This window comes from Nothoprocta perdicaria, unplaced genomic scaffold, assembly GCF_003342845.1.
Source record: "Nothoprocta perdicaria isolate Ctin4 unplaced genomic scaffold, notPer1 scaffold_67, whole genome shotgun sequence".
In the NCBI taxonomy this organism is placed as follows: Eukaryota; Metazoa; Chordata; class Aves; order Tinamiformes; family Tinamidae; genus Nothoprocta; species Nothoprocta perdicaria.
In genome coordinates, this window is record NW_020455943.1 from 1,638,480 (window position 1) to 1,782,658 (window position 144,179).

Sequence of the window (144,179 nt, forward strand, 5' to 3'; positions counted from 1 at the left end):
AAGAACATTAAAAAAGACTTGACCTCACGTGTCATATAATGATTGAGTGATTCCACTTGAGTATTATGGAATTTAGTTCTAGAATCAGTGCAGGAATTAAATAAATGAGAGTATGTCAAATGTCAGGATCCACCTCCTAAAAGTGTGGATTTTTTTTTCTCTTGGGAATAGAGTAGAACAGTGACATGAGGGAGAACAGAAAAGAAGAAAGACACTAGGCACATTTTCACCTGCGTGTCTCATTTAAAGCTTTAATATGTTTTAATTAAGCAGGAGATCTAAAATCAATATAACAAGATAGTATGTAATAAAGCATTATTTATATACCTCACAGGAGTAGTGATGAAACCATTAGCCTGGTCTTTTAAAGAAAAAGGCTTATGAAGGCATGCTGTTCATCCATCCCCTAAAAGTGCATCTAGCCAGTTTCAACCATGTACAAGTAGAGAGGTCTCTCAGGTTCTAATCTTCCCTAGGTTTTGTGAGAGACGATGACGAGGTAGGTTTGTGCTGGAGGCTGTTTTGTCTGGTACCACATAGTTAGCTGTAACATCAGAGCCTATTCCTGAATCAGCAGTTAAATCCATACCAACTGCGCTTGATTCAGCTGTTGTCTCCTCCTGCTTCTTCTTAGTTCCTCTCCTCCAGTTCTCATCCAGAGACATCTCCTGCTCTTGTTTGTATGAGTTTGGAAATATAGTCAGATAAACCCACTGAGGGAAAGACTCATGTGGGTTTATCTCTAACAGGACCTCAGAAAATCCATGTAAATACTATAACTACAGAAGATGAATCAGAGTTTGTGCCTACTTGGACATAAAGTGAATCAGTCTTAAGACACCAGTCCAAAAGAAAACAAGTTTTGTGAGATTTATATTCACTCAACTGCGTATTAATTAATCTTACTCTTAACTTTGGTTGTCAGGAGGACAATTACTGTGCTCCAGAATGATAGCTGTGGTATCCTCCTGTGAGATGCTCAGCTTCACAGTGATTTAGATAATCAGATGAAATGTGGAACTAGTAAATTTTAATTTTATACTGAATTAGAATACCCTGTCCACCTTTAGATGCCACACTTTAAGAAAGCAGTGAGTCAGATGGAGACAGGCCAGAGGAGAGTGACAACAAAGATCTGAAGTATGGAAATTACAACCTACAAAAAAAAAAAAAAAAAGAGCATATTATGATGGTTTAGTCAGGCAAAGGAAAGATAAAGAGAAGACATTATAACAGAAGAGGTTGCTCCAAGGAGGAAGTGAATAATCTATTTTTCTTTCCTGTGTTTGATAGGACAAGGAATAATAGGTTTAAATTACAACAATGAAGATTTATTTTAGAAATTACAGAAAACTTTAATGGTAAGGATAGGGAACAGATTTCCTGGCGAGCTTTTGGAGTTTCCATCTCCATTGGAGACCTATAAGAAAAGAGTGCTTGAAAAACTGCTTCCAGCAGGCAGGAGGATGGATTTGGTGTTTTGTAGAGGTCCCTTCTACCTCTACTCTATATGTTATTCTACTATTAAGCTATTGTTTAAAAGTTAGGCTTTGTATATTCCTCTTACGCTCTCTCATTCTTGTCTTTAAGCAGTGAGAAAATCCTTCTGTAAAAAAAAAGAGAGCACACAATGCTATTACTCCTGTGATCTTCTTGTAATGAAAAATGGAAATATGTCTTGGAATAAAGTACTTTTTGATACACCTTCATTTAGATAATTGTACTGAAGTACTTGCAAAGTTGGCAATAATATGGAAAAAAACATATAATGTGATAAAATTCATTTGTTTAAAATCAGTTCTTCAGCACCTGTTATTGTTGTAATGAATGGTATCAGTGTAGATCACTCATATGGGAACTTGAGCAATCAATTGAATAAAATTGCCCTAATTGCTTTCAGAATACTAAATATAGTTTTCGATTTTTATATTATCATTCCTTCTGTTTTAAAGTTTTCATTTAACTGGAAATATTAGAAGTGGCACTTTAGTTTTCCAAAATTATATGTCTCATGGGAAATCCATTAAAAAAGAAAAGATGAAATGGAGAGGTTTTGGAGAGAACTTTTTAAATTCTCTCTACTTTCTTCATGACTGAGTCAACCAAAATCAAGTGGTTGGGTCTAGATTTATGAATCACAATTCTTAGACACAATTCTCAGTCCCAATAGAGTTTTAAATCTAATTATTTGTTTAATTCTAGATATTCTCTATTCTTCACAATTTACATTGTAATGCATTTTGTTTATATTTCTTGGTATATGACTAGGACATGTCACTTCTACTGTAGCATGTCACAGAACTTTTGTTTGACTACTCTATTTCTTGAATATTAGTTTCTAACTACTTTGGCCTGTTCAACTGCAGAAAGTCTTCTGTGGGGAAAAACGTAAGCAAAGAATTTTGGTTAAATTCAATATAGCAATGCCCAACTGAAGCACCTTGCCAATTATGTGGGTCCTCTTTACCATGCAGCTTCCAGCTCAGGAGAGCTTGGTCCCGAAGAAAAGCATTCTCAGCAGTCAGAAGTGCCCCCGTTAGGCCTTAAGGGATGGATTCATGGGGAAACCTTGAGTTTCTCGGGGGCAGACCCTGGGGGACCACCTTTCCAGTGATGTAGCATGGTTATATGTATATGATGTGTACTGCCTGTAGGCTGTTAAAATAGCTATTTTAATGTGGGGCCTAATTCAGTGGGTAAGGCTTAGCAACGTTGCTTAAAGGGTAGGTAAGGTTAGTACCTTTGGTACTAACTCTGCTCCAAATCAGGAAAAGATGCCATTAGAAAACAGGTATCTTAATCTAAATGTCTGATCTGCTGGGCAAGATGGATCATCTGGGACTGAAGGCAAAGGAAATGGGGAACACACTGTTTAGGAATACCAGTGAGATTTATCGTGAGTTTGTGTTCAGTGACATTAGAATTTAGGTGAGTTTCCAAGGCTGTAGCAGTAGAAATTTATGCACTGAAGAGATGTAGCCACTTATTTAATGAGGTGGAAACTGGGCAGAGATTTTGGAGACTTCACTAGTTTGTAAATGTTGGGCTGGGATACCTAAGCTCCTGCAGACAGGAGCTTGTCCTGCAGATTTCACCGCAGTATTGAGTTATCTAAAGTTAATTTTAAATAAGATTGATCAGGTGCTGGAAGCAATCTGGCCTCAGTAGTAGGGATCTCTGCCCATTAAATTATCAGCAAAAAGTTGTAACTTCTCCAGACTGCATAACTTCTGTTGTCTGAAGTCCAGTGCTTGAAGCTAGCCTAGTAGGACCTTAGGCTGGGAGTTTTCTGACTGTGACCCACAGCAAATTCCCTGAAATACACTAAAACACAGAGTGTTTAGCAAGACAAAGGTTCATGGTAATGCGTAGGAAAGGATCAACAGTGGCTCTCTGTACAACAACTGGTTGATGAACTTTAATCCTTATGGATCTAACTTTTAAGAACATTTGTTCATATAAAAAACACATGAAAAAGAAAAGAAAGAAAGTTAAATAAGCATTGAATTTCTATTTGAGAAGTTCAAAAGGAAATAGATAGTTGTAGGAAGCAAGAATGCTGTCAGATTTTTATCAGGTTTTTAAAACCAGCATCACTCTACTGGGCATTCGTGTTCTCTAATGGAGATCAGCTACATATTCAATGTGGTTTTACAGGTACATTTCCCTACATTCAATAGACACAATGGATTTTAAACAGTTTCATAGCAACAGATGGTTCATGATGGTCATTAGCCTAGATAAGTGAGTACCAGCTTGGTGCATCCATAGCAGGGTGTGGGTAAAAAATTGTTTCACTTTATTTATATCTATATATGTTTGTAATCTTTTTTCTAGGTTTTGTTTTACAAAGCAGTTTCATGTGAATTTTTGCATTTAGAGAAAAAACAAAGCAAGACAAAACAAACAACTTACAGTAAGATCATTTGCCACAAAGCATTTATGTTTCTCTGGAATTTAGCCACATCCTGGTGAATCCTAGCTGCCAATCAAAATTTTTTAAACTTGGCTACATATCTTGATGTCAGCTAAGCAAATATTCCTGTAGAGTAACACCTTTTAAATGGTTGTGCTCACCTTGTTGAAAATGAATCATTTGGGATTGCAAGAGGGAGTTTAATACTTTCTTTTTAACATGCATTTCTTTTACGCTCCTGGGAGAGATCAGATAACTTCTGGGTAAGATGCAAGAAAAGTGAAGTTTCCTGCACTTGAATATTGATAGTGCAGAAATGGCAAGGATGGAGATACCTGAATGATGGTCGCAGTTCCAAATCCCGGGAAGGGTAGAACCCCAGGAAACGCAGAGCGGAGCTTTGGGGGTGAGGGTTGGGATGCTCAGCGCGGCGCCCGAATCACTGTGTCGGCAGAGACTCCTAGCGGATACGCCGGGCTTGCCACGAGAAGAAGAGCGATAAATCGGGGAGGCAGTTCCACCACCTCACACCATGGCATGCCTTGGCAAAGGTGCCTCACCCGGCCTGCTCAGCCGAGCAGCTCCCGGCAGAGCCGCCGTGTCGGCACGGCGCGTACGGCAGGGCTGGCCCTCTCCCCGCCGCCCACACGTGCCTCGGGTGACACAGGTACGGAAAGGCCTTTGCAATGTGAGCCTTGGCTTAGTTTTGCCCCTTGGGATCGCCTTGGATTTACTGGTTAATAACGTAAAACTGTATCCTAAAAATACATCTTCAGCATGCTGCGGTGTGCTGCGTGATACCCTGGTCTGACTATATGTGACGCATATTTGCATGGACCTTAATGAGACTTGCAAAAGTAACAGGTAAATTTTGAAAAAAATTGGGTTAAATGGCTTAATTCTTCACAGTTAAAGCCTTCAAATTTTAATCAAGTCTTGAGTTTCAGAATAACAATTTTTAGCCTGGATGTTTAAAAAGACTAAAACGAAGTTCTAAGTTGTATGTCTGTAATGTATGTTATCACTTTTTGTAGAAGTAATTCCATCTTTTTTTATAGAAGTAACTCCTGGAAGTATATGCATGATATGACATTTCAAAAGTTAGTATAGATCTTTTCCAGCACCTCAGGGTTTTGTAATGTGTTATCGTCTGGCTGTACCCAGGCTGATGTCCTGCACTGGTGCAAACCCAAATGCAGGTGTGGAAACTTGTGCAAAACACAGTGAATGAACCATATTGGTGTGGTTCTTTCTCACAGGCATGGGGGGATGTAATTTTAGCCTAGTTTAATGTGTAGTACAGGCAAAAGATTTTGTTTTGTTTTGTTTTTTCCTTGATTTTCTAACTCATAGAGGTAACTCGTAATCCAGCCTGTTATTCCTCTTGACTGTTATTACAAAGCCTTCTAACCTCAGCGGTTCTGGACTTTCTAAATATTCCCAAGTTGGTGAATTTCAAAGTTTACTTTGATTTGAGTTTTCCCCCCATGCCTCCTGAAGTTCTGAAGAACTTTACATTAAACTTTCATTTATGAGCAGTGGAACTGAGGAAGCCCAGATCCCACGGATAATTCCCACAGTAGTTTTAAGCTCCCTCTCACATCAGGTCCTTCCCACAAGTAGGGTCATTTGCCTTCTTGGAAAAGAGGTTGTTTTAGACCTGAATGTACATTGTTTGGCAAAGTGAGTTTGGGTGGTAGGGATTCATTTTCTCATTTCCTTACTGGCCACAGTTCCTACCTTTGTACAACACAAAAGGTTTTGATAGTGTCTTATCTTATACTTAATATACTTACTTGTACTTAATATACTTACTTTATCTTAATCTATACTTTATCTTTTATTTAAAAAGAGAGTTAACCTACCTGTAGTAGAAAATTTGTTAGTTGTCATGATGTAGTAAGAATTTCTCTGGCCCTTTCTCTTGTCCTAGAGAAAGGTATTTCTTAATGGGAGAAATGGCAGTAAAACCTTGCGATGAGTTACTCTTTTGGATTTATCTATGTGTTTAGAGGATCACAAAAATGTTTTGAAGGTAGCAAAATAAACTCCTAATAAGACAATTATGAGTTTATTCAGTTTTGACTACACCAGTTGTGTTAAGTCATTATAATTCTAAGGGGATTTATTAACATATTTGCAATTTTTTGTGACCTTTATATCATAACTAATACAGTGTTATGTAAAAATGAATGACTTTATGCTTAACTAATGGAATACTGTGTTCTTGAAGTGCTATGAAATACACAATATAAGCTAAGGAGTTTGAGTTTTCGTATGTTTAAGAAGTAATTGTTCAGACCTTTCCCCAAGATGTTACCTTGCCTTTTTGTTGGTCACTTTGTCCTGTTAGGGCAAAGATACTGTCTATACAAAATTTCTGCAAACACCTTTCACTCTGCTTTCAGTGTTTTTTTTTTTTAGTATGACTAGTCAAACTGGAGAGTGGTGAAAGTAGCAATTGTCCATTGAACTTTATCTATCAGTTTCAAGCCAAATCTGGTGCAAAAAGTTTTACCACCTCTGAGGTGCTGAGGAAAAGGGTGTGGGAAGAGAGACCGTTGAGTGAGTAGTAGATGAGAGTAGATGCGAGTGTGTAAACCTCATTTCCTCTGGACATTTTGCAACAACATTGGCAGTCTGCTGCATGTGGGCATCTTCAGTGCTCAGCAGTGCAGAGGTTTTGTTTCAGTTGTTAATTTTACAGCCAGTTTGTGGGGAAAATTTTCCATTTGCATAACAGAAAAAATACTAATCAGCCTTCACCGAGCTTCGCATTTTGTTTAGAAAACATGTCCAAGGTAAGCAAAATGTATTCCGCACTCCTCAAGTTAGGGGTAGTTAGCATTTCTAATCAGAACCTCCAGAGCTTTCTTCTCTCTCTCCTTTTAAAATTATGTTTTTATTTCAATAGTACTTTCTACCAGCAGGCAAAGGTGCTGCTGCACTCTCCCCAGCTGTGAAATCAATGCGATTTTCATTACAAAGATAACAGAAACTCTCTTAGAAAGACTGTGAATTGCCAAAGGTCAAATAACAGTCACTGGCAGAGCTTAGAATTTAGATGTCCTAATTAAAAAAATATTGTAGCATAAATATATTAATGAAATGCACCCTGAAATAGGTCTGCATATAAGATGGCTCTAGTTTTAAACTATTAGATTGTTTCTTTAATTACTCTAGTTCATGTAAGTCATGTCCAAATGTGAAGAACTTTTTCTCAGTTATATGACCGTTTTTTATAGGTATTTAGTTCTGGTTTCCTTTTTTAATTCACAATTATTTGAGCGTGATCAGATTAGAAAGTGTAACGGCCATGGAACAGAGACCATGCCTACTAATATTTCTGTCATTTTGGACTCTAAAAGTTACACATAAACCGAATGAATGAGTACATCAGTTATTTCGGTGATATATGACTTCATTAAAAACAAGAGGAAGCGCACAGTCAAACTGAAAGCAGTACTTGAATCTTTTAACCAGAGGAGCTGGTTCTATTTAAATTAAAATCACCATTTTAAAATATTATTACTCTTCCTAAGATTTTATCCTTGATCTTTTCTTATTAAACTTTATTTTTTTTCCAGCAGTGAATTACATTTACCATATCATCAATGACAGTAACAGGAGATCAATCATTTTGTAGCTTTCATTTCTTTGATACCTTTCTCTACTCTCTCTCTGTTTTTATTTAAATTGCTTCTCTTCTATTCCATATGATAAAACTGTAAAATCAGATTGCCAAACATTGTGGATTTTGATAGTAAAAGTCCCTTAACTTATAGCTAAAGGGATTTTTCGTTATTGTGCTCCCTCTGCTGGATAGTATCTATTAATTTTTTATTCTCTGAGTTGTACTAGTATCAATGTTCTCTGTAAACTAGGCAATCACGCTGTCTTAATGAAAGAGGTCAAAAGTGGGAATGCCTCCTTTGGGTCTCAGATGACACGGAAGTTGTAGGCTAGGAAAATTTCTGTTACCAGCCAGATAAGTGCAATTGAAATCCCATCAGGATAGTTGAAGAACAGGTATTTGCTGTCTGCTGAACAAAAGACAGATGGATGTGAAATAACCTTCTTTGTGCATGTTAGACAGGATGGTGTTAACTCTTATACTCTGGAAAGTATCCTCAGATGCCCTCTAGTAGCATCATGTTACTGGAGTCTCTATCTTGGTTGAGTGGTTCTTGTAGGGTGGTTTCCTTCTAGAGGTGATTTTGTTCTATCACTTTGTGTCCTTCCATTTAACGTGGTGCTCTGGGTTTGCTCTCCTGCTTGCCTTTCTCCCCCTGCTTTCACACAGTGAACGTGGCTCCCTTTTGCTTTCTTTCGTTCCCGTCCCATGCGGATGCGGTGGCTGTGGGTACTCAACAGCTCTCTCCAGGCAGCATCGCTGGCTGTGGGGCCACCCAGCAATTTGTTGGGCCCTGGGTCCAGCAGCATCCTGGCCCTTTCCTCTGAGGTGGCTGACCTGATGGATCATGAGAAAGGGGGGATGGAAACTAAACATCCCCTTCAGTTGCTTTGCAGGTTGTGCACCCATCCGAACTGCTGCTTCCCTGGTTGTCTGCCATGGCTTTGTGAGGAATGCTAGACACTGTGCTGCCTTAACTTCCTATTTTCCTGAAATTAAATACGGTAATATGTTTCACTGAGTATCAGTGAAATGGAGCTGGATTTTATTCTCAACTTCAGTTTGCTTGCACTGAGAAATTAACATTCTCGTATTATTAACATTCAACATAGATCACACTGCAGCATATTACTGAAAAGAAAATTCCAACTTACTTATAAAAACGGCAACCATTTGATTGCTGCTTTAACTATGAGGCTCATTTTTGGAAGACTTATTTTATTTATTACAGATAAATTCTAGTTAAGAAAGTTTTCCTATATTTGGTTTTAAATTTCAGTTTCTAGATACATATAATAATATCCAAAGTCTTTAGTTCTCCCAGTCATAGAGTAATCTGCATGATTATCTTTTCTAAGAACAGTTCTAATAGATAAAAGCTACTTCCATGCACCTGTGCATCTTGTTTCCAAAGGAGCTGCTTTTTAAAATCCTTTCTAAAACAGCAAAATCACTAAAAGAATACACATCCCATTCCTAAAGCATTTTTTTCCTGCTCAGAAGGAAAGATAGATGTTCAATACATTTGTCTTTTGTTAAAATAATAACTACCATTGCAGAAATATTTGATCTACATTTATGTGAGCCCAAGCAAAACCAGTGCATTTCACTACAATTTTTCTATTTTTTTTTTCCTGAAGAACCACTGAAATTACTTTACGCCAACATTGCCATATAATACTACTTCAATTGCAAATGTATATCTTGATCAAGTTTTTCCACCAAATATGCAATCAGTTCACGGAAAAAAATCTGGAATTTTTAAAGGTGGTATGAATAAAGGAAACTGTTGTAGCTCAAAGTGACTTCCAGACATTCTTTATTGCTTCCAGGTCGTACAATAGATTTAATAGAAAAAAAAATCACCATTTGTAAAATAACTTTATATTTAAGAGAGAAAGAATTGGACGTTGCCAACATAACACAAACAACAAAAAAATCCCACTTCGGATCCCAGTATTCTTTTTTCTGGAGAGTATTTTTTTACATGATGGCATTTTTCTTTTTTTTTTTTTTTCACTTCTATTCATTTTAACATCAATCTTTTTCTATCAAAAAAATGTAGTACAGGGTGTGTTGGGAATAAGAAAGAATAAATGTGCAAACTAAACAAACAAAAAGATACTATTTCAAATGGATATATTTCTGGTAGTGGGAGGGAAACAGACCATAAAAAAAAAAAAGACAAGAAAAGAAAAGATCTACTTTGGATTACACTGATGTGATAACAGCTATTATTATGGTATAAAGCTTTTTGAATTAAGTGTTGATAGAAATAAATGAATAAATGACTGAGTAAACTGAACTGTATGTTTTGCCTTCCTAAGGCTTTTTTTTCAGCATCTTGAGTACCAGAATCAACACCCTTTTACACAATTAATAGTATTAAATAACTGCATCTCCTGACAGGGAATAAGAAAGTTCCTATGGCAACTAAAAATAAGCCTGGGAGGAAAAATGCATCAAATGATACACCGACAACATAAAAGGTGAATGCATGTAGATAATAGAACTGAAGAAATACACAGAAATCTTACCTGTAAACACATGCATTTCAATAGCTTTCACTATTAATTTTGTTCTTTTTTTTTTCACTCCCAAATAAGAATTTAATAAGTTGGTTACAGTTTCCGCTTGCCAATATCACAGACTACTTTGCTGAGACTGACAGGTTTATCTCCTGTGAAGCTGAAACCCCCAGCTTTGGGCATGCATCCATATCCTCCCCACTCCATTTCTTACACCATTTAGAAAAAAACCCAGCTTTGAGCACTTCAGACCTTGTGAACATCTGCCACATTCTCTCGAGGTTGTGCTTTGGTACCTGCATGGACACTTTTTATAGGAGCAGAAGTGCAGACTCTCTGGAAGAAATGTAACTTCTGGTAGAAATAAAACTTTAAATCATGTCAATACTACGTAAGCATGAAGCTGCATTTATCTAAAGTATACTGAGTTTGAGAAGATGTAGATAAGAAAATCCCTGGTGGAGGGGAAACTTGACCCTACAGCTGCCCTGGTGAAGCCACAGCTGGGCCATGTGTGAACTTTCCTTTCATCTCAGTAGGAGAACTAGTTTTGAAGGCAATTTAATTGTTGAAATTCCTGGATTATCTGCTTTTCCTTTCTATCTGATCTTCCCATCTTCATCTCCCTCATAAAAAGCAAAATTCCAAATCCCCAGGCCTCTGCAGGGCAGAGAAAGCTGAACTGTTTTCCCTTTGCTTTCTGGCCTCAAAAGTGTCAATTGCCTCTGAAGACACTACCAGCCCCCCTGCCCCAATTCATCTACAGTCATAAGATGCCTCCATGGACACAGAATAATTTGTCTGGAAGGACAAATATTGCCATTTTCATAGAAAAACCTCTTCTGATGGCCAGAGGGTCATGCCCACGAAGGGACCTTGTTCTCAGGGCTCTGTTGATCAGGTACCAGGCCCTCCTGCCAGGGGCCTGGCCTTCTCAGGCAATCTGCTTTCCGAGCAGGAAAACAGTCATCAATGTGGATACCAATTATATTGATTTTCTGTCCTGTTAAGTGATAAAAATGATCTTGTTGATGTAGAACTATGAGTACACTGACATGTGCACCTTCATGCAACTACTGGAAAGGTAGCATGGAAGCAAACTAAAGCAGAACCAAATCCAGGCTTGGAAGCAATGTGATTAGGCTGTTGTGATGCCAGCAGAGAGTTTTAGCTTTACTCAGGACATTTATCATTTTTAGTTTTTATGTGTTTGTGCTCATTGTTGATCCAAATTTTGAATTCTCTACTCCATCCGTAAAAGACATCCAACCTGTTCCTTCTGTCGCTGAAACTCTGTCCCTCTGAAACTCATTTTATTTCCTGTTTCCTGTAATGAGCCTCGTGTAGTCACTAACCCAACTGCACTGTTCCAAAGCAAACTGCATTTTCAGGCTTAAGACTCTATGACTGAAAGGACTTTTGGGGATAAGAAGCTTCCTCCTCATTTATGGTGGGCAGCTATAACACTGCTTCCATAAAAATCCCTTTAAAGTATATGTGCATTTTTACCCTTTCCACTGTGGTGCCATACTTATATGTCAGCGTATCATAGATGTAACCCATCATTATGTGATTCATGCTGCAAGTCAATGCATGTAATCACAGGCATGTGGAATAATGAATAGATATCAAGCACTGATACTCTTAGAGCTTACGCAGCATTTTGGTTATATATACGCTGTAATAAACAATATCCTGCCTCTCTGTGGCATGTAAGTGCACTATCTACAAGTAACCACATGCACAACTCTACAGAAATTTGGGAACTGATCATTAGGTAGTCCACAGCAAAACATCAGCAGCTCAGTGTTACAGTCAGTCGAAGGGAACTACTTTCTTAAACTGGCTAACAAGAACAAGCACAAACATGCTGTGTTTTGTGCTGACATAATTGGCACAGCTAAGAAATTAGCTGTCTTCTGATTGAGTAAAGGTGTCTACAACACGTATGCACTCCAGCAGACAAAATTATTCTGAAATGATTGAAACCAGGATGCCACTGCAAAGAGAAATTGCACATTATATTTTGCAGAAATGCAGGGATTGGCAGTTGAGTGTTGGCAATTACCTCTCAATTCATAACAAACTCATCCCTAATCTTGTCTTTGCTAACAAAGCACTGGAAGCCTGGAAAGCAGCTTATGCTCATAATGACTTCAGATCTTGCATTAGGGAGCATTTCCTTTCCGTGCCTCAAGTTGCTCGTAGCAGTGTCACGCAGGTACAGCCAGAAGCGTGAAACAAAATGCATGGCACAACTAGTGCCATCCTTTCTTCATGTCAACGACTCTACTGTGCTTTTTAAAAGGTAAAGGAACTTATTGACCACTTCCCCAGTGCTGTTATGGAACTAGATAATTACAGTGATTACAATAATTAGATTGCAATGTAATTCTTCTTGTTCTGCCTGTGCAGCAATGTGGCTCATCCCACCTTTTAGTCATGGTGAATGGCAGATTTGCAGACTATGTGAATGAGCGTGGCTGGAGTGATCCAATTTTCTTCAACAATTAGAATATATTGTTCGCCTTGTGGGAACTAATGGGACAGTAAGATAGACAGCACATTTGATATGATCAACTAACTTGTCTCTCTTAACAGATTTTATTTACTGTCCCATATTGAATAACTTTCTCTGCTGCGTTGAAAAAAGACGATGAGCAATAATAAGCAAACACACCACCAGTGACCTAGGAGTTCTTGTTCCTGTGTTAATAGATATTCTTGCTTTAATGAAGAATGTTAAGCCAAAGATTATAAAAGAAACAAAAGAAACAAGCCATTATGTACATGGTCTGAATGTTTGTGGTAAAATCTTGAAAAAGATTTGGAGATTAAAAAAATTAAGAAAAACATAAAAAAAAAAAAAAGAAAATATTTTGGAGAAAAACATTTGTCAGTGTTTGACGTCTCTTAAAAGAAAGAGTTTAGTTATAATGCAGAATGATTGTAGAATTGTATGCAGCACAGGGAGGCCTGTGCTTCATACCAATGCCTGATTTAAAAAGCTCTGAGCATGACTGCTGAAACATTGACTATTCCAGATGCCAAACTCCAGAGGGATTTTGATTTTAAAATATATGTAGAGCACACACAAAAAAAAAGTTTCATATGAAAATGCTTTGAACAATGCAAATTATCAAAGAATTGCAGAAGTCCTGTTTGCAGAAGAGATAAGTAAAAGGTCATTCTTCTCTTCTATGACATTTATAACTTTTTGCTCTAATCAAACCCAGTCTCACAAAATGCTGACTTTTGACAAAATACCTTCTTGACCCACTCTAATGCAGAGGTTCACTCTCTAGCAATAGCGGCAGCTCTGCACCCTCTTCCCTACACTGTTTCAGCAAGTGCAACTCAACTATGGGGTTGACGGACCCAACACTTGCCACTCATTTGGCCCAGAAGCTGCCAAGGACAAAGTGTTGTTTATCATGATTTCAGAAATTCAGTTCTTGAAACTGTTTCTTATAGAATTGAGGAGACAGTGGCACTCACAACAGGGGAGAAGTGTACAGATGTGAAGCTCAGGCCGCCCCTGCTGATCAAGTACGCAGACAACCTACAGAAGAAAAACACTTTTCAGATGGAGTGAGAAAGCAGAAGAGAAAACAAATATCTTTGCTTTATTACTATGTAATATTATTTTTTTTCCTTTATGGAGTGATTAGAATTCTACAAAGAGCTCATGTATAACAGATCTTTTTCTAACATATCACTTCAGGATTATAGTTAACATTCTCTTTGGTTCACTGATAAATATGTCAATGAATGCATATAGAATAGAACTACATTAGTTCTGTGCCTGTGGGCATTATCCCTGCAATAAAATACTTTATAGTGTTGTTGCAAGTGCTCAGAACACTTCTAAGAATACTTAAGAAACAAAAGAAAATTGGACAGTATACAAGTGAGTCTATCTCTGTATGAAAGATTTCTCTAAAACTGGAAGAAGATCTAGGATCAGAGGGCTAAATGTTTTCTTGGCTTTGCTACTTTATTTCTGTTGGAAATAACTTTTCACAGTAAAAACAAATGCAAAAGTTGACGTGTAGCTGTTTCTCAGCTAACTGAGAGTTTGCTCTTTCACGTGCTTGTTCTTAAAGAGATGTGAACATTCTTGTCTTTCACTGAAATGAAAATGAGCTTGTTTAGTACCTTGTAGGACTGGGACTTCAGGAATCAAGGCTGACTGCGCATTCCTGGGACATCAAGACATTGCAGTAGGGCAGTCTACTCAATAACTTGTTCTTCTTAATGAGTATAGTAATCTCATGGAAAACTCATTGCATTTGGCTGACCTGAAAATAATTAATTCATTAATAGCAATATTAAATTATTTTTTGCATTTGCATTTAATATTGCATTAGCTGCAATATTAAATTATTGCATTGTTTGCAATATTAATTGCAAATTTAAAATGTTAATTCATTACCACTTGAAATTTTAGAGTGCATTTCTCCTCACCTCTCACCTGTACATATTTTTTGGTTCTTTTTCAGCATGTTTTTGTTCTTTTAGTAAATATTATCTGCAAGAGGAGAAGACTGATGCTATTGCTGTATTAAAATCAAACATGGTGGTAAATTTAATATCACACAAATTTCCTTGGAGATCTTGGGAAAAAAACAAACAAACAAGCAAAAACTAAGCCATGTAAGACCTACGCCATGTAGGAATTTAGCATGATGATTAATAATCATTTACTCTTTTAAAGTCAGAGATATATGACAGCCTAATTTGCTTCATGATTGCCAGTGTTAGTTGACCTTACTGACAAGGCCAAAAACTATACTACAATTTTTTGAGATAACCAAGTTATCTTGCACGTGCAGCCTAAAATCCATAAAGCACTGTTTAGAGCCCAACATACGACATGAATAGCATCCAGATAGTACAGAACTTAAATAGAAACTTACAGTAATGGATAGTAAGGAAAACTTTCAAAAAAGTCTAGTAGAAGTGTGAAATCTTCTTATTGCAATTTGCAGGATTAATTCTTAAGCGTGAGTTCCAGATCCCTGTTCCAAGAACAGGCTCTTCAAGGACAGATAGTGTCCTGGGAATTGTCCGATGCCAAGGAACTCAATACAGGAAAAGAAACCAGAGAACTCCTTGTTGAAAGTTGTGGTGGCAAGAAGGATGGAATCCTTCAAGATTGGGTCCAGGTTCAATTATGGACAACCTGAGCTGAGGAGAAGGCAGGAGCAGAGCCTCCAAGGGTGCTGGCTTGCATTTTTTGGAAGAGAGCTCACTGGCACGGCCAAAACAACTCTGGGATACCCTGGAGCAATTAGTGTGGATTGTCTCAGGCTCTCTTACTTACCAAGGGGGACAACCCAAAGTGGCTGCCTGGAGAGAGGCTCTGCCTGAGCTGCATTCATGAAGCAGGCGCTGCAGGAAGGGACTGGGCTATGAAGTTGCATCCAAGAGGGATTTTCATTGTTTGGATTTTTTTCTGCGCTGGAGCATATTGGCAACAGAAAGTTGCCAGGAAAAAAAAAGAAAAATGAGCTACTGCTGTCATCCGCCAAGTTTTGTTTATGTTTCTTTACATTAAAGCTCTGATTTCAGTAAGGTTGATCTTGTTCTTGTCTTTTCTAGATTTCAAGAGTAAATGTGTTACGTTTACTTACTGCAAAATCGTATGGTCTAAATGATGGTCTTTAACCAGAAAAATATATCAGCATTTAAAGATGTAAATTTATAATTTTCAGTGCATTCATCCTGCATTTTGCTATTATTTGCAGATATTCATATTATGTACTAAAATAAATGATAAGAGGACATGAGGCTTTGAAATTCAAGCAGTTAATCTTAATTCTGGTATTTCTAGATTTGAATATGTGCCATTTTATCTTGCTTCCTTCGGGGTTGTTCTTTGTGATCAGTCTTTATGAGAACACATCCAGTTTTCTCTCCTTGCTGATGGACTTTCTTGGCTGACACTCTTAAAAATCAGACACCTGGCATAGAAACGTTTCATATAGATAGCTATTAATTAATTCAATATTTGGTTTTAAACTTGTATTCAGCAAGTGTCCAATGCCTTATCTATTTCATATTGTACAAGTCTACTCTAGCACAGTTATTTCCTTCCTTACGATCATTCCTTCCGTCATGGTAGTATGTGAATGCTTCACCAACAGTATCAAGCTTGCTGTCATATTGCTTTGATGCAAAGAAGAATATTATTAGCCCAATTTCTCGGATGTTACACTGAAGCAGAGAGATATAAATAATGAATATAGTCATAAATTTTGGACACTAAGAGAAAAATAGTTAACTGCAGCTCAGGCTCGTTAGCATTATGGAGCGTGCTTTTCATGGTACACTCTCACTGATGTGGCTGTGAGCGCTCAGCACTTCTGCAGGATGAATGTGGGAGCTTGAGCTGAGAACCTGGAAAAGGAAGAAAGCTGCAAATCTGAGAGGTTTTGTGAAGTGAGCTGCCCAGCCTAACACCACAGGTCTGTCAGGTGGGGGCAGAATTTGTTCCTCTACGGCAACATTTGACTGCTTTAACTGTGAAATCCATCTCTATTTCCCCACCGTTATTTTCTCGACTATTATGTGCATTCCACCTGAAAAGAGGTAGGATTTTTTCCTTGATTGCTTTTGAGGTTTTTGATGGCCTCACACCAGGCCACTTGCTGAAAACCTTCAAGAATTTCTGTGGAAAAAGCAGAGAAGCTCAGCTCAGCCTTGGGCACGGGGCAGTCTGCCTACTGAAGCTCCATGGCTCCATGTCTCAGTTAGTAAAAGAGTAAAGGTAGTTTTGGTGGGGAGGATGCTGTTGTAAGGTTAACTAGTTAAATTGGCTTGAAAGGAGGCTGATTCCTCTTAACTTCATTTTGTGCCATAAGATAGGCATGCTTAGATATGCTCAACCATCTTCTGCAACCTCAACCTGGCCTTGGTCTGGAATTCCCGTGCCAGCAGCTCTGGGAACAGCGATTGCAGGGAAAGACTTGCTTTAGCCTCCTTTTTTCCTGGGGTCAGGAAGAAAAAAAGGCTTAGCATGGACAGAATCCTTGGAAATGCTATTTATCAATCCCTACTAAGCATTTGCAATCAGATCTTTTCTCAATTATTTATAACTTGGCTTCATTTGAGCATTATACCCCTCCACACAACCACAGATGCACAGCAAAATGCATATCCATCCATATCCATCACCCAAGGACTCTACAGTGCTGGAGTTCACTCCCCTGCCTTGAGTCATCCTCTTACCAGAGATTATTGACAAAACTGTTGCAATAATCACTGCTAAATAGTATGATTGGCAAATAATGTATTTTCTGCTGACATTATTATTGGAAACAACTGGACAATTTATGCTGACATTCTTTTGGAAATGAGGCATGGAACATTTCGTCCCCAACAGTTACATTTTGGAAGAGTTATGAACAACTGAAATGAAGGGTTTTTAATGGAAAGTGTTTGGCAGCGTTGACTTCATAAAGCCTTAACTATTTAGTCTGTAATTGCTTTCCTCAATTTGGGAGTTGCAAATCACCTCCACCTCTAATTCTCCCAAGAGTCCCAGTTCCTGGTGTGACCCAGGAATTTTTATCTTTTGAAATGATAAAAGTTAAAAAGAGTGGGCAGCTTTAGTCTATATTACAAAGATCACACAACTGAAACATATATACAAACATGAAATTAAAAGAAATACAAGTGCACTTTATAAACATGTACATAGTCATGACTGTTCTGAAATCTGATTTATGTTATATTATGAAAGCTTATTTATATGGAAGCTTATTTATATATCTTGAATGAATAGGAAAAGCAAATAAAGTTCTTTTTTTACTTTTCCATCATATATAATTGGGATAGTTGATAGGTATAGAATCAGTGTAAGGTTTTTACAGTGATACACTTAAAAAAAATACCTATGTGGGTCTGATGATACAATAATATTGTATTAACATCAGTCCTATTCACAAAAATATGCTAGGGCAAATAATTTACAGAGATAGCGTATGTGAAGTATAAGACATTTATGGCACAAATGCCATAATATCTTTGGCTTTCTTCAAAGAAATCTCAAATATCACAACTTATTTTATAAAATTCTAATTCTGATTGAACATGCTAAAAATCCCGAAGGGTCCAGTCTTTTGAAGTTTCTTTAGCTTCAGGTAAAGGCAATACTTTGTAGAATGGATCCAGAAAATCTTTTAACAGCGTGAGGTTAAAAAAATGTACGTATTTTTACATCTTTGGGAATTGTCAGTCATTAGGTACCTGTTTATTTCACAGTCAGATTCCAATTACAACCTGCTGTTAGGAAACCTGGCAATAGAAGATGGAAAATACAGCATGGAAGACGTTATTACATACAGAGATATTATCCGAGTAGTTGGTGTTTGTCTGGGGGGAGAGGGGGAGAGAAAGTGTCGAAATAGATCTTTTCCTTTGCACTTTGCAAGGATGACCCAGTGCACTCCTGTGACTGAGAAGATTACTCCAGTGTGCTGCGGAAAATAGATTTACACTCTGAGCACATTCATTCTTTGACTGTATGTGTCATGGTAAAATAAAAACGTCAGTCTGCTGTGATAGCACAGAATTGCTTGGACATGACACAACTGAGGGATGTTTCACCAACAGGCCGTTCAAAAGCAGGTGATAACAATGTCCTATGACAGGATGCAAAAAAGCTTGCATGTTAAAACAAAATCTTTTTTCCCCTCTCTTTTTCTCTCTGCTTTTTATTTTTAAGCCTTTTAGAAAATTTTCTCCTGTTTCAGTAAATTTCAGTAACTTTAAGAATTCAAACAACATTTTTAGCCCAAATGAGCAACTTTTAAGATAACTATTCTTTGTAGCAAGACCACATCCACTGTAAATAGAACATAATGCAATATTGTTCCTCTGAGTCATGATAATGTATCCACAGTAGGTTATTATCACTTCCCTTCGGCCCCAACACATCACCTAAATGTTGTTTGGTAGTTAATGTATCCAGATGTTAAAGTCTTAAAGATGCTATGGTCTTAAATAAATTCCTCTGATGTAGAACTTGAGTGGACAAAATGGTCTTAAAACATGAGTATTTGTTTATGAAGAGATTGATAAAATCTTAGGGAAGGCATTAAAACAAGTTTAGGATCATAGAGGCACACTAAAAATTTGTAAAGACAAAATGTATCTCAAGCTATCTCGGAGCACATCAGGCTGCACTCTTATTTAACACCATGTCTTCTCCTGCAGGAGAAAGAGAAATGGGCTGAGGGTCTAACTGAGCATTTTTCTTCTTTCCATAGTAGTCTGAGCTTTCTGTAGTTATATCTTTTATTTTCTAAGAAAATAAGAATTGCTGTTGAAGGATTTTTGCTGCTGTGACAACCCATGTATCTATAACAACATAATTTGGGTCAGGTGCATAATATCATATACTCAGGGTAGTGTATCCTTGGATATATTACGGATTTGTGGATATTAGCACATAACACTATTTTTTTCCAAGATTTTTTTTTCAATATAAAACAAATAAACTTCAGGTATTTTATTGATGTTTACCAACATTTACTAATTTTAAATATCTTTTTTTCTCTTAAGGTTGGAATTTTGGGTTAAAATTAATAGATTTTTCTAATAAAACATAATTTAAATTTGAAAGAATAGCAATCTGCTATAAGGCCCATATTTACTATAGTTATTTAAACAAAAAGCATCCTTGTTCATATGTTTATGAATTGAAAAATGATTTTTTAAATGGGAAAAACATCTTCTGTATCACTATGATAACTCTGATCACAATCATTTTATTTTAATACCCTATATTACCCTGTTTAAGTCTACAATGGAACAAGAGCTTTTTCCTTGTTTAACTTAGGAGAATTTTCAGTTTCTGACGTACAAAAGATGTTTTCTTGAATTGCTGTTGGTAGAAGTACTAGCTGTAAGACGCAAATTGTGTATTTTCCTCTCTTGGCTTACTTCATTGAGCTGAGGAACTAAGAAGCTGAGTTAGAATATCAGAAAAAAAATCTTTATCTTCCAATCTAAAAGGAAAGGAAAGAAGGGAAAGAAGAGGAGAGGAGAAGCTGAGTATTAGGCCAATTTTCACTTTTTAGCTTCAAGATGGACTTTATTTTAGGCAAGCACATATAGGATTGTGGGATTTTGTTAGAAATTTAAACTTAGTAGTATCTCTTTTTAGGACAGAGAAAAGAAAAACTGTTAAGTGAAAATAAATAGACATTTAGCTATTTGTAAAATTGTTCTCTACTTGTTTCTCCTTCTTGTTCACAAAGAACAATTTTAAGTGACAAATCACTATTCTCCAAGTCATTGCAGACAGACAACTTCCTGGACTACGTCCAAGAAACACCAAGACAGGCACCAAAATATCAGAGTGTAATTACTTTCCTTATGTATTCCAATTAATCTGAAAACAACTGAGATGGTAAAGATCTCATTCTGCTAATTTTTACTGACATAAAACTCAATATTATTCCTTGAACTGCTTGTTTACCTGATTAAACTATTGACTAATCAGGCATTGCTATTCTAGAAATAGTTTTGACTAGGGTAATTTGCCATCTCTTGATGTTTTCTTTGTCAAAGCACAAGTATAAAAAGCAAATATTTTGATTCATGTCAATATTTTAATCTTATGTTTGTTTTAGAATGAATGACTTAGCTAAAAAAAAATCCTATAATAATTTTTTGAATTAATGTTGTATCAAAAATATACAATCCTATGTTTGAGCCCAAGTTCCACTTCTGATATTCCCAAAGTGTCTTGTTTGACTATAGACCTTTCCCAATAAGCAATACCTTTAAGGATAAAAGGATTTTGAAAATAAACCTGTCTTCACCTTTGACATTGCCTCGAGGAGGAAAGAATGCACTGTAGTAGCACATAGACGATCACTGAAGACAGTGAGGTTTTGCTGTTGTGGGCCTGCTTGCAGGAGCAACCCCAAGACTGCTTCTGCAGAGAGGAGAAGAATAGAGCTCTCCTTTGAATCTCACAGTTTCCCAAACACTAAATTAATTATGCTTCTAATCATCTCTTTCTCCAACAGGTTGTGCTTTCTCTTCTCCTGATCTCTTTCTTCACTCATGGCCCCTTCTTGGCCCCTTGTGGCACTACGTTCTTCGTTCAGTGCTTAATTACTCCACTTTGTGCTCCTGTTTGATGGCATTTTTTCTTGTTTTGTCATTTTCTGGTAATGCAAATAATCCTCTTCCTTTGAAAGTATTTATATCCTCTGATCTTGTCTCCCCTGAGCCTTCTCTTTGATAGACTGCTGAAACTGAGTTTGTCCCTTCTGCTCTAATTCACTGAGGACCTCTTATTTATTTATTTTTCTCTGCATGCATTTTTTGGTAGTTTCACTGCACTTTCAAAATGTGGGAAGTAGAGAAGATTCAAACTGAAGTCACTGTGCATTTACCCATCCAAAGCACTCTGATTATGTGTTTTAAACAGAGCCGTATGGGCTAAAGGCTCCACTCACCTGGTACTCATGTAGGACTAGAATCACAGACTGTAAGAGCAGTGCCTGCCTTGTGCACCACTGGACACATTATCCAGTTTTATTAGATGTTATAGATAGCAGATATCTTGAATCATCCAACATTTAACATTTCTCTAGTCCACCATATCTCCTATTGCTAGTCATGCCACCAAAAGAAAGAAGCTGTGTAGAAAAATAACCTCACATTATTTAGTAGAAAAAAATATTAAAGCAATTATTCCTCTGGAATCTTTGTTGATCTCAAGATACTTATGCTACAACACCTTCTCTTTTTGTTTTAATATAGTAAGTGATAATTGCACCCCTTGGGTACTTCTTGGCTGATGCCTACAGCACTTCTAAAGTTGTTTTCATAGTGCTGTGAAAACCTGAAATGAGAGGCTGCAAGCACTTTAATATCATCAGCACAAAAGGATACATAAACAAACTGCTATCTTTAAAAAAACTAAGTGGTGCTGAGTTTATTCAATAGTAAAGATCATTGATGTCCAAAATATCATAGCTCCATTTTATTATGTTAAGAATAATTTTGAATGTGGCATTCAAAGCCTATCCTGAGCCTATCCTGAGCTGCAGCAAAGGAAACCTTACAGAATTTACCCTAGAATCACCAGTAACATAATGCTAAATGACTACAGTTGGACTAGAATTTCTCCCTAAAAAGATTAGTTTTTCCTGCGGTTACCATAAAGGAAGTCCAAACCAAGAAACATAATTAAAATTACTTTGTGTGTTCTAGATTTTTGTGCTTTTCTAGCACAAAGTTATTGTATTTGGGCATTTGTAGACTCCTTGTAAGAGGCCAGCAGTGTGGATCCTGCTTAATACTTGGATGACAGACCACTTACAAATCCTGCAAACTGTAGGTATATTGTCAGAAGTCACAGCCAGCCATTTGACACTGAAAAAATAAAGTGATAAATAAATAAATAAATAAATAAACTGAAAAGCACCATTTAGTCCCAGCAATAGAGCTGAGGGAAAAGGTGAAGGGAACACAGTGGGTAAGTTCGTGTCTGTAACACAATCCTCTTGCAAGTCTGGATCTCGTTTTGGAAACTTGCAGCACAGTCCAGGCTGTCCATGAGTGTCCCGCAGGCTTCGTGCAATGTGCCGGGTGGGAATGAACCACATCCAGTGTGAAGCAGGTACTGTAAATCATTGGTAACAATGAGCATCTTAAGTCTCTCTTCTGAAATGAAAGATGTTTATAACTGAGCAGGCCTGGATTTAACTTTGTGCTCTAGTCTAAGTAAGTTCAGATTTTCTATGGAAAAATGTACAGTAGCTTTTCCCTATGTATGAGACCCCCTGGATACCAAGACAATGGGATCAAATTCCGCAGCAGCAATCTATTAATTTCAAGACAATTTATTAAAACATTTTGCAATGATCTTCCTTCCCATACTCCCCAGGCCTAAGGAGAGTCACATCCAAGCAAAGTTCATGGCTAAATTTATTTGCTGGCATGACATTTGTTACTAATTTTCCACCATGCTTACTTTGAAGATAGTTTTTTTGTTAATAGTTCTCTAAAGCCTGGCTGTGCTTAATAAGTCTCATCTTTCTGGCAATCAGGAAACTACTTTAATGTCACTAAACTGGGCAGCTCTGTCAAACCAGAGCTGGCACTGTGTAAAAATGCTGAACTGCAGGGCTGCAACGGAGAGGGTTGCAACTCTGCACAACACTGCTCCAGGTTATCTGGGGACAAAATGCTTTTTCCTATTGCACATGGAAGAGTGGAGCATGGACAGAAGAAAAGCAATGATACCTGAGGGAAGGTGGTAGTGTCACTAATACTGGTGACTCAGAGTTTCACAGAATCCTAGGATAGCTCAGAATGGATCCCAGGAGGTCTGTGGTGCAACCTCCTTCTCAAAGCACCTCTGAGGTCGGACCACCTTGCTTAGGAATTCTCTCAGGTCTTGGAAACAGGCAAAGATGGAGACTGTACAGCCTCTCTGGGCAACCTGCTCCGCTGCTTATCTGTTCTCATGCGAAAAAAAAAGTATTTCTTTATACTTATCCATCTTGGTGACCATTTGCTGAACTTCCTCCAGCTTATCCATGTCTTTCTTGTACTGAGGGGCCCGAAGGGAGACATAATAGCTAGATGTGGTCCAAAAAGTGCTCAGAAGTGGGGAATAATCACATCCCATGGTCTCCTAGCTATGGCTCTGCTAGTGCAGCCCAGGGTCCTGTGGTCATTCACGGCCAGAGCAGGCTGCTGGTCTGTGCTCAGCTTGCTGCTCTCAGGACCCCCAGGGCCTTCTGCACAGGGCTACTCCCCAGCTCTCTGTCTCCAGAACAAGGGGCTCTTCTTTCCCTGGTCCTTTTCTCCTTAGGTTTCATAGTGATTCTCTTGGCCCATTCCTCCTGTCTGGATGACCACCTTTGTCATTCCATTTATCAATCCCTTCAGTTTGGTCTCATCAGAAACTTGATGAGAATGCCTTCCGTCACCTCCTCCAGGTCATTGATAAAGATGTTAAACAGGACACTTGTTACCAGGTGGAACCCACTGATCCCTATTCTCCAAGCTCAACTGTACAATCATTTTTTTTTCTCGTCTGGTTGTACATCCATCCAGAACGTAATGTCCTAATTTGAAAGTCAAGGTAAATGGCACTCACCGCTCTCTCCTCACTCACTAATAAAAGGCATGGTCAGGTATGATCTACCCTTTGTTAAATCTCTGTTGACTGTTCCCAATCATCTTTTTTGTTCCTTAATGTTCCCAGAAATGTGACTCAGGAGGATTTCCTCCATCATTTCCTCAGGGACAAACTGACAAGCCTGGAATTCCCTGGTTTGACCTTTTTTACTTTTTTGTTGGCTGCAGCTTTTGACTTTCCCCAACTCCTGGGGACCCCCAGAGATCTCCATGACCTTCCGAAGAGTGTTCTTGCAAGGACATCATCCAGTTCTCTCAGGATGCTTGGATGCGGCCAATCTGCTCCCCCAGACATTACAGGCCAAGCTCTTGCAAGTTACCCCTGATTTGATACTCACTGCCTGGCTGGCTGTTCTCCTTCTTGAACCCTGGGAGACCTTGTCTTTGAAAACTGGGGCAAAGAAAGCACTGAGTACATCACTATTATCTGTTTCCACTGTCACAACTGACCTATCCCTCAGACCCTCATTTTCCTTGTTTAGCCTTCTATTATTGACATAGTGCCTGAAGCTCTTCCTGTTGTCCTTGACATCTCTCGCAAGTCTCGATTCCAGCTGAGCTTTGGCTTTCCTGATATCGTCTGGGCAATGTTTCTAAGCTCCAGCTTTGTAGCCTGTTCCTGCTTTCCCCTCCTATGTGCTCGATTTTTGCACTGGAGCTGTGCCATGGGTTTCCTGCTTAGGCAAGCTGGTTTCCTCATACATCTGCCTGTCTTGCTGGGTATTAAGATGGACCACGCTTGTGCTTGGAGGGCACTGTCCTTCAAGGTGTGCCAGGTTCCCGGAGCTCCTTTGCCCTGTCAGAGCTGTCCCAGAGGATCCCATCTCCCATTAAACCCTGAATGAGCCTCAGTCTGCTCACCTGGAGCCAGCGTCTCTGCTTTGCTGCTCTTCTTCCTCGCTCTGTTCCACATCTTGAATGATCACTAGATCATTCCAGATCTATTACATGATCACTAAGGCCAAGGCTGCCTTTGACATCCCCAGCAGGTTCCTCCTCCAGCAGATCCTGGAAAACACCACTGTGACTGGCCCATCCAGTGCCTGGTTAAAGAAGTTGAATCTCTTACTGCACAACGAAACATTACAAATAGAGATTGAAGTGATAGAATATGAATTGAGGATGGTTTATGAGTTAAACTTCAATAAACCATTTTGTATTTCAAGCCATCTCTGAATTTGACCACAAGCCTATTCTACATATATATAGGAAAAAGGAAAAAAAGAAGCCTTTTAGTTTCTTCAAAAGGAACAGTGGAAGGAATGGAATAATAGAACAGACCACTTTAAATCCCAGCATTTTGCTTGAGACTTACAGCTATGGAAAGGTCAGAAATAACACATTAAGTTCTGTTTGTTGTATTCTAGATTGTAAGAACAAATAAATTTGATCCAACTAAGGCTCTGTCACATAATGCCAGATTTTACAGTGACGAACACAGGATGCTGAGGATTCAAGCATTAAAAAGAAGACAGGTTAAGGATGTTCTTTCTGGGACACCATCTGATATCCCCAGCACCATCTCACCTTCCAGCAGTTAGTGGTTTTGGACTGATGGCTTCAGCTTGTGCCTCGACCATTGTGCTAAATAGTCCTGATGATCCTTTACAAATTCGTCTAAATTCTTTTGGAGTTAATTTATAACATTGACATCCTCTAACAATAAATTATACAGTCAAAATACATGCTGTGTGGGTAACACACATCTATAGGATTGTTTTAAACGTACAGTCTGCTAAGATCATTGGTGGACCAGTACCTGTGTAATGAGAAACAATAAATAATAATTCCCTAGCTGTCTTCTTTCCACCTTGCATGATCCTCATAATCCTCCCTCAAAGTAGCTCTCAGGCTTTTTCTTTCCTCTGAAGTTTCCTCAGGATGTATTTCATATGTCCATCTGTCTCTTATCCCTTTTCCATGTGTCTCCCCCACAAATGAGGGTTTGAAAACTGTTTACAAGATAGTCCACAAATTTGGCAGACTCCTGAGCAAAACAGAGTCTCCCGCCAAAGACTGTGTTTTGGAAAATAGGCTTCTTTAGTAAGTATCATTTAATTTTTATGTTATTATCTCCATTTGCTAAATGTGGTTAGCTAGCCTTTTGCAACAGCTACATTTCATCATCTGGAAAAAAAAAAAAAAGAAGGGACCCTGATATTGCATTTGGAATGGGACTGGGGGAAGTGTCGGGACTGGCCTTCACTAAGATCAGCATCAGGCTTTAAGCATCCAGAGGACTCTCTGTCCGGCAAGTCAAGGCAAATGTCCTGTGGAGACCATCCCTGTAACTCAGGAATTTCCTCCTCTGGAGGAGAAAAAGGAGGTCTGGGGGAGGGAGGCAGCGCAGGGCTGCTGCGAGGGAAGCTGCCTCTGCCGGTGTATCCCACAGGCTAGGGAAGTGGGACCATGGGTGTTTACAGCTTGCTCAGGAGTAGCTCTGATCTTGCGGGTCACATACACACAGAATGAGCTGCTTCCCCTGCCCCGCTCCCACAAACACAAAGTCGCAGATCCAGCAAGGATCTGTGGCATTTTTTCAGTACAAGTTGGACAGCCAAGTCCTTTCATTTCCTTGTGGTGGTCAGTATTTCCCGTGAATATTAAAACAGAAAGGCTAAACAGAAAAACAAACAAACAAAGCACTATTGCTTCTTCTCTTAATGAAGTATGGCTTTAATCTAAGTTTTGGAGGATGTAAAGAAGTTTCCTCACATCCATCATATTTTATATCTAATGAACTTCTTCTTTAGCCGTGAATTTGGACAGAAGCCTTGGATGCTGAATCAGCATCTGCAGCTTGTGAAGTCAAGTACTGATGGGGAACTTGACCAGATGCAGCCCAAATTTTCATTTTAAATAAATCACACATTAAAGTTTAAACTTTTTTCAAAGTAACTTAGTAAATCCATCTTTTCTCTGCTGTGAGTAAAGCCTTCTGCCTTCTAGCAGCTCAGTTGCTATAATACCATGTATATGCATAGCTTTCCTTTCTAATTGTTTTCAGACCATGGTAAAAGGAACAGCCTGAAGGTACTTTTCAAAGCTGATGAGTATTTCCTCTGGCAGTAGTGTCAATATTTTGGAGACTTTTCACTTTCCTTTGCTTTAACTGTTTAGCACATTTGTTTCAGTTTTATTTATTGTGGTGCACAAAGTGCTAGATTTTCTTCTCTTATCTCTCCAGATTTCTCTGATATTACCTGCAGACTTTGGTATGTGCAAAGTTAAAAGGAGAAGGACATGAAGGATTAGTTTTGCCAATGCATGCAGACAACATAAAGGAGATAGTAGTGCCATTTACCTATGACTTTCCTTGGTATAATCTCTTGCAGAGCTACTGAAAATACTCAGGCAGGCAATCTGTGTAAGGTTTGTGTAAGGAAAACTTTGGAAAATATTTCTGACTTGCTCCTCGTCTCGTTTGCACTGGCATTTGCACTTTAAAATGATTAAAATGTCCGCCAAACTCTTCAGTGTATCTCAACTTTAAACCAAGTTTAAAGGTGAGTGGAGATCATAAGTTCTTCCAGGCAAGCATCCATTTATTTTTGCTCAAGTGATAGAAGTGTCAAAATTCATTAAAGTATGACACAGCCATACGCTTTTCAGTGAGCAAGCTGAAGATACTGCTTCAGCATATCATCAGTAGTGTGGTCTGTTTGACACTTTGCCTGGAGATAATAGAGAAAAAAGTCAAGAACTTTTCAGGAAAAAAATAATTCCACCATTTTTTTCCAGGGGATAAAAATAATTCCACCACCTTTTTTTCCTAGGGGATTCATGTGGAAAAGATTAGATATTCTGGGGATAAAGATTTCAAAATTTTTTTTATGTGGAACATTAAATTACAAATTTATCAGTGAGTGAGTTTTTAGAAGCACATTTTAAATGCACTTTGCATAGCCAGTATTTCAGATGCCAGTAGTTCAATATTTTATTTCAGAACTAATTGGTCTGTAGGTACAATTCCAGTGGATCATGAACACATTTTGTTCTTAGTTCTTAGCATGATTCTATTTTATCTACACTATGATGAATGCTAATAGGAATACTATGTATATTTTGAAACTTTTTCTCTATAAATATATGTTTCTTCTATATTTATATTATAACTAAAGATCTTTATATTCTATTTCTAAGTCCCACAGATTATCTTTTTTTTTTTTATGTTTCAAAAATATCAATGGTTTCTGTTTTCAAAATGTTCATTTTAGAGGTAAATCAATCACATTTATGTAAGTGATATACCTTAGCTTGTACATCTTCCTTCCTAGTATTCAAAACTCCAGCAGAAGAAAGCAATATATAAAATGTGGAAGAAAGGACAGACCCCTTGGGATAAATACAGGAACGTTGTCAGGGAATGCAGGGATGCAACAAGGAAAGCTAAGGCACAATTGGAATTAAATCTGGCATGGGAGGTTGAGAGTAACAAGAAAAACTTCTTCAAATATATCAACAACAAAAGGAAGGTCAGGGAGAACGTGGGTCCACTAGTGAATGGGGTGGGTACCCTGGTCACGAAAAACACGGACAAAGCAGAGCTGCTGAATGCTGCCTTTGCTTCTGTGTTTGTCAGGGGCAGCCCTCTGGAATCCCAGGCCCTAGGGACACACGAAGAGAGCCAGAGAGAGGAAGGCTTGCCCTGGGTAGAGGAAGAGTGGGTCAGGGAGCATCTAGGGAGCCTCGACACCCACAAATCCATGGGCCCTGATGGGATGCACCCCAGAGTGTTGCGGGAACTGGCAGATGTCCTAGCCGAGCCGCTCGCCATCATCTTTGGAAGGTCCTGGAGAACGGGGGAGGTGCCGGAGGACTGGAAGAAAGCCAACATCACTCCGGTCTTCAAAAAAGGCAAGAAGGAGGACCCGAGTAACTACAGGCTGGTGAGCCTCACCTCCATCCCCGGGAAAGTGATGGAGCAGCTCATCCTGGCTGCTCTCTCCAGACACATGGAGGAGAAGAAGGTGCTCAGGAGTAGCCAGCATGGATTCACCAAGGGGAAATCCTGCTTGACTAACCTGATCACCTTCTACGAAGGAATATCTAGCTGGATAGATGAGGGCAGAGCGGTGGATGTCATCTATCTGGATTTGAGCAAGGCTTTTGACACTGTCCCTCACAGCATCCTCCTGGGCAAGCTCCAAAGGTGTGGGATAGATCAGTGGACAGGGAGGTGGATTAGGAATTGGCTCGATGGCAGGGTGCAGAGAGTGGTTGTCAATGGTGCGGAGTCCAGCTGGAGGCCTGTACTTAGTGGTGTCCCCCAGGGGTCAGTTCTCGGTCCGGTCCTGTTCAACTTATTCATTAACGACCTGGATGAAGGGCTGGAGTGCTCCCTCAGCAAGTTTGCCGACGATACCAAACTGGGTGGAGTAGCTGATAGCCCTGAGGGCTGTGCTGCCATCCAGAGGGACCTGGACAGACTGGAGGACTGGGCGGTGAGAAACCTCATGAGGTTCAACAGGGGCAAGTGCAGGGTCCTGCACTTGGGGAGGAATAACCCTGGACACCAGTACAGATTAGGGGTGGACCTACTGGAGAGCAGTCCCGCAGAGAGGGACCTGGGTGTCATGGTGGATGACAAGTTGACCGTGAGGCAGCAGTGTGCCCTGGTGGCCAAGAAGGCCAACGGGATCCTGGGGTGCATTAAGAAAAGCGTCTCCAGCAGGTCAAGGGAAGTGATCATCCCCCTCTACTCAGCCCTGGTGAGGCCACATCTGGAATACTGCGTCCAGTTCTGGGCTCCCCAGGACAAGAGGGATGTGGAGCTGCTGGAGAGAGTCCAGCGCAGGGCGACCAGGATGATCAGAGGCCTGGAACATCTGCCCTATGAGCAAAGGCTGAGAGAGCTGGGCCTGTTCAGCCTGGAGAAGAGGAGGCTGAGGGGGGACCTGCTCAGTGCCTATAAATACCTCAAGGGAGGGAGGGAGGAGGAGGGGGGCGGCCTCTTTTCAGTGGTGGCCAGCGACAGGACTGGAGGAAATGGCTTCAAACTGAAGCATCGGAAGTTCCACAGGAACTTAAGGAAGCATTTCTTCACTGTGAGGGTGACAGAGCCCTGGAACAGGCTGCCCAGAGAGGTTGTGGAGTCTCCTTCTTTGGAGATCTTTAAAATCCGCTTGGATGCAGCCCTGTGCCACGTGCTCTAGGTGACCCTGCGTGAGCAGGGGGGTTGGTCTCAATGACCTCTGAGGTCCCTTCCAACCTTCGGCATTCTATGATTCTATGATGGTTTATAAATCATCAGCCAGATGTAAGTCACAGAATCACAGAATCACAGAATGTTCAATGTTGGAAGGGACCTCTAGAGATCATCTAGTCCAACCTTCCTGCTCAAGCAGGCACACCTAGAGCATGTGGCACAGGGTGGCATCCAGGCGGGTTTTGAAGACCTCCAGAGAAGGGGACTGCACAACCTCCCTGGGCAGCCTGTGCCAGGGCTCTGTCACCCTCACAGTAAAGTAATGTACACATTCCTTTCATAAACTATCTAATTATACTTACTTTGTATTTTCCTAATTGCATGTGTTACATTTTTTTTGTTCTTCAAGACATACATAGCATTAAATTCCATTTGTATTTAATTTTAGCTGGCAAGCAACTATTAGCAATTTTATTTCTTCACTCTCTTTCTCATGTATGTATGTGTGTATATGAAGGTCCCCTCAAATATCACCCGGCCATTTTTCCATATGTAATTCTAAGTGGACCTCTGCCTCTGGAGAAACAGGAGAAGCTGTGGTGTTCTACTTCATTGGCCATGCTGGTGGACATACTTTATTTTTATAGGACTTGTAGGAAATGTGGATTTAATTTAATAGGAAACATTCCATTTAGGATTTAGAATTTCAGTTAGACCTTGAAAAGAGTTTGCAAAAGCGACAGTACTTCATCAAAGGGCTTGAAGAGCTTGTTTCCTAAAGCATGAGGAAAAAAATCAATATTTTATTAAAAAAGCTGTTAAACAAAATGGCTTAGATTATCCCGTGTGTGTTTAGAGTAAGGTAGAGACTGAAAAGCAGATTCTGAGACATCTCTCTTGATGAGAGGTGTGAATTCCCACCAGGTGAATTCTCGTCCCCACCAGATTTCTGTTCCAGCCACGATGGCTCTGGGACCTGGGGGCGATGCTGCCCCCACACCCGCTGTGTCCCCAGGAAGGCCCACGTGTGCACGGGGCTCCATGAGGAACACGGAGCGCGCGCATCATCCCAGCAAAACGGATGGCGGCCTCCTCGTTTCTCTAGACTCTGTTGAGCTGTGGTTGAAACACACTATTTTACCCCAAATTAGGGCCGACGTGTTGATTACAGACTCAGTTCATTTATTTATTTTTTCAAGCAACACGTAATACAGTTTTTGACTTTTCTAAACAGTGAATAATGTTGCAATACCAGGATTTTTTTTTTTTTTTTCCCCCAACACTGAGCTCTTATATATCCATTGTGAAGGACATAGAGGAAGATCTCTATTTTTTTCATTTTTCTTCTGCCGTTTCTCATAGTCTTATCCCTGCATTTGTAAATTCTCCAAGAGAGAACTGCAAATTCAACTGCAATATTCTGTTGCATATTGTTGGATTTGTTGTTTGACAGCTCTTAAGAATTGCTCTTTGATCAGCAAGCTAGACATTTTCCTGAATGTCTGCATTTGGACAATTTAAAAATATTATATATTGCATATTATATACCAAGTATAAACATACATAACTCAGTCTTGAATGTTCTTTTTCTGAGGTCACTTGCTTTGAAAAATCATTGTTCTGATAAATCTCTTAGCTCTTTTGCTTTACATGGCAGAGTTTCAGTGCTCCGTCACAGTTTTCCCTCTCATCAGATATTAATAGGAGACCTGTAAATGCTGTCAGTTTAGTGAAGCCTTGGGAGATCCCTCACTGGCTTTGCACTAGCAGCAACTCTAGCTGATATGACAGACCCCTCTTTTCCACATCAGTGTGTCCAGTCAATTTGATCTTTCCTCTTGCAGAAGGCTTTTGGACCATCTCCCTTGTCCTTCTCCTCTACCTTTATATTTTCTCTCATGTTTTTTGAAATGATGAGACAAAATAGTCCTCTGTAGGACAGATTCAGCACCATCTGTACAATGGCATAATTTAATTTGTGTTTGTTTATTTTTAGTCTCTTTACTAGTAATTTGACCAAACCATGAGTCTTTCTAACTAATGTTGAACAGTGAATGGAGGTTTTCACAGACCTATCAGCAGAGATTCTTAGTTCTCTTTTCTGAATGGCAACAGCCAATTTAAAATCCATTAAAATATATATGGATAGTTAAGGTTGTTTCCCTCCATATTCATTACTTTACATTTATTGACACTGAATTTCATTTTTTATTTTACTGCCTATATACTCAGTGCAGGTTCATCAGCCTAAATGTGGATAAATGGTATCTGAGCTAGTCACTATGTGCTCCCTTTATAGTCAGTGGGAAGAAAGCAGCATTTCTAGGGCTGTGATTCATCAGGTTCTAATGTAGACTATTTGAAACAGATCAGAGCCTTAAAAATGCCTGTTTCTTTCCACTGAGTTTGGAAGGATCCTCCGGTGGCTCTCGGTTTCTCTAGCAGCTGGGCTGTAGGTATCCGCAGTTAGGTAAGACAAGTCCCACGAGCTGCACTGGGATATGTTTTGGTGACTCTTTGCAGTCATCCTCTGCTTAAGTTGCCCTAAACTATTTTGTATCACCAATGAACTCTGCCTCCCTGCTCCTCACTCTTCTCCAAGTGATTTATGGGGAGATGAAGCATGTGGCCCCATGCAGCTGCTGGTGGGACCCCATTGGAAATCACCCTTTAGTGTGAAAAATGATTTTTTGTTTCTGCCCTTTCTTTTTGACAGCCTGTGAGAGCTGTATTTATTTAACAGCCATTAGGGAGAGACCTTGTCAAAACCCACAAGTGTGCAGTAGCAACAGAATCGCTGCTATCTATATACTCACTGACTCCTTCAAAGCCTTTTAATGGATTTATGAGGCAAGATTTTCTCCCTACAGAAGTCATAGTAATGTTTTCCCATTCTATCATACTTATCTATACGTCTCTTAGTTCTATGATTTATTGCAAATTTCCCAATTTACCTGGAATAAAGTCAGAACTGCTTGTCGGTGGGTGTCTGCACCCTCTCTTATTTTCTTCTCCAAAACTGGGCTTACCTTTGCCTCTTCTTTCCCTTAGCACCGCTTTCAGTGGGGAGTAGTCCACTACAGGCAGAAGCTCTTTGACAACCCTGGGAAAATATTATATGGTCCTGCCAATTCATTACTGCCTCTTTTATCGATCAGTCCTAAATCTGCTACTAAATTTGAGACATCTCAGCAGGAAAGCCCATGAAATGGGAATCCCCCTGACATCCTCCTTAATGAATCCTAAATCTCTTTAGCTCTTTCTCTTTCCGACAACCCTGTAGGTTGCCAATAACCTGGCAAGCATCTTGCTGCAGGTGAGCTGCAAGTTTTGAGCTGCAAGGGGGAAGTTTTGGGTGCCCTTTGCCAGTTCTCCTGCCTTTAGCCAGTAGCCTCTCAAAAAGCTTTTCCTTTTAACTTACCACAATTTATTCTTTACCAGCAGTTCGTCCTGTCTGTTGTTTATATTGAGCAAATTGCTTTCCTTCTTTTTCTACGTGTGTGTGTAATAAAAGAAAGGCAATATTCTGCTTGCAACAGATTAGATTAAGTGAACCAATGACCCATGTTAGACAAAAATTCGTCCCTGATTATTATGGGGAAGGGAGAGTTCACCCATTCCTGCTCACATATCTGTACTTTCAGTAACGAGAACAATTTCCATTAGACAGAAAGGACTGAATATATGCAGCACGTATATTTATACTGACAGTACTCCTTTCTATGCCATTTTTAGAATGTTCTCTCTTTCATGAATATAAAAAAAAGCACCTTCCATTTTTAAATTAATTGAGTTAATACTGTTCTCACAAGAGAGGAACTTCCTCAGAGGAAGGTCAATAGCATAATTAGCAAAACATAATTAAGAAAGTGGTGCTGAAGAAACCTGTTGTGGGCCAAAAGCATCCCTTGGTAGCACTGGTGGAACCGGGGGGCTGCAGATGATGTGTGTGTGAATCCCTGATGCTACAGAGCAGAGTCCACCCTTGGAGGGCAAGGCCTTGGGGCAGTGTGAGGCAGGGTCTGTGCATTGACTTTGCTTGCAAAAAATCAAAATTAGAACAGAATTTGGACAAGAAGTCTTTCGGGGCTGAATATAAAGCATTTGCAATTGAACACTTGCTATGATTTCATGTTATAAGCATTTGATTTTTAACCATTTTATTTATCACAGGTATGCACTAAAGGCATGATTTATGTTCCACTTTTCAATTTGTTCAATTTTCAATTTGTACTTTGATATTTATTTGCAGATATGAAACTGTCTGGAGCCTGAAGCAACATACAGCCTACTAATACAGTGTTCATTCTTAAATTCTTGATCTTAATGGACAGTCTAACCTTTGTGGAGGAAATCACAAACAATTTGGAAGAGTAGCCATATTTGAAAGTTTCAACTTTAGCCTGTGGTAGATCATAAAGGGAAAAAAATCACCAGTTATTTAATAAGTTATTGATGATGAATTACCCTACCTGTATTAAATATTACAGCAACAGAAGAATTGCCATATTTTAACAGACTGCTGGTCTGACGAGTTCATTAACACTTCTTGCACAGTGGCCAGTACCATGTTTCAAAGAAAAACAAAACAAATCCTATGAAAAATATTATGTAGCAACTCACCCCCAGCAGTCATCTTTCTTAGCTTCTGGCAGTTAATACCTGATTTATGCCCCCAAGCATGGCAAAAAAAAAATCCCCAGGGGTCTCACATGTCTTCTCCTACAATGACCCCATTGAGTAATGACAAGACTATAGACCAACATCTGGGTCCCACCTGCACACCCTGGTTTTGTTTTATTTGGTTTTTTTTAAAGAAGAGTTAATGACAGTCTGGGTATTTACTTGGTAGCTTCAGAAAACAAAAGCCTCTGTTTGTTTCTCTTAGAACAGATAGGAGAAAGGCAGTGGAAAGGGAACTAAATTCTCTGTGCTGTTCCATGAAGACAATTTAACTACAGCTTTAATAGAGATAATGTAGTCTGTCCCACCTCCTCACTTTGTCTTCTCAAACTCCAGCCCCTCTCCCCTCAGCCCAGAGCACAGCAGGTTTTAATAATACAGCCACATTCTCATTGCTGACTGGATTAAGACCAACAATTTTACATGCAAGAATGTTATTTGACAATTGCTAAGCACTATTATCTTTCAGACACTACTATGCTGGATCGTTTCCATTAACCAGGCAAAATCTTAGGGGATTTTCTATTGCTCATGTCCTTTTTTCCTGATGTGATTCAATTTTCACTTTGGTATTTAATGCTAGTAATAATGTGAACTCCAACAATTTGGTCATGCAAGGCGCGTCTTTAGGTGTCTGAATGCTCTAAGCATGACTTTCCTGATAATCACTGACTAGCAGGTGATTCCGGATTTTATTTAGTGTCCTATGATTGTTTCTATAAATATGGGTTTGGGCATGGATTGAATTCATTTGGCAACACTACCTAGGCATGGACAACTGATGGACCATTACAAGTCACAGACTATAGAGGAGGTTGATTAGACAAATGTTCTCGTTAATCTGAACCTGATTCTCCTCTTTATTATTGAAAGCCACATCATTTTCATTTCCACTCTGAAGTTAAGGAAAGAGTTATTTTAATATAAAACATACTTATAAGAGTGTGTGTGTGTGTGTGTGTAGTTTCCATGAGAGCTTTACAAGCTGAGGTTTATATTCTGTGAAAGCTTTTTGTAGTGCTCTGCGATTAGGAAAATAGCTCTACATGTAAATGAAGAGAATACTGCTCATTTCTATTGTGCAAAAGGATGATCATGCATTTCAGTAACTACTTTTTTTCAGTTGACCTTGATGACACTTCTTCATTTTTATAATTTTTATTTGTTTCCTGTATTCTTGATTTTTTTATTCTGCTCATTTTTTTCTTCATTGTGTTCTGTTGATGTTTTATTATTTAAGGTTGTCTCCCAGCTTAAAATACACAATTTCCCATTCCCTTCAGTAGTGGTCCTTATATTATTTTGTCTAGCCTCTTTTCAGGTGTCACACATAACGTTAATTAATAACCTCACAGATGGCACGCTCTTGTCTCCTAGTAGTATATTTATATTTTTTAAATGGGTCTGTTCATTATTTCTCAGGACATCAGGCAAAGGCATTTTTATTTATTTTACTTGGCAAACTTGCTACGACAGTACTTGGTGATGAGTAGTGTGTAGATACTAAGCCAAGTCATGTCTATAGTCAATCAAAAATGACATAGGTATTTTTATAATTCAGAATTACTAAAGGCAATGGTCTACACATATGCCTCCATTTCAATGTGTGAGAAGGAACAAGACTAAATGAGTCTTTGCAGCCTTAGAAGTCCCCCATAAGATTCATATTGTAGGGAGAGATGGAAGCAGCAGTCTCTCTTCCCTATCCTATATGCATATGGGCATCTTAGACCATTATGTCAATACTTAAAATCTTGTCTCTGCTGCTATTTGTCCCTGGCAAGATGTTAAGTGTCTAGTTATCCATGCTTCTACCAGGAAGTCTTTAATTTCTTCAGCAATAGGGTGTGAACATGACAAAGAACAAACCATTGCTGTGAGTAACCAGGCGTTCTCAGATCTACTGTAAACAAGACTGTTTTGTCAATTAAATGAAAGTTCCAAGTTCATATCTGATTAATGTTTCATATCAACTACCTACATGGTCATGGGAGCAGAAAGTGGCATGCAGTCATCCAACACTCCTAGTCCAAGGGAATAATTAAAGAGTAATCTTCTGGCTCGGTAGCCCAAAAACTACTAATATATTTCATAAAATCTGGAACAAATTAATCAGGAGAACCTGAAAGAGCTCCACAAAGTTATATTCTGGTGACCTCATCAAGAAAAAGGCTAAAATTGCCCTGGGCAGAGGAGAGAGTGGAGTCAAGGGCTCACAGATCTGGATGGGCATCCCTGTTGCTACTAGTCAGCAAGGAAAGTAAAAAGACAGCATTGTTGGGTCTCAGGAAAAAGAGGCTTTCATGCCCAGCCTCTGAGCACTGGCTACCAGCGAGGTTCCCCATTCCTTCTGGTGACATTTCTGGCCCCATTCAAAGGCACATAGGTGTCTCCATGTATTCATTCCTAAGTGCATAACTCAGGACAGTGCTTTTCATCAGGTGCCAAGGTCTTGGACTCATCCCCTATAGCAGTCAACCTAAATTATTCTCTAGCACTTTCCTTTGGTTTTCGAGGAGATGAGCAACATTATGTTCCCAGCAAAGGTTCCTAAAGTTACTGGGGTGAAGCTGGACAGAAGTGCCAGGTGTTCAGAACTGCCGTGCTCACTATTATGACACCTAAAGCTTTCTGTGTGCTTATCTTCCAATGGGAAAATCCAGGTTAGTTAAATGCAGTGGAGTTTTACAACCGACGCTAATGGCCTTAGAATTCATCTGAAGAATTCCATACAAAAGCTAATGCTGCTGCTCTAGAAGCAGGTATTAACTGCCTTTGCTCTGATAATATTGAGGGATCAAAGCCGTTCCTTCTACGTCTTGCTGTAATAAAAGAAGAGTTTTAACCATTCTCTAAAAGCAGTGAATCTTTTCAATTCTTTTTCTCCTAAAAGCTCTATCAAATGTATTTTGACGGAGTTAAAATCATGTCTCCTGTTTTCTCACCAAATGCTCCTATTTATACGATTAAAAAAAAAAAAAAAACACACACTTGGCAGGTTTGCAATACTGAAAAAAAATTCAAGGGGACAGATTTTTTTTTTTTTTTTTGTGGAATAGGATTTAAAGTGAGGATTCATGAATGTCCCTTTCTTCCAGTGCGGCTGCAGATCTTGCAGATATTCATGGCACGCTCTTATTCAGCCTTGTCCAGCTGGCACCCAGTGGGTCGTTTCTGAGCAGCCCTTGCTTGCTGCCCTGGCAGGGAAGGAGCACGGCCCTCTGAGCAGCAAGTGAGTCCAGCCCATTCCAGCCCCATGGGAAGGGAGATAGTGTCCCGGCTGGGGGTGATGGGGGTGGGAGAAGGAGCTTGTGCTTGCTGGATAGAGCTGATGCTGTACTTAGGAAGCTGGGCAGTCTGCAGAAGGGAGGAAAACCCACGAAACTAATTTTCTCTCAACTTTTTCTGTGGTTCTTAATGGAGAAACTCAAGATTGTGGAACCCTCTTCGAGCTCATCAAAAACACATACTGCTAGCAAGCTATTTTGCCTTTTGATAGGTATTCATCTATTAATATTGACTCCATAGATGTCTTCAGAATGCGTATTGCCATATTGTATGATACATCCCAATGATAACCAGCATGAAACAGAAATACCTGCCTGAGGGCAGCTCTTGCAGGCCTTAGTCCTGAAGTACTTGAGTCAGACTGGTGAAGAGCTCTTCCACCACTGTCCTGCTGGGCAGCTCTGCTCAGCTCACCTCACCTGACTCTCCTCACTTGTTTTTACAGTGTTCCTAAGCAGGTGGATGAAAAGCATCCCAGCATCCGAGCACATCTACAGTAGTCACTGTCAGCTTTCACAGGATTAATTCAAGCTTTGCAAGAGCTACAAGGTGGTGGATAGGGTGGACTGTTCAAGATACTGGTTCAAATTGATATGCCTGATTGAAAGTCAATAAAGCCGAGGAATTTACATGCAGGTAAGTCATTGTTATATTTAAATGGAGGTTGGTTGAACTGCATCAGGTTTCCTTTATGTTACAGAGTAGCTGGACAAAGGGAAATCTTGCCACACCAACAGACATCATCTAAAAGCCTGGAAATGCTTCTGTATAAAGAGAGATGGAGGGACCACAGCTGCTTGATTCAGAAAGCTGATAAAAAAAAGTAAGTATATGAATAGAGTGGATATGGAGTGGCAGAGGCACAAAATAATACAAGTTACAGAAAATCAATGTCTCATTTATTCTCGTGTATAATGGGAAAATAAGAGAATATTAAAAAAAAAAGTGAAAAGCAGCATATCCTGAGTGGTGTACTATTAATTTAGAGTGTTGAGTGATGCAGCAAAATGAAGGATTTAGTGAAATAAAAGTTCTTTATGTAGACAGAACAAAAAGATCCAAAACTCGTTTGACAGTAACCTATGACACAAGCTGTGAGGACAAAATACAAGGCCCCAGTTATTTGCTAGTAGGTTTCTTGTAACTTCATTTGGGAGTGATCAAAACAGGAGACTGAGACGGCCAGACCATTTCTCTGATCAGGTGTTGCAAACATGCACAGATGAGTTTAGTCATGATTTTGCTAAATTGTCCAACACAGCTTCTACAGAAGCATACTTCCAACTGAAATATATTTGGTATTATTACAGTTTCACCCACTATGGCGGACTCAATTTCACCAGCAGTTATTCTTCACAGTCAAAGCAATCCAAAAGAAGTTGAGTTTGTCTGGAAAGTTAATGAAAGGGGAGCACATTCATTCTTGAGGTAGCTCCACTGACGTTACGAGAGTTGCTTCAGAGTTCAGCTCAGCCTTGGCCTGTGTTTCTGTAGCTTGCAAGTTGTGCTGCTGGAGAACTGCTTCTGCTGTTCCATCTGTCTTTGTTCAAAGGGATAACAGGAGAATTAAAAAGGGTTCAGTAAAAGGTGACAAACATGTCTGGAGCAGCACAAAATTCTCCCATCAAGAGAGGTTGATAAGGTTGGAGTTGTTTCCCTTAGAAATTAGACAAATAAAAGGAGACATAAAAAGGATACAAAGCAATAAGTAGAATAGGAGGACTCATCCATGCATCCCTTGTGATTCTCTAAAGGACTTTTGGAAGTCATTGATCAGGTATAGTTAAGCTATATAACTATAACTATGTATCTATATGACTATATTAACTTATAGTTAATATAAGTTAACCTTATGATACCTGCCTCTCTCTCTCCTCTCTTGCTGATTGCACAGTCTTGTTTTCTCCCTTGTGCCTCCTTTACATTTTGACGTAAAAAAAGGCTGAAAAACATTAATATACAGAAGGCAGTGCAGGAGCAACAGTTGTCCTACCCACGAGTACAGGGATAGTTAAAGAAAGGGGAAGGACACAAATTCCAAGCCAGTGGAAAAAGAGACACGTTTCTACATCATAAACAAACATCCAGTGGAACTCAGCACCTCCGAGCCAGGAATTGAACAGTGTTCAAAGAGGCTGTGCTTTGTAGCCAGGCTCCGGTGTTGCAGGATTTGCCAGCAGCAGTTCCGGGTAGAGAGGACAGGGGAGGAGGCTGCCCAGCTGTTTCTACACGGAGCGAGCCAGGCTGGGGGGGTTGGATCGGGGGCTACTGCTCTCCCAGCCTGTACCAGTAAACCTGTTATTGCTAGCGGAGATGTCGTCATGTTTCCAAGGGCCTGCAGCAGTTGGGGCTGAGGAGGAATCCTAATGCAGCTCAGCACATCCCCCCTGCCTCGTGCAAGGCATCCGAAACAGCCAGCGTTGACCGGCTCTGCGCTCTTGGGGTGCGATGGGTGAGGTGGGATGTGGATGTGTCAGGACCCGACCCGGCAGCTTCTCTGCTCTGTGGCCACGTTTGGCCACTTGGGCTTGTTCATTGATTCCTTCTCTCCTGGTAGGGAAATAGCAGCTAATCTGAATAAAAACAAACAAGCAAACAACAAAAAAGCAAAAAAAAAAAGCAATTCACTGTCAGGAAGAGAATCTTTTGCAAAGCATTTTATTTTACATTCATTTTAATTATTTTTTTATTATTTTTTATTATTTTAATTATGCTCTTTGTTTTTAGATGAGGCCCTCCCATGCTCTTCGGAACTCCATCTTTTCTTCATTGCATCCCTGGCCATCCATCCTCACAGCAGAGAGGACCATCAGGTACCCTCTCCAGTCAAGTAGGGACTGCAGCCACACAGAGCTCATCAAGGCTGGAAAAGCATAGAAAGAAAGAAGAATAACAAGGAAATAGGCTAAAGTTACATGATGTGTCTTGAACTAATCTAGCAGCTTGCTGCTTTCACAAAATGAACCAGAGCAAGCACGTTTTATCACAGACAAGCAGCAGGTTGGCGACACACACCTACCATGGCTCAGTTGGTATTTGGTAGCCTTGTGGGCAATGGTAAAATACACCTAGCCAGGGTCCTAAGAAACCTGCCACCTTGTGCCACCTTCTCCACTTCATACGGTGGCACCTTCAATTTAAGATGGGAGGCTTCAATTCTGCAGAGATTTTCTCTTTTAACTTCTTCTTTTTTCTGTTTTTTTTTTTTCCTTTAGAGTGTCCTAAAATATTGTAAGTTTATTCTTGTCTTAGTACAAAGGGGCTTACATAGATAATTCCTGTTAACAGCTGCCAAAGGGAATCTTCTTAAATCTCCTATGTTTTGAAGTGCCATTTAGTTTTCCAAAGCAAACTCAAATTCATAAGTATTTGCGGGAAGGATAAGCACAAAGCTAGACCTTGCACTGCTTAGCTGCAATTATTCACTTAAAAAAAACCAGTTTTTGCTCCAATATGCAATAGAGAATCCTGGACGTACAGCTTTACCATGCTTATCACTTCCAACAGATATCAGCAACTTCTCCCAACAAGAATATATGTAAGGGACTCCTCGTTTTCCTCCTGCAAAGAGTCTTAATTTCTAATATCAAAAGGCTCCGCTCCAAAGTCTCCCCAGCTGTTTGAGCCTGACTCTAATGCTCTCTCAGCTTGCAGGTGAGCTCCTTGCACAGACTTAGACACTTCCTGAAGTTCCAAGAGAAACAGCTGGAAAGGGATGTGATCTCCTTCGTATTTTCTTTTCATTCCTTTTACTATGTGTATTTTGGTATTTATTCTGTTTTTTCTCCATTTTTTGATCCAATTAATGTAATTTTACTGGAAGTGGTTTGTGCAGTCACTCAGTGGGATCTGGGGAAAGACACTGCTTGTAAAGTAGTAGTCAGGGTGGTTTATATCTGCTGTCCCTCTGTGAACACTGCCCTTGGTGTTCTCCGAGGCCTTCGAGCATCCTGCCTTCATTTAGGTGACTTAATCTTAGGAATTTGGGCAGTCATACATATCCCCAATTATGTGGGATATTTTGGAGGGGGTAAACTTTCAAAATTTAGCCCTATCTGTACATACGTATATTTTAAAATCTGTAATTAAGAATATTCCATCCTAAGGTTTGTCTCTTGTCTATTAAGCTGATGTATTCCATGATTGTTCTAGTCCAATATAAAATAACTTGCTTTTAGAGAGAGCAAAATTATTTCAAGTGATCTGGAGCAGGAAAGTGATAGAAAACATATCATAATCCTCTTCATTGTAGGATTTTTCCTAACTTGAAAGACTCTTAAGCCCCCTTTCAGAATATGGATGAAAAGGTTAATGTATAGAGATATCTGGCAAATTATTTTTATAATAGCATTAGAAAGCTGTCCTGCCTTGCTGGAGCTGAGGAGCAAGAGCTATTTAACACTCCTGTGAAACCGGCCAATCTCTAAAAATGTGTCTAGCCGAAACAAAAGAATGAAGACAAGGGTAACAGTGTGTATTTGTAATTTTTTAGCATTCAAAGTGGTTTGCCTTTTCATGTTAATGGGCTTTTAATGATTTTGCATGGATGAAAATTCTGTTTAAGGAAAAAAAGGTGCAACTGATAGGTTAAATATAGACAAAATAGTTTAATGCAACTCATACAGCATGGCAGCATATTGCAATTTATAACAAATTTTGTGCTGCCCTGGTTGGGGAAGTCTCTTGTCTATAAAACTAATCCATAGGGGGTTGTACTCGGCAGAAAGAATGCTACTAATAACAGTTTACCTTTAATAGGCCACTAACAGCATTATTTTGCAACCCGTTTCAGGACATGCTGCATTTTACAGCTAGAGCCTGTTATTAGACGACATCCTAGCTACATATATCCAAGGAGGCAGAATTAAACCTGCTTAAATAACTTCAGCATCGCCTCTGTGCAAATTTAGGTCTATTTGCTCATGCCTTTTTTGACCATGAGGCTGCAATTGCTGAAGTGTGGGTAGATTATTGTACCTCTCGTTGCTACTAGCTGCATGGAGGCCCTTGGTGTGGAGTGTTTTCCTTGCTTGCTCCATGCACCCAGGGCAGAACTGGGGTTGCTGCCATTAACCATGGGTTGTTTTGGAAGGCGCAGCGTTTGCCTCTGACATATGGGCAATTTTGAACTTCATTAAAGCTGATTTCACCTGAGCTAAAGGGAAGGAGAAAAAGAGAGATGCTTGGGGGCTAAATCCATGAGGACACATAAGCAAAAACGGAGCGCCCGAGATCGGAAGCGCGATAGATAAATAGAAGAACACAGAACAAACCGGCCAAGATGCATCCCGCTCCTGCCCATGCCGGGAGTGAATCTCCATCCTGTGAACAGCCAAATGGTGTGTGACGTGGGGGCTCTGAGCTGCACACAGAGCATTGCTCTCCTCATCTGTCAGACAGGTAAACCCTATCGCATTTAGCCAGCGGAAGGTGGAGATTAAATTACAGTTTGCTAGTCCTGGGGAGATGCTTCAGAACAAACAGTTTGCAAAAGTGGGAGAGAAAAAGCAAGTCTCTTCTCACTCCTGGTTTTTGGCTGGAAAAGCCAAATGGTGGCCCTGGCTGATGGAGCAGATGCAAAAATTAGAGTGGATCCCGGTAAAATCTCCTCGTTTGTTGCTGCCCAGGCTGCCCAGGGCCCGGCCGTGGCCGTGGCGTGAGGAGCAGCCGGGCGGGCGGCCGGAGCTGCCGGCGTCCCCGGGGCTGGTGCTCCCGTCCACATGTCCACGTGTCCCTGTGTCCTCATGTCCGTGTGTCTGCACGTTTGTGTGTCCCTGTGTCCGTGTGTCCTCCTCCTGGATCCTTCCCCCATGATCCGGGTTTCCGGTGTGTTTCTATGGGAGAGATTCGGAGCAAGGGGAGCGCTGCAGCTTGGCAATGGGTCTGCAAGGGCGAGCGGCCGGGGGGCACCGGGGTTGAGTGTGGGACCCCCTGTGCTGGCCCAGCTGGTCTTCTGGCCATAGGAAATTAAGGCCTGATTTGGATTTTGTCCAGCTGGGAAGGCTCGGGCTCGGGCCAGGTCTTGCAGATGAGTTTCCCAGCTGTGGAGCTCATGGTTACTGCCCATGAGAGGCTTTGGTGTGTGTGGGGGGGAGTCCAGGTCTCCCCGGACATCACCAGGAATTGCGTTTTTTTTTTCCCAGGGGAAAAAAAAAAGAGTGTTTTCTTTGCACCATTTCTTCCTCTTTCGTTCTGCTGTTATAGGCAGACTCCTGCTAAAGAGTTCCTCTTTGGTGAATTGGTAATTCTGTTTGTTTGGAAGAAAAAATAGGGAAAATTGTGGGAAAATTCCCAGTCAACTGTGTCCAGGAGGGTTTAAAAACTTCCCAGAGAGCAAGTCCCACACAGCAGGAGTGCAGGTCCCAGTTTATTCACAATGTAAATACTGCGTAAGTGTGTAAATGTACTGAGCACTCAGGTTTTCAGAAAAATGGCAAGATTATTTTTCTAGTATGTTTTTTTTTCCCTTTTTTTCCTGGTTGATAATTCTGGAAATGTGTTCAGTCGCATCTGGTGCAAAGGGAGGATATAGACCTAAAAGCACTTAGTTGTCTTAAGTAAAAGTATGTTGGAGCAGTGATGTTTGCAGATGTGAATCTCAAAGCAGCTTTCATACTGATTGCTACAAAGCTGATGGTGCTTTTTCCGCCCACATTTACATATGTGTGTGTATATATATGAGTTTTTTTTTCTCTCTCTCTTTTTATATATATTTCTAAAAAATAAACTACTTATCAGGTTTTCCTCAAACCTCACAGCAAGAATAAAGTTCTAAAAGACAGACACAAAGTCCAGAAATCAGAGTCTCTTTGACATTTGTAACTCTCAGTTCCAAATCCTAATCTCAAATCATATGTTAACATCATTAATGGAAAAGAGTCACAGAAAATGCTTTTTTACCTTATGTTTCAGTTGCATTATACAATACAGCAATGTAAAGCTACACTTGAGGCATTGTCTGCTGTATCCTATAGATTTATATACATTTTAGCAGCAATATTTTAGTTTTAGATCTTTTGAGAATTATATCATTATCTATTCCTCACTTAAAGATCTATAAATCAATATAAGCAGATATTTTTTCATTCACACATTTCTAAAGGAATAAATGTTCTTCCTGGTGACATTTTTTGTCAATTGGTGACATTATTTTCATCAATTAGCTAATTCAACTAATCAAAATTTGCCCATGCAAAGTACTACTAAGTCACTATTAAAATTCACAAATCGCTGCAAAAAAAGGTTCATAGCTGAAGGAGGGAGTTTCTGGTCCAGGCTGCGAGGAGCAGGAGGAGGAGAAGGAGGAGGAGGAGAGGGAGGCAGAGGAGGAAGGCAGCAAGGGTCCAGGGAGGACCTTCTCTCACTCCCACCCCTGTGGCCAGACCCATCGTGGGGTCCCCAACTCCTTGATCCAAGCCGGTGCCCAACCAGGCTTGGCAGGAATAAACCCCAAAGCGGTGCAGGGGCTATTTGAGAAGGGAGGGAGCCGGGAAGGCATCTCTGCATGTCTTCTGAGGAAATCATTTTATGGTGGTATTCTAGCCCATTACTTGTTGGTGTGGGGACCTCCATCTGCTTGCCCCTCATCCGAGCAAAGATCTTTGACTCCAGCCTATTTTCAGACTTTTAAATCTGTTTGTGGAAAACTTTTGAAGATCTTAGATTTGTCTAGTTACGGAATATAAGAAACTGTGAAATCATAATAATTTTCTGGGGAAGAAAAAAGTTCCCTATTCAGCTCTATTTAAAAAAAAATCTTTTTTTTTAAGTTATTAGTTTAAAAATAGCTACAAGATTGATAACTCATTCCTGAAAGTTGCCTTTTTGCAGAGTAATTGATGTACAACTGGTAGCAGATTAGATGAGCTTGTCTTGCTCTATTGGAAAGCACTGCAGACAGCAGGCAGTGTAAATAGATTGAAAAGGGAAAAAAAAATATGCTGGGAAATGCCTGCCATGAAATTAATTATGTGTTTAAATAGGAGGAAGTGGTTTCTGTAAAACCAAGAGTGCTTTTTAATCTTCCAGAGTGGTTCAGAGATTCAGTGCTCGAGTGCAAGAAGTCCTGGAGGGCAGTTGTAATGTGTCGGCCTGCAGAGAGCACGGAGCAGGGAACAGGGAATATCTGTTTTATGAATACATGGAGACAGCTCCGCTCCGTAGCACAGTTACTGGGCAGCAGTAAAAGTGCTTTGGCTCTGTGTCTGGGTGGATATTCACGTTTTATGGTTATTCCTGTGCATTGCACGTGCTGATTTGTGTCCCTGCACACTTGCAGTATCTGGGGGGCTTGGGATTGCTGGGGGATCATTTCTTTATATTTAAACAAACCCAGGCCATATTTCTTGAGGAGATGCCGGCACATTTGGCTGTGCATGAGTCAGTGGGACCACCCTCCTTCATAGTTAGCTGAGGATCTGGTCCCACGTGTGTAAATTAGACCAAGGCGCGGAGGGATCGTCTACCTGTGAGAGGTGCCAAGGTGGGCAGCCTCCTGCTGCCTGCTGGGGAGGAGGACCAGGATGGGGCTCCCGCCCCTCCTTGTCTGCCCCACATCGCTTGCAGAAGCTGCAGACTCCACCGGGGATGGGGACGGGAATGGGGACAGGGATGGGAATGGGGATGGGGACGGGGACGGCTCCTTCTGCATGTGCTGCTGACACGCAGCTCCATCAGTGATGAATAGAAGACAGCACCAACATTGAGCTCAGCTCACGCTGAGCTGCTCAGGGGCTCTCAGATGGGCACCTCTGTTTTCTGGCAGCTGCTTTTTTCCTGAGGGTTTCCCTTCAAAAAACTGGGGAAAGATTTGTGATGATGAGGCTGTGGTTAGAAATAAATAAACAAGTAAACAGAACCTGCTAAACTGGATGCTCAATAGATTAAATTGCCCCCATGTGATGGATTTGAGTGAACTGCCCCTCACCTGGTCACATCCAGGCAGGTGAACTGATTCCCACTTCCCTTCCGATACGATCCATCACATCCCACTGTGGATCAGAATAGTCCAGAGGGATCACACCTGAAAAGTGTCTACTTTTTCTCTATTACCAAGAGTGTCCAGGATCACTCAGATATTGATGTCTCTACTCCTGAGGTCCAACACCTGGGGAGGTTAATCCAGCCTTTAACTCTCTCATTTCCCCATCTTCTGTCACGTGCTATTGGTGTAACAGTGCCTGGGAGATGCTGGGAAAGGTCAAAGTTGCCATTAAATTCCTACTCATGGAGTAATTTTCAGTGTAAAGATGTCAAAGTAGAAGATACTCTGCTGTGTTTATGTCAATACAAGAGCTTGCAGGGGAATAAAATCCCCACAGGAAAGCTGGCCCTGGTGATGGGATGTGGAGAACGGTGGTGGCCTGTCCTAGGTGGTGGATGAGCTATAAGCCCTGAGCTTTGCATTTGCTCTGAGAGGTGAAGCTGGGCCAGGCTGAGCTCCTCCGTGGAGGAGGGAAGGAGCCTCAGGAGCTCTGCCTGGAGCTGGAAGGAGCAAACCTTGCAGGGCAACAACACTAATAGAGTCATCCCCTTGGCACGGGAGCCCTGCTGCAAGGCAAGTCTGTTAATCCCCTCCAAATTCTTTCTATTTATACCCTTAGGCTGCACATAAACTGGCCAAGTACATGAACAAAAGCTGACTAGCAAGATCTCCTGTGGCTGTTGTTCTCATCAGCTCTTATCCCCTTTATTAAGGACCAGGCTAAGGGCAAGCTCTGCAGAAGACAAAGCAATGTGCTTGTCATGCTGATTGGGGCGAAACTCGGCCCTCGGGCTCCCCTCTCCAGCTGCCCTCGCTGCTCAGTTTTACTCATTGGACTTTTAAGCAGCTGCCCTCTCTGCCAGGCGCCAGGAATGCACAGAACAGAAGTCTGCACCGAACCCAGCAATTTGCCCCAAACCCAGCGGTTTGCACAACGTGCATCTGGAGAACCGGTCACGGGGGCAGCACCGTGTTTGACTTGGCTTCCACATGCATCAAGTATCAGTTTTGAAGGAAAGTTTGTTTATCCAGTCATTAGTTTAAGACCTTTAGTAACACAACTTTTATAATAAAAGTAAAGCAAAAAGAGAAACGAACAACTTGGACCACCTATTTCCATGTTACTTTAGAGTGGGGTCCTTAATGATCAAAGGCTAAAACATACATCTGTCACCAGGTCCTTAATGTTTTGTTGTGAAACACCTATTTTTCTTCAGTTAAGATGACTTTAGAAATCCATGTAGTTGGTGTTTTGTTTATATTTCCAATATTTTCCCAGATCATTAATAATTGTGATTATCTTCTCTATTTACAAGGGTTGAGTGCAGCTCTTCTTTCATGAAAACAAAAATCCCTGCCAATGTCCTCTTCCACCATGGCTTAACAGTGATGCTAGAAGGCAGCACAGCCCAGTTTCTTTGCATGCCCCAAACTCAAAACCATCCAGGCCTTTAACCACCCAGGCGCTTGCAGGAGGTGAAATCAAAGGTGGCTTTTCGGCTGCTCTGCAAAACTTATTTCCAGAGATTCCTGGAGAACTTATCTCTTCATGGAAATACCCCACTGATTAGGAAGATTCGGAAAAGGAGAGTGCAAAAAAAAAAAAAAAATGCAGTCTTTCTCTCAGTTAGAAAGAAAAAAAGTGTTGGGGGAGTTCAAAATACTTGGCCTTACAGAACATGAGATATCCTCTTTGGAAAGTTATTTGTCAGCATTAAGAAAGCCGGGATGTACCTTAGGCTGCTGCAGTTGGAACCGCCTAAAAGATTTGATTAGTCTTATCCCATCTTCAATGGCTTTACAAAGTGTGACCAAATGTAATGTTTCCACTAAACTGTTACAAAGATGGATGAGGATAAATTAGGTAACTCGGGTTAAAGGAATCCTGTGAACTGAATGTTTGAGATTCTTGAGAGGTAAATTAGGTCTTCGGATGATGTGTCTGTAACTTTCTAACCCTGCCAGTACTGGGTAACAAAGAGGAACAGGACACCCTGACCTTGCGAGTGCATAGGGTGATACATTCATTTGTGGGAGTTTGTACTTGTGCAACTATGAGATTTTGTGAAAGGACAGCAAACTAATAGTGGTTAATTACAGAAGGGCCAAAGGAGGATTTTTGTATTTGGAGAGCTGGAAGTCCCGTCACCGTGGAAGAACAGAGCAAACGAGGGTCATGAGATAAAAGCAGCCAGTGCCTAGGCTTGTGGCGGAGGCTGATGGAGCAGGTGAGGGGGTAGGACTTGTTGTAGGCACGGGCTGCTGCTTTGGGATGTGCAGCTCGTGGGAGCCCAGCAGCACGAGGCAGAGGAGACGAGCTGCCCTGGTGCCACAAAGTGCAGACGCAGGTGGCCTCTTCCTTCCCAAGCCCAAGGGAAACCAGAAACATTGGGAGCAAAGCAAGGATTGAGGACTTTTTGCCAAATCTAGACCATTCTGGGTATAGAAGTGGGTGAAATACATGGTGTTTTGTTTTGTTTTGTTTTTTAAGCAAGATAAATTAGAATATGTATATTAAGTCATGGACACAGTCCTGAATCTAAAGAGGGGAAGGAAATCCAGTTGTGGGTCAAGTTGAGCTCTCAGTGGTGCTAACCCAGCAGTCTCCAGAGTGAAGATGATGCAAGCTGGAGCCCGTTGCCCATCATGCTGAGGAACTCCCTTTGGGTTCACTTGCCTGAGTCCACAGACTATCCCTTGCCCTCTATCAGGGGAGTTACCCTTTAAGAGCAGAATCGGATCTGCTTAGGAGGAGTCACTAATGTCCATGTCTGGGAGCTACAGCAACAGAAATGGAAAGAGAACCACCAGAAATGCCCTGCCAAGTTATTGCAAGATTTTCTTTCCTCATTAAAAAAGTCCATTTAAATATTTTACAAACTTTTCTCATCTTGAGAATTCAGCTTAGACTGGAGAAGAAAAGCTGAGAATGGAAACTCCATCCCAGGGCCAGATGATGGCTGGGGGGAAGGAGAGCAGCTTGTTGGCACCTTCCAAAAATCCCTTCCCCAACCTGAAGCTTTTGCTCCGTAGTGGCTGCTTTGCCTGCCCGGGGATGGTGCTCGGCTTCCTCTGGGACCTGAATCTTGCCCCTTTTCCCTCTCCTCATGGTCCCCCTGGCATTTTGAGGATGCACACTCCCAAGTGAAGACATCATGTGTGGCTCTGCTCCAACTCCAACAAAGACAGAGATTAATATTAATCTTTGCTTACTCTTAATGATAACTGTAGTATTTAATCTAAGATCTATTAAACTTAATGCTGATAAATTGCCCGCTTTCTTAATGTATGTCCTCATGCCGCCCTGCGAGTCCTGCATGCACCGGTGTGATACAGAAGTGACACAGTAAAGGCACGGATTCCCCTAAGGGCTTGTGCCCCGCGGGAGGAGGTCTCTGCGCCGCCCCGCTGCTCGGGGTGGCATCTCTGCCCCACGGGCCTCCAGCCTTGCCCAGCCCTGCGCAAACTCCCTCCTCTTTCCGACCCCGGGTTTGCAGCCGCGTCGCCTTGGCCCCAGGATGCCGAGAGGAGCCGGCGTGGAGAAGCCTCTGCTTGTAAAAATTCTGTTTTAATGGGGTGAAAACCCCTAAGCCTGGGCTCACCCTGTGCAGACCAGGCTGTTTTACACAGCCGCAAACCCCGGGAACCAGGAAAGCTCCAGGCATGGTTGGCCCTCGGCGGCGCTGACAGAGGTGCAGGGCGGGAGAGGTTTGTCGCTGCTTGTCCCCGGCTTTCCGGCCTCCGGCGGCGAACAGAGTCAAAGCAAACACAGATCCTGTTGAAACTTGGTCTTAGGGGCTTAAGAGCAGTTCTGCTGGCTCAGAGCAGCCTGACCGGTTTAGGGAATGAGCGCGTGAATGAGCACGATGTGGCTGTAAGAGGAGCTTGTGTCCCGGGAGTCCAACGGGTCCCAGCAAGCTGGCAGACACATGAGCACTGCATCCTCATCATCGTCGTCATAGTTGTTGTCATCATCACCATCATCATCATCAGCAGCAGCAGCAGCAGCACCGGTTTGCTGTTGCACTGGGTCACATGCACCCAGGAGCAGTGAAATGAGAAGCTCACGAGGGCACTGACGGGGTATTTTAAAAGTAAAATATTGTATTCACAGTCGTCTGGGTTGACTTCAAGCTCTCTAATCTTGTACAGTTGAGGAAATTGAGTTTGATGTCTCTTTTTCTAATTCTTTTTTCTCAAAACTCTTGCTTTTTTGGTCGACCAGCCTGTGCTCACTGTATGAGGGGACTGGGTGAGATATTGCCCAAGGTTTGCAAGTCGTGGGATTTTTTCCTTTATGTCAGCATTAAAGAAATTATCTCTGTGTTTATATAGAATGACATATCTTGACAGAACTGGATGGAAGACTTCCCTCTTTATGGGATCTTGTCTTGCAAGACAGCTACGTGCTCACTCATACACTTGTGCAACCTGCACAATTCCAGCGCTAGAACTGCTTGGACCGATTAGAAAATTAATGAATAGATTCAAAAAGCAAGAGGAGTGTTCTAATTTCTTTGCATCATTGCTGACTGATAAAATTTAATGTTAATACAAGAGATTAGCATCACTCTTAAAGGATAATTGTGTCAGAGAATGTAATAAATATTGCAGAAAATAAAATTTTAAAAGGTTCTTGTTTTGATGTACTTCCAGCTTGTAAATAAAATCCTATTTCTTCAACTTTCCTGGAAAGAATGCAGTGCTGTTACTAGGCTATTAAGATATATTGTTTTGTTATGAGGCAAATATTGCCCCCAAGCATGTGGAAGTTAAGCTTATCTGGGCCTGACGGCATACTCGTCTTTTCAAGGCTTTGTGTACTGTTCCTTATCCGTGGTGGAGAGCCATACAAATGCAAACACAAATAAAGCTTGCAGGCACCAGCCCTGCTTCCCCGCACAGGAAATGCCAGCTTATCTTCCCTGCTACAGTAGGGAACAATGGGTGGGCATGGCAGAGAAAAGGCCAGGCTCCTGTGAGCCTGGCTTGGGGACACCTCTGCTGAGCTCTCCTGGGACGCACAGGCCGAGGGGCAGGGTGTTAAAAGGGGTAACAGGGAGTCACTTGCTTTGATCTGGTAAGGGCTGCTTGTCCAAAAGCAGAGCGAATCTTCCACTTGGGCAGAAAGAGGTAAAAATAAATAGGAAACAAGTAATATGCTACCTTGGTTATATATGTATCAATTAATAAAATATTAAAAACTGATAGGTTTTAACTAGTAAAATATTTAAAATTGAGGTTTTTAAAGATACCAGTCCTTAGGGCATTAAAACCACACTGTTCTTCACACAGGCACGGCCTGTGACAGCCCCATGCCCTCCTCCTCGCGGGAAAACCACCCCCACGCTCATCCCGAAGCCGCAGTTATTCCCACTGCAGCTGAAGCCAAACCAGCGCGAGGAGCCGCAGCGGGGAGCGTCTCTGCACCAGCAGCAGCACCCACCGGACACGGGCACTTACAGGACACATAGACCTAAGTCAGTGCCGGGCAAGCGGTGACATCTCTCTGCTGGTGGAACTACCACAGAGTTACACTGAAAGCAAATCTTGGGAATCCCAGGGGATTGAAGCAGACACAAGGAGGGCCTCTGTTTAAATGGCTTTCAATGCTCTCTGTTTTCTAAGTCTTGGGAAGGGAATTCCTCAAAGTGGAGAGGAGGAGTCAGAGTAGAAGTGGAAGAGAACAGATGGATGGATGGATGGATGGATGGGTGGTTGATAGGACAGGACAGAGAGAGACAAATGGGGTGGGATTCGCCCATCGATGTAGATGTAGTGACACCCTGACAGCAGCCCCTGCCCTCCCTGGAGGAGGACACGGTGCCCAAGGGCACCTGCTGCCCGGGCCGCCTTCCTTGGGAAGGACCCAAACCTGGGAGCTGGGGGCATCTCCCAGGCTGGATCCAGATGAAGAAATAAATCATGACCCTCAGGCCTTATCACGGCAGGAGTGGAAGGATATAAAAATCTAAACGGTTTATTTGAATGCAATGGTCTTTCCTTTCTTTGTCATTGACTTGGTGTTGAAAGCAATGACTTCCATCTAGAGGATGCAAAAAAAAAATCAGAAGAGCAGATAAATTTGAGTAGCAATAACAGATTTTAATGTTAAAAAAGTGAAAAAGAGAAATATAGAAATTAGATAGTACTTATAAGAATTTACATGTGTCATTTGGCAGCAGTATCCTTCATTTAAATACCAACAATGCTAATCAACATCAAATGTATTATTTTAAAATAAACTTTATTTAATGACTATAAAAATAAATATAAAAAACCCCTTAGTATTTAGAAACTAAGGGCAAACACTCCTGGCAGAAAATAGGAACTGTGCATTCCTGCCCTCTGATTTGGTCGGGGTACACGGGATGGGTGGCAGGGCGCTGCGATGTGCGCGGCGCTCACCCGGCCCCGCGGCAGCGGAACAGGCAGCAGCCGGATCCAGCCTCACCTCGACGCACAAACACGCGGCCCTCTTTGGCCCACACGGAGTCTAAAATGTGTAAAAACGGATTCACAGTTCTAAACAAATGCTGATTTTCCCCTCAGGTAGATCTTGCAATGTCCTTGCAGGGGCCAGAAAGGTTGCAAACACTCTGCCGGACGCCTTTATCCTGAGGGAGCTGAGGAGGGCTCGTGCTCCACAGCAGTGCTCCTCATCGCGCAGCTGGAGGCAGAGCCCGCCTCAACTGCACGGCTTACGGGACCAACCTGCAGCCGTTGGCACGCGGGCCGTTTTCCTCCTTGCTCCCTCGCTCGGAACTGTGCTCTGGGAAATAACACTTTCTGGAATTGAAGGTTACGGCTGCCTTAGCGAGCAGCAAGGCACATCAGGATCAAACCTGTAGCGCAGGGAGCTGAGGTGAAGAGGATGCTGCCCACCAGTGCTCACTGCTCCCTTCAGACTAGCTCTGCTTTAGCCCTCGGACACAATTATGTGCACGTCCAACCTGTGTCTTCTGGGTTAGTTTCAGCTGAAAGGAACACGTCCCTGTGCCCTGAGAGCCACGGGCCAGCAGAAGACACAAGTGGAAGATGAGCTTCAAAAACACCTTTCTGATCTGACCAACAATGCTAATGTAGACACACACATAAGGGTGACTGGGATTTATTACAGGAGAACCTCAGTCCATAGACAGTCATGCTTTGGTGATGTAGCAAGATTTTTTTTTTTCTAACATTATTTTAAAGATAAAGATAAAAATAAAAAATAGATATTTAAAAATATCTATTACCAATGACCAACACCCTCTTCAGAACTTGCTGCTCACTGGTGTAGGAAGAGGCACCGAGAGGCTGCAGGAACCCACAAGGTGCAGAAACCAGGCACTGCTGAAAATCCATCTAGAGCTCTGCTGCTGTTCCCAGCACCACCCCAAGCAAGGCACTTAATTCCTTTGTTTCCCAGACTCTTTACGTGTCAAAGAGGGCAATGAGTGTTTCTTTAAGACCAAAGATTTACTTGAGATGGTCCATTCCCTTCTGTCGTTGCTTCGGGGTTTTTTTGGACTATATCACTCCATCCCTCCTTGCCCGCCCCAGCCCTTCAGCACTGCACCTGAAGGGATGTGTGCATCCCTAAGGCACTTGGCACTGTGATCACTGGTAGGAAAACCAAGGCCCTCAGCTGAATGTGCCAGCACAAAGCTCAAATCCAAAGCTCCAGGTTTACATGGAGCTCATGGGACTTTCTAGCAGGACTCACTCAGCACAAAAAATCCTAACTACCTAACTAGAATTGTTCCATGAGGTGCTTCCCTGGAAAAAAAAAAACATTTTTAAAGGAAGTTTGGTGTTTTGTTCTGAAAAGGTCAAATCAGTACTGGGGTGATACATCTTGATAAGCTTGCTTTTTAAAACCTATGTCCTTTTTAGAAACCTAGGAGGATTTGTCTGCAAATTTACATTTCCGTCTTGGGAATTTTAAAGACTTGTTATGATTCTGACCGGAAAATAAAACAAGTGGCAGAGAGTAAAATTTCCTGTGAAAAAGAAGTGCTGGTGCCAGCCCCGTTCTGGCTGACAACCATTTATAGTGACAGACTATCTTGCTGGAATAAAGTACATGATATTGGTGCTACTTAAGTTTCTGCAAACTTCAAAATAAGGAAGGAGCTCCATAAATAATCTGCCTAAGAATTCTGTATATTAATCAATTTTGGGAGTACAAAACTACAAACCCATCAGTAATTCCCAGGTTTACAGAATGCAGACACCATTTTACTTTTTTTAACATGATTTTGTTTTCAAGATCTGTAGCAATTGGTCCCTTATAACCATTAAAACACAAAGCAGTTAATAATCTGGAAAGGTGCTGATGTAGACTCAAAGTGGAGCTCTACATTCAGGCTTAATCCGCAAGGCACAAAATCACCAAGGAGATACACAGCCGAATTTGAGGATTTTATCCATATATCTAACATCCTCCTTGTTATTTCAAGTTTCATAAAGTTTGATGCTCAGTTAAGGCATGTTGTTTATTCCGGTCTGAAGTTTCAGTAGATCCACGGCCATGTCCAACTTGGACTCATCGTACAATATTGCACCATGGCAGGGTCAGCTGCACATCTGTTCTTTGCATGTTGAAATCCACCTGGGAAGTGAACGGTGCCCCTGGCGTGGGGGAAATGCAAGAGAGCCCTCTGCAAATATTGATCGAGTACATGGAAAGACTTTTATCACTTACCACTACTAAAGGGTAGAGACCTTCGAGGTTACAAGGCCAAGGGAACTAATGAAAGTTCATTGACTAGGGAAAGACAAAATACCTGATTTTCTGCTCGCTCAGAGTGCTCTAAGTCAGTTTGTATGCATTGATTTCAAAGGCAATTCTCCTGTTTGCGTAGAGATTGATGAACAGGATGGGCTTCCGCTCTTGCTGCTTCTTGGGATCCAAGCCCATGATTATCCGAAATACCTTATTATCCATTCCAGTCTGCATAACTCCTCAGTGCAGCACAGAACAGTGCTCAGTATATCAATTGCAATTGCTTCGAAACAGGATTTTGAGTTGTGTTTTCCTCTCTCTCCTTCATAGCTTGTTTTTTCCTCTTTGTTTCATATTTTTGGCGTTTGCTTTATCAGGCAATCAAAACTCTTTCACAGGAAGTGATGTTAGTCTTACAGAAAACAATCCTGGTTCTTCGAGCTTTAGTCAAGTTCTACAACAGATCAAATAGCTGAGGCCTAAAGAAAGTGCAAAGCACTCTATGCATTTCAGAATTAATGTGCATAATCTTAAGATAATAAATAATATCTATCATCACAGGTTAGAAAAGTATGACCTACTAAAGCTGTTTTAAAAAGTGATAATTCTTCACCAAGTCTCAGTGGTTTTTTTGCCTATGGGAAACATGGAAATGTGCAGGAGACAGTTGCAAGAAACAGTATTTAGCAGAGGGAGTTAATCCAAAGTTCTTGATTAGCTGTTGGTAATGTATGGATAGGCATAAGCTGAGTAAGTATTGTTATTTCATATAAAAAAGTACTTATTCATTTTTAGGTCGGAAAGGACCATCTACTCCTTTGAAAATTTTGTCAGCTATTTTCCCCATGGTTTTCTTCACAACTTTGACGTCATTTTCATGCAAGAGTTTCTGTGTTAGGTATTTCTCTCGTTTAACTTTGCTCTTGGTCTTCTGTGATACATCCGGTATTGCGTATGAAATAATAAACTTCACAAAGTATATGACATGCTGGGGAAGGAGAAAATGAAAAAAGGTCAGTCAGCCTGAATTATTATTATTATTAATATTATTATTATTGATGAAATGTCACATTATCTCTCAAGACTCGGAGTATCAGTATCAAATAATGATAGTGAAATTGTATTTTAAAAAGCAGTAATGACTAATGAATGCAATAATCACAAGAACAGACGAATATGTAAGAATTTCTAATTTTCTAATCCTGATTTTAACCCTGATTTCTCTGCTTACTTTGAGGAAAAACCTAGTACTCTGTGCCTTCTTTTTCCCTCATATTGTCAAAATACACTTCTACAGTTTCTTTTAAAATATTTTCAGGTTTGTTCAAATGACTGTGGGACTACAAATGTTTTCCAATCTGCTCTAAAAGATAAGGTGTTTCTGATAATTTTGGTATCCCCCAGATTAGGCCCTAAATATATTTATAATTCAGTATTTACCTAGTATTCCTCTCCCTTGACCTTGGACTGACTCCCATCTTTCTATAAGCCCCAACTCGAGCTGCACTAAAAGCAGCAATTGCTTTTTAACCACAGAGGCTCATCTATAGACTCCTCTCTCTCAGCAACTGCCTTGACACAGTTCAGTCTGTCAGTGTACGTGTATTATGCATGTGTATTCATGAGAATGTGCACAAACTTCCTCTAAGAATATGTAAACATTTTTGGTATGACTCTGTATCTTACACTTAAAATCATCTTAAAATTCTTGAGCAAAGAAGTTGCAAACATTGCTAACTAAAAGCTCTCAGAGGTCTGCCCGGACAGAAAGTCTTTGAAGGAATTTCCAAATGAAGTGGAGAGGAAACTCCCTAACTAAAGCTGGCAGCTCCATACACTTACCTCCATGACAATGATGAACGCCAGCTTGGCTGCAAGGACATGCCAGTAATATATGTTATGCTCATACTGATGCTGGTGACCAGGAGGGTAGCGGAAATCACGGTACCTGAAGGCAAGGCAGAAAGTGAGAAACAGCTTTTGGGAAGCTCTGCAGTGCTGCACTATGGCCAGAGGATGGAGCAAGACATGTCCCTACTTATTGCATCCTGCATGACACAGCTAGCTGCATGGAACTACACAGATGGGGAAACTTTCTATCTGCAGTGAGCTACATTTGACTGAAATGTCTTTTATTGCCACTGTTAAGAGTGGCTTAAATCACTTTTAAGTATTTTTTAAAAGACTGTATCAATTATGGGGAAAACAAAATGAAGTAAATATTTTCTGACTAACAGATTTATGAGTAAGGTCTGCTACTCAATTCTGCCATTCAAATTACACTGTCTTTTATTCTGTTCTAACATTTCCTACTAGACATTTTCAGAGAATTAGGCTATTTAGACAGTACTGGCATTAGTGCTCTCGTCATTGGAAATGAAAGATTACTTGACACTTGCCTGCATGTTGTTTGGTTCCCAAGCCAAGGGGGAAACGGCTTGCTTTCATTCTTGAAGTCTGAGACATTGAAGACAGAGAGCGTATTGTTTATATAGCCTTTCATAGTGTAAGTGATGTGATTCCCATAAGGAGGGACTGAAAAGGACCAGTAATAAACCAGACGAGGAATCATGTCAGATGTAAACGCAATTATCATGGCCTGCATTTCAGAAAAAAAAAGAAAAAAGATAAAAGCAGGGTAGCATTTAAGAAATAATCCTTAATATGCAAAACTTTTCCATACAGTTAATATTTCAAAATTTCCCATGTGGAGGTAAAACAGAAAATACATGCTTTTCTAGCAGAGATTCCCTCTGTAAACGAGCCTGCAGTCACTCGCAGGCCTAAAACAATCTCGTTGTGGAATGTGCACTCTGCAGAGTTTTAAGATTACAGGAGCTCGGCTGCCAGCCTTTACAAAGCTGCGCCCTGCTAGGCTTTCTTCCGCACAAACATGCTGTGCAGGTCAGCAAACTCAACTTACGCCACTGTAGGGCAACCTTCAGCAAGCACGCTGGCTATCAGATGTACTTGTGGTCTGCACAGGAAAGCCCTGCCTGCTGAATCCTATGGAAAAGGACAAAAGAGTCCTCTAGGAAGAGTAAAATAAATTGCACTCAGAATTCTGAAGCTTGAGTAAAACAATAAGGTAAATTATATATAGCTGATTCATCTCTGATCCTAGAAACATCCCACCTATCCGGAGGTGGCAGCCAGTCCAAATGCATCTTGGCAGCTGCTCTCTCATAAGTTTCTACGTCAGGACATGTGGAAACTGCTCTTGATGCCAAGAAAATTCTTCTATCTCAGCAGCAGCTGCATAGTGCTGTTTAACATATGACATGGCCACTTGTTGTTATCTTGCTCCTAAGAGTCACTGTCCTACTCAGTCTGCTTGTTACAAGCTAGGTAGGAAATCAGGTCTGTATGTTTACTGTGAGAAGTCTTTTTAAACTCATGAACTGCCCAAAGCATCCTATTCTGGAAGACAGGCTAATTACGTTTAATCCCAAATCCTCCTTTGCTATTGCATATTCAGAAGATGTTCCTGTGGGGAAAGGTTTCCACTGGCAAAACCTGTAATGCAGTGCTCAGCAAGAGGTTGCCCAGACAATTCAGCCCTACAGGCCTCTGTAGCACCAAGGATATGGTGATTATTTGTGTGCCAAAGCTACAAAAGTCACTTCTTGTCCTATGAGGAAAAAAAAACCCTCTTCAAAATCATATTGGAAAGAACCAATGCAGAGAAATTTAATTGCATGTGAGGTACGGAGCTAATGGGATCAGAGGGACAGAGGAGAGATAAATAAAAGGGGCAAAAAATGCCACAGGGAAGACGCGGGACAGAGGGAGAAGCAAAGTTAGGAATCAGTAATGGGAATTATAAAAGCTTAAGAGCTAGTGAATATCGGTATTTTATTCTTATTCATGCCAGTCTGCAATTGCTGCAGGCTACATTAATTTCATGGGCTGAAGCAAAAACCGTCCAATTTAGTGCAGCCTTTGCAGCAGGAGAGCCCAGCCTGAAGAGGCATCTTTAATGTGTGCAAATACGGAGAGGGGCGAGAGGATAAAGGGGGAGTCTCTGCCGGGCCTCCGTGCTGCTCCCCGACGGCCACGGCGGCGGCCGCGCCAGCCTGAAGCGCCTCGGCCCCAGCCCGGCAGGTCGCTCGGGGCCGCGGGCTCCTGCAGCCGCGCGGGGATCAGGTCATGGCCCTGACCCGGCCGAATCCCCTCCTGGATCTGGTTCCAAGAGGCGGGAGCTGCCCGGCCTCAGGGGCAGCCCCGCTGCTCCCAGCTGTCCAGCGCTGCTCTAGCTGCTGTCCTACCTTTCACGCTGCCTTTCTGCGGAGCACCGGACAAACAAAACTGTAGCTAGCGTTAAACCAAAAGCTGCAGCAATATTGCTTAAGCACGAGACCGTGGTCCAAAATCCTCATCTGGCTCCCCAGAAGATTGTTAGGTATTATTTTAATTAAGAGAATATTAATTTGGCTGGTGAGAAAGAAAAGGGAGGCAGCCGAAAACTGCAATAAACTTGCTTAAAATTGACAAGGATATGTACGCCAAAGACCTTTTTTTGTCGTGTACTCTAGCTTAAATCGAATGTAGGTGGCATGCACTTTTAAAAATTGATTTTAAGCCTATAACACTGGTGTGCAATAAATTCAAATGTCTGTATTGCTTATATTTACAAGTAGAGCAGATTGTTTTGGCTGACTAGGAATATATGATATTACTATGTCTTGCAGTTACAGGGAAATATGTCACATCTAAATTGCTCTACCAAATTTTTTAATTAAAGTAAATTAAAAAACATCATTAAAAATAAGCAAGACATTTTAGTTAAACATAATTTCCTAATGGTCACTAGCCTATAAGGTTTGCATCCAAGTAGACCACAAATGAACTAGCAGCAACTAAACGAAGGAAAGAAAAGGTAAGGAAAAACAAACAAAAACCCCTCACCACCCTCTCCCTTCAGACCAAAAGAGCTTTTTTTTATGTATTGTTTAAAAAAAAAAAAGATGCTGGAATATGGTATTTAATTGTTGTTCTTACTGAATTTTTGGAAGCCCCAGGTCTCTCATAATCTTAAATCTGAGTTTTGACTCCTCTCCTCTCTTGGAATGGTCTCCAGATGTGCTCCAGAGAGCTACAAGGGCAGAATTATGAAAACTAATTCTGCAGCATCCTCTCAAAGGAAAAGCTTTTTTTTCCTCCTGAATTGTGGGCTCCACTTCAGAATATTGCTCTGGAGAAGTACAAACAAATGAGCATTCTCTCCTTCCCAACCTATGCTTAGCACAGTTTTCCATTTATACTGTAACAAATTAAAATAAGTCTTCAAATCAGCAGCAGATGCTCTGGCATCAGGCACTAGCAGGTCCAGTGGCTGAGCAGCAAGTCTTTGTGGAACAGTTAGTAGCAGCCTAGCAGGTCTTGCAGAGGCAACACATGAAGGGGAAGAGGGTACAGTTTATAAATCTAATCTGTGACAGTTACATAGAGAACAACAGACACGGTTTCTGTGTAGTGAGAAAAAATCAATCAAGTCGAAGGCAGGGCTGGTAAAACAAAGACTGGCTGTATTAGATCCTGGATGCCAAACAAGAAAAAAACATACCTAAAGGTTAGGGAGGAAACATGGCTTTCCCTGAACCCCTGTCTGCTAATACCCTCACTGATGTCAGTGGCAAATGCACTACCACTATTTATACCACAGTTAACTGTGATTTGCACGTGGGAGCTCCCAAAAGGGCTATACTAGAAGAAACCTGCTGTGTCCTACCAGTCCTGCAAACGTGGGGATGGACTTCTTGTCAGGGAGGACAAGGAGAGACTAAAACCAAGACATAAAATAAACTCCATGGGTTCAGAGATACCACTTCAGCGTTGAAAGTATCTAATGATGTAAGGTGGAATATGAATTTGGAGTCAGTTAGGCCTCTTAAAGTTGTAAATCTCCCATTAGTCCCAGCTGGCCTGTCCATGGAGAGGGACAGATACCTGAAACTACTGCTGGATCATGTTTTTCTGCAGAATCCTGAACAGGGACACAAATATCTTCCTAACAGAGAAGTCAGAGTCATGTCAGAGTCACCTTTAGGCTACCAAAGCAACTTCAACTCTGCCATGGATGTTACCAAGAACATGATAAAGGTCTTCTTAACAATATCTAAAAATAATCCTTAGAAGCATATCTGATTTTTCATTTCATAGCAGTATTACAAGAGTTGGTTGGATTGATTGAGATTGTTTATCCAACAGCACGATGCACTTCCTTTCCATCTAGGGGAATGGATTTTTTATTTCATTTTGCTGTATAAGTTTTGGAGCAGCACAGTTCAAATGAAGCTCCTGATGCACTCAGAATGCTGCTTCCAATGACAGCTATGTTTCAAATAGGAGTTTGCTCTTTCTCTCTAATTTGCAGGGAGAATTATCATCAACAATTTTTTATACAAGCAGTAAAACAAAAAACCCAAAGAGTTTGTCTGTCATCATCTGATATTTATTACAATCTGAACATGTTTTATTTTAAAGTTTAATGCCAAATGTACTAGTGTTTCACGTGCCAGTGGAACAGTTGGATTTATGACTGATGTGCCTCAGCAGAGCAGTGCAGAACAGCTAGAGCTCTGCACGCTCTAGTTTGTTGTCTGCCTCCTAGATTGTCTTGTAAATTTTCCATCCTGAGGTTCCTTTTTTCCTTCTGACACTTCTCCCTCTGCTTCCTTCTCTGCCTTACAAATCCCCTAAATCCCCTCTCTACAGGCTATCCATGTTTACAGAACCTATCAAACAGATATAGGGTAAAATAGAGTTCTAAAAGGGAATAATGGCCATTTTGGGAGGCTGAAAACATATCTGATAGCAGAGACTACCATAAAAAAATCTTCCTCTTCAATGAAATCTATTCTGAACTCTTTTCACCATGGTCACTAGTTCAACCTTAACACTAAAGAAACAAAGCTACTGGGAAGACGCCAGCTCCACAGGCCACCAGGTCATGCAGTCTCATCACTCTCCTCTTTGAAAGTATCTTCACCCTTCAAAGGGCAAAACAAAAGATTTTTCAGATTGGAAAACAAAAGAGAGAGTGATATGCAAGAAAATTCATCTGGCTGTGGGAAAAAAAAAGACAAAAGTAAATGTATCTATTTCATTACACACAAATAGCAGAAGCCCTTTGGTTCAGACCACGTGCCTAGTGACTACAGAAGGCACCTGAGATACAGGAAGGTAAGTTCATGTCCTGCTTTGAATCTGAACTGCTCTTTTACTTTGAGTGGCTCTCCTAGCTAGCAGGTTACCCACTGCTGTTGAATGCTCAATTCTGTCACTCTTCTGCCCATCCTTCTCAAAACAGGCAGATTCCTGTGAAGGTTCAGGTTAAGATGACCCCCACGCTATGGCTTTCACCAGAAACTCCTAAGCCAGTGCAATATGGTACTGCTACTGCAGGGAGTAGCTGCTAGAGGAAGCGACTACTTTTTACCATGTCAAAACAAACTCCTAAACTCAGTGATAACAGTGAAAAATGGCAAGCATGTCGAAATGGGCATGGTAGGTATAGGCAGGCGTTACTGTTTCTGCAGAGGAAACAGCAGTCACTACCTCTCAGGTAAGGGTAGCAGTAGAAATTTTTCCAAGATAATATATATCTTATATGTTGCGTAAGAATAAATGATCAAATAATTTACAGTGGCCAAGTCCAACAGTACTATTTCCACCCCCCTTCCCAAAATATGGAGCCTCTGTGTAAGATTTTGGTGACTTAATTATATGTGAAGTTTTAAATGTCTGAATGCCATTAATAAGATTATATTCATGAGGAAAAGAAAGCTTTTCTAAATATTTTAAAGAATACATTTTAAAATTAAGTTTACCACCAACTAAATCATAGAATCATTTGAAAATTCTCCGGAAAGAAACATTCTATTCTCAAAAGACAGGTGCTCTAACACCTCAATGTTATTAATATGTATTAATATGTATTTATATACATACATAAGAAAGAAGTTGAATTGTTGTCTTCAATGCAAACCTTAAAGCCCAACTTAACTAAGAAGATATGACCATAATAACTGTAAGAATTAGTAACAGCCATTATTTTAAAAGACTTAATTACAACTTCCTTTTTTTTTAATTCAGGCATTTACTTGTAGACTATCAAAAATGCCTTTCTTTTTTTTTTCCAATTAGAATTATGTGCTATAATTTTAGGAAAGATGCTCTTTAATCTTCATTTGATTTTTTTTGTGAAAATGCTAGCAACTAAACAGCATTGCTTTTATTTGCATGTAATGTTTTGAACAGTAACTATGTTCTCTTTCCAAAACATCCAAAAAGTGCCTGGCAGCCTAATTCACAGGGGCTACAGTCTTAAGGGACTTAAGCTCCTAATCTATTTAGGACTGTGTAAGGGCCTCACCTGTAGTCCCTTGGCCGTGATATGCATTGCTACAGATGGCAACTGCACGTTTGGAGGCAATACCTGCAGTGAAGGCACTTCCCTGTTCAGGCACAGCACTTACATTGGTAACCACGGCCAGAATGGCTATTCCTTGCATGATGGGCTGCCACGCTCCTATGTCTTGTGCTTTCTGCGGAACCATGCGTCTGAACTGCGTCGTCATCTTCCAGGCATCCAGGCGGATTTCCAGCATATTGTTAATAAGAGCCAGTAGAGGAGCCAGAGGGAATGATGCCACAAATAGAGTGACAAATCCGAACTGTATAACTGTCAAAGGGAGAGGTTATATACACTGATGAGGCTTTAACTTACTGGAGATATGCATATATGAGAAAGCAGACATTGAACTATAAGAAGGGTGACAGGGAAGTTAAATTCCTAGCAAATTTTGTGTTCAGACCATTTACAGTGTGAGGACATATGAACAGCATAATACAGTAACATTTGGAAAGATACTGAAAGGTACTGAGAATGAAAAGACTGAAAAAAAGAAGCCAAACAGAGTACACAGGAAAATGTTAAAAACTAGAACTCATCAAAAGGAACTCTTCTGAGTATTTAAACATTTGTTTGTTACATTTTTCATCATTTTGACTCAGAAATTTAACTCAGATATTTAATTTTACATATTCCAAATGATTCCAAACTTGTCTTGGATTGTGAAAACATTCATATCTCTTCTGTCTCTAGGCATATTAGGCATTGCTTGCATGAACATTTTCTTTAAAATATACTTATATCCAGCACAGATTCTGGACTAAGCGGAACTAAACTGCTGCTTACCCATTTCAAGGTATTCATAAAACAATCCGAGTTTTCCAATGGGCTGCAGGTGATAATCGTGCTCCCAGCGTGGAACAATTTTTTCTGATCTAGCAGCTGCACAATATCTTCTGATTAGATTCTTAACCCAACTGTCAGCCAGGGAGAAAAAGACCACAAACATTAGTAAAATAACCAAAAAAGTTTAGGAAAAAATTGGCTTTTGTGCTATTATAGTTTTGAATAGTGGCTATATGAATGCAATGTAACTAAGAAACATACATGAATATAATTTTCCATTGTTTTATCCTAAATGAAATTATTTTAACCACAGACAAGAGTGTAAAAGAATAGCATATTAGAATGCCATTTATTTATATTCATGTTGTGCAGGTGAACGACTGCATAAAGTTCCAGAAAATCAAATCAGATACAGGTCTGTGATTAGAAACATTATTTTCTTCTGATCTGAAAGGCTTGGATGAGAATTTCAGAAGAGTGATGAAGTTAGTGTAGTTATTTTCAGCAGTCAAAGGATCACACTCAAATGAAAACAAAAATGCTGAGGATGAGAAATGTCCCTCAGAAATGCAGAATGGGAGATCAGCCAAGAGCTTGGTCTGGAAGTGATACTTAGCATTTGAGCACTTATCATTTGTATACTCCAAATGATAACCTGTCACTGAGCAACATAAAATAAAGAACAAGTTCTGATAGGAGGAAGAGAGTAGTGGCTAGTATTTTCATCTAAGTTATGTGGTGGATATTTATTATCTTTTTTTTTTATTGTTTACATTAAAACATGATGTTCCAGAGATCTGCATCACTAAAAATTAATATTTAGGAAGTATGAATATCAATATAATTATAAAACTAAATGAGCTAAATAAGTAAATCATAAATGGTTTTAAAAAAACATGTTTAACAAGTCATTTAATTCAATATTAAGTTACAGTACTTAGTTTAACATTTTCATATTTTTATTGCCTCATGTTTAAGTATCCAGCCTGAAGTACATTGAGCCTGATTTGCAGAGAACAGAAGCATTTCTGCTTAGAACTAAAATCAGTGAAATGACAGGGACAGAAGCTCAGAGTGAAGATATCCAAATGGTCCAAAAAGGCTCTGGAAGACTATTCGTATTGTTTTGGAATGCAACATGCTCCTATCAGATTTAATGACCTGCAAGCATCAAGCAAAAGAAGCATCTGACCCTTCAAATATGAAAAAGCAGAAAACTTCCTAAAGTGAACTTACGGAAGAAGTACTTCTTGAATGTTATTCCAGATTGCTTTACCTCCTACGATGATGGCAAGTTGAGTTGTGAGCTCAAGGAGACATCCACCTGGATCGCACTAAAGGTTGGGAGAGATATGAAAACTGGAGGTTGGGAAACTTTGCAGGGATGCCTGAAGCATCTCAAATTATGAATTCCTGCTGTACTGTGATACCAATATACTTAAGCAATACAAGAAAACTATTTAGGCAAACCTTTTCCAAAACTTATACAAAAGCCAGTTCTAGGCCATACATTATTGCTATGCAAGCTGACAGGTCACCACTGGGAGTGAAATACAAGGCAAGGACACACAGCTTGTACTGTGCTATCACCACACAAGGAACATCCAGCAGAACACAGAGGCTTTGCAGGACCAAAGTTGATATTGAAGATGTTCTCCCGTTGTTCTTAACGCTATTCACAGATGGCTGGACCATAGGAAAGTAAGATTGTCTAGGTCCTCTAAACACAATTCTTAGCCCAACTGCACTTGTGTAAACCCCTTTTATGCATGTGGCCTGGGAGGCAGTAACCTTTCGAAGCCTTACATTAAATATATACAACTGTGTTATAGATTTGTACTATTCCCATGCAATTACAGATGAAGACATGGACCTGGACCCAGCCTACTGGTGTTATCAAACAAGCACCTTGATGCAATCTTACCTCCTCATTGCGATATTTTCCCAGCCAATAAACTGGTTTTCCAGGGTAACCTACAAATTTACCCTTAAAAAAAGCTATGTAGAAGCATGAAGAATAGTAGTTGACAAATTGGAATAAGAACATCTTTGTGGTCAGACTGTTTTCATAATCGGTCTGTGTCCTCGGAAGCTCTGTAGCCATAAAAAAAAAGGAAAAATAAAATAAACCTCCAACTTACAAGTAGGTCTTCTGACCCTCGGTCAGAAAAGTTATGTGTATGCCTTGTACTCCTTAATACGATTGCAAGCATTATAAATTAGATTGTAGATAATCTCTATATATACTGTAGCCATTATGATAATCCTAAAATTATTTGGGTTATAGGAATGAATTGGTTCTTTGACACTAAAGAAAAAGAACAAGCAGAAATTCTGATAATCCAGGAAAAAAAAAGTCCCAAATTCAGCACACTCTGGAAAGAAGAAAATGTAACACTTGAAATTGATGAAAATGAAACAATATTAAAACATCACACTACTTTACACATCTGAAGTGAAACAGCTACTTTATTGCTGATGGTCTGGATATAAAGAATAATAATATTTGTGACTGTTTTATCTATTCAATAACAAGAGGATAGTATCTAGTTTTGGAACAATGATCTTATTTCATTTATTTACAAGAAAATAGTTATTCTACTCATAAACAAAAGCTAATGTAATTGAATGTGTTATGCATTACTGATCATAAAGCTTGGTTATTACAGTAATTCTCTTCGCTTGCTTCACAAGCATAAAATTACACAATTGATCTTTCATGTTTCCTATAGAAAGAGTTTTGGGGTAAAATGCTGAATACCATATTTCTTTGACACTGAGAAAATCTGTATTTGAAAAATTCTAGATGGCATCGTGTAACTTAGTGGGAAAATTCTTAAGTATGTGGTATGGGTATTCATTTATTGGAGTTATTAATACTTCCAAGTGCTATTGTTTCTTATTATTTTAGATTTCTATCCGAGGCACAAAAAGGCATACCAAAGTCAGTAATCATGATTGCCACTTTCTCATAGACGATGTTCAGAATCATAATGACTAAAAAGCTTATGATTGAAGCAGTTACTGAAGTAGCTGTTTGTGGAGTCAGGTACTTGCGGATTGCTAGTGTTCCATTAACGTGTTGTGGCAACGTTGCAGAAAACACCAGGAAAACTGAAAGTCTGTAGACAATGACTCCAATAACTGAAGCGATAATCAAAACAATCTGCCAAGAGAATATAAGAAATGTGTTGAAGATGAGCCACTGGCTCTGGGAAAGCCAGTAAGTTTGAAACACATTTCAAAACAAGCAAAAGCAAACAAATTATGTGTCTTCTATTCTATTACATGAGTGCAAGAGGATACTCCAGTAAGACAGTAGACAAAAATTTGGAGTCCAAAAAGTACTTTTTTTTGTGCAGCATGGTCAATCTGTAGGAAAGAGATGAACTGTTTTATGATTAATAACCAGGTTTTCAGCTACTTTAGCAAAGATAATGAGATGGATAATCAAGTCCTATGCCTCAAGGCATATGATGTTTCTAGGAGGGGGGAAGGAATCTCTCTGACATTATTAGGCAGGATGGCAAATGTAGGTCTGCAGTGACGACTAGGGTAGTATCTTTTCTTTCTCATGATAATATTATGGACTATGAGCATTTGATCTGCAGGAGCTGTAATCAAGTTCCGTGCATCTCATATTGCTCATCATCTCTGCTTCTGTTTCCACTTTTATTTCTAGCTAGTGCCTAGCTCTTGTTCAGGTTAAATTCCTCAAGGCCAGGATTCTCTTCTGTTTTTTTTTTCCCTTACTATCTCCAAACTGCTGTGAATCCACTACCTTCCACAGTCTCTGCACTGGAAGAGAGTGCAGTAACACAAACAGTAAAACAAGGACCAGTGTTTTCCCTTCAGGCTCAAGTTCTGCTTATTTATATCCTGCAGGAGCCAGGTTTTTTCATGTGCTTCAGATGTGTTAACTCCAACCCGCCCTGGACTGCCAGACACTGCTCCATCTCATTTCTGTCGTCGGCTCCTCTTATATAGGATGAGCTCTTTTCCAGCTCCTGTTTGACTTAGAGAACATGCCACATAGTAAAACATGGGAGCTTTTCAAATCTCTGGGCCTGTTCACCATGTTATGTATTGTTTTATGGATGACTGGACTTTTCAAGTTTTAATTGTAATTAAAATAGCGGCAGGAAGATTAAAGAGCTCCCAGCTTTGCTCTTTTAAATGAAACAAACAAACAAAAGACCTGGGAGACAACCAATAGTGTGAGATACGCTACTGAATCAAATGGCTGGAACAAGTAGGAGAGAAACCATCAGGGAAAAGAGAGTATAAAACCAGGTCTGTCCCCTATTCCCCCCAAAAGCAGGAGCATTTATTTTAAAATAATGAGGGAGAAATCAATGGACCACATTTTCAAGCCTCACTCACCAGTTACAGCTACAAAACATTTTGCTACATATTTCCTATTGACTACATTTCTGCTTGTATATCCTAATGAATGTCTGGTGACTATGACTACCATGTCTATGCAGGTTCCTACTTTATGGGCTTGGATTAAGCAGCAGCTTGAAAACCAGCTGAGTCTACTCCTTTGTTATCTTCAGTAAAGTTCAGGAGGAGCTGTTTTTCTTTTTTTTTCTTTTTTTTTAAGGCATCTACTAAAGAACTGAATTAATGAGGTGAAAGAATAAGTGGAGAACTTTACCCAGAAAAAGACTGCACTTGTACAGAAAGTCATACGAATGCATTTTCCACAGGCGGTGTATGGCACATGCTCTTCTTGCTGCAAAAGATTTACAGAGAGATTAAGTCTGCTTTCAAGCATTTTTTCTTTTTTTTTGTGTGCTCCAAGTAACACTTTATGAGACTGAGAACAACTCTCTAGCTCTGTTTCCTTTCCTGCTTTGCCATCTTAAAATTCATATCAATCCAAGATTTCTAAAAAAGTCTTCCCTCTTCCAAGGTGCCATTTTTGGGGCCTGTTCTAAGATAAATATGACTTCCAGAGAGGCTGAGTGTTCTCATCCCTTACTGACTTCAACTATAATAGGGTCCTTCTGAACAAAGCCCTCCTTCTTGGCTAACTGTGGAGTCCAAGGTCCTTAGCTTTCAAACCTTGTCAGCTAAGGTTAGCAGGCATTAAAATTTTTGGCATTATTCAGTTTATCCCTTTGTGACAACAGGACAAATCTGCCAGGAAAGGTGCCAGCCTCAGTATGGTGTTGTCAAACATCACTGCATATATAGAGGATCTCTGGAGAGAAAAGCCAGTTCATTTTAGCATATTCTTCAGTATTTGAACAGTCTCAAAGGAATGTTTTATCTACAACTTTATATATGAAAGGTAGCACAGCTTCATAAGCTTTTAAAAAGAAGCAGGTACAAGGTAAGTGATAGTTTCTGCTATTCCAGTTAATTCTGAAACTTTTCAAGTGCTCTCTGATAAACATTAGTATCAATAGATGGAATACGGATGCAATGCAAATGATCAGATAAATGCTAGTGATATATTAACGTAGAATAATAAAAAAGTGAAGCTGAGATGGAGTGAGCCACAGAAGCAAAAGCTACTCAAAAATATATAATAAAGAGAAATTTAAACTAAGATCGTATTTCACTGAAAAAAGGATTATCTTTGTCCCTCTGAGTTTGTTGTCATTAATCGTAATTTTATCCACGTGTACGTGGCAACAATGCCTATTTACACGTCTTCCAAACAGAACCACCCTTGGCTAAAAAAAGAAATCTCAGCATTATGTATAATGTAACATCTTTTTCTCAATTTCACCTTTTCCTCTTCTCATGCACACTTCAGGCAACAATAGTACATGCTCTGAGATCCTGACCTCTGGAATTAACATGGAATATCTTCTTGGAGGATTTAGTAAGGTAGAGATAGTCTAAGTCAGCTACAATGCCAGCTTCAGCTCATTTATGCCAGATGAGTCTGAAGGAATCACAAAAGAGTTCAATATTTTCAGGGCAGCTTATCAGCTGTTTTTGAAGCACTGTTGACTTAAACAGCTCCAGACTCAGCATATCTTCATAGTGCCTTTTCAAAAGATCTCTATTACAGTAGCTAGGATCACTTTATATAACATTCCTTACCTGTGTGATTTCATTCATTACTACATGTGTGCACTGTGCTTCATATTCGGGCCGAATTTGTTCTTCCTGTTCTAAGTACTCAACCGTGTCCCATTCGTACTCCAGTTCTGCCTGCCTTCGCTTCCAAAACTCCAAAAACAAGGTAACTATCCAAAAGATAAACAGAGTCAGCACTATATCTGAGTGTTGGGCATTTCTTGACCCCCAGAGCATATATAACATCTCATTAGTGGCTCATTGGTTTTCTATATAGTTTCCACAGAAACAGAATAAAACCCTCTGGGCTTGTCCAATGGTGCCTCCTGTTTACGAGAGGGAAAATAACTGCTGGAACAGCAGGTCAAGTGAATATGGATTTTGCTGGAAGAAGGAGTGACAGTGTCCCTGTGGAGCCCAAATACTTGAGGCTCCCTGCCTCTCTTCGTGGGTGGGACAAGAAGCGATCCTGTCCTTACGCAGTATCCTTACTGGGGCAGCTCAGCATATCCTGGTCCAAACACCCTATTTTTTGCTATCCAAACTGAAAAAAAGCAGCTTTATGACCTCATTTTGGTATTTAGATGGCTGATAGTTCCTGGAGAAAATAACTGCATCTACTTTATCTTATTATTGCTTTGTAAATAGCAGGTGCTTTAATTAGAGAAACCTGGGGAAAAATGATATTGTAGGCACATGCTAAAGAATATGTAAAAAATATTTCCTTTCTGGATATGGATAGAACGTGAATAGTTTTGATTTTATATTATAGACTACTTTTTCAAAAAGTTCATCATGGAATGCATAAGAAAGCCATTTGTTTGGGTGGTTGAAGAATGCTGGAGAGTGCAGCATGTCTAGAAAAGAAAAACTCAGCATGTTGAAAATGGCCACAGGAGACATTCATGTTCATTCAACCTGCAATTTTTGCATAGTCAAATTATCAGTCTGAGGACTGTAAGAGCCAATAATACTAGCTCAGTTTAAACACAGCTGTTTTTCCTCCTCTGCTAGCACTAATGTGAAGGGACAGTGGCTCTTTTTCTGTAGCATGGCGCAAGGACTAAGATACTTTGCTTTCTGGGCTGGGCTAGCAGTTTCCCTGAGCTGTGCTCCTAGAACTGAGAGCACCAGGGAACCAGGTACGCAGATGCTGGACAGCTACGAATTCAGTCAAACTTACTGGCTTGTCCTGAGACATGACAGGTAAATCTGGCAGCAGAGGCAAGGACAGACCCCCTGAGAAGGCTGGGAGGAGCTGAGGACCAGGCTGTCAGTTATTATGTGGGCTAGGATGCTTTATTGCACGAGAGAGTGGCCCCAGCAGATAAATGAGTGGTGAGGCTCTGCAGCATTGCCTCCAGGAGGAGTTAATCTCTCCTCACTGTGCTCCCACCATCTGGGAGTAATTGACTCTAAAAGTGGCTTTTTTTTATTAATTCAACCCCTCATCCTGAATGATGGAACACGGACGGTATGCAGTTACAAGTCCAAATATGAAGGTTATTCCCCAAATCAGGTGTGGTCAATAAATCCCCCAAACCAAAGCATTTAAAAACAAGAAAACTCCACGGTCTGGGCTGTGAGGTGACCTTGGCGCCTGCATACAGGCAACATCTCAGGAAATCCTCCCCGCTGGTTGTTCCCAAGTCTCTTTCACAGGCATTTCTCTGCTGCTTCACACTGGGAAGCACAAAGACCATTCCAAGCAGTGGGCCAGAGGATCACATCTGACTCTGCTTGCACAGCAAGAAGATTAGGCTCTTCATGAACCTCCAACTGCTGGTTGGGGCCCCAGCCCAAAGCACAGGAAAAGCATTATACTGATCTGTTCCAGCTGCAAAAGGCTCTGGGGAGACAAAGTGCAGGGCTTCTTCTGTGATAGCCTCTGGACTAACAGCAGGAGAAGGGCCCATAACGTAAGGGCAGCTCTCACAGGCCTGTGACACAGAAAACCTCTCCTGCTAGCAACCTAGCAGCCCTATTACATTTTGAGAACAGGGAAGGGGATGCTGCTGCATTTAACTTTCTCTTTTCCTTTGGACAACATTTAATTTTAGCAGTGGAAACAAAGTTCCATAACCTGGAGATTCTAATTCCATCTCACACAGGAATCTGTGGCTGCTTTCAGCACATCACTCAGCCCCGACACCCAGATATGGTCTAGGTAGTTCTTCCTCTTAAGCTGTATGACGAAAATAGAGGCCTCTGCCAGAGAGCATTTCTCTGTCTAACTGATCCTGTCTGGGGAGGGGATCCAGTGATGGCAGCAAGTGAAACAGAAGCTGCTTCTTGTCCAGGAGCTCTGCCCTTAGCACAGAACCGGCAGAGGTTCTGATCTAGAGCAATATTACATCCAGGGCTGATTCCTGAGGACAAATTCACTGATTTGTATAATGCTTCGAGATCTTTGAAGGGAAGATTTGTGAGTTTCGTAAAAATCCCACATTTTTTAGGAAGTTTATTGATGATGATGATGCAATAAAATACCTAACAGTCTAATAAGTCTTAAATTATTTTGGACTGGTAGGTCTACGAAAGTATTAGAGTTGGATAAAAATTACAGTTGAAATTGCACCAGGACCATGGGTCACTTGGATTCAGTACTATTCTGACTGAATTAGTGCAATACCATTCACCCCTTTATATAGTGCACATATGACGAGAATATTATTAGGCCTTGCAGACACTGCTGTGAGTATGCAGCTTAACTCAGTAATTATTGCTGTTCTTCAAAACAGGAAGCATGTTTTTTAATTAAAAAGCAAATTACAAATAAATTAACTATTCAGATGACAGAAGATTACATTAGACAATTACATTGTTTCTCTAAAGTACCCTGTAAACAGACCAAACATATAACTTATTTGTGCAGTAAAAGACAGTTAACAAAGTTCCTAATTTGAACAAATGAAACTCTTGTAAAATAAGATTTGCATAATCCCTTGAATCCAGTATTATGTGGTTTCACTGAGAGGTAACATCCTGGTTTCACATACATTTTCTCTGCTGCACGATATCTCTAGTGCTTGTCATTACTGCATTTTTACCAGATCAGTTTCCTAAATGAAGACAGGAGCAAAAAAAATCTGGAAAATATAATAAATGACAGTCTTTTTCCACTGCCTTGCATAGACACACAGATGTTAGTAGGCACAAACAGCTCCAAGACTCTTTGGAGCAAAACAGCTTCTTTGCCAAGAGATATTTAAGCATGTGGATGAACATGAGGAAGCTCTAATTACTTCTCTTCTACTTTTCTCCAAGTCAGATGAAACAAAACAAACACTGCTGAGCAACATTCTCACCTGGCCCTTTAAGTTCTAAAATATTTTGCATTGTTCTGATGCTAAAAATTGTGAATATACGTATATGTCTTCTACTGAATTATCTATTCGTTAACTGCTACCTATTAGAAAATGAAGTAGTTGTGAGCTCATCCACGTTTTCTTGGCTAGTGATTTAGTCTTAAGTCAAAATTAGATGACAAACCACAGTTATTGAAAATAACTTACCCCATATTCCCATAAATACTGCAAATACCAGTGTTCCAAAGCTATCAAATATACAGAGTTTCTGGAAAAAAATGAAGAGAAGTTTTAAAATATAATGGCTTAATGACTGACCCAGAACAGAAGTTGCTTACCAAAAGCCTTGAGTTTTAGCTCTATTGCAATTTAATAAATAATCTTTATTGATAGTATCTCCTGTCGTGGCTGACACGGGCCTCTCCATGTACCCACCTCCTTCTTAAAATTCACGTCAAATTCAAGGCACAGATTAAGCTAATTTGTTTGAGGAGGCACACATAAAAATTTAGAAAGGTCAAGACATTTTTACCCAAATGTCTTAAGCAAAATTATTTAACTCTGAATCAAGACTTTAATAACAGATTTTTTTTTTTCAAAAGGAAAAAAGTACCCTGAAGTGAAGCCAAAACGTTTCATTTTGTATCAAACAAAATTTATATGCTGTATATGTAGTTACCTTGGATGATTCACAAGTGATGGTGAGGTTCCAGTAGGTACATACTTTATCACATTGAGGGCACATTATGATTTTACCTCCTATGCTGGGATCACATACTTCTTGGCTAAAAAGAAAACTAGTCAGTTACTCACCAAAACTAACTTCTGAAGCCCTTTTTCTCATGTGAAGACAGTGCACTGATCTCAGGGAACAGAGAAATAATTTACCAGGTATCTGCTCTCAAGAATTTCACCCCCTCCCTCAACACCCCCTATTTCCATTCTTAGCTCTCATCTCAAGAATGGAAGACATTGAAGGAAAATAATTTCTGCCTTATACACTTGGTAGCAATTCTCAAAACTATTTGCATTAAAATTACAGTAACTCTTCAGATCTTAATTCATCTTGCATTCTTCAATTTGAAACCCACATCACAATGCTCAGACCAGCTACAACAGCAGGTCTATCAGGAGAGGAGAGGAACTCTGACTAACAGAACATAAAATAGCAGCAAATCTAAACCAACTGCCTGGTCTCTGTGGTCTTCTAAAGAGGATCAAAATGGAAAGGGAGGGCTGGTAGGGTGATGAGAAGAACGGCAAAACTGTGTCTCTTAAGAGACGGCAAAACAGCTTAGCTTATGTAAAATAGTGCAGCAGAAGGTGAAAGGTGATGTGCTTGATCTCCATAAATATATCAACTAGGTAAACACTGGGAAGACAGATAAGTATTTATCTAAAAGATAATACTGGCATAAGACTAATGATAATACTGGCATAAGACTAAATGAGTACAAACTGATCATGAATCTGCTTGACTCCAATCAACACAGGAGTGGTGCTCTGGAACAGCCCTTCATCATGTTTAATATGGAAACACACCCTTCTTGATGGGAACTATAAAACGTGATGGCCTGTAGAGAACATGGTTCAGTCCCCAAGGTGTTTTTTCTTTAAATTCTGTCACACTCTGATAAGTGAATTTGTGTTACGACTCTGCCAATCTCTCTTCTCAAGGTATCCTGGGCTGTTGAAGCCTGCTGTTCTGTTGCTCCTCATGTTCAATTTTCTCAAACTATGGAAAAGGATTTTTTTTTTTTTCAATCAGGGTCTCTTGATATATCCTTTAAGGATTACCATACTGAAAATGATGTGTTACAGCAATTTATACAGACTGCTAGTTGTCACTCTTTTCTTTGCATTTTGCATTTCCACACTAGGTGTAGTGAACATAGAACCAAGTATGAAGAAAATGATGAAAGGGCACACTCTCAAATGTCTATCATTGTAACGGTCCACAGACATTTATTATTCTTTAATCTCATTTATTATGCTTCTACCTTCAAATCCACAACTGTCATTCTCAGGTTCTTTCATTCTGCCACTGACTTTTACATACAATGTCTTGCAAAATTTGTACAGTAGGGGACTGATCAAAATTGTTCACAATATTAAAATGATCAGATTGATTAGATACCTCCAGGTGCAGTTGTCCTTTGTCAGGCATCCATACAGAAAACAGCCAACTCCAACAACTGCAGCTACGATCAGCATATTAGTGTAAAAGCCCAGCCAAGCAAAATAGATTCCAATTTTCTCTCCGTAATACTTCCTGCAGAGGGGAAAGATTTCTTCTGAAATCCAAGTATATTCACATTTCTGTTTCAAATGGCTCTTCATTTCATACTTTTTGTGCCAGCCCCCATTGTCACATTCCCTTGGTTTGAGCTATAGGATTACAGAAGTGTTACACCTGGTAATTTCTAGGTATCTCTATTGTGACTTTTATGCTTCTACAAGAGGACAGCAAGGGGGAAAAAAAGAAAGGAGAAAGAGAGATGATTCTTTGCAAAGAAAATTTTGAAATGGTTGCCTTTCCTCGCTTTTCTATGACTACTTGGTTAGGAAATCAAGCTCAAAGTATGCTCCAATGCATAGTCTAAAGCAGGTGTACATTATCTGCTCTTGGAACTGAGCTGTATCTCTTTGACATCCTCAACACCAGATCTGTTAATTAATTTTCTGGGTTTTTCTGCATTAGTCCAGCTGCAGTCACACCAACCTGATAAAATCCAGTGGTTGAAGTTTGAAAATGTTTTTAGGGTGAGCCCATTCTTTGTAGAGAAGATATCGTTCACTTGGACAGTCAGGGTCAGTTGACAGGTGACTGAAACTAGACTGCAAAATAGAAAGAGCATGGGAAGGAGATATATTTAATTTAACCAGCATGGATCAACTGTCATCTTCACAGACCTTATGTCATGAAACCAGAGTCTGGAATAGCTTTTTGGCCCAGACTCAGGCCAAGGCAGAGAAAGGAGCAGGAGGGCAGCTCTAAGAGCATGTCAGGATTCAGGACAGGAGGTTGTCAGGAAGGCCATGAATACGAAAGCAAACACTTAGCTTTACACTTTCGAGTACAAAACAGTAGACACTAATCATGAACTCAAACTTAAGTACATGTCAGTGCCTTGACACTTAGGAATAGAACTAGAAAAGGATTCATTCTAACTAGAAAATAGGACTGAATTAAAATGTATTTTAAGTAGCTGTAATATGCAGAAATGTTTTGCTTCAGGGCGTATTGTACAGTCTGGAAAGTCTACAGGATAAATCCAGAGCTTTTAATCTCTGTTTTAAATTTAAAAGAGAATTCACATAATGCATGTTTTTTACTAGGTTACTTGAAAATCTATTTCAATAAAATCTATTTTATCTGATGGAATTTTCCATTCTCAGTCTGTAACAAGGCAAGGTACATTTTTGAAATCTGTTGGCTACTCTTGGTCTCTAGAGAAGCTGTGATATATTTTTTAAATTGTATGAAAAGGCATTCATTATTTGCCAAGCATATTGAGCTAAAATTCCCCGCTCCATGATAGAAGTAGCCTTCAAGGCAAGTTTTAAATCATTAAAAGAAAACTGTAATGGATAATCTTGAATTTTATTTATTCGATCCTGTAAGGCTTTGAATTACTCACAAGCAGGATGATTTGTCTTGATTCTCACTACAACATTCTCCTGATATCTTTGGAGGCTTTCGGAATACTTTATGTTTAGTCCAAATATTTCAGATATTCATCATTCCTGATCTCTCATTTTCTGAATCTCTTTCAAACAAAATACACCTTAAATACAAAACAGTGGTTCTGACAGAGGAGGAGACATGTGTGTGCAGAGGTAATATAGAAAATCACATCTCAGTCCGTGCTTACTGTATCCCACTTGCACCCTCATACTAAGTTTTTCCTTAGTCAAATATTCTGAGATCTGTTTTTTTTTCCTTCTTTTCTTTTTCTGTGCTAGCCTTTATGTAGAAGTTGATTTAAGTTATATTTCCTTAAAATGATATATCTTAAAAATAGAAGTCATCTCAGAAATGTATCTACAAAAGCTGGATTTACTGTCATTTTAAGGTTAAATCCACCCCTCTTAAGGGGAGTCAAATCTTCATATGACTCTGACATCATCTACTGAAGTGTTGTACTGGCCCTACAAAGCCTTCCTGCAAAAGAGTGAGTTTTACTGCAGACATGTGACAATGTTTGTAAACTGAAAATGTACCTTATTCTGAAAGATTGACACAGCCTTAAATTAGATTTGTATTCTAAATCTCTATTGAAAACTTGGATATTTGATAGAAATTTTAAAACTGAAAAATTGAATACTGATAAAAGGAATTATGTTAAAACACTGATTTAAGAATTATAAGATAGTGTGTCATGGGAACTACCACTCAGGTACTCTCAGTTTCCTCTACTAGTGAAGCACTTTACAGCAGAACAGATTAGCAGAATGAATACAGATTACAGAAGATTAACATCTCTTAAATTAAATACTTTGTTTTTCAGTTATGGAGCATCTTTTTTTCCGTTTTAGAAAAGATCTACATTTTCTTGTAAAAACAAATGTGATTTGGGAAAAAAAATCTCTTTAGCCAAAAAATGTACCATTCTTTTACATAGTTATAAGAACCAATCAAAAAGTAGGGGAATCAAATCAATAGTGCTTGTATCTTCTGCTATTAAAAAACAAGCAAACTGTATACCAACACACATTCTCTCAAGCTTCATTCATCTATTTCTAACTAGATAACTATTATAAGCACTTGACTTACATCATGAAGGGGAAACGCAGCTTTGTAGATTCCAGAATCTAGCAATTTGTTAATGCCAAACTTCTTCACATTGTTTTTCGTTGCATATTCCACACGGGAGAGGATAAAATGAACCTGAAACACAAAAATGCTTGGTGTCTCTTGCAACCTGCAAATAATCATATGGAACAATATCTGTTTCAACATATAATTTTGTTAGAAAAGGGCTAGGAGTATAAGCAAAATTAACTGTAGGAGGCATAAGAACCATTTGAATCTTTCCTTTAAATTCTAGCATGAATTTAGGTGGAAGGGAATGGGACAAAGTTATGGAAGGGAAAGGTACAAAGTTATGCAATGACTTCCTCCTACATTGTGCAGTCTATTTCAAAAATGACACAGAGCTATTGCCTCCAAAATATTTCCAATATTTCAGGATGATTTAATAAAGGTAATAGTGCTGATCTAAATCTAATTATAGTAACCTTTCCATTTTAAGATCAAAAGCTAGAAATACTCTGTACTTACAATTCGGCTTCTAGTTGCAGGATTGAAAAATGTATCTTTGTCTTGAATATAGAAGTTGGACAAATGTTCCCGTTCAAAGGGGGCAGTGAAAAACTCTTGCTCAGGTTTGATGATATTTTCATCCACTCTGAACAGACTACTAAACCAGCTGAAAGCTGAATCCCGGGTTTTCAGGTCATCAGGCTGCAGAGGCAATTTTATGTGCATAACCTCAGCATATCTGCAAAGCACTTCCCAAGGTGCGTGCACTTTTACAAAAACAAGTTTTTCATCCAAGACCTAAAGTGAAAGAATATTAAAAATATACGTGTGTAAGAAAATGAGAGTAAAGGATTTTTCTTAACACTTTTAAAGCTACACAGATTTTTCTGTCTCATTAAAACTCAAAGATGACCTATTGGAGGTTGCATTCTTTGTCCATCTTAGTGAGCATATCATTAGCTTCTATAAAGGTAAGAGCAGCAGGTGAAAATAAAAGTAGCAAACTATGGAAAAAAAAGACTGAAAAATGTTCCTATAACGTTAAAATCTCTGCTTTACAAACAATCTATTTACTGTCTACTTCAAAAAAACATTTTAAGGCAGCTTACCCCTTACGGATTAACTAGGGGTGTTGGTACACCTAGCCTGGCTGGCCAAGCGGGGCCTTTGGAGCTGTAAGTGCCTCTCCCCAGCACTTCAAATACAGCGGCTGGGTTATGTCACTTGATGGAAAAAGGCTGTGCTGCAGTGGGAGATTCTGGCAACTCTGAATGTTGCATGGAGAACAGGGAGAGGGAAAGAGGGAATATAAAAAATAAAAGAAAGCCAGTAAAGACTGATGAGAAAGACTGCACCGATCTCATCTGTTCTCAGCTGCAGGCCCAACCTGCAGCAACGTGCAGCGGGAGCCCTGACTGCCGATACTGTCTGCGGTCTGCGCAGCACGTGCCGGGACATTAATGTGCTCATGGGTTCAGGAATGGCTCTCAGATATCTCTGATCTAGACTGAAGATAATTTCCAGTTTCAAAAGCTTTAAAACCATAAGTTTTGCAGAATTACTGAAAACTGTGAAATGTAAGTACAGCAACAGATCCGTGTTAGACTTCCAGCTTTGTTACGAAAGAGCCAGACCACATCCCTGGACGTGCAACAAGAGCTCTCAGTGCAGAGATCTAACAAAGACTGTGAGGATTCAGAATCCAATTTGCAAGAAACAGGCAAAATGACTCTCATTCCAGAGCTCATTAAATTACCAAATACTAACAAATATACACTGGTATACACTGTCTTGCAGTCCTGCAGGAATGGAAGGAAAGCTGCACAATGCATAGGGCAAGAGTCTGCAGCTCCAGCAGCTCTTGTGCTCTGTAACAGCTCTCTTGAACTGCCTACAGGCTACATTGCAGCTCCAAATATACCAAGCATGATGGTTACAACTGCTTCCACTGTGCCAGCCCCTGTGAGGAGCTGGGTCGCTTAAAGGTAGGAGCATTTACAGGGCACTTTTGGGGCCAGGAAACTGCCCCTCTGACACCCACTGGCTTATTTACACTTCCAAGAAAGAGCAAGATGTAGGAGGAGAATCTGTCCTCAGAATATAGCCAGTAATTTTTTATCTTCCAAGCGTTGAGCAAACATGAACTATTTAATCTTTCTACTCCATATGTTTCATTTTGTAGAGGAAGAAAAGGACACAAAATTTAACGGATCAGAAAGAACCTTCCTGACAGAAAAACAAAGGTGAGCCTCCCCTGTTATCCTATATTGGGAGGACAAAAAAAAATTCAGTAAATTCATATATCCCGTTTCCTTATCCAAATAGGGTCAGTCACTCTCAGAGACAGCCATCAGCTGAAACAAAATAATACTCACCGATCTTGTGGCTTCAAGTTGCAGACCGTTGTTTATCAGATTGGATTCATAAACTTGTCTCTTCCTCTGTTAAAAGGGATTGAAAATTATGAAACATCTTCTCCAACACACATTTTACAATCACATATGCCTAGAAGAATGGAATTGCTTCCCAAAATTAAGAATCATTAAGGCATTAACTGAAAAGCCCTCTTGGCAGCTGCTGACGGGGCAATGAGCGCATTCTTAACTACTTATCTATGTTTTTGACCAAGAGGCAACAATGTCCTCGAATGCCACTTAGGAGGAGACTTCATCCTCTTGGATTACAATGGCTTATAACTGGTTCAGTTCATGATACATTACAGATGTAAAAGATAGACCCATATTTTGGCTTTGTGACAATAACTATACTTAAGACTTGTGATATTCTTCTTAACCACTAGCTGAACCTCTCAGTTTCCCTCTGCCCACTAATCTGCCTTTTAGAAAACACTCTTCATCTCAAGGACTTCCCATGAAAATCAATATCTACTTTCTTCTTGGCAGTTTGCAACTTGTTTTCTTTTTATAGTAATCGTATGAGTATATGAGAGCACGCGGTGTCTCTGGAAGAGGATAACATGTTTCCTTTGAGAAAGAGGTAATTCATAGATTATCTATTTTCATTTCACAGTGCCAGACAGCACTAGGTGCTAGGGCAGTTACAAAAATTCTGAAAAGTCTTGGTGATCCTGAGTTTCTTTCCCTCTTATAACCTCCATGCACTCAACTCCTTTGGCACATCCCTTGCAAAGAGCCTTTCTTCCCCAAAATACCAACTACAGAATCCTATACAGGATTTGTAACAGATTTTGAAAATTGATGTGGAATAATCTTACTTAAAAGTAACCTCCTGACAGATAGTTCTCCAATAAGCTACTTGACATCTTGGTCACGGGTGGCCAGCCCTTCCTGCTCTCAAGATTGTGCATCCAAATATTAGCCCAGGAAACGGGGGGCAGGGGAGGCAGCTGGGGCAGGAGGGAGGCCCTTTGAAGAGCCCTTGCTCTTCTCCTTGGTGGCCAGTGACAGGACAAGGGGAAATGGGTATAAGTTGAAACACAGGAAGTTCCATCTCCAGGTGAGGAGGAACTTCTTTCCTGTGTGTGGGTGACAGAGTCCTGGAACAGGCTGCCCAGGAAGGCTGTGGAGTCTCCTTCTCTGGAGGTCTTCCAAACCTGCCTGGATGCCACCCTGTGCCCCGTGCTCTGGGTGTCCCTGTGTGTGCAGGAAGGTTGGACTAGATGATCTCTAGGAGTCCCTTCCAACCTTGAACATTCTGTGATTCTGTGAGTGGTTTCCAGGAACACAGGACAGCTCAGGGGCCTCCCTGCTTTCTCACTGAACCCAGCAGGCTGCATGCAGCACCACTCTTGTGGTGACTTTCTTTTTGCTAGTGTTTTCTTGCCACTGGACAGTATTTCTAGTTGTTTATATCCTCTGCCTAAGGCATTCTCAGGCAACCACTACAGGAGCTTGGATTTTTTTTTTGTTTAAATATGAATGTGGGTGCCAGTGGTTTCTGTGGCTGGCCTCTCTAAAGTCAGAAATGTAGGAACTTTGAACACAGAAACTGCAGGATCAGACCCAAGGCCCACCCACTGAGTAGCCTGTCTCTGGGGGGAAATATCAGAAACTTCCACAAAAGTGCCAGAAACTTTCCAGAATTCTGTGTCCACATGAGTTTCATCCAGTTCTTTAATGTTGATGGAAACCTCTGAATCAGAAAAAAAAAAAAGAAAAAGAATCTGAAACGGTAAGAACTGTAGAATTAAAAATTATAACCGTGAATAATCATATAAACAGTTTCTGCCTTTCATACTGTTCAATCTCAATTGCTCCATCTGCATGTAGTAATAAATGCTCTAAATGGATGAGTCTCATACCTTGTTAAAAGGTAATTCTTTGATCTATTTTGCATTTCATGCCTTTTTATTCCAGTCTCTTCTGACAGCACTAACTTGGAATGAATGAGGTTCTTCCTTGCAGCGACAGATTTCCTTGCATTTGTCAGCATTTCATGGGCAATAATGCTTTTCATTCACTCCCAAAGCTAAAGCTTCGGAGTCATCTTGGCTCCTCAATAACCTACATATTTTCTCTGTAATTTTTGCTACATCACTACTGGCTTCCCTTACCAGACCATTAATATAGGCACTGAAGAACACACTCTTTTTTTCCCCACTCTGTTATTACCTCTTTTCCCTTGATGAAAATTATTAATTTAATCCTATCTTTTTACAACTTCCATGTTCATATGATCCTTTGAAAGATGAACAATATAAACAGAATAATCTAGAATCCTGCTGGGTTTCAGCAAATAAAAAAGGCACAGGGCCAAATGTTTCATTTCTTCCCAAATAGCACTAAAATAGATACGAGATGATTCTCAGTTACAGGCATGTTTATTTATTTATTTTGTATTATGGCAAGAAGCTTACCAAATTAATTTTGTCCTCAGAATATTACAGCAATGTTGACAATATAAAGTTTCCAATAATGCATTAATGCAAGTAGTGAGAAACAAAGCTCCCGGGAACCTTTGCTAATTAAGGGTTTTCCTAGTTTAAAGGACTGATAGAATTATGTGTAAGATGATCTACGGAGCAGCTAGACTTTGACTCAGAGGAGTCTTCAGTGGTTTTGTGTTGGCTGGGGAATGCAGCATAAAGATAGGATAGCTTGTTAGGTTGGGATATGGCAGCTGTTTCAAGCTTATTTCAGTATCCAGCATTTTGTTATGCTACCTTCAAAAGCAATAGCAGAGGAATATTGTAGACATGGTAAAGTTGCTGATGTAGAACTGACTGAGATTTTGATGCCTGAACAGCCAATTCTATTCTAGCCAACAGAATAAGATACTATGAGATACTCAATATATACTATGACATAACCACATACACTCTGAAGAAAGTGAAAGCACAGCATCGATAAATATTAATGGTATATATAAGGATTAACTCTTGGGAGCTGTTTTGTCACCATAATGCTTTCAGTATCTGATCATTGTCTTGCCAAGCTGAGCAGACTAACAAGATTGTGAATTTGGAATTTGCTAACAGACAGTTAGCACATTTTTCTCCGTGTTGCTAAATGGCAGGAAGAATTTGCTTTGACTACAGTGATAGAAAAATGTTACCTCACATCGTTGGTTTCTTTGGGCAAAGAGAAAAGTTTCCCATAAAAATTTTGGTGTGGCTTCAGGGGAACAATCCTAACACGGAGAGGAGTGTGTGAGTAGCCCTGCCTGACCTGAGAGCCGGCAGATAAATCACGGACAGACAGAGAGAGAACCCTGGACCCCCAGTGAAGCAGCTAAAAGGAGCGGAGAGCAGAGCTGTCAATAGGCGGCCAACTCGGAGGTTCTTAGCTGGTGTGGTAGGTTCTTCTGAAGCCCGGGCTGTCGGCATCCACACTGACTGACCGAGCAGCTCTGCTTGCGTTGTTCTGTTTTAATGGAAGCCTCTTTATGTATGTTTGAGGATAATCATCATAATGAGAAGCAGCACAGTGATTTTTTTAAACCTGATACATGACCACATAAAACTGACAATACTGCAGTCTAGCCCTACTCTCAATAGTGATTTTTAATCACTGCATTTGGAAAGACCCATTTCAGACCCCATGAAAGCATGTCCTAATTTTTGATAATTCTCTCCTTCTGTCTGGCCTTCCTTCCTTCTCTCCATTAGGTAAACATGGAACAGAGTCTGGGGTTACCTCAGGAAGAGAGATTTTTTTGTGTGTGTGTTTCTGCTTCCCATTCCCATAAGTTTCAGCTAACCCATTCTGCAGAGGCGAGAGCAAGTGTGGTTGCCCTTCTCCCCGTTTCAAAGACCTCATTCATCTTTGTTATAAAAACTTCCTGGGTCAGCATATAGAGCCTGTTATCCTCTATTGTGTCAAATTACAGTGTAAAATGGCACTGGGGTTTTATTCTTTCTCTAAACCCAAATATTGTTCTTTTTCTGCAGGTGTGACACATTCTAAACAGTGGCAGAAACAGAGCTAGGTGGTTAAAAAGGGTGGAAGCTTTCTGTTTGTTGGCTGCCTAAACAAGTCCAGTAGGAACTGCTCCTTGCTTGTAAAGGCAACTTCTCCAGCCTTGCTTGAGTTCTCGGTAAAACTGTACGTTAAAAAATTCTGAGTATGTAAAATTCTCTGGGAGCAATTTCTGTTATGAGGAAGCAGATGGATTACAAGCACGTTCTGTGTCAGACTGTTTTGACTCGGTCCTTCTGGAGTTGATCCTTTAGCTTTCAAGAACAAGGTGCTTGAGAATCCCAACAGACAAAACTAGCATTTGGGAACATTTTATGGAAGGCTAGTAGTATTTAATTTCTATCCTGCCAATTTCTATCCTGATAAATGGAGTACATAATTTAGGAGGCTTAAAAGCCTGCTTAAGGCAGAAATGTGAATTTCAGCCAGTTGCTGCACCCCTGCTTTGGAACTTGTTTGCAAGGTACCACCCCTTACAGTTGCTGGAATCCGCTCCTGGCACAGTTTGTTTTTTGTTAGTACTTGCAAAATTGACTGTGCAACAACTTGAAAAGGTTTGGAGTACAAACTGAGTCATGTACATGAACTTTATCTGCTAATTTTTGAGTTTGCAAATTACGTTAGACACTTTCTGAGGCTGTGATTTCTGTCTTCCGCCTTTGGCTCCTTTAAAGCAGATACCAGACCAACATCCAGCAATGAAAATCACCAAGTGCTTCAGAAATATAGCTTTTCCTTTCCCCTTCTTCCTGAATCAACCACATATTTTTTTAGGTATTTTATTTCAATCTTTCCACTGATATCATTTCCTCAGGAAAGCTACTAATTAATACAATCTAGCACTGGGCCGTTCTTTTATTGAATAAGGACAGAAAGCCATTCAAATTAAATATAACAGTGATCCTAGGCCTGAATGCAGGAGAACATATGGATCCGTGCCCCATTTTTCCACATCCAGTAAATTGGATACCTAGCTCAAGGTCTGATTTTCAAATCACTCCCATTCATTTGGGGACTCCTCCACTTTCATTATATCATATAAAAGGACTGATGAGTCCTACTTTTCACTTCTGCACCCCAAATTTTTCACTTCTGACACCCACTAACAATTAAGATTCTGCCCTGTCCTACATGCCATGCAGCCAGGTGCAGTGCAAGCCACACATAATTTGTTCCAGGGACTACATTTCAGGGTCCCTACATTTCACAGGATGGTGAAGTTGCTCTGGCCAGATTTAGATCAATGGAGACTTCTCTGTTGACTTCAGTGTGGTGAGGATTTTATCCCTTCCAGTGAAAGAGATCTCACTGGAACCATTACCCTTTACCAAGCAGGAGTTTGAAAGTTCTGTGAACAATAAACCTATGGATAACGGCTCCTTAAAACTGTCTTTGAGTCCAAGAGTACTATGGGCAAGGAACCTTTTTCACTCTTCATCTTGAATTAAACAAGATGCTGCTTAAGAAATTTTACATTTTTAGGTCCTTTCCTCATCGAACAGAAACGGACAATGAACTGCTCCATACTCAAGGCTGCTTGCAAATGACAATATTCCTTAGGTTGGTACATTTTATTTCATCACAAGAGCAGAAGTCCATTTGCATCAGAATAAAATAGAACTTAAATAAACAATAATGTTGGTAAATAGAAGATATCAACAAGATATTAGTCCAGTAAATTCTTTATGAATCTTGGGCACCAGCATCTCCACACCTTTCTGAGAATTTAGATACACTGGAATGTGTATCTACTCTGTCACTCTATCACTACATCTTCTGCTAGTATTCTTCTATATACATATAGCATACCTTCTATTAGTATTTTCCCAGCCTGAAAAACTGCAGCATAAATGTGATCTTCCTTTCCACTCAGTCATACATGTGTTTATATGTGTTTTGTTTCTTCTCTTCAATTAGTCTTTCACTTTTTTGTTTGTTTTGGTTCTGCTCCTTTCTCCTTTCTCTCTTCTCTTCTGCTTCCACTTTGAATACAAGTGTTAGGCAGGTCCCAAGGCAAAATTCTGCATCTTGATCAAGGCTGGAATGGACCACAGTAGTCCAAGTTGCTATTCAAAGCAGGGTCAGACCAAATTGCTCAGGGCTTCAAGATCCAGCCAAGTCTTGAAAATCTCCAATGACAGACTTCACTCAAGTGTTCTAGACGTTGTCTAACAAGGTCTGCACTTCCCTTGGTCTACTGGCTGTGCCTCTGTTCCTGCAGACCAGAAAGCCGTGGCTTTCCTCACCACCAGGACACACCAGGGCCAAGCAGGACCCCCTCAGAGCCTTTTCTGCAAAACTGTTTCCCAGCCAGTCCACCTTCACCTTACCTAGCTATAAGTCTAATATACTTTGCTATATATGTTGGAGCCTAATATACTATGTTCTATGCGTTAGCCTATATGTTAGTCTAATATGCCTCAAGCTTATGTTTGTTAAGGTAGGTAGGCTACGTCCTTCTCTTCAGTACCCCAATAGACTTGGTTTGGCCGAGGATCTTTGCAGGACTGAGGCCTTGGAAAGTAACCTCCTCTTTGGGAAGCACACAGCAGAACACGCACAATCTGCAGCTCTCATCATCCCTGCTTTGGCTCTGGCTAATGTCCCAACATTAATGCTGCACTAAAAATACTAATGCATTGCTCATATGTAATTTTTATCACCATTTGGAGAAGACACATTATATTTTTAAATACATTTGGGCAATAGCCAAATATTACCAACATAACAGTAAAATGGTAATTGCAAAAAACAATTGCTTCCAAAAGGGCAGCTTTTTGTTTCTAATTACCTTTCAATTCATTTTTATCACTGATCTAGTTACGATGTGCAATGTAACATCCACCTACTGCGGGGCTCTCTCAGACACTACTAGTGACCTTCCTCGTGGCTGTCCTGACAATGCCAATGACAACGCTGTGTCATGAGGAACAATCAGCTTAACTGCAGGCCTTTCTACTCCTACTCTCCCTTTCCTAATGGCAAATCATTATATTTATATGAGGCGCTTTCGGCGATATCTCCATCCTTGCCTGTCTCCACCACAGGCTGCTGGAAAACAAGGGCTGCTGAATCACAGGAAGGAAGTGGGCGGGAGAGCACGGATTCCAAGGGACACTACAGTCCAGCCGATATCTCCCAGGCAGTTCACAACCAGAACAGCTTCAGGACAAAGCGGAGCTTGTTCTCCTGGAACGAGTTGCCCTTCTGGATGAAACTCATCGTGAGACCTACTGAAATAATTCAAAAATAATGTCTGGTTGCTGTTGTTTGCAGTGCTCAAGCACTCAAACAAGTGCTCACAAGACTACTCACCAAGTAGTCACTGGCTCAAGTCAGAAAATTTTTTCAGGGTCGCAAGGAGGGCTAAGCTGTTCAAGTGGCAAGGGAAAAAGCGGCACTTGGAGAAGTTCTGGTGGAAAAGCAACACAGCGTTAGGCCTCCCATGAAGGACATAGTGGGCAGAATGTCAGCAGCCATATCCAGAACGGAGACCTGGACCATGCCACTTATCCGCTTCCTTTTGTAAGCTCTCCTGAACAACCTTATTGCTGAAGTCCAGTAGGGATCTAATTCATTTATCAAATTTTAAAAAAAATGTCCTAGTCTGAAGACATCAGTGCTTAATTCTTACTGGGATCTCGAAAAGAGCATTTTTTGGCTTACATTTCCTGAAGGGTTCCCTCCTGCAAGCATGGCCTAGAGACACTTAATGCACTCTGACAGACAGCCCTCGGTTCTGCCCATGGCTCTGCCACAAAGCAAACGAGGCAGGTGTGCATTACCAGCTTACCTTTTGCTTTTTACGGTCACTCCTCTTGTGAGTCATCTTTTTGCTTTCATCTTCATACACCAAAACAAAGTCAATTCTTCGCTGCCCATCACTGAAGAACAAGGAGTCAGGCTTATCATCAAAAGCAGCCTGGAAGGCAGGTAGGACAGGTTACTATACAGACAGTACAAGCTAGTTCCTTATTTGTTTCACATAACACAGGATTTCAACAACAGAGAAATTTAACACCTATGGACACATACAAAAAGAAGTTCAACGTGACGACAAAATTAGCACTGAACTTGTCTTCTACGACTGGGAAAAAAAGGCATATCCAGATGAACCTGGCAGGTCCCTGCATGATGTAAGGACAACAGAATTTGACCTTATTTTGTTTCTTTGTTAAATGGCATATCTGCTTTAGGGAGGAGCATTAGGATATATTACTAATACTGAATAAGGGATCAGTCAAGTAATTTGCATGTTGGATATTTATTTATGGATGAAGTGTTATCCATAAATGTTATCCATATTTATGGATAAAGTGTTAGACACACTTTCTACAAGATGCTTTTATTTCCTGATGGGAGCTTTAGAGTTTGTGCCTGCCCATCTGTCTCATTACCTGTCAAAAGTTTAAGCATTTTGACAATTAAAAAAGAAGAAAAAAAAAAAGAGTAGATTGATGCATACCAATTTCCAAAAAGCACCAGTGCCCAGAGAATTCAGAACATGGCCAGGCTGCAGATGAACTCTCAAACTGGAATACATCCTATGTGGATTTATTTCTCTTCCTATTAGCAAAATCTCAGCAACCAAAGAGCACTGTTATATGCCATCCATCCATCATATTATAATAGATGCCAAAATCAAAAAGATTAATATATCCATAAGCCATTATCTAGTCCCGGGAGGAATGCAGGATAGATTGTCATATTCACCAGTAACTTCTCAATGTGTTATTTTTTGTGTGTGACCATATAGACATATTGATGATGGGGGAATTTGAATTCTCAAGTAATGACTTTGCAGTTTCTTGTAATACTTTGTGGGCACTGTCACATGTAACAACTTCTCTTTTTAGTTAATATCTGAATTGTAATTCTATATCAGGATTGTCACGTTATGTAACAGCACTAGTGCCAAACTCTAAGGCACTGGCCAGATCCATCTATGTTGTTCATGAGGAGTTAGTGAGTAAGAAATAACTGAAACAGGACTCAGCACTGCAGTAAAGAAGGAAAGTTCTCCAAAGCTGGCAAGACTGGCACACAGGAATGGTGGGCACTTTGGCTCACAGATGGCTGGACACGCAAAATGGCCTAGGGTGATTTATCTGGATAATCTCCAGGATATATCAGGCCTTGGTGCTCATGGAAAGGTCTCCGGGTTTCAAAGGTCTGAAACTTCCCTGCCAGTGTAGACCTCACTTCATGAGCGACACAAGGGCTTCTAAACAAGTTGAGTGCAGTTTGGGGAATCTGCAATGTCGGGTTCATGAGAGGGAACATGGAAATGCAGAGACTCCCTACCTGCAGACTGAAATGGTTCTTCTTCAACTGCTGTGATAAAGCTGATAAGAACGTCATTGCGGTCAGGAGCACTCATTGCCAGGGAGCAGAAGGCCTCTAGGAATAACCTGGACATGTTTCTGAAACAACTGTCCCTAAGAGTTTTATTTCAAACTCTTCTCTATAATGTGTTTTGTTACTGTTTTTTGGCTGAGTCAAAACCATTTACCAGGACGCACTTCTGCCTAATTCTGGTGAAAATCCTGTGTTTTAAATGAATAAATGGGAGCTTAAACTCAACACTTTTTATTCTGCATCTACAAAAGTTATGACCAACTGAAGAAAGGTTCTGTCAGTCATCTAGTTGCTTGAAATGGTTTGAACAGATTCGTGGTTATATTGCTTTTCTGTGTTATCTCACTGTCTGAAGGTGCTTCAGCTTGTCACTCTGCTGAGACATTTGTGACAAATTTGACACCAAATTGCTGCTTAAATAAATATATATACACTCATTATATATAAATATATGTATATGAATAAATATAAATATATATTCTGAGCAGTTTCAGAATCTGGACTAGGATTTGGAAACAGTGTCCAAACAGAGTCACCAAAGCAATATGCAATTGCACACTGTAAAGTTTCAGGAAAAGTGCTTTGAGCTTTCAGAAGTCCTCACCAGAGCACAACAGAGGATTTCTGTCACCCAAAGGCAACCACAGACGTGATTTCCCAAATTTGTGAAAACAAGAGCTGGAAAAGGCCCACAAAGTCATCAGACTCGACCCTGACAAGATTGCTTCACCTTGAGGACTAGCCACAGTATAAAATGCACCCCTGCTACTACCATTGGCAGCCTCTTTTCAAACACAGTTAAGACCATTTCATGTTGGCTGCTCCCAGATGGAAGCTGAAGTGTCAAACTGCTGGATCTGGCTTTGTTTTGAAATAGGTTTTGCTTTCCTACTGAAGCAGATTCTGCCTGTATTTTGAAACTGTCTTTACATTTACTGAAATTCACAAAAAGATGAGAGTTGTCCTCGGTGTAGAGAACACAGCTCTGTCAGAATGGATTTCTAGCTTGAAAATTCCATCAGTATTTCCATTTAAAAAGCCTCAAGATGTGATAAGACAGTGTTATTTACAGAGAATTCAGACTAAAAGAGGATAATTAAGACACGCAGCTCCAATGTGGACACCTGGACATGTCTGCACCCAGGAGCTGAGCACCATGCTTGGATATGTGAGTGTGGCAAGAACCAGGCCCAAGACACAGGTCTGATACAAACTGGTAGGGATGTCCCCATCTGCCTCGTCTCGCGGGCACGAGGACACTGCAGCCTCCCTGCCCACAGAGTGTCTGGGAGCTGCTGGAGCAGCAGCAGGAGAGCAGGAGGGAGCTGCAGTCGCACCGGGCACTACCCCCACGGCCCCTGCTCCTCCCGGTGCTCCCTGCCTAAACCTGCTCTGTGCTGCCATGCTGGAGAGCCAGACCCAACTCTGCGGTCATGAATAACAACAAGTGCAACCATGGTACAAACCAGCTGAGAGTGAGCAGTGAACCTTGAGCACTTAAAGCATGGAAACTGGAACAACTTTAAGGATTTTTCCTTATAGCTTTTAGCTACTGAGTGTACAGAACCTATGTACAGGACATAAATAAATTACATGGCAATCAGACAGGAACTCTAAGAGAAAGCTTTTCCCAATCTGCAATTGCATAACTTTACTATTCAAATAATTTTCCTTTAAATGTCATCTTCTTTAAGCTTATAAAAACTGTGTCTAATTTTATAGTAATTGGCATTAAAGGATGGGCAGTAGCAGCGCAAGTAGGCAAAGGCTACCCATTAATCAGCCTTCTGATTGGTGAATTTATTTGTGTGTGTGTTCATGCACAAGTATAGGCATATTGTTATATTCATACACCTCTACATACCTGTGAAACAATGTATAATATATATAATAAGAGTATAGCTGAAAAATTACTGAACTATATGGCTCCAGCTATGCAGAAGCTCACACTTAGGAAGCCAATTTCTTAACCGTAATCTCTACTGTTTTTCATTACTACGGCAATGTCCAAGCGACCTGCCAGCAGACACTATATGCATTGAAGAATTGACTCATTAATGGGAATACTTAGGCATCAAGATCAAGACCCACACAAATCAGTTGTAATGTAACATTAAATGTTGCTCAATTAAAATGTGAGAAGTAAAATGTAAAGGAAAAGAAATAGTCAGGGTTGCAACAGCTGCACTAACTTAGATGTGTGGTGTTTCCAAAGGTCCCTATTGGATAGTTAGTATTGAAAAATCATATATTATTCAGTATAATTAGCAAGGGAGCACAGGACTGGAAACCAAAAAGAAAAAAGAAGAAAAAAAGGAAACTGCTGCATCCTGCAGTTAGTAATTCCTTCGAGACTGTGTTTTTGTAAGTATGTAGTATTATTTGACAATAATATTACAAACATCATTATTATAGAAATGCACATGCACACAATTTCATAGGGCTGAAATTCCAATACATAATTTTGCTTAAATATCAGCAGCACATTCTAACCCAAGGCAATGAACAAGCCCTTTGGTACCTCTGTGTTTGAGAGAAAGCAAACATGGGCCCTGCTAACTGCACTTACCTATTTTCTGAGCCTCAGCATCAACACATTTTGAGTACTGATGCAGGCAAAGAGTTGCCCATGCGAATGTTATAATATTACCTTAATGGATAGCAGGTTAATACTGACTAACATCGCTAATAAATGCAAAAAAATACATGAGCTGTGCAGTAGTAATTGTATTTAGTGCATACTCTGTAGTGCTGCTGAACTCTCAAGTGCTGTAAAACCAACTGCTAGCCTAGCACGGCAAGGTAGGGAACTACCAGCGGCCTTATAACATCAGGAATCTGAAGGAATGGAGGGCCAGGCTGTGATAAGTTTTCCAGAAATGTTACACTTGGGATACACCTATATGAGCTGGGCTGGAAGCAGCACGGCCGTGTCAGTGTGCGAGTGTCTCCAGGCTTCAGTCCAGCCCAGGGTACTGTCCCAAACTGAACCTCCCTGGTGTCTCCAGCGTTTGTGCTTCGGTTTGCTCTGCAGAACCGTCTCAGAGACCAGGAATCGCATTCCTGCTGGATGCAGCTAACTTGGAAGATGCTTTTCAGGAGCATATCCTGGGACGAGGTAGCTCAGTACCTAAGCGGAGACAGCTCCTGCAGTCAGGGCTACGTGGGATCTCTGCAGCAGAGAACGAGAGGAGATCACTCTAACCAAAACTCCCTTCAGCAACATGGAGAAAAGCCTGTTCCAGGGGAGAAAGACTGGTTGCAACTGTTTGTGACTTGCAATAATAAGAAGCTCGTGACAAAGAAACACTGACACAGGTTTCCTGGGGCACTATGTTAAAATACAATAGGGATAATAATGGAGAGGGCAGCTCAGAGACAATAATGAAGAAAAACGTGTGCAAAGGAGTTGCAGTTCCTTATTGTTTACTACAGCCTGCACAAGCACAGTATGGTGGACAACTTCTTTAAATAATGAGACTTCTGCAGGCCTGACTTGCCCTATCTGGAAGGACAGAAGGGCTTTATTTGGTCCCCACGAGCATTCAGTGTGCTGGCCAACGGTGCCAAACGGAATCACTCCTGCAGGGGATAAACTGAGGGTCTGCAACCTCAGGCAGTTGGGGGGCATCTCGGAAGAGCTTCCTGACGCCTGCTAGGGACCCAGCCAGGCACGGGCAGCGCTCCCAGAAAAGCCCATGGCAGCATCACCCCTGGCTGCGAGCGGGGCTTCCCACCTCCTGCGGGCGGCGGCGCTTCAGCTCTGGCCATCAGCAGGGGCATCACTGCAGAGGAGCTGCTTAGGAGCATGGCTAGTTCTCGCTTCAGGGCCTCTCTTCAAATCGAAAACTTTAAAAGATAATAAATGATATTGCACGTATATCATGAAATATAATTACCTGTGAAGTGCTTTGAGATCATCTGGTGAAAACACTGCCAAAAATGTAAAGTTTTTATTACATATACACAGCGATATAAGAAGATCCTTAATTATTTTATATTCAGAGTGACCTATGAACACAACAACTTTTCTGGCAATAAGTTCAACAAAGCATTTACTTCTGGAAGATGGAAACTTCTTTGCAGACCACGAGAAGCTAATGTTGGTGTGTTTAAAGGGCAATAAACCTGTTATGCATTTAACACTTCCCTTGTGACTCATATTTGCTAATAACAACACAGGACTGTTTTAGCTCTGTTTTTGGCAACAATGAGATTATTAGCAAACATGAATCAAGAGAAATTGTTTTCAGCATCTCAACATGAAAACAAAGCAACAATTCATATCTGGTAAATGGAAATAAATTGAGACTAAGGGTTTTTTTTACAAGGGAGAAAAATACGGGGCGTCACTACAGCCATGTATTTCTGTCAGCACAAGAGAGTTGGGCACGGGCCAGACATCGGGATGCCTGGTCCCCGGTGCTAACTTTAGGTTAGACACCCACTTGACTTCCTGTTTTAGTTTGTGCGAGACTTCTGGTCGCACAAGGAATTCCAGTTACTCTTGATTAGAGACAGACCAAGCAGACTTACTTTCAAATAAAGGTGAAGATAGCACTCCACTGAAAACCTGCTTGGCACCACCTCTCCTCCTCTTTTTGGAGCAGAAGCTGGGAAATTCACCCTTTCCCAATTTTCGGAAGTACAGAAACTGTATTTGAAGGGCAGCACTAGTACACAAGCTGGGGGTGTTGGCAAAGATCTCCCCTGCAGAAGTTTTATCTCGAAACTGCTACATTCAAATCCAAACTACCTACCTATAAAGCAACTAGGACTGCCAAATGTTTACTCGAGAGCTGGAAAATGCTTGAATTCAGATTGGATATGCAGTTTTGTCTTCATAATACAACCTGTTTATGATATAAGATCTAACTGCATGATCATATGCTTTATTTCAACATTCTTTGTAACAGTTAGGGATTACTCCTTATCATCTTCTTCATTCAAAAACTCTTCCCATCACACTTGAAGTAAACAGCCCCTAGCAAATGTTAATAAATTTAACTTTACAAAGACCTAGGAGAGAAAGCAACTGTATAATCCCAAGACTACCAGTCATCGCATGAGGCCTCTATAGATAAATGCCAAGTACTGCTGAGTGTCTAACAAATCTGGTGTTCCAGCTTGAGACACATGGAGACTGATTTTCTTTCTTTTTTTCCTTCCAGAGTGCTTAGCAATTCTATCTCTTCCAAGTGCCTTACACTCATTTTTAAGTCTATTTGTGACTATTTTGTGCTAATGCAAACAAGGCCACAGATGCTCCCCTTCGGCACTCAGTAAATAAATCCTGGGCTTAAGTGACTTAACAAGCCTCCCAGAAATCCTGCAGCAGCAGCAGGGATAAAATCCAATTATCCGGAGCAGCATTCAGTTTTGCCAGTCATAAGACCATTCATTCTTTTCCTACAGTTTCCTCCCACATTTATACCTTGCTGAAGAGCTACATGCAACATCCTTCCTCACAGAATTTGGAGTTTTGTGCAGATTGAGACAGGGATCTTGTGGCAAACAGAACATGTGATCCTGTACCAGCATCATTAAAAAGATGGGGCAATTTTTATTATTCGGTAGTTTATTCACAGTTTTGGCTACTCCAACACGGTTTGCAAAATCAAGTTAAGCTCACAGACTACTTTCGGTTGGAAAGTACAATCTAAGTTTAGATAATAGGCCCAATACTTCGTTACTCAACTTCAATTTCTAATTCTACCCGAGTGGATTGGCTCTCATGTTATCCATTTCACAGACAGACATGCTAGTACTCAGTTTTATTCAATCTTTCTGGCCCCTCAGACCAATGAAACTGTCCAGCAGGGCACAGGGACAGAAAGGAAGACCTGACATGGAGGGAGCAGTACAGAAAAGAGGCTGCTAAAATTGAGCAGAAATTACAACTGCTGGTAAACACTAGTAACCAAAAATAAAGATTGATTTTGAAGGTGAATTTTCAGTAGAAATAAAAATAATTCTACAAGACTGCTCAGAGAGGAATGCCCTAACCACAAGGTATATGACATACTAGTTGTTTAAATACTATTCCACTTCATATAAATACATTTTTAAAAAATCATTGAACCACAAATAGAGTCTAAGGTTTTTATAACTGCCTAGTCATGGCACTGAATTGAGAAACAGAAGGTCTTGGTTCCAGTTTATGCTCCAAAAATGTTTAAATATTTTTACGGAAACCGAAGCAGCCTCAAACGGAGAACACGATGTCAAAACATCCTAAGGGGAGGTCAGGTAACCCTGGTGTAGTCGGCTCCCAGAAGAAAGTTCTCTTCCTGGTACACGGAATATTTGTTTCCTACAACAGAGGCGGGAACTAAACCTACATGGAAACTGCTATGAAAAGTACGTGGCCAGCTAAGCTGCTAAAGCAGTTCCCGTAAGGCCCTACTACACTTCGATGTAGTTAAAAGGTAATCTGCTCCGTCATTCCTGCTGCTTTTGAAACACTGTATTTCTCCTAACACTACAGAAATTTGGGGTTTTCTTTCATGATTCTGTTTCTCACTTCAATGTAATATGAATTAAAATAGCTTTCATTTTGGTGACCAAACCAAGAAATAAATTAATTGCACAGCTCCAGTCATAATATCTGTATACAAGACAGGGCAGACTTAATTCAGACCCCTGGAGTTGAACTTCTGGGTTGCCCCTACATGCCAAATGACTTTCTTCCCTGCAAAGACAGCATGAAATAACAGTGATCTTGTGAAATATGCTACTCTGGTACCTAGGCATATCTAAAGCCAACAAACTTACACATCAGCCAACTAATAATTGAATGTATATGAATCAAGAGGGTATGGGTTTGTGTGTAGGGTGTGTTGTATCCCTACACACACAACCCCTAGGCATGCAGACACATACAAGCGTGTATATAGTGGAGGTGTATGTGTCAGTTAATACACGTTTGTAATGAATCCAGTGACTTGCCACTTTCCATCAAATTCAGTGTCTGTGTCAGGCTCCATTTGCACACCAGGGGGACTGCAAGTACCTTTCGGCACACAGAAACACAGCCGTCCATCCTTCAGCACGTGAGGGAACTGCACACACTGCAAATGCAAAGAGCAGGCTCTTCCTTTGGAACAGTTACCCACTGTTGCTTACATGTACCAGGAAAAATTCTACATAGTCATAGTTAAAGTAAAGAAGTACCCACCCATTCTGGAGTATGAAGGTTTTGCTGATCTGGCACCGTTCCGTAAGTGGGAATTACCACCTGGCTCAACTCCAAGACTAAAAATAAACATACAAAATTAAGACATTATGACATTTTGTGTGGTAAGTTTTTAAGTGGTGGTTTGGGGATTGGCCATTTTATCGCGCTTGTTTCGTGTTTCAGAAAAAGCATGTTTGTGTCTCAGACTTAGGGGGAGTCAACAGGTGGCAAGGGAGCAAAATAAACATTTCACTAGGGTGACAATCTTGGAAACAGTAAGGACAAGGCTAGAGTGATCCAAAACATCCCCTTGTCAGTAGGCATGTGGTGTTTAGCATTTCAGAAAACTTCATCTGCAGCCTGTGGTTGTTAGTATCAGCTTTCAGTGAAAAAGGATGCTGGAACCGGCTCCACCCACACAAATAACCCTGGCTCATGCTGATCGTACCCGGGAGGCAACAGCAGTACCAGGAAATCATATAGAAATCCTGCGGTGGGTGTGATAGGGACGGTGACGCTGCAACATTCACTACATAACCAGAATGATTTTCGTGTGATCTACTATCACATCTGTAGGTTCAGTGTGTTGGTGTTTCACTGACTCCTCACTCATTGCCCCAGAGTCATTTCTACTAAAAAAAAAAGAAAAAACAAAGTCCATAAACCAACTTTCATGCAAATACAGTGAAAAATACAAGTGATCTTGTGAAATACACTGCTCCGATACCATTTCCTAGCACAGTTTTCTAACACCTTGCAACATGCTGGGGAAGCCAGCCACCAGATCAAGCACTGGATAACAGATAAATTCACCCTTCCAGTTGCTTAGCAAATCTCTGTGAGTCTTAAGAAAAGGTCAGAAAACATCCTGAGGCTAAAAACAAGCAGCTGAAAGCAGCTCTCTCTGTCCATGACCGGCAGTTTGTCCTGCATTAAGGACTGGTCATGGGTGTTAAGGGTACCTGCATCCAACTGCTGCCTGCTCAGCTTATCAGAAATACTCTTTAATCAAATATACATCACTCTTGGAAGGGCCATACATGTTAGTAGGGCCAAGATATGCCCTAACTTTTGGAGGACTTAAAAACTCTACTGATATGTGGCCAGATTCTCAAGAATTTCAAAAAGGCCCTATTTTAGTGATGATGCTCACTTACACCAGTTGAAAATCTGTCAAAGCATTTTTATATAGAGCACCACAACATTTTCTTGTACAAATCAGCAGAATCTGCTCATGCTTACTAACCTGCTGAATTCCCTGGTTTGGATACTATGTCATACAGTTTGCTAGGGAATTTGTTCCATATGTTGAGCTGTCAGCTTCCAGATCTCTATTGTGCTGATGGCGCATACTCCAGGGAAGAGGCAAAAGCAACTCCATGATTTTTTCCATCAACGTGGCTTAAGAAACATTTAAATCACAGCCTACATCTTGCCCCAGCTGAATAATCAAAGTCAGTGAGATTTCAAAACATTAAAATCTTTAGAAACATTTGCCAGCATGCCAAAAAAAAAAAAAAAAAAAAAGGAGGAAGACGTGGAGTAGTGAGTACCCAGACACCACACGCTGAGCACAGAACATGCAGACTCAGAAGACACGGGGATGTACCAGCAGCTATCACAAGATTGCCATGTGTGCAGCTCATTATGTTTTAATGAGCTTGACTCAGACAAGAGTGAGGAGGGCAAATATAAACCCCTGAGGTCAGTGCAATAGGCCTGACCCAACAATCCTTGGGGAATTCTTTCTTCCCTGCCTGGGTACAGAACGCTCCTCAAAACCCACGGAGCAGGGAATGCTGCTGCCCACATGGAGAGGGCAGGGTGAGGCTTGGAAATGCAAACTGCTGTTCTCACAATCTGCATGTCATTACAGGCAGCAAACAGGCAGAGCAGCAGCTCCGGACCACAAGGCTTGTGCCAGCCACTGAACTGCAGAACAGGGAGCACAAGGCTTAAAAAGGCCTCTTGCTTACAAACTTGCCATACATAATCGCCCAGCACTCAACAGGGCTGCTCAGACACCCCATCAGCAGCAAAGAAAGGAGGGAACCCTGGCATTCAGGGAAGGAAGGATAATTCCTATTCTCACAAATCCGGATGATCTGAGGCTAGGCAGGAATATCCTCTGGAAAAGTCCATATTATACATGAGTAGCATTTGCCTCTGCCTCACTCTGTGGCTCTCTCACCAGCACGCCTTCCCCACAACATGTGTTATGAATACTTGATCATTTCAACAAAATCTATCCCCTTAATGCCGTCTGACTTGAAACAGTGCCCAATACAATCCCTGTACCTCTGTTACTATGGAAGGAGTCATGCAGAAAGAACCTGCCACTCTCAATCTGGGACATGGGCCCAGAAGTTCCCTCTTCAAATTGAATACTGTGCCTTGACACTGCCTCAGCGTGAGCTTAGCTCAGACTTGGTCTAGCAGGGCTCTGCTAGGGCAGCCACGCCAGTCTGCACAGTTGTGCTTGTGCCTGCAAGAGATCATTCCAATCTCATGGAGTGACAGAAACAATACCTGGAACAACTCAGCTTTGACAAAATATGTTGCATCCGCACAGGGCTTTTTCTTATCCCCAAATTCATCCTGTTTATTTCTTCCACCTCCCTTCCAGCACTGTAATAAGAGTATGTAATATATGGGGTAAGAAAGAAAAATGCAGCAAGAAAGTCTGAGTTTTGGACGTTAGAAACAACTTTCTAATAGCAAAACAGACTACCTGGCAGGGAGGCTGTGAGGTCTTCAACAGCAGCATTTCTTCAGGACAAAATAAATAAACAAGATGAAACTATCCACACCATGGCCTAGACGAGCTCCTGAGGTTCCTTCAAGACCTGGGTTCCTCTGAATACAAGTTTGCCCATAGCCTTTTCACAGTTACAGTCAAAACAAATCACTGCACTGAGACTTTACTAAAAAATATATTTTTGCTCATCTATTTCTCCTTAAGAAGCATTATCAATCTTATTAATGTTTGGGTTCGAGCACATCAAACATATATGCTTATGTTTTATTCACTCAGCCCAGTAAGCCAAGGCAGCAAAGAAATCTACTAGATTTGTGCTTGCACATTCTGATTGAGACTGATGCCTCAAGTCCTATCTTTAATAAATCCTACTAAAATATGCTTTTGTTGAAACATTTAACCATTTCTCTTTTTGAATTGTAATTGTATAGTTTAAGCTCGTGCTTGGTGATAGCAGCTGCTTTTTTTTTTCAGTCCATACAAAATGTGCTGTGTGTTATATAAACTGTAAGTACTAAATCTGCGCATGCTACTTTACAAGGATATCTCAGTGCAGAGATCTAAACCCCACTAGAAGCTAGAAGTGTCCTCTGGAGAATTAAAACCAGGTCAAATTGTACACATCCCATGCCTCTCATTTGGAACCTGTGTAACTCTCCTATCCTGGAGACCTGAATCTCACTGTTCATTCTCAGTAGTTTGCTTTCTGACCATAAGAAAGGCCCCATTTTCTCACAGCTTGGCCAGCATTTCTGGGTAGGTTGAATAAAGCTCCTAAAATTCCTCGAGAGTCAGTCTAAATTGCTTAGCTTTTGCATTAATTAATAGATATTGACTGCGAGTGTTTTTGGATGTTCAATGAACTTTCCGTTGAATAATCCAGTTCCACAGGCTTTCACAAATATTATGCTTATTGCTATGGCAGAGGTGAGAGAAAACGGCAAAAAGATAGATACAAAAGCTGTTTTGGAATAAAGAATTAAATATATATAAATATGCATCAATAAATAATTCTTTAATAATTTGGGAGAATTAAACTTTTCTTGGGAGTCTGAATAATAAAATAATAGAAGCAACTGCCTCAAGCACAGGCAATGGGGATGGAACAGTTTTTCTGAGACAGTTCAATTAGAAAGGCTAGGAATAGGGAAAAGGTCATAAAAAAATAAAAGGAGAAAGATGTTGAACAAATAAACATTACTGAGAAGAAAACGACAAAGATATTGGATGATATTTGAAAAGGCCACTGGGTTTGGCTCTACAATGTCTATTGCCAAATATGCTTGAAGATGCCAAGCCTATTGTGCCAAAGAAATCTTTGACTAGCATCAATTTTCCTCTAATGGAAATAGTCAAGGGTGAAGGTAGAAGCATTCCTTCTGCTTGCAAATTGTGTAAATTAGACAAACTAATAGACCCATAAATATTCTGAGAAGTAAAAAAGGGTTTTTACAACACCAAACAATCCTTCAGTACTTCATTTCCCTCAGCAGTGCTGTGAGCTGTTGTAAAGGAAAGATCTCAGCCCTGGCAGCGAGCAGGCAGGAGAATAAGCCAAGAGATGATGTCTAGAATTCCCCAGGGTCTGGGGAATTGTCTTGCTGCCTTTTTACAAATGTCATATTACCTCTCACTTTCCTCATAGTATTTTCTAAGTGCGAGTATTAACAGGCTGTCACAGAAGTTTTAAAAAGTACAAATCCTAAATCTTTTCCTTCCAGGAGAGAAATAAATCAAGGCAACATTGTGCTCGCCTAAGCACAATACCATTGTGCCCAAGGATTTCTGCATGCTGCTTTCAGCCTGTCCTCTGTGTTCAGGATAGTTTACAGCGTGGTGACATGGAAAAAGCTTTTTCAAACTAGACTGCAGTGCTAGGGCACACTGACCAATCTGGCTGCATGCCCAAGGTTATCGCACAGTAAAGGCAAGCAGAGAGTGCACAAGAGCAGGGCAATTTACCAAAGGAGAACAGAAAGCTACCCCAGAGAGATGTGGTGCTTCAAAGCCTCTCTCTAGCCTAGCTCACACTACCGTCTTCATGCAACCCAGCCTTAGACAACAACGTTGGGTGTTTTTGCTACATACCATAGAATCACAGAATCACAGAATCCTTAAGGTTGGAAGGGATCTTTAGAGACCATCTAGTCCAACCCCACCATCTGCACGTGCAGGGTCACCTAGAGCATGTGGCACAGGATGGTGTCCAAGCAGGTTATGGAGATCTCCAGAGAAGGAGATTCCACAACCTCTCTTGGCATATATAAAATGCAAAAGTACTCAGACACAAGTAGGTCTTTTAGATTCAAACAGGCTGTGAACAAAATTAATGGAATAATCAAATAATCTGCTAGCTGGAAAATATCAGGAAATGTTTGCATGTAATTCCTACTTGGGTGGACAGACGCACTTAAATGTTTATATGACAGCCCCTTGTCTAGGTTTTCCACTAAGAGAGTCAGACTACTGGGTAGAGTCAGGCTATCCCAGTCTGCTGGGATAAAGAACCCGATCTGAAGGCTGTGGGTTTGCCAGGACCTGCTCACTAAGCTGAGCTGATCCTGCGCTGCGCGGCTCCTTGGGAAACGGCTAAACACCGTGGTGGTGTCCCCTCACTTTGGCACTCCGCAGTCACGACAGCAGCAGCACGTTTTATGATACCATCGTTTCTGCGAAGGCACCTGAGAGACAAACAAGCAAAGATCCCACCTCCTTACTGAGCCCAGCTGCCTCAGAAGCTTTAGAAGGGATGAAGCAAAATATCTGGATAGAAATTGAATCCCGAGAGGAATGAAAGCTGCTCTGAATCCCATCATCTATACAAGACAAATTACTGTGACCGCATTTCATCGCAAAGAACATAATGACACTGTCTGGGATAAGACTCACGTTTCAGAGACATTCATCTTCTCAAAAAGGATGGTTACTGATGAATCCAAGACAGAGCACCATGCTGGAAATGGCAACTACTCATAACTGCAGTCTGTATCAGAACAGCAGAAATACTAATAATGAAGGACAGTATTACCACTAGAGGTGTAAGTCTGAAGAGCTGGAGTAGTCCCTGACAACCAGCTGTGACTGGAAGTAAAGCCATTCTCCCCAGAGGGACTTTATCCAGCAGGCAGCTCCCAGGTCTCTGTAGCCTGGCCAAAAAATTTCTCTGACTTCTGGGGATAGAAGAGGGTGACAGATTGATAATATCTTCATTTAAATACCCTGGAAGATCAAAAAGGTGGTTTAATGCTAAAAGAGAATTAATCAAGGAAATTAACTTGCTCCATGTGCTTCCCTTGTTTAAATATATCAGCTTTAAATACAAAATATCATTGATGGATTTGATTCTTACATATCAAGCCCAACATTAAATAATTTCATTAAATCACAAAAACAATTTCAACCAAAAAAAAAAAGAAATTTTCCTTAGCTAGAAAGATATTCAAATGTTAATTCCTGCCTCCTCTAAGAGTAAACAAACAAACACAGACAGTAACGAAAAGAAAGCCTTTGGTTCTCCTTTCACAGTGTAAATATTATCTTTCTACCTTACTCCTTGCTGGCTATCAATGGTATTATGAGGATTTTTCTCCTTGTTAAGGCTCTGCCTGGGTTGAAAAGACTTTTGCAGACTAGTTGTTCTCCGGGCTCCAGGCTTTCCTCCAGCCACACACCAGGCCAGCCATTATGATTATATTTCACCCCATTCCACCCAAATACTAGCAGCTTGCACTTAATAGCATCCATCTTTTTAGGTTTAGCTATTTTACTGAAGTGTGCTTAAATTATTTGTCCTATTCTGTATCCGTAGACTTTATTTGAAGAATACAAGCTACTGAAATCCATGTTCTTCATTTTGTGGAAAGTTTTGGATTTAAAGTGAAATTGAATTACTTTTACAACAGACAATACTTTACGACCTACCACTAGCTAATAAAAGATCTATATAGCTGCCTTCAGTGTGAAAGTCTTGTTCTCTTCTTAGGGTCCCCTGAAGTCTACAGTACGTGATAAAGCAGATGACTACCAGCACCGCCAAAATGGCTTTTCAAGCTGTCGATAAATTATATTCTTTGTGCAGTCACATACAGCAGATCTGCAGGTATTCTCAGACCTGCACCTTATCTATGCCCCATAATAAGAACAGCATTGATTTTAATTTCAGACGTGCAAGCATACCCAATATGAAGCTACAGAGACGCTACTGAATCAAAAAGGAAGTGAAAGGGCTGTCTTGAAAGATGATTCTTTTTTGTGTGTGAAAGACTGTTCTTTCCATTAAGTTATCTTCTCTTATAGCTGTGCAAATAAAGTACATGTGACATGGCAAGCCAAAATAAATGCTCTTTCATGACCAACCCTAAACAAAAGGCATGTTCAATAGGTACTATAATACGAAGACTATTGCTAATCTAGCACCTCGTTTCCTTAAGCAGTGAGCTCACTGCTTAAGGTAGCTCTCACGAAAAATAAGCAATTAGGAGATAATTCTAAAATAACAAGCTAGACTTAGCGAAAACTATTCTGTTGATAGCACTCTCTAAATGCTTTAGGGGCACTGGGCTAGAAGGCACACAGAACCAACCTGCCACACAGTACTTACATGTCCGGAGCTCAAGCAGACAAAAGGTGACTTTTCACTGAAAGCAGGACACTTGCCCAAAACCTACAACAAAAATCCTAATAATTTCGGTAAGTTCCATCTCCATATGAGGAAGAAGAACTTTCCTGTGAGGGTGACAGAGCCCTGGCACAGGCTGCCTAGGGAAGCTGTGGAGTCTCCTTCTCTGGAGATCTTCAAAACCCGCCTGGATGCCGCCCTGTGCCCCGTGCTCTGGGTGTCCCTGCTGGAGCAGGGCGGTTGGACTAAATGATCTCTAGAGGTCCCTTCCAACCTCAACCATTCTGTGATTCTGTTCTTGCCCCAACTTCAGTTTAGAAAACTACTACTGGACTAACATCTCTTTAGTCACAATTCTGTGATTGGAAAGGAATCCACTGAAATCCAAATGCTGGTTTCTGGTCTTCATTGCCGCAACGCACACCAGACCTGGAGGTCTGCAAATGCTCTTCTCTCACTTGCACACAAAACATCAGGTGACTGCATATCAATGCAGAAATTCAGCTGCTAACTAGACTATTCTAAAAGGTTTTTATGAGGCTAAACAATTTATATCGTTTCATCTGAACTGGCTCTCTGTAAGAATTATGTCAGCTTTCATTGATCAAGAGGACAGATACAAGAAAAAAAAAACTGTCATTTTAGAATGCCTCGACTAACACACCCAGCCAGCTAACATTTTAAACAACATTTTTAAACCTTCTGTTTTTATACTGAATGTATGCATACAAATACCTAGCTTTGTCAGGGTACAAACTACTCTGAATATGGAATATTCAGAAAATGGAATAAACTGACAAATTCAAAGACTTGAGATTGATTCAGGCCCATATTCCAGCCCTGGATTAATGTCTGGAGAGATGATCATTCACTTTTCTCCTCATATACTTACAATCTACTGAGTAATTCAAATACATTACAATGATGTAACAAATAGTCCTCTTCACAGCTTTGATTTTAGGGCTACTTCATTTTAATTATACACAGAATCACGTAGAAAACTGCTGTAGTGTTATCCACCAAATAAGTCTTTCTCAAGGTGAATTCACACTTTGTCAGAGTTAAATACCGGAAAAATTACCTTCACTTCTTTAATTTTTACAGCAGTGCAGACATTGTCATTCATGCAGTCCAAATAAATGGTAAGTTCTCTCAGTTTCTACAATTAAGAAAAACAAGTATCCCAGGCCCTTTACAAACGTAAGACAGAGGGACGAGCTGGGTCACTGAGTCCAGTACCCAACATCTGCTTACAGACAGCTATTTTGTTAGCAGGTTCAAGGGAAAAAAAAAAAAAAAAAAAAAAACAAAACAAAAAAAAAAACCAAAAAACAAAAAACAAACCAAACCAACAAATCAGCACATCAATTTTTACTTAAAATAATTATTGAAGGGTTCAAAAAGTGACCAGGATGAATAGGTTTTTTTTTTTTTCTCTTGTAATGAATAAAGTCCAGGTGGCAGAGAATGAGACATACAAATTCTAAAAGCCCAGAGGACATTAGGACAGATTTGCAGACAGGCATTAGGAATGGAAAGTTACAGATAAAATCCTGCTGAGGTGTTCAGAAGTGTCCAAGCACACTGACAGTTTTTAAGCAAAATTGTATCAAACACCTGCATGTGGTCCTTAGTGGCTGGAACCAATTTCATTAACTACAGCTAATATTTCTCTTGTAAAATTGTTTTAAATGCAAGGTATGTTTTATAGGTGCGCTTTCCTCTTACATATAGAACATACTTAATGTAATTAGAAAACATTTTTCTAATGTTGCTTTCCTCTGTGGCTAACTGAATTCCACTTACCAACCAAATGTATTCTAACACAAACTCAGCACAAATAGTGATCTAGTAAATAAGAAATAATCATTCAACGAGAAATTTAAAAATTGAGTAAATGTACATTGTACTACTTATTAGCTTAAACAAATGTGTGCCTATGAGATTAAACGAAACACTCAGGCCCAAAAGTACAATGCAAAACCATGCACGTGCAGCTGCTGCTTAGCAGAAGCCTCCCCATCTGAGCACAGCGCCCAGTGGGTGCTGCCCCTCGGGAGCCCCCAGGGCCCAGGCTGGGTGTTGTGTGGCTGCAGCATTGTCACAAGCAGCACACGGTCCTACCCTTTGTCCCTAAGCCAGGCAGCAAGAAAAACTTCCTTGTCTTGGAAAATCCTGCTGGGTAGAAATTCAAAACAAGATTAAAGCTGAACACAAGATGCCTACTGGTTATGGCCGACTGAAATTGAAGTAAATTAAATTACTAACTTTAATTATTCCACTTTGGTTGATACTGCTCTACATCACAGAATCTGTTTTTCAGGGACTAAAAAAAAATATATAGTCAAATGTGTTCACAGATGGGTAAGCATTCTAATTCAGAATCACACACATACAGATCCTTCCATCTCAAGACTGCCCATCTTTAAATGAGACAAAGGAGGGGACTAAGTCCTGGCCTTCCCACTCCAGAAATGGTTCTTACTAAATGAAAGGTAAAAGATCATAGTAAGAGCACTTGATCTATCACAGGAGATGCTAGTGGATTTTAAAGTATATAATGTTTTTAAGTCCAGATTATTATTTTTTTTTTCTTCAATATTTGACCTTCTTTTGTACAGACTGTTTTTGTACACAAGTTGTATCTGCTCTGAAGTTGAATCCAGGTTTGGTCAAGGAGGACGATTTGTCTGTCTACACCCTTACCTCATTTTTCAAGAAGATGGAGAGGGCACAGTGACTGTAGGAAGATGGAAAGGAAAAAGGATTGCCAAAGGTTGCCAAAGAATTTGAGGAAAGTCTTGGAGAACTGGCCTGTAGGAGAACTACTCCTGCACATAACTCACACATGATGCTTGATCAAGCTGCTTGAAGAAGTCTGCCTAGCTCTCCAGGGCAAGGCTTTCACACGAAGTCCCTGGGGAAGCTCAGTCCTTTTGCAGTCCGGCAGTAGTCGCTACCCTACGATAGCTGGAGATGTATGGAGAAATATTTGGAACAGCAAGATACGCAAATACTCCTACTTTAGAAAAATTACTCCTGAAGCACTTGTGATCAGTGAGCACTTTTGCAACCTTGTATGAAACACAGTGTATTTATCATCAGCCTTAAAAGCAGGACAGTGTATGGAGGACGTACACTCGGCTGTACGGAGGATTTGGAAAATTCTTTTTTTCCCGGTGGGCCTGCAGTGGGTGCGGGGCGTTGCTGCTGGTCCTTCTGAGGCTCTGTGTTGCCTGCAGGCACTTGGCAGATCCCATTCTGATGAGTTTTACACTCTTTGCACTTCAGTAGCCTGAAGACTAATCCAGGCAGCTGAGCTGCAACCTCAGCTCTTCCTAAACAGGACGTTAAGCAACTGGACACTCACAGCCCTTCTGGAGACAGTGTTCAGATGTGGTGAGAATGTAAAAGACACACGGAGGAAATTAATAGAAATGTATGTTGTGCAAGGTTGGGTTAATCTGAGTTACACAAGGCTTGGAGTCATTCTTTTAATAAGTAAGATAAAAAGAAACCTTCAGTTACTATCAGTTTACTGAATGATGCAAAGGACTTCAAGAAGAGTATGATTCTGTAATTAAAACCTAACATCATTCATGCAAACGAATGAGAGAAAATTTGAAGTTGCCTGGGCAACATTAATCCTGACACTGCCCCACTTCTAAGTGCTTGACTTTTTCAACCTTAATGTTAACATCTTTTAGTTGTAACATATAATTATCCACATCCAATTAGGGATGCTATGGCTACTCTTGCTAACTGGTAATATTTACATTTAAATATGGAGAAAGATTACTGCTGGCTATATAGTATTATTTAATTATGCAGTCAGTTTAGAAATGAAATTATATCTGTAGCACTGGAGAGATTCCCTTGAGTAGAAGTGATGGAACAATTATTACTGCAATTTGGCATGAAAAAAACTTTGATGGAAGTCTAGAATTTCACCTAATCAGAAAATTTGATTAGCGCTCCGCGTGTAGGAGCACTATGAAGTGCTGATAAGTAATTTTAAAGTGTATTGTAAGAAAAGTAATCTTAATAGCTATTGACACTTTCCCCTGGCAACTTGCGTATCAGATTGATTAAGTTTAAAAAGTCAGTACAGAATAACCTAATTAGTGGAAATTCAGTATCGTGATGGAAAAAACAGTAGGTGTTTCAGCTTATTGAAACCACTATCCATAAAAAGTTCTGGATGCTGCTAAGGCTTCAGTTCTTAACACCCAGTGACTATATCCGGGTGAGTTCTGACAGCTTCATGCTAAACAGCTGGGACTTTGAAGACACCAAGGGATGTGAACTACTTTCTGCAGGTAGTTTTTCTACCCCCATTTACTACTAGGTACTAGGAAGTACCAGCTGCCCGCCACGTAGGCAGTCCCCTGTCCTCCAGCGCAAATGCTGCCCTGCGTCAAAGTCACTACTCATGTTCTAAGCATCAGATGAGGGAAAGACAGTGCAACAGTGAAACAGCCACGTACATGCTCAGAGAGAAGCAGCATATTTATATTTTAAATCACTTGTTGGCTTGTTAATGCCCAAATTTCTCTCAAAAACTGTTTGAATCTGAAACTTATATGTTTTGGCAGTGGGAAGAGCAAGTTTTGCTTTCCCTCCACTCCATGAGGTGGGCCTGGCACAGTAGAAATACAATCTTCCCAAATGTGGTGGGCATACATGCTCCAAGGCAGTGGCAAAGACACCTGAGCATCAACAGTGCTGCACATGGGGCACTGAATGCTCTGTGAGTGCTCTGAAGAAACTCACTGGCCAAAACATTTTCGAGATAAATAACTACATTTTATTTGCTGCTCTTTGCCATGATGTTAACATCTGAATATCTAGATCTTACGTCACCTGCAGATTTATACTTACACACAAGACACAGAGTAGGACCATTCTCTGGGTAATGCTGTACCTCGGATTCCAGCACGATGACCTGCCACTCTGGGGAATGGCTCGTTCAGAGCTGGAACCATGGAGGCAGTTTAGACCCAGTGAAGCCGGTGTGTGACAGTGTGGCATGAAGGGCTATTTGCAGACTTCTCTGACTACCTTCCTGGAAGACCAGGCTTCCCAGAGAGAGAAAGGACAGAGCAGGAAGTCGTATGGAAAGAACACAGGTGAATTTAAAAGCAGAGGTCTCCTTTTGCTTGGCAAGTACCACACAACTACAGGCAATATGTATTTTGATAGTTTATTTTAGGAGGAAGGAAGACTGGCTTTGAATCTTACTCAGCTATCACAAAACCAAACAGGAATAATAGTGAGGGGGAAGAAAAAAAGTCAAGCAGAAATCCTCTTATTTTCCTACTATCTCAGCTAAATCACAATGTAATTCTGTAAAATTTAAAAAGTCCCACAATAGTGGAAATGCAAACTTTGCTTTGGAGTGCACAGGAAGACATTTTACTTCTGTATCCAAAATTCCTGCTAAACTGTTTTACAATGTCATGAACATATTAGATAGCAGTAACTTAGGCACAACCATAGGTCGTATGTGGGGCTTGCTCATTTCATTCAACATTACGAAGATCTTCATAAAACTGTTACTAGAGCTGAGAGGCTCAGGAATATCCATCTGTTTAAAACTGTAGAGGTAAGAGGACATATAAAAAAAATCTTTCACCTAATTAAAAGAGAAAAAAAAAGCAAAGCAGCCTCTATAGAGCTGTTTTTCACTTAAGCTTTTATACATCTCATTGCAAAAAATGTACATCTCATGGCAAAAAAAATGTACATCTCATGGCAAAAAACAACCATGACAAGCTTTTGAGAGGCAAGTTGCTGAGTTTTATTTTTGAGAGGAGATCACGGTGGTTCTGCTGCAGATTCTGCCTTTATTTGTGTGTGGAGGGAATTAAAATGACCATGTGAGATGTGTGAAAGCATGTCATAGACACTATGGCAAGAAGGCACCAACAGGATCCTGTTTGGATCCTGATCCAAACTCCATTTTGGGGGGATTTAGCATTCAGCCATTCTACCAGGTTATTATTTTTCTTGGAAATCCTTAGAGTAACAGGCCAATGGAGATGCTGCATCACACAAACCAATCATCTCATGAATACTCTGTTGCAGCAGTGAGAAGTGGAGTTTCTGCTCTCCCTTCACGCTGCAGAAGTGTCTGCCTAAGCCCTACCCCAGGATATGGTAGCTGGAATGGAGGAGGAGGAGAGCAGGGCCTGAGCAGGGAGGGGAGCACCTATCTGTAGAACAATCACTTCTAGTCCTTGCCTCAGGCAGCCAGGATGACTCACAGCAGAAACTAAAAAGAGACAGCAGGCTGGTGACCACGCTGGAGACAGGAGCATGTTGGTTGTGCCAGTCACTCTTTAACGCCATCATGTATGGAAGAGACTTAAACAGGTCTCTGCCAGGCAGAGAGCCTCTGGCAGCCTTAACTCTGAGCTGCGCCTGCAAGGCATGGTCCAGCCCTTAGTGAAAAGCAAAACTATCACACTTTTAAGGAACATTTGAGGAGGGAGTGCTAAATTCCAAGCCACACTTTCACATGGAAAAGCTAATGTTTATGCTTTGAATGAACACTGATTTCAAGAGCAATATACATGCTGAAATGCAGGACTATAAATACAGGATTGAAAATTTCAGGTGGGATTTACCATGCTTGACCTTGCTCTTCTTACTGTCCTATATCAAGGTGACGTAGTAGGGGAAGGTCCAGAGATACAGAAATGTCTGCCTTTAGAAATGTACTGCCACTTTTTTTTTTATTTTATGAAGTTATCAGATGTTCAGTTAAAAAAAAAGTGTAAAATTCTCCTCATACACTTTCAGAGACAAAAGGGCAAGGCTGATTCCCCAGCCACACATGCAATTCATCATTTCAACTTATCTGAAAGGAAACTTTGCTCATTAGACTGCCAACATTTTTGTTTTAATATAAACACATTTTTTTTACTTTTGTAGACTTTAGTTTCCTATATTAGCACTGTTAAAAAGGTGCCTTATCATGTATATATATTTTAATCTGACTTGTCATGAAGACATCATTTATGACCTGTATTCTGCACAGACAAAACCTTAGAAATTCTAAGCATTCATTTTAGCACAGATAGGATATGTTCAAGATTTTAATGAATGGAAGATTTCAAAGGTCATCCCGCCTCTAGTCATTGACTTTAGTTTAGTTCATTCATCTGGGAAGAGGAGAAGTCCTAAAAGAAGAACTCAGGGAATGATTCTCCCGCCTTGCTGTTTGCTGCAGGCTGTCACACTGCCTGCACAGTCCGGACACGGAGAGCACCTTATGTCGCTGCTGAGTAACTTCTGTTTTGCAAGAGCCTTCGTAGCTCCTAAGGAGTCAAACTCAGCACTCCAACAGCCAAGAGAATCCCTGACTTCTTTAAGGTGACTGAATAAAAAGGTGAAGGAAATACCAAAGAGGATGAGAAAGAGCTTTAGGCTCTTGCTGGAAGGCAACGACATTGCTCTGTGGTTTATTTTTGCATGTGAGGTATTCATAAGAAAAATCCTGTTGAGCGGAATGATCAATGGGTTTGTCTAGTGAAAGAAACAAAAACCTGTCTGACAGACACACTTGGTCTTAGGATAAACATCTACTCCCAAAACAAGTAATTAAACTCCCCTCTGCACAGAGGAGACAGACAAAAAGATCCAGATCTACCAACTACTGCTGATAAAAGGAGTATTGCTATTTAGGCAGATCTTCATCCTTCCATCATAAATGCCTTGCACTTTTGAAGATAAACCACTGAATAAACCATTCTCGGGACAGCAACACAGAACCCCTGAGGGCTGAGGCTGCAACATTTAGGCACTTAAATAACTTTATGAAAGCTGGCAGTTGCCCTTACCTCGGAAGGAGCGCTCTGCCGCCTTGCAGCAGCCCTGCGATCTGTGCCTGCATGGACATGAACAGCAGCCTCCTGCTTCCCGCTCGCTGGTCAGATCTGGTCAGATCTCTCAGCTCGGAAGTTTAGGCTGATTTGTGAAGACAAGAGGAACAACCTGTAGGTAATTCTGCAAATACAAGAATCCCTATCATGGACTGAGAGGAGTAATTTAAATTTTGGCAAGGTAACAGCTATTAGAGGCACTAAATCGCCTGGGTCAAGCATCATAAGATGCTGTTCTTCCTTTGTGTTTCCTTTCTCTGACAAACTTCAGCTGAGTTGTTAGTGACATCTGGTCTAACCCAGCTCATATTAAACCGTAATATTGTTTTAAAGATGAAAATGACGGAAACAAGAAGCATTGCAAACTCTTTGTCATGTTTGTGCCATTACTCCACCGTCCCTGTCCAGCTCAAAAGCACTCTCAGAACCTGGCCTAATGAACAAGCCATTTCCAACACTGACTTGCTGAAAGACTGGCTTGCACTTCAGTGGGGACAACATTACTGACCCTCCAGACAAGGGTCTGAGAAGCTCTTTTTTTAACCTGCTCTAGACCTAAATACATAATCCCACAAATGCTCCAAGACTTCGGCCAGTCCTTGTGTCTTCTTGAATGTGAAGGGGCTTTCTGTTCTTCTTAATTTCTTTCCTTTCTCTTTCTCTCCAAGAGCAGCTAACCCAAACAAGCTGTTCTTATGCAGGAACTACAAGGAAGGCACTTTTGCCACAAAGTATGCACTTCTGCTTTTGCTATGAGAGACAAGCACATTGGCAACACGACCACCCTACCACACAGAAACATTCCGTCCTCGCCCTCGCTGTGTTTTACTGGAGGGCAGTCGGTGCACAGCAGTTCCCCCGAGCTACAGAAAGAGCTTCTTTAGCAGCAAAGATGAGTCCACGGTGCTCATCTCCAGTGTCAAGTCTCCAGGTAGCTGAGAAACCTTTCTATGGAGATCTGAAATGCTGAACCAAATTGTAATTGCAAATGGATCTTTGGTTAGACCTTAATGCCCATGGATCAGTAGCTATCTAATTTTATAATTTGAAATATGTTCATAAGATTATGCCCATGGCTTTTAAATTTACATGTCTCAAAGGAGATGTATTTGAACTTCTGTTAATGACTTTGCTTGAACATTTGCTTTAAAGTATTTCCTACACTTAGCTGTTACGCTGTGTGGATACAGTTGAATCCCAAAAAGGTATTTTTAATTATTTTGATCATTAAAGTATTAAGCCTGAAGTCTGAACCTATGGACACTTATGAACTAATTGTTTGTTTATGTGCATAGGCACAAGTCTGAACACATTCCCTGTGTTGGACCTAAGAGTTTAGAATGAAACTGAGTACTTTTGCTTACCAGCTAAGAAATATTTTGGAGTTTTAGTAATTAAAATACTCATCAGATTTTCCTCCCATTGGCTACAGCAGGCAAGGTAGACAACTTCTATATAAAACCTTCTTCTTCTGTGACAGGAGGTCTAGAAGAGAACGGTGCTTTTCACAGGCCAATAGCCTTGCAAGAACCTACGTAACTCTACCTGGGTGGACTGCGTTGTGCTGGAAATTTTTGTTCTTCCCATTTTATTAGCAGTAAGCACTTGCAAAAACAAAACAAGACCCCTAATACGGCATTACCTCATTTAGCCTTCAAGTCACATTGATTTCTTCGCTTTTTATATCAAATACATTATGTCTTTTGTCTTACCACATAACGTAAGTATTTGATGACTTTCTTTACTAGTACTTGTAAATCCCTGAGCAGATAATTTTTTCTTTTCTTGTGCATACTCAGTCTCAATGGACATTTCCATAGCCTTACTTAAAGCTGCCTCTTTCTTCAGCACTTCTTATTTTACCAGACTCTTTAGCCAAGATTCCACTCTGTGCTATAGGAGTCTTTATGTTGCTGTATGAACTATGATGTTCTGTTCTAAAGTGCAAATTTCAGATTCCCTCTGATGACAGCAATAAACTTCAAAACCTCCAGCAGGGTTGCTACACTGACAACATGTTGTATAGTAGGTTCTCACATTTTCCACCTTGATCCTGAAGACATTTCCTATATTTATCCCACAAAGAACTCATAATTTCTTTTCACCCACTCAAAAGTCAAAAAATATATTTCCTTCTCCCACCCAAAATTCATTAGTTCTGGCACAACTCTAGCACAGGACACTCAGTGCATCTTAGCAGAAGTTTTGGTCCTCTTTTTACTCTTCCTCCTCTTCTCTACCCAGTGAAGATTTCCTCCTTAGGCAGAAATTTCTCAAAACAGGAGAGAACAGCTGAGCTCCATGGGTTCCTGCTGCAGCTGTGAGGGCAAGCACTGAGATCTTCGTGTAGACACTGATGGTCAGATTTCCAAAAGATCCACAGGAGCCACAAGCCCACCAGACAGAAACACTCAATAAAAACTCAAGTTATCAGACATTCAACGTTAGGTGTTTGCTGCAGTAATGATTTTCAAACAGCCACTGGACAGAAAAGAGGTGGTGACTGTTTTCTACAAGACTGAAGGAGTAGTTCATTCAGATGACTGTTCTGTAAGCAGGCTCCTATGCAAATATTTAATGTCCCATGGTAAATCACAGCTAAAAAATGCTGAACAACCTGACTAACCAGATTAATGGGGTTGAGGAAATCTCTCCACTAGAAACTGAAAGGAAGATAAATTGTAAAAAAAAAGAGAAAACTTGCTATTGGTGGCAGTTACTACAAACTTCGATTTTCAGTAATGTCAAATGAGTACTGCTGATTAGTGGTTTTGCTGCATAGTATTTAATGTAAACGTTAAATTGAAGGGTTCAATCCTATTCAGCCTTTATACAACATTTTGAAACTAAGCTGCAATTTCTATCACATGAGGCATAAAATCAATTAAAGAAGAATGTTTATGCTCTAGCAGATTCATAACTGCACTGCTTAAAGTTCAGTCAATTTGTGTTTTAGTATATATATTTTTTAATTTTCCAGTCTGGAATTAATTAGGTATATAAATGTGGTCTTTTCCCAAATCCATTTGGTCTTGCTGATTCTTCCTGGTAACTGAGCCGATGCTGGTCTGAATCTTACCCTTTTACAAACATTCAAACACACATTTCATTCCATGGCTATTTGCATGAACAAAACCAACTAGACTCTGCCTATTTCATACTCAGCAATATTTTGTCCTTCAACGATTCAAAGACTGCATAAGAAGCAGACCATCTACACTGATACAGTTTGGAACTGAAAGGTTTTATGAAGAGGAAGCTGTCCTGACATATATGCGGCATATAAATGGGAAAAGGAAAGGGATGGTGCTGCCATTTGATGGTAATACACGATAGAAGAATATGTACCAGGTTGGCTGATGCTAAGGAAACGTGATCTCCCTCTTTCCCCTGCTGCTAGTCTATCCCTGATAAACCAAGCAGGGCTTCGGAGAGTTACCTTCCCACAGGGAGAGCTCTAAGCGAGGGGCCTGAGCAACCTCTTGACTGTTTTGGGGAAGGTATCTGATATGTAGAGGAAGAGGTTGGGGTGTTATTCTGGATGCTGCAGGAGAGTGGGGACTGCTGAGAGTTGAAATCTGGCCATGTTGAGCCAAAGGGGAGGAAACCATGCTTGCTGCTCTTGCCACCAATGGGTACAGTTGGGACAGGTGAAAACAACAATTACAGATCAACCTATTGAAGCAAGCAACAATATATTTCAGATGGCCATATAATTCCCCGGGAAGTCAATCGCCCAATAGGGTCAGTCCATCATGAAGCATACAAATGTGGGATGCTGAGTACATGATCAAGCGTATAGAAAACAAAAGATTCTACACTCAAATGATTACTTTCTTAAATTTATTATTAAAAATAATCTTTGTTTGATGACATGTAGTAAGACTACCAGTTTGCATCTCCCACAGAGAAGTACAGCAATAAAAACTTCAGGAGTACTGTGTCATTCTTCACAGCTTGTATTTCAACCACGTCGCCCATATGCCCAAAGAACGATAAGGCCAAAATGCCACAAACACTTAAGAAGTTGCTGCTGGGAGGTGACTGGAGGCTGAATTCTTCTCTGGCAGTCCAGTCAATGTGCGCTGGCTTGACATGTGTCTCACATTACAGCCTAAGGCTTTCACTTCAACTTGCAAATTCATCAAATCTGAACTCATAGCACAAAGGTTAGCAATGTACTTATGGGCTTTCACATCAGCCAGTTCAGGGGATGAATAAATACTCTACTCAGTAAGAAAACTATTCTGTCTACACAGTGAGGCCTGGGCTTGAATCAAAAACCTACTAAAAGTTGCAAGTGATATTAGGCATATGCCTTGCTGAAATGATTTTCAGTTTATACAACAACAACAACAACAACAAATGCAAAGCAAAATAAAGTAAAACAAAACAAAACAAATATCAGCTTAATATACCCATTTTGTAGCCAATACCTGATACTTGTCAGCAAGGACAATGTCAGAGAGGCACAGGAAAGCAGGAATGACAGCCCAGTAAAGGACTGATGCCTTTCACTGCCCATAAATTTACAGAGTTCCGCATTTGCTTAGTATTTCCATCCTCACCTTTTTCTTGCGAATACAAGAACAATAAACAACCCCAAACCCAGTTTTTCTTCAGTTCTTCTCCCTGATATTTACACTCTACTAAATACATAGTCTTGTTAAATACACCTCTGCAGTGGCCTGATATGTTTAACATATGCAATACGTTCTTTCAAAGTGTTTCTCATATGAAGTGTAGTATGTTCAGTTGCATTACCTCTACCTAGTGCTATAAAAATAAACAATCCTTTTTTATTCCAACTCAGTTAATCCTAAACTCAGTGAAATATTTATTCTCTTTTGGTGCAGTATATATCTTTCTTTATAAAGGAAAAGTTGGAAGACACTACAAAGACTATTTGATTTATGAAAGGTAATTGCTCTTGTACAAAAACATCCTTTTTTTCTTGCATGGCAGGGAACATCAGCTTTAGCATCAGTTCCCTCTTGGGGCTTGCCACACGTCTAGTGGCAAACTAGACCTGAATGCCACAGCATGCGACCCGTTATTTTCTAGGAAAAAGACAAGTACCAAGAAATACTCAAATACTGAGATAAGGTGATTTAAATGATAACAACTTAGATGAACTTTCCATTCTTATTCATAAACTACATTTAATTAATTTTGAAAGATCCATTTATGTTTCATCACACGCTGTTGAGGATGAGGTGCTCTCATCACTCACTTTTTAATGATTACTATAGTTTATAAAACTGGCTTAATTTAATAGAAAGGCATCTGTCATCTCCTGTTAATGAACATTTTCTTGAGCCAACATTTCCCTTTTGACTAAGCCCCAAAGCGTGTTTAAATTCCGTGGACAGACTAGCTTATAATTAATCTTGAAAATTTGATGACTTAGTTTCTTTTAAAATGTTTATTTATAGAATATTCCCTGAAATATGTATAGTAAAATCTCACTTTTGCCATCTTCTTTCCCATATATAAATATACATCTATATGCAAACAAAAATATCAAAAATTATGTAATTTACATCTAAAAAAAAAATTGTAAATCTGTCTGAGACTAATAAAATCAGTAAGATTATGGTTTCCACATATGCCTACTGTTTGGCACTGATTTCTGATATCTGGACCTCATATGTGGTTTTCCTTTTAGAAGAACTTGTAGGATGTGTAATCAAAGCTACACCTTTAAGGAATCGCCCATGATATGTATCTCACAAAACTGATCACATGATCAGCAGAAAATACAAAATTATTACTATTAAAATGATACAAATAACACAAATTAGTACATTGGCTGATAACAATTCAGTCCTAGAGACTGAAGACTTATCTGTAAACTGAACTCACTTGCTCAGTGTAGTGAAGTCTGAAATGTTACACAGAGGTAGGTACAAAGAATACACCGAAGTACAACTTTATCACGGAGGACTGGCACGGCCATTATGGTAGAAAAGTTTAAAAAGAGAAAAATCTCACAAACTCTCTTTAATTTCTGCCTGACTCTTAAAATGTTAAGAGCTTCTCCCATTTATGTATTATAAATAGCTACAAACAGTTATTATATCACAGTGAAATATTTATACTCTCACTATATGCATTTTGATTTCTGTATTATGTGTATTATGATTTTGTAGAAAATGTAGAAATGTAGAAAATGTAGAAATTTTGTAGAATGTAGAAAAAAACATTAAATCACAATAAGAGTGAGTGGTGGCAGCAATGCAGACCTCTTCAAATATGCTCCTATTCAGTAACAAGGCTGCTGCTCCTGTGCAGTGTGGATTCAGTGCAAGTGAAATGAGTAGAAAGAGTCAGCAATAGGATGAATGAAGTAGTAAGGGAGAAAGAATCATTAGGTAACAGATATGAGGATGGAGCTGGAGGCATGAAAGGCAGCTACAATTTTGCACAGTATTACAGGCTAGTATTTCCATTCTGGATTTGTACCTGGCTTAGGAGAATACAGGTCTGCAGCCTCAATGGTAAATGAGAAGACAGCTATTCTACATTCCTACTTACTTATGCTCTTTATCTGCTACATGCACATATGCAGAAGACCCAAAAAGAGAGATCAAACTGGAGCGTGCAAAATTTCCTGTCTTCACATACTAGCTAAAATGGTGTAGCCAGCGGAGCACAGAATTGGGTAGTAGCAATTTTTCATTCTCAGCTTATCAGACATATCCATCCCACAGTCTTCTTCAGGACAGTGGATGACTGAAATGAGCCATAATATTTTTAATTGTAATTACAAATCAAAGAAAAAAAAATGAAGAAAATTAGGTGTGACGAGTGCACTGGGCAGTCTTGCTTATCATAGAATACGGTGTGAAAAGAAATATACTGTCCTTTCAGAAATTCAATTTAACATCCCCTCACCTAGCCTTGCACATTAAAAAAATATCAGATACCTGCACCTACTGCTAGGTATACCATTTTTAAACAACCCACAGCTGGAAAAATACAATTAATAAATTACAGGACAAGGTTAACTCTATTTTCTGTCAAGGAATTTTAATTATTGAGACTTTCTCTTGCCTTTAGAATACTTTTATATGTAATTAATCATTTTACAAAATCCATAATTCATATATTGGAGTAATCCACAGAACATTGCCAGCATACAGTACGTTTGGAGCATAGTATATGAACGATATCAATATTTGCAGGGTGAAAATGAGAAGCAAGCCAAGTTAATCAAGTGAGTAGGACCAATTAGAGGCACTGAGCAGGCAATATGATAAAATTCAGGATGTGTCATGAGGAAACAAGCAGAAGAGAACAGGATGGTAAACAAAAGCTATGAGGCGAAGAGCAGCTATGTCTGTACTTCATCACTTGTATTATGACATTCCCCTTTGGACAAGGTGCCCATTGAAGGGGCACTGAAGGCTGTACACAATTAGAAGAAAACAGGCTGGAGAGGACTGCCTTCTCACAGAGAATTTCGGCTGCAATTCCACAAATAATAATTTTACTTGCAGAAACTAGCACTGAAATAACCAGTCGATTCTCCCACTTAGCCTGCCTGATCATTGGCACATCCTCCCCTCTTCCCACCATGTCCTTCCTCTCATAGACTGGCACACACAGTGTGTGCTCTCCAGTGAGCACACTGGAGATATACACATCAGATAAAATACAACCTGGACAGTTCACCGTGCAGAACATTTGGTTTGGTGCAAAGGACTGAGCCTGCAAGGCTGGGAATGGGAAAATCCAGATAGGAGTTGGGCAGAGCTTCCTATTTCAGCAGCAGTGCCAGACTGTCATCTCCCAGAACTGTGAAGTTAAAGACTTAATGTTATGGATTCAAAACCAGACAGGACGCCAAAGCAAATAAGTCACAAACACAAAAATATCACTGCTAACAAAGAAAGAAAACGACTGTTCAAAAAAATGAAGAAAGAAACTGCCAGAAACAATTCAACTAGGAGCTGGCAAAAAATGTCTGCTGAACAGCAGCACGAAATGTGTCCCAAGAGGAAGACCCAGACTCCTCACCAGCACGGAATCTGGATGGCATGACAAAAAAACCCAAACCCTAAGCATATAGACTGGTCATCCACAAAAGATGTTTCAGCGACTACTGGAGCAGTTTCATTATACGGGAAAATTCAGAACACTCAGGATTCAACTGGAAATTGCATTTGTGCAAAACCATGATAACCAAGAGGTAGTAAAGGGCTAACATAGTATCACAAGGAAAAGTATTTTATGCTGAATGGCTAGTAAATTATCTGCAGAAGTTAATTCTCTTGGGAGAGCACTCATATTCTGAAAATCCCAGCACACAAGCAAACTAATTTAGGTGTTTAAAACTTGGATCAAACTGGAAAGAGTCACAATGAAGTCCTACGCATCCCTGAAGCAGGGATGGGTCAGTAAAAATGTAGATACAAGTGGGAGGCAAATGGATGATCTGTAAATTTCTCAGATTAAATTAGCTCTCCTGCAATTATCTCTCTAGCTAATCTGAAAACCTTGAGATTGTTATCCATGAAAAGCAGAACAGCAAACGTGAGAGCTGTGCCGAAAATTGTCTTTGCATGACAGTTCATGAAACCATCCCTGCTCGGTTTTCAGCCAAGTTTACCACATATTGTGTTGATCCAAACTGCAGCATCCTGCAAGCACTACAAGCAGCTCACAGTTTGCTGGCTCTGGGAACTGAACCAACCCCAAATCTGATACAGAGGCATGAGCAGGAAAAAGTTGAGTTGTTCTCTGGGGTAAAGAATGGAAAGAAAAAGGCATGTGGTGATTAATACACTGCAGTGCTGATCCGCCCCTTAATGAGCGACTGGAGTCAAACAATTCCTTGGTCTCACTTCATATGGAAAACTGAACTGGTCTTTGGACTATTACTATAAACCAAAGGATTCAAGGATACTCCCACAGCATCAAGACAAAGGCTCACATATAGTGATGCTGGAGAAAAGTCATTCCGTGGTTTCCACAGACTTTGGGTCAGGCTCAAACTTTATACACTTCTGGATGGAGCTAACTGGATAAATGAGACAAGCTGTACTGGTCATTTTTAAGCATCAGTATTTAAAGGCAAGAAGAGTATCAGAGAGAACTAAAGTCACCAGATTTTTTATCGAGTACAGAAATTCAGTCCCAAAATTCAAAAAACCACCACAATTCTCTACCTGTCAGTACAACTGTTCACAACCTCGTGAACAGTAATGAGCAGGCAGCCTATTTATTTGATGAAATTTATACATACAAAAATACCTTCTACTTGCCTAACTGTCCACATTGGTTTATTACATTTTATCATGAGAGCAGAAATCCAAGGCTGCAGCAGGACGTGCAATATGTCCTGGATGGAAGCGGCCTGTCAGCCGGTGCAAACCGCGGTTCCTTCACTGTCCTCAACGGGTCCCTTCAGGCCGAACCGCCCCGGCCCGGCCCCGGTTCCGCCTGTGTGCGGCTGTCCCGGGGCCTCCCCCGCGCTCCCGGCACCCGCAGCCGGCGTTTTATCCCCCCGCAGAACTTCCCGCTGTCCCCGCTTCCAGTTTCCCCCGTTTCTGGCACTTCCCGCGCGCGGCTGGCTCCCGGGATGCCGCCCGCTGCCCCTCCGAGCCGCTGCTCACTCACCGATCTCTCCATCCTCGTCCTCCTCCTCCTCCTCCTCCGCGGCCGCCTCCTCGTCCTCCAGGTCCAGCAGCACATCCTGGTTCTCCGCGTTCATCTCGGCCCGTTGAGTGGTGGCGGCGCCGCCGCTCTCCCTTCCTCCCTCAGGCTCTCCCGTTTGCTCCCGCTCTCCTGGCGCCGCAGCGCGGAGCCCCGCCGGGAGGGGCGGGGCGGGGCGGAGCGCGGCGACCGTTAGGGCCGTTGCGGCCGTTAGGGCCGTTGCGGGGAGAGGGGGGCGGCGGCGCTGAGGGGCAGGGTCCCGCTCGGAGTGTCCGTGGGAGGTGCCCGCGTGGGCGGCCTGGGGCTGCGCGCGGTCCCCTCGCTCCAGCCGCACGTGGCTTGGGCAAACAGGTGCATTACTTTGTTAAACACAGCATAAACAAGGAGGAGGAGGAAGTAGGAAAACTGTCCCATGGATGTCCGTGCTCATCCAGCCCTCTTTGCAACTGGCCATACCATGGGGCTCATATTTGTAACCCTGTCATACCATAGATATAACAAATGCCATCCTAAAACTAATTAGGGAATAGCTCTCCTTAACAAGATCCATTGCAAAGATTTTTTAATAAAGTTTTCTTTGTCTTTTTTTTTTTTTTTTTTTTTTTTTTTTTTTTTTGCATTTGTTCCCTTTTTGGAAACCTGTCAGCTGTCCTTAAAGTATGTCAAGTCAAGTACCCAAAATTTGAAGAACTTACAGTCACTAAATACCTGTAAAACCGTGGATATAACGAGAGTCAGTGAGTCCTGGCAAAGTTATCTGGGGAAGAGGCAGGAGCTGGAGGGGGAAGGCTCAGGAACTGACTAAGGAGAAGAGCCCAGCTCGAGGGCTTTGCTGAAGTTTTCAAGACAATTCCATTTCATGGGAGACAAGTTGTCCTCACCTCCATCTTAGCCAGCAATCACAAAAACAGGATGATTCAATGCAGAATTGTCATTATGCACAAATTTCTTAGGGGCAGAAACGCACGAAAATAGAGTTGAAGTGCTCAGCAATGGACCTGTCTACTTGTATGCATTTCTGCAGGGGAAACGTAGAGAATTCCTAAAGCTGAAAGGAATCTGGAGGACTGTTGGGGTTTGGGGAGTCCAAAAAGCTTGGAGTTTGAATAATTTGAATAGTAGGAAGAGCTAGAAGTGATGAAGGTGAAGTGGTAAACATTATCTGAAAAGAACTGGGAGATTGGGTTGAAGAAATGGTAGATGCTTTGGGGAGAAAGGAGAAAAGAGCAATATAGATGATTTTTTTCCTGCATAAAGCATTAAATTTCCACCAAGCAATCTCCTTCCTTCCTTCCTTCCTTCCTTCCTTCCTTCCTTCCTTCCTTCCTTCCTTCCTTCCTTCCTTCCTTCNTCCTTCCTTCCTTCCTTCCTTCCTTCCTTCCTTCCTTCCTTCCTTCCTTCCTTCCTTCCTTCCTTCCTTCCTTCTTTCCTTCCTTCCTTCCTTTCATTCATTCATTTTTTTTTTTCTGTAGGCTATTGCTGATACAATTATAGCCCACAGTACTCAGCATTTGAAGCATATAAACAAGAAGCTGAACCAAAAGCCGTTGGTCTGAGAGGTTTGTCTTGTTTGCTAGTATAGCTATGTACGTTCATGAGCAGCCAAGGGTGAATGTCACCGAAAAGCCTAGAACTGCAGTGACTCTAAGAGAAGCACTTTTTGGCAATGTTAAAAATTGAGACATTTAACTGGGAAGCTTTGGAGCAAGTCTGCCTAGAACACCAATCACTTTAAAAAGGGAAACAGTTTGCAAGGACATCACTGAATTCATCAGAACAAGGTTCCTTCCCAAACAGTATTGACGGACCTAGTAAATGAGCCCACGGGTGGTATCAGGGCCTTCTGATGCCAAGCATTTTTCTCCCCATAGGACAGATGAAGCATCACAGAACCTGACTGAAGAAGAAAAGCAGTACCATGGGAGATATATCAAACATAGGGAAATTACACATAATAAGACATTTCCATGTGTCCCTGGCTTGAAACACAGTATTCTGACCTGTGATGCAGCCAGTCTATCTCTGAAGGGTCTCAACATGTGTCACAATCACTTGGAGCAACCACTTGCTAGATTTTGAGCAGTGAGTTTGCAATGAAAGGGTGGATTGCACAGCTCCTTGTTAGAAGCATTTAAACCAAACTGGCTCATCTACAGACTCCACGTAATCTGGCAAATGTTTGTAACTACATATTTTTATACCTGTATTATGTTGTAATCAGCTGCATGTGCCTCTCCCCCTAAAATGTGGCCCTGGTGAGATCTTCTTTCATAAATAATGAGAGGAGCATAGGGATTGCTATAGAAAAATTACAGTTTATCTTAGAATTGTGTCAGGAGATTTATAGACTGCCTGACGCCAGGGTCATCATTGTTCCCTTAGTTACATCCTTCCTATTTTGCTTTTTCCTAAAAGTCATTAAGAAACTGCAAAGTGCATTAAAATACATAGAAAAGAGAAGTATTTTGAGACTATACAAGATAAACTGCTTTTTAATTTGATCTTATTCAAATTACAGGTATAAGATCTACCTTTTAATTCTACTTTCACTTCATGATTTCTCCCAGCAACTAGAGAACATAAAGATTTTGCAAGCTTCCTTCCAGCCTCAATATCTGAATGTCCAATTTAATAGATTACCGCAGGGGGAGTTGTACAGTTATCTGAAAAGACAAGGGGAATTCTATGTCTTAAATTCCCATAAAACTTTTGAAAATGTATGGCTATTTGCTTTTTAACTTTACATCTCATTCAAATATTTCCATGTGTACTCTTGGCAAAGTATCAAAGCTTTGGAGGCTTGGCTTTGTTACTCCCAAAACAGAGATAAAAAAAATAGCAAATGAAGAGGAAAACACAACAGCACCACCCTGCTGCCATCTCTTTGTCAAACAGATAGTAGCAAAAGTTCTGTTAAATGAAATGCAGTTATGCAACTTTCAGCCAGCAGATGAATTTTGCAAAAGCCAGTTGAAACAAAAAAGCTAGAGTAAAAGAAATTATATTTTCCCCAACTCTAAGCATGGCTGTTTCCAATTTTATTGAAAAGGAAATAGAAAAACAATAAAAATGTTTTAACTGTTCTGTTATTGAGAAACAGAACAGAAGTCCATAGAGCCAGTGGAAATATTGCTCCATGAGTAAGGGTTTCATAGCAACCATGAAAACAGAGGTCGGGAAGAGATAACAAGAGATTGTTCAGACCACTGATGACAAAACTTTGGCATGGGCACCCAGACCATAACTGACACGGATCTGAGCTGGCACCTGGGCTTCTGAGTCACAGAGCCTCCAACAATAAAAATTATTGCTGATGACCAGTCTTGTCCAGCCCCAGGACTAAGATAGCTTTGAATGTTTAGAAACAGTCGCTGACAGGCACTTGTTTGTCATGTTCTTTGAAATCCCCCTTGAAGATTCCACAACATCCCAAGCCAAGCTGTTCCGTGGTTTCACACCTGCCAAAATCAGTCTTGCTACAGTTGAGTTGGGTTTCTTCTTGTCTCTCTTCCAGCGTCCATTAAAAACAACTGAATGTTGTCCTCTTACTAAATAGGATGCTGTATTTGGAAAGCTATCACCTTATTCCCCCAAAGCTCTTCTTTTCACACCTGAACAAACGCAATTCTTTCAGCATATATCACTGTATGTGCATTCTTCTGTGTGAGAAATGAGTGTAATGAAGCTCAAGATGAGGCCTTGTGGAAGGAGAAGGAAATTGTACTTATATTACAAAACCCCTAAGTACTTTATTATACTCCCTCACTCTCACTGGATCATTTTTAATGATTTCATTCACTCCTGCTCCCACACTCCCATCCTCACAGAAACCAAGACGTGTTCAGGTCATCTGGCCAGGGCCAGCTGAGTGCAGCACAGAGGGTGAAAGACACCAGGTTTTGAGTCCTCATCACATCTGCTGGGGTTTCTTGATTTGCGATGACAAACTGGTTTTTGGACAGGTCATTTAGAGGACTCGGAAGCCAAAAGTTCCGAGGCATGATGGTATGATTCTTTTGCATTAAAACTTTGTTTGCTTCCTCCTCCATAAATTTTATACAAGTCTATTGACTGTTGCTTGTTTCTCACATTTCTGAATTTCTGACTGTAATTGTTAGGATAAAAGGAATGACATGTGTGACGTGCTGTAACCTTCTTCCCATCTGCCTGGGGATGTAGGGTCTCCTGCTGACAGGTCTTCCAGCAGTGCAGGCTCAATGCAGGCAACATTCCTCAGCTTTACTGTTTGGGGCTGTGTCCTTGGTTTTGAATATGGGCAATTTTTTCTACACTTTTCTGCTGCTTTTTTTGGTCTTTACGCAGATACATCTATCTGTACTCCGTTCCTGCAGTCTTAATATTTCTATTACAAGCCCGTATACCTTCTTGCATTGCCTAACCCTTGCTTAAGGAGCAGTACCCAAAAGCAAATACTGAATTCCAGCTAAGAACTTACCCACTCCAAATGCAATTGCTGTTTTTTTAATATGATGCTCCTTCTAGCAAATCTCACAGTCACAACTACCTTTTTTTCTTTTTTTTTTTCAGCATAACATTGCTAATTTGTATTTGTTTTGCAATCAGCAGTAAGTTGTGTATTAATTGCTGCAGCTCAGTTCTTTCTCAGGCTATTTTCCATTTTGTGTTTCTGAATTGTTTTTTTTTTCTCCTCTTAAGTGGGTGTTTTTGCCAGTGCTTTTGTTACACTTTAAGCAACTCTCTCTTGTTAGCCAAGATAGTTTTGAATACAAGTCTTCTTTTTCTCCACGCTTCTGAGTTGCTGAGGGACAACACAAATATTGCTTAAACCGGAGTTGTAGCGGAATAAAGATCACGAACATCAGGAAAGCAGATGGTCAGCAAATTTGGAGGAGTTGTTGCTCAAGTGCACTTAAACAATCTTGGAGGGAAAGAGTTAGTGGGAAAGATATGAGGAATCAAACTGTATTAAGGCAATCATTTCAATGCTAAAAATTGTGAAGAGCAATAGGAGACAAATAGTGCTACATGAGGAATTCTTTAAGGCCATGAGAATGAACTTTGTCCAGCATTGTGGAATTCTTTGCAGAAGTGGGAAGGCACTGTTCTTTTTATTGCATTCTTATGCAGAGTGAAAGACGGAATTATCTTTGAGTCCAAAGTGTGTTATTTTGTCTTACATAAAACATAAGCCTTTTTAAGAATTGCTGGGGTATCTTAAATTGTGATTTATATTAAGTGAATTTTAAAATATCACTGGAACAGTGTGGAACTCAGTAACAGAAAATAGAGTTTGAAGTTCTCTGATAGACAGCCTGGAAATCCCTGGTTCCTTGTACAAATGAAATCAGGGAGAAAATAAAAACAAATAAAGTGTTCATCCACCATGTGAAATTCCCATAAGTACATCAAATTATCGAGAAATATTTCACCAGATTTTGTTTTTCAGTACGTTTCATGGGTAGGGAGGGCAGTGAAGCATTAGGGGAAATCAAAATTACTCAAACCCGGTACAGTGCCAGTATTTTCTTTCACTTTGGTGGTGTTTCCAGCTGTACTTAATCCTCCCATACTTGTTTATTCTTGCTGTTGCACACAACCTCCACACGGAGGTGGCAACTTCAGTCTCTTTTGCCCTCTATTGAAGTGAGCTGGTAATAACAATTGCTAATAAAAAGTGAATTGCAACTTTTAAAAAAGCATATAAATAATTGATCTCAAACCAGTGGCGTGTGTAATTACTTTATGTAGTGGTCTCATAAGTGCTGCCACATCTTCTAGAGGCTCCTGTCTATGTGTTTGCTTTACCTTCTTTCGCTGTCTGTCCTCAGTGTGGGACATAAACATGGCAATCTTTTTCTCGGATATTTTTAACATGTTAAGCACAGAGCTTTTAATTCTTAGGAAAGGTAATTGCCTATGTATATCTAAGAATAATAGACTCTGAGTTCAAATCATTTCAGTTTTTCAGCACAAATGTCTCAATGTTTCAAAAAACGAGAATTTCAGGAAGTTAGTGATGTTATTTTTTTCAGGTGAAGTATGAAAAACAATATACAATTGTTTCCTTGGCAATAATATTATATTAATTTTATGATATTTTAAATACACTTATAAAAAACATTTTTGTTCCATATGTGTCTAGACATGCATACATGCATGATCTTCAATGATCATCCTTCAACGACCACGATGTGCTCACCTTCCCTGGCTGCAGTTCAGTAAACTACAGGCATGACTACAGGCGGGTGGTCTGGAAAGCAAAGGCGCCTGCACAGGTTTATTAGTGCAGATACATACGTCACTAACACAGCTGCTTCTTTCCAGCCCTGTGCTAGTACTACTGTACATCTCCCCTACCAGGCACCAGCACAGATTTTCCATTAAAAGTTGGAGACAGAGAAAGAAGAATTTTGCAATCAACCCCACAGCTAGGTAAGTGACGAGTTAATTTCACAATACTTCACAGCACTTTCATAGAATCACAGAATCCTTAAGGTTGGGAGGGACCTCTAGAGATATCTAGTGGAACCCTCCTGCACACGCAGGGACACCCAGAGCACGGGGCACGGGGCTGCGTCCAGGCGGGTTTGGAAGATCTCCAGAGAAGGAGACTCCACAGCCTCTCTTGGCAGCCTCTTCCATGGATAATTTGGTTTTATTCTCTGGCCATGAAATAGAATCTTTAACTTAAATTCTTAAATTCTATCTCCGCAGGGATAGATTAGGACTTTCTGGCTTTAATGAAAAACCTGGCCACCAAGCTTCATAAGGCTTTACTTATAGCTGAAAGCATGAACATAACCACACAAGTAAACACTTAGCGACAGTTTGATTCAGGTTTACGATGCCGACACTCAGGCGTTTCTCACAGCGGGTGCAGGACAGGGCCTTTCTGCAGTGGGAGCCCTCTAACCCCTTTTGGCTCCTTTTCCAGCAGAAGGGAAACAGCAGAAGGGATCAGGCTTTTTGAGCCAGCATGGATAGCTCTGCTGCTGTGGCTGGTCCATGATCTCGTTGCTGGGTCGTTCGGCTGTTAGGGGATGTTGTTTGTGGTCATGTAGCTACCATGCACGTGAGTTCCCTGCAGGCTTTGGTGGACTCCACCATGTAAGAGCATTCTGTGACAGACTTTAATGCAGCACAAGAGTTGGAAGAGCACATATATCTATGGGAAGATATAAAACCTTCTTCCTCTATTCTGCAGAAGGGAATGGACGTGTTCTTACCTCCAGGGCTTCTTCTGCCTCTACTCTGTGGTGCTACTTTGTGTACCAAGTTTCATCTCTGCCTCTGGGCGAATGGTTTTAGAGGCACTTAAGGAGAGTCCTGAAACCTGCTCAAGATGTGGTAAGAGAGGCTCTTCTGAGCGCTGCCTGGGAGCACCAGCAGGACCGCTGTTGTGTGCTGCAGTGCCTCCAGTGGACATAACAGAGAATATGCTTCTTTTTGATGCATCTTCCATGCCTTGAAAAATACAAACCACTATTATTTACTACAGTGAAGCATTAAAAATATAAATATATATATTTACAGAATGTGAGAATTTCCTTACTTCAAAGTCAGTTTTAAAGTAACAAGTGGTTAAGAAACTTTTTTTCCTTCTTCCTCTCTGTCATTTTGGCCTTTTATTTTTTATTAGAGCTAACTTATACAAACCTTACAATATTAATTGGGTAAGATTGATATTATTCAGCAGACAGAAGAAATAAAGGAAACATATCAAGCTCACTAGTTTTGGAAGGAAATCGGGACCACAGACTTGCTTAACCTTCTTCTGCTTTGTGCTTGACACTTAGCTATAATTTTAAAGCGAGGAGTTTGGAATATCTGTTTCCACAGCTTGTCACTTGAGGCTCCTCAGCGCCGCCTGCTTCACAGCCGGGATGTCGCTGCTTGCCGCTGCCTCCGAGCCCATTCTGCTTCAGCTTCCTCCTTTGGCCACTCGCCAGGCAATCACCTAGGAAACCCGGGAGCCGGTTACCATGGTCACTTCGAAGAGCTACGTTTTCTTCTCTCGCAGTGTGCACCAGTGGTAGGAAACCCGCGAGCTTTTTGCCTGAGTAAGTTCTGTAGGATTGGACTCGAGATGGATCGTGACCCTGTGAAGTCCCCAGTGAAATCACCGGAGCTGCAGACTGTAAACAAGGGCAGAAACAAGGGCTTTGTGTGAATATGCTCTCAACTAAATTGGGGAATGTCATCTCCCAAGCAACTTTGCTTTGACAACCAACTCAGAGAAGCTCAAGAGTAAGATAAATAAGATTAAAATAGAATCTTGTTCTCAAAATTCAGGTGCATGAATAAGAAAAAAAATGCCTTTGAAAGCATTAATTTGAAGTTTAACATGAAAAGTGCATGAAAACACAACAGTAACAGCAACTGGTTAGACTAAAGGTACAACTGTCCCAGCATATCCTGTATGCAGAAATGGCTTGCGGATGCTTGCGGTAAAAAAAGTTTAAGAAATAGCACAAACATCAAAATGTTTTCTGCCCTTCCCCTCAGCCTCCTGAGTTCATTTCACCAGGCACTCTAGGATCAAGACTAATCATTCAGGTGAGGAACTTTTTGACATCGTCTTAGAAGGAATAGAAAAGCTGCTCAGCCTGATGCGTGAAGACCCAGGGTTCCTCTTTGTAGCCAATTCACTGCAGCAGAGATCTCCTCACATCAGCTGTTTCCTGAAGTCAACAAATGACTCCGGCGGCACATTCAACAGGCCTGCCAGGAACAGCCAAGGCAAATACAGCAAATACAAATACATAATAATACAGGTGGGCCTGAGCTCCATCTTTTCCAGGCAGAGTTTGTCACCTTTACCCTTCCCTCAAAAGCTAGTTTCCGTGTGAAAGGTGCTCTACCCGCACAGCTCCTTACACAGGCACGCTACACAGCTGCAGGGTGCAGGCTGCTGGTGAGCAGGTCGCCCACAAAATAGCCAGGCCCACGTTGTGACCCTGCAGAGTACCAGGAGATCCATCCAGCAGTTCTGCAGATCTCATTTCTGAGCCATTGCAGTTGTTTGGGGAACAGCCACTCTGCTCATGGCAAGTGGCCATACATGCTTCAAAGAAGGAAATCTTGTGCCCATCTAGAATTACAAGCATTCTCAAAAGCAGACACAGTTCACCAAGTCACTTCAACTCCTGCTTCTGAATTCTCACTTTTCCTCATCTTCCATGCTGGAGCAAAATCATTAGACAGTGAAACCAAAATCAAATACCACAAGAACATCTTCTGTTTAGCTTGGTGTTTCATTATGGGATTACAAGTGAAGACCCCTTACTGCCAATGCATCTCCACAGAGGATGAGAACAGGTTTGAACCTACGTGCCCAAGCTGTGAGCTGCCCTGGTGCTAGGCAAGCTGCATAGCCTGACGCACTGTTATCTGGCTGTGCAAATACACCCTTGAACCCCAAATATCCCTGCATGCCTGCAAACCCCAAATATCCCTGATGCCTGCATGCTGTTCTCCCCGTTATACTGAAGATGGCAGAACCTAAATTATGTAGTTAATTTGGCCTTTTCAAAGACAGGTTTAAAGCATAACACACAGCTATTGGAAACCCGGGGTGCTCTCTGGCCACACCTGGTAGCCCCTTAAGTCACACTCACTCTGTGCAATGTGTTCATGGCACAGGGATCAGTTCCCTCTGATGGAATATGCCCCCAGAACACCTGAGATTCTTTTCCATGTTTGTATTGCCATGAGCAACACAGTTTCTCCTGAAAGCAGATGCTGGTGTTCAGTAACTAGCTTAAGTGAAGCCTTTGCCTCTGTATTGATCCATTTGTGCATCCCTGCAGGGTCATTGGTGCAGCTATAGCCTTTTACTGCTAACAAGCGGAGGCAAATCAGCTCTGTTTGCAGCAACTTGCACTTTCACTTCAGAAACATCTCTCCACACTTGCACCACCTGCTTATTTATTTTAAATTCCTAAACTGACATAGTAAATACTGTGGAAATACTGCAGCATAGTCTTAATATTACCATGCACAGTTTACAATGAGAATTGAACTCATTTCTGAGCCTTAAGACCTCCCAGGAGTTCACGTTCATTTTTAGTGGTCTTTTTCTGTATGCTCTCATTGTCCTGTAAAGGAATTGTTCCAGCAAGTCTAACACTAGGTCTGGCTCACTAGCATTTATTTATTTTCTCTTCTTCTTATCTGCTTTCTGGTTATCCATTGCCAGACTGCCCACACTAATCAGCTTCCTTTAGCCTCCCTCTCTTTACTGGACAAGACTTAATTCTGCTAAAATTAATTTCTGTTAAAATGCTTTTCAGTATTCATTGTTTTCTTGTATAGTTATTTAGCCAGAAGAAACTTGGATCAGCTGTAGGAATGTGGCCTTTTAAACTTATTTTTTTGTCAGCCTTGGTAATATGACAAGGCTGAATGTAGGGAGGAGGGCCAAGCTCTTCTCAGTGGTGGCCAGTGATAGAACAAGAGGCAATGGATGTAAGTTAAAACACAGGCAGTTCCATCTACGTGTGAGGAAGAACTTCTTCACTGTGAGGGTGACAGAGCCCTGGAACAGGCTGCCCAGGGAGGTTGTGGAGACCTTCTCTGGGGGTCTTCAAAACCCGCCTGGATGCCACCCTGTGCCCCGTGCTCTGGGTGTCCCTGCTGGAGCAGGAAGTTTGGACTAGATGATCTCTAGAGGTCCCTTCCAACTTCAACCATCCTGTGATTCTGTGAAGCAACATGATGGTCATATCATGGATATTGGAACTGTGATAGTAACTGAGAAGAATTTAGGAACTGCTGATATACTGGCTACCTGTGCATCTTTAGTGGGGTCGCCTAGTGTATGTTCTTCAGTTTACATTTCATAAAACACCACCACATGCCACTTTTTCCTATCAGTCATATGCAATCCATATAACAAAATCACTCAAACACAGTCTGAGGCAGCTCTGGGTTCACAGCACTTTTAGTGACACGCAGGATAGCGTGGCTAAAACAAAACTCTGAACAGTTGCTTCTCTGAGCGGGTCACACAGTCTGTCCAGTGAACAAGGCAGGACTCCTGCAGAGAAGATAGTATTTTACAATGTAACTAAAGTTAGCATCACAGAGCAAGTTGCAAAAGCCTTTTCTAACTTGAAGATCCCTGACCTTACAGCTTCAAAGTTTTTCAACAGAAGCCTTTTGTGTTTGTAACACAAGGCAGTGTATATTATCTATACAGAATGCAGAGGGCTGACAATGGTTGGCAGGAGTTTTTTAACACAAGGTCAAGCATCAGAGAAGAAAGACGTGGCATTTTCGCCAGGCACATGGTTGAACAGTAGGCTGTCTTGGCAGTGATCTACCCATTCAGTTTGCAGCAGGAAGTTTATTCTGACCCCCTCCACATTCTTCTGTCCATCCAACACAAATAAGTGCTGGTTTTGCCTTGGTTTGTTTGGTCTTGGGTTGATTTCTCTATACGGGGGAAGACTCCAATGAGTCTGTTATTTGGCATCACTTTGTCTTTTTTCTTCATTTGATTTGAGGATAGACCCTCCTGTATCTGTTGACTCGGTGTCTCCAAGGCACGCCCCAGCTCCCCAGTTTGTGGGAATTAAGCTGTAACAGCACGGTGCCATCAAGGGGCAGGGTCTGAAGTGAGACTCTGTTTCTTTATTGCAATACAGGCAGTTAGGACCCTTTTCTTTGTGAAGAAAAGCCTTTCTTACGGTTTTTCGAGTGTAAGGGACTGATAGACAACAGATACAGAGGAGATGTTAAACACAGCCCTAGTTGGATCCTCTTAGTATTTCCCCCTCCCTGTAGTTTAGCGGTCTAGAGACCCCTGTAAGACATGGAAGTTCAAAGGGCCAGAAAAGTGTCCATTCTGGAGGGTCCTGAAGAGCACTCCTGTATATGAGTGAGAAGATGTGGTCTGCAAATCTCGGCTCCCCACTCCATTCTTGGCAAATCTGAGAATCCATTTTTCTGTTGTTGGGGACGGAGGAGGTGGGCAGCTCTCAAATGGACTCACTTCCATGCTGCTCTAAGGGAAACCCTGGTCCCTTTCAATCCCTCCATTCACACCTCTCAAGTAAGGGTGCTGAGAGCCTCACATATTTGGAGATCTTGGAGATAAACCTCTCCTGGTCTCACGCAGGTCCAAAGACCCTCTTTTTCCCAGATGCATCCAGGGATCATCTTCCTTGTGGCCATCTGGGGAATAAGCGAGGCTCTTGCTTGGTGACATGTAGGAATCATCTGAGTGTGCAGCCACTCTAAGGGGCAGCAGCCGCTGCTCTTTGAGTCACAGAGACACAGCTATTTGGCTGTGAGCCAAGACTGAGGCACTGATGGGTCAGAGGATGGTGGAGGGAGCCCAGTGTAAGCCAAGAAACTCTTGTGGTCATGAGCTGGACAAATTCAAGCGCTCAGCTGCCTCCAGCCATAAGCCTAGAATTCCCAGACCAGCTGTAAAGTCTGCCCTTCAGTAACATGACGCAGTATTTTTGGTCTGGTATTATATTTCCTTTTGTTGAAGAGTAACATTTCTGACTCTGTAGTGTGAACTTTCAACTTTGATGTAGCCAATTAGTGCAAGAAGTTTTCTCTAGAAACCCTAGACCTTAGTAAAGGTCAAATCTCAAAGTCAGTATTTCATTCTGAAGGATGGTTTCAGTGAGGGTTAGGGTGCGCTAGGCTAGACCTTTCATAAAGTCTTCTTGTAGCTGTTGGTCATAACAATTGTTTTTCAGGATAAAATGTAAGAAAGAGTGAAGTTCCTTCCTGGACTAAGACAGCTGAAACAAAAAGAGCTATTGCCAAGAACACAATAATATATATATATATGCACCATTGTATGGATCCCAGATAAAAGAGAAGGTTTTCTTTGGGCTGAATGCAAATGCAGAAGTATGGTTCCTGATGGAGCTAAACATATGAAGGGAAGCAGCAAAAATATTACAGGGACCACTAGAGAAACTCCATAAAAACAGGGATATAACCAGAGCAAGCATTAAGCACCATAAAAAGTCTATAGCCAGAAATATCTTTCAGCGAGACCTCAGCTAAAAGGTTGTTGAAATTGCAAAGAATGTGCCTGCTTTTAATGGATTCCTACTTTTTCACTCTTTATAAATAAATAGGACAAAAAGGAAAAAAAAAATCTAACTGACATCAGTTTTTCTTCTTGAAGGAAACTTCCAGTAAGACGCCAAATGCTGAACGGCAGCTTGCATCTGAAAAAGAAAAGCAGCACTCTCCAGGATCTTGGGATAACTGCAGTAGGGTTTGTATGGAAGGTGACCTGATGCATTAAGGTCCTGTCAGACAGAACAGAATTCAGACTGTAACTATCTAAAAAAATGTGAAAGGCCCTCATTTAAGTACTGTACTCAAGTTACATACTGTAACATACAGCACATAATAATAACTAAGACAGAAGCAAGAACAACAGAGAAACATCCTTGTAATCTGAACTTGTTTAGTCTCTCAGAATGAGGCAACTTCTCTTCCTTTTCGTTCATATCAAGCTAACAGAGATCTGGCCGGCGGGCAGGGGTAGCCCATGTCTCTCCATTGAGAAGCTCTGTGCCTAACCAGAGCAGAGTGCTTCACACAAGTGCTGCTACCTCAATCAGGCTGCAGGAATCACCCACTGCCATTTACGGGGGTGATCAATGCTGGATCCAGGCTGCCTCTGAGTAGCACCAGAATCTTGAAGAGCAAGAATGGATTTTTTTTCACTATGCCTAAGGGGAGCTGTAGTGAGGCATGGAAACATCATTGGGAGCATCATGGAAGCATCTAGGCCCATCATTAGCTGAGTTTGATCATTACTCTTTTCTCTTAGATTCCAGGATTTTCTGTCTGTGCAGTAGCTTGGGCTTCCTTAATGAAAGCCTTCTCCACTGTAAGCTGCAAAGCTTCCTCACAGCTTTCACAGATGAGAAAAAAATCTTCCTTTCCTGTGAGGTCCAAGGGCCAGCATCTGTGCAGCATACTTTTGCCTGAATTGCTCAAAGTTTAATGAGACTCCACACAGCACACTGTGTGAAAAAGGGAAATGGTAGTTGTAGCAGGAGGCCTTTAGGGGGTTGTGTGGCAAAATGAAGCACCAGTGGCAACTGGTATTGCAGTGGAAGCAGTGGGAAGTTCAAGTCTGGAAGTGCAGACCAGCAGCTCTTGTGAAGTTTGTGCATTCATTAGCCTCATCCTTGTGAGACTAGTTAGTTTTCCAGTGAATTTCCTTTTCCAAGAGCTCTTTGAAACTCTGCATCCAGACCTGAACATCTGGGCTAAACTTAGTGTTTAAAATGTGCTTATCATTTTTGGAGAGCAGAATATAGGAAGAGGGTGCTGGCACCAACAATGTACAGGTAGAAAACAAAGTGAAATGATTATTTTCTAAACATATACCTTCATAAGGACAGAATTGCCAGATGGTTTGCAGTTGTTTTGGTTATGGATAGTGGTACAATTACAATGGTACAAGAAGAAACACTGCCTCTTATGAATAGAAGCAGCGTGGGAGAAGAAATATTCTCCTAAATACATACCAACCATTAGCTACGGACTTTCTGAGTGTATGAAATTTTTCACAAATGACATTAAATAAATTATCAGAGACTGATGTGAAGACAGCATCTACTTGTAGCAACAGCATTTGTCTGCAGAGAAATGCCCAGAATCTCAGAACTGCTGAGGTTGGAAGGAACCTTTAGAGATCATCTGATCCAAACCCCCATCTCAAGCAGGGTCACCTATGGTGTGTGGCCTCATGTTCAGATGGAACTGCCTGCATTTCAGTTTGTACCCGTTGCCTCTCAATGCTGGGCACCACTAAAAAGGATCCAGCCGCCTCCTCTTGATATCCTCCCGTCAGATATTTAAAGGCATTAATAAGGTCCCTCTCACTCGCCTCTTCTCCAGGCTGGTAGTCTGAGCTCTCTCAGCTCTTCCTCATAGCAGAGATGCTCCAGGCCCTTCAGCAACTCAGTAACCTTTTGCTAGACTCGTTCACGTAGCTTCATGTCTTGTCCTGGGATGCCCAGACCTGGATCGAGGACCCCAGATGTGGCCTCACCAGGGTTGGAAGGATCCATGTCCTTGACCTGCTGGCAGTGCTCTTCTTGCACCCCAGGATGCCCTTGGCCTTCTTGGCCACATGGGCACGTTGCTGGCTCACAGTCACCTTCTTGTCCCCCGAGACTCTCACGCCCTTCCCTGATCAGCAGATCAGCCCCTAGATAGCCTGCTAAATTCTTAGAGGAGGATCCTCACCTGTATATATCGAGGTAGCTGCAAAGACTTCAGTTGTGTTGGGAGACTTGAGACTGCTGCTCAATATATATGTAAATAGTTGCAGTCTAGATAAAATTTAAATTGCTGCTGGAAGGAACCAAAAAGCATCCATCCCAATTTGAATATTTTTATTAGTACAGTTCATAATACCAAGCTGTCCTATAACGACATTGTAAGAAAGAGCCCATGGTTATTTCATCTGAGGGTGCTTGGGTTGCCAGTGCCATCCTGGTGGGAGCAGTGGCCTTTCCTGGCTGCGTTCAGCCGTTAGTGCCGTTAGAGCCGTTAGTGCCGTTAGGGCAGCCATGTTGGGGCAGCTGAGCAGCCCGGTCCTCACGCGGGCCCAGCGGAGGCACCAACACTCACTCAACCAAGGCGCCTTTTAGCCACAATTTATAACAAATGCACCCCTCGGACAGCCCACTTGATCCTTCCTCTTGCTATTTGTATGCCCCTAGCTTTGGCAAAGATCTGGAGACTGTTTATAGCAGAACTCAAGCCACGGTCGTGGAATGCAGAGCAAACCATTCAACCTCCTGGGGGCAGCATGGCCTCATTTACCATCTCAACCAACAGCTCCTGCAGACTTCCCTGGCCGTCCACAGCCACCTGCAGGGAAGTGGCAGCAGCTATCTAAGCAGAAAAGAAACAAACAATCAAATAAATAAAAGCACTTGTTAAACTATGTGGTTGTGTTTTGGAAATGTTGTGAAGCAGACCAGGTTAGGCAACCTTCCTCCAGAAAAACGTGTGCTTAATTATTGATATACGGCTCTGGAAGTGGTTAAATAATGAAAAAATACTAGATATTTATTGACATTTTGTATGTGAAGGAGAAAAGCATTTTGTGTTCCCCTGTATTTGATTGTCCTAATTTATTGCACCTGTGTTTAAGTTGCCTTAGCAAATACCTTGCTGTATAAGGATGCTGTAATATTTACTCCTCTGCAGAGGATTAATATGCAAGAAAATACAGCTGCATGGGTCAGATCTTGTCCCCCAGTTACTTGCTTCAGTGTCTGGTACATGATCCTTCAAAGGAAAGAAGAGGCTTCATCTGCCATGTTCATCTCAGGAGAACCTGAGGAGCAGATTTCTAGAAACCTGTTTGCAGTAATAGCAGGTGTTGGCTGTAGGGACCCTCCTCCTGATAACTGTGAACTGAAAGACAACTTGCAGCTCAGGAGAAGCCACCCTGGTGCATCGTATTTGCTATAATTCTGAGTTGTGACCATAATTCAGTGTCCTGGACAACATGCCTTTTGTGTTGAGAGTGGCATTTAGAAGCTGCGGGTTCACTAATGTTTTCACTTTAATGTATTTCCCTCTGTCTCTGCAACAAGGAACTATTTGTTTGCCAGGAAATAATAATCAAAAAATGGGTGATATCCTCTGCAGCAGTATCTTCGCTGCCAGACACTTAAGAAGTTGCCTTAATTCATGGATGTGGAGTCCATGTGGGTGGATATATAAGCCTTGATAATAATCTCTCGAAATTGTGTGTGTTGAAGTAGAGTAACTGGATTCAAAGTGTTTATTTTTGTATTTTACAGTCCTTCCTCCTGTACTGCCTGCCTCTCCAAGATGTGCAATATCTCTGTTTTCTCTGTGACTTAATCTGATTCACTGGACTCTGCAAATCCATTTGTAAATAAATGGAATTCAAGCAGGATACAACCTTTATGTGGGAGTAATTTAGATGTTTAATTTTGCCTAGAAGGGAAATTATGTCTCAAGGGCTATAATAAAAGGGAAGTGGTGCTCACATTGTTAGGACAAATGTCCTAACATTGTCACTCTGAGCCCTAGTGAGGCTCCCATCTGACTCGACACAAAACTTTGGTTATACATTGACTTGCTTCTACTTGGAGTATGGAAATAAGGGACTCTTCTGTACATAACCAGATAGGGAAATACTGATTGTTCTGTATATGGACCTTCACACTGATCCATCATTCTTATTACTGAAATATATTACAACTTAGAATTATTTAAACAGTGAAAGGTTTGAGAATTTGCCTGAGATTGAGGCCTGGCATATTTATTCTTTGCTTTTTATTGCTCTTATCTTAATCCAGTCTAAACAAATAGTTGTTAGCTTACAATTACCGGAGACATGATCTAAGCTTAGGACACTGTGACTGAACAGTTGAACAGGCAGGGATTTCCCGAGTTGCCTTTGTTACTTCTACCCTCAGAAACTTTTGTGGGCAGAACTCATTACCATTTTTATACATAAAAAATGCTGTTAGTAGAGGTACCACCCTAGCAATGTAGTGAAATCACCCCTCTTCAAGTCACACAATAAGCTATTACAGGGAAAAGATGGTGTTTTACAGTTGACACTATAACCAAGAGCATATGCAAACCTTTTGGTTGAGGGTCACCCACGTTCAGCCCTCACTGTTATCGGTGGAGCTGAGGGAAGCCAAGTCAGCCTGGCACTTGAGGCTTTGCCAATGCAGCCATGGTCCCAGTTTTCTGTGGCAGTTGGATGGGTGACAGAATGAGCACCGACCTGAGAGGCTACTGCCAGCTGCCTTGTCTGGTGGCGTTTGTGGGCACAAGGCTATGGCTGCAAATGCCCTGACAGTGCGAGGAAGGTAGCACAAGAATAGGCTACTGCTGCATTTTGCTTCTGTGATCTTTGTCAGGCAGAAGATTGCACTGTGTTTGCTGTCAGACTACGGTAGAATCACATGTGTCATTAATCTAAGTAATTAACATGAGAACATGCGTTAGATACTACATCGCTTCTGAGGAAGGCTTCCTATTATGCTGGACTTTTGTGTGCTTCTGACTTTTGCATCTCTTTTCTGTTCTTTGCATCACCAGAAGTGAGATGTACCCTTTCTGATAAGAGTAGTTCTGGCCTCTGCAAAAGTAATTATAATAATTCTTTGACTGACTGCTGGGGAAGAGAAAAAAATCAACTAAAAGCTGAACAATACATGAAATAATGGGCACAATACGTTGCTGGAACTAATCATTACAATACAAATATGAAAGAACTCAAGATCCAAGTTACATGTAATCAGGCAATTCAGTACTGCGTGTTCTGCAAAGTTCACTCCAGCTGCCTGGAGGTGTCAGGCCTCTTTCGTTTGTTTGTGTCAGTGTAACCCAGGTAAACAGCAGGGTTGGGGGAATAACAATAAAGTAAAGAAGGGCAGCATCTGGTTAAGTGACTATTTTATTAAAAACAGTAGTATAAAGCTAAGGTATGATCCAGAAGCTATGCATCTACTGAGAGAAAAAAAAAGCATATTCTTTGCCTCCAAATGGGATGTTCTGTTTCTGTTCCATAGCACACTATGATTGTGTTCACATTTATACTCTTGTTCTTCAGAGCCCCATATAACACAATAGATGTTCAAAATGACTCGTTCCTTTCAAAAATTTCAGAGACATATAGGTCAAACCTTCAAATCTAAGACAGCAGATATAACCTATATCTTGGGATATAGGCTGGAAGAAAATTTAGCATGCATAAACTTCATATTCCCATTCATATTCCTTGCAAAATTTGTATTTTGTGAGGTTTATTATTTTTCAAAGTATCTTGTATATTTTATACACACAAACACACACACATATATATACACATACATATATGTAATTATTTCTTATGAGGGATTCTTATTGCTCACAGAGAAGCTGGGAATGAGGTTAAATAATATCTGGAGCCCGGTCTTTCAGAGTCTGTGATTTTTATATTTTTAATGTATTTCTACTGCATACTAGACTGACATGCAGCTGAGCATGTTCCTCTGAATCTTGATGGTGGCCTCTTCTTCAGTTAGACCCTTGACACTTGGGTTTCTTTCAAAGACACTGAGGTCTTACACAAGCCAGACAAGAAGAGCAAGAAGCCAAGCATCATACTAGCCTGAAGAACCTCATGGATAAAGAAAACTGCATGATGGCAAGTATGAAATGGAAATTAAATTGGTTGCCACAGCTCTGAACCTCATGCTCCAAAGACTCCACAAGCTGAAGATGTTGTCTTTTTCCACAGCTATTACTGGGCAATATCTTCATCACCTATCACAGATATCATAAGGCACACAGTCTGATCCAGGCTGTCTAAAGTGCCCCATTCAGTCAGGGCACCTGAAAGCCATCACTTAAAATCACACCTGAAAATTCATCTAGGAAACCTACATAACATGAAGGAAGCTGTCTAGGACTAACAGTCAGAAAGCACAAGGTGGAAAGGGCTAAATCCCTACTTATCTGTGCAACTCTGGAGCACTGTTTTCATGGAAAACTTTCTATATCACATGTTCAAGAAGTGAGAGAGTGGGGCTTAGGCCTTCCTCAGATTTTGTGTTATATAACTTCATGATTTAATTCACACAACGTTTCCTTCATGCTTTCTCCCACTGCTCAAAGCCATTTGTGACTTTATAACATATATCATTTATACATTAGTTACTTTGACTCTCATTAAATTTGAATCACTGTTGGATTGTTTCTTTGTAGTCAGGGAATGGAACATCTCTCGTATGAAGAGAGGCTGAGTGAGCTGGGCCTTTTTTCTCTGGAGAAGAGACGGCTCAGAGGGGATATGATTAATATGTATAAGTTCAGGAAGGGAGAATGCAGGGAGGAAGGGGACAAGCTGTTCTCACTGGTGGCCAGCGATAGGACGAGGGGTAATGGCCACAAACTGAAGCATAAGAAGTTCCGTCTCCAGGTGAGGAGCAACTTCTTTACTGTTAGGGTAACAGAGCAGTGGAACAGGCTGCCCAGGGAGGTTGTGGAGTCTCCTACTCTGGAGGTCTTCAAAACCCGCCTGGATGCCACCCTGTGCCACATGCTCTAGGTGTGCCTGCTTGAGCAGGAAGGTTGGACTAGATGATCTGTAGAGGTCCCTTCCAACCTTAAATATTCTGAAATATTCTGAAATGATTTTCTTTTTAAAAGCAGAACCTGCAGCATCTAGTCAAGTTTTCCTAAAGACAGTGTTTGGATTTTAATTCCTTTCGAATTGCTGGCTCCATAATTTGCAGTAAAACACTGAAATTCCTGAAGAGTTGTTTTCTTTCAAGAGTGCCACATATGTTCACCAACTGTGGTTGTAATGAAGTTGAAAGTCGCTTTGTTCTCCTGACCTGATAGTATCTAGGCACTTTGCTAACATTGATATAAAAAATAGGAGTAACTGTCCAGGATCTCTGGGTATTAATCTCATGGATGAAGACGGTTAATTCTGAAAACGGAATAGAGTCCCAGTCAGGGAAGCAGTTTTGAAAATATTTAATTCCACTCACTATTGATCAAATTTAAGCTCCTAAGTCATGAAGGATTTCCAGAAAATTTTAGACTTTATGCACTGGAATGGCATTTCCATTCAGTGTGGTGGCCTAAGAGAGGCAGTTCTTCCTGGCAATAACTTTGGATGAATTGCTCCTGCTGTGCCTTGCCACGAGTGCTCGTAGGAAGAAGTGCCAGATTCATTCACCGACAGCTTCTGCACCAAAGGCTTTGGGCAGAACCAGCGTAAGCCTTTGCCTGGGAAACCAAACTAGATGGCATGAATTCAGTGTTTCCTGCCCACGCATTATCACTGAGCTCAAAGTTTTAGAAGAGAGAGGCAGATTTTTCTTGTAACAACACAAGAATAAGGATTAACATTGCAAAATGAAATATTAAATCACAGACTATCAAAAATGCAGGATGGAGAACACTTC

At 40.8% G+C, this 144,179-nt stretch overlaps 1 protein-coding gene across 1 annotated transcript; it reads right to left on the minus strand.

Moving 5' to 3' along the window:
* Positions 1–55,362: 55,362 nt before the first annotated feature.
* ANO6 (anoctamin 6) lies at positions 55,363–113,588 on the minus strand. Its single transcript, XM_026050264.1, has 20 exons — positions 113,536–113,588; positions 98,316–98,392; positions 89,574–89,702; positions 81,758–81,823; positions 79,902–80,180; positions 79,395–79,508; positions 77,340–77,455; positions 76,755–76,889; positions 75,297–75,402; positions 74,825–74,885; positions 71,334–71,479; positions 69,931–70,008; positions 68,211–68,436; positions 67,195–67,364; positions 66,507–66,604; positions 65,271–65,401; positions 64,549–64,754; positions 58,468–58,667; positions 57,911–58,016; positions 55,363–57,056 (listed from the first exon to the last, which is right to left on the minus strand). The coding sequence occupies exons 3-20, from the start codon at positions 89,607–89,609 to the stop codon at positions 56,850–56,852; spliced, it is 2,481 nt and encodes an 826-aa protein (XP_025906049.1). The 5' UTR covers positions 89,610–89,702; positions 98,316–98,392; positions 113,536–113,588; the 3' UTR covers positions 55,363–56,849.
* Between the last annotated feature and the right edge of the window lie 30,591 nt (positions 113,589–144,179).

What these genes read in the sequence shown, in the direction of transcription:
- ANO6 (XM_026050264.1), bottom strand. Translation starts at nt 89,609, where the DNA reads ATGACTCACAAGAGGAGTGACCGTAAAAAGCAAAAG. An exon ending in TCACTTGTGAATCATCCAAG is followed by an intron (nt 74,886 to 75,296) that starts GTAACTACATAT and finishes ATTTTTTTCCAG; the next exon opens with AAACTCTGTATATTTGATAG. An exon ending in ATTCAAGAAGTACTTCTTCC is followed by an intron (nt 65,402 to 66,506) that starts GTAAGTTCACTT and finishes CCTGGCTGACAG; the next exon opens with TTGGGTTAAGAATCTAATCA.